We start from the raw sequence: 118,771 nt of genomic DNA, 5'->3' as shown, positions 1-118,771 counted from the left end.
GTATCAAATCTGCCTCCAGAACTGCTACATGGGAGCAAAGTTAAAGGTTATAGCTCTTTGCTGCCCTCTAGTGGTCAACTAGATTTTTGCACCCTAGATCTGATAGCTTTAGTAGCAAAATATAAAATATTTATATTTATATTATATAAAATATCAGTGCCAAGGGACATACAATAGGGATAAAAAGATTAATTCAAAACCATAAAAATATTGGATGCCAACATCTTCCAATGGAACATGGCACTGATATTTTATATAAGAATTTAGGAAATTTAAGGACAGGATGATAGGCAGAATAATCTATGCCTAAACTTGTAAGAATTGCCAAATTTAAAGTAGTCTGTGCAGAATGCTTCATAAATATAATTCTGTGCAAATTTTTCTCTATGAAAACCAACTGAATGACATTGGGCTCATTTTAGGGCAGGGGTGTCAAACTCGATTTCATTGAGGGTTTTGTTTGGGCCAGGGGGTGTGGCCGGTTCAATGTCACTCATCGAGGCTCCATTTTCAGCTGCAATGGCCTCCTGCAGCCCTCTCCCAGTGAAAACAAAGCTTGTGGATGCTGCATGCAGCCTGTCTGGGTTCCATTTTCGGCTGCGACTGCCTTCTTCAGACCTCTGCCAGTGAAAATGAAATTCAGGTGGGCTTCCCCGAGCTCCATTTTCGCTGGCAGAGGGCTGCAGAAGGCCGTCACAGCCAAAAACGGAACCTGGGAGGGTTATTCTAAGCTCCTTTTTTGCTGGCAGAGGCACTGCGGGCCGGTCCTTCGCTGTTTCCAGGATGGCCCCACAGGCCAGATCTTAGCACCCCATGGGCTGGACCTGGCCCACGGGCCTTGAGTTTGACACACGTTTTATAGTTATTGTGCTTTGAACCTGAAAAGAATCTTCCTCACTTTCCCACAAACCATTAGTCACTGGTTCAGCTTACACATAATCCTTGCTACTGATTCTGATTGGTTAGTGGGATAAATTGGGGATCACATTTTAGATAGATTGATAAAGAAACACAACTTTCCAGTTTTAAAAGCCACTCAATTGGCAGGAGGAACTTGGAAGTATTTTATAGCGTGTAAAAACATGCTTGTTCATAGGGTTTATCATGGCGATAGCCATTGCAAGCAAACACCCATAATGCTTTCTCATTGAATCGATTTACTCTGCAGGGATAGTATTTATTAGATTTTACAAAAATAGAAAGTTAAAAGTATTTGATTATCTTCTTTCGATAGCGAAAAATGCTTGATAAAATAGAGAACTGAATTCCAGGGTATTGAAAGAAGTTTTAAAGAGTATGATAAAAGCTTCTATGTCCTAGCAATTTGGAGTTGTAGACCAAGTTAGTCCAATGAAAAGTATATTTTGCTTTACACATTGGCAGGAAAATTAAGCAGGAAAAAGTCACTATGACCTTCTTATGCCTAAGTGCATTTCAGCTGTAATAAAAACAAGAAGCCATGCATTTCTATTAGCTATTCATTAGTTCCAAAAGTCCTTGACAAATACAATGGTGACCAATACTGCTTAGCAAATGATTTTCATGAAGTCCTACTTAGTGTTTATATTCTATGCCGCATTCATCATTCCTTGATGGACTTCATTTTCTGTTCTTATCTTTCATAAGAACAAAGCGAATGCAATGTTTTTCCTTTATAAATTGGTGCCTCTGTAGCCAGAACAGCAGAAAAGGGAAAGGAGAGTGAGCCAGCCAGGAATTTGTGAAAAGAAATAAAATGGGGAAAATAAATGTATATAAATCCCCAACTAAAAATAGAACCTGTACTGACTTATGAGCATGGTAGGTTTATCGGCATGGAAATTAACATGCATGGAACTAAGACTTTGATCATGGGAATTTATGTCCTAAATGAGGACAAAGTATAGTTTTATTAATGATTTATGGAGAGATTAATAGGTTTCTCTTAGGAAAATTGGTATTTGATGGAGGATTGGATGAAATAATCTCCCCACAACTGGACAGAACTTCTGAGAAAAATATTAGACGAATTAGATGAATATTTACAGAAACAACATTTACTAATGATTGCAGAGAAAAAGAGACAGGATATGAATTCACATATAAGGGAACATTCTGAAGCTGTAAAAGATATTAAATTAGGAAACATGCCTGGACTAGGTGAATTATCAGATGCTTATAAATTTTTGAGGATGAACTTTTACGACTTTTATAAAATATGAGGAACGCCATCCTACAGGGAGGAAAGATACCAGAGTTGAAAAAGGGTAATATACAGTGGTGGTATTCAAATATTTTTACTACCAGTTCTGTGGGCGTGGCTTAGTGGGTATGGCAGGGGAAAGATACTGTTAAAATCTCCAGTCAGAGGTGGTATTTGCCGATTGTCCGAACTACTCAAAATTTCCGCTACAGGTTCTCCAGAGCTGGTCAGAACCTGCTGAATATCACCTCTGGTAATATAGCATTAATACTTAAGGAGGAACAAGATTTGACTTTAACAACAACAAAAAAACCTGCAGCCTGGTATCATTGAATATCATAATACTATGATAATACAAGTTGTTCACAATGATTATATTTATTTATTTAATTTATATTGCTGCCTATTCGCCCATGGCAATGCAAGGCAGCTTACACAATGTAAAGCCATATTTAAAACAAAAAATAAAAATAAAAAACAATAAAAACTAATGAAAAGAATCAAATGAATTAGTAAAGTACAATATAGCTGATAGACTGAAAATAATTTTACAAGAATTTATTCAGAAGACCAATGTGGGTTTTTAACCAAAAAGACAGTTAAAGGACAATGTTAGAAATCTGCTGGAGATTTTTGGATATTTGGAGTAACACAATGAAAAGCAATTCACACCGATTGCCTTAGATGCAAAAATGGCCTTTGACAATTTGAACTGAAGCTTTCTTGTTTAAGGTATAGGAAGATATGAATTTTGGAGAGAACTTTATAAAGTGGGTAAGATTGATATACATTTCACAGAAAGCACAAAGAATTGTTAACAGGGATCTAACAAAATCTTGTGAGATACAAAAAGAAACAAGACAGGAATGCCCACTGTCTCCTCTCTTCTTTATTTGGATTGTTGAAATACTGACCAAGGATATAAGACAAGATAAGAGGATTGTGGGAGTAAAGATTAAAAAAGAAACTTTTAAGTTAAAGGCAAAATATCCATCCCCTTGGCAATATCCAATGGATTCCAAAGAATCATGTTTGAATATTGTCATTAGCATTTACATTTCAGTGAAAAACAAAATACATTAATAACAGGGTTTTTGAAAGTATACCTGTTGAACAAATAACTGGTGATGGGATCCTGGGAAGAGATGACGGAGTTGCTACTGTCAGGAGCAAGATAAGGCCAATGAGCTTTTCCATAAGGTTAGTTGGGGTGGTTGAAAGCAGTTTCCCTGGATTTTCTCACAAGCAGCTGCTCTGCAAAACGTTCTAGTGCACTGAGCAGCTTCCAGTGCAAATAATGGTGGCTATATAATCAAAAGCTGCCAAGCAACGAATAAAAAAATCCAATGTTCAATAGCCAGCTGCCCAGTTGCATCAAAGTACCAGTTAATGTCAAACTCTTCCAGGATAGCTTGACATACTAGCTGGGATGGAAGTGGAGGAAAGGAAAGGAGAGTACAGCTGGAGTCTCCCTCTACTGATTAACAGGACAATGGGGAGCAGGGTGTTGTTGGAATCTAATGACTTGGAAGGGACCCTTTCAATAAAGGAATGAATCAATGTAGTCTGTTCTTAAATCAAACAAATGGTGTGATAGGATTCCCAAGATGAAACTACCACACACCTCCTTCTTGAGAGTTTTGCAGGGATTACAGACAGATCCATCTATCTGACTCCTTTTCTCATTTGGAGGGTGGTGCCATGTTCCACCTAGACCACTTCTGCAACATCAAGACACTGCACTTATCCCTGCTTGAGAAACTTTCTAGGCTGTTTTTGATTGACTGGGGGCAGCTGAGTTTAAGCCCTCAAGGAGAGCCCACTTTTCTGCATATTCTCTTTCAGCCCTTTGGCAAAAGCATCTAACCAGGGTGTGCATCTTTCCAGAGAACTGGCCTTTCAAATGTGCACTGGAAAGACCAAGTGCCAAAAGTAGTGGGCGGGTCTAGGGCAAAAACGGAGTGCAATATTACAATTTGATAATGCAAATATAATTATTCTCCAGTCAGATATTTTATCATTTCTCCTTCCGTCCCAGTAGTGTAAAAGCAAAGTCCAGTACAGGTAGTCCTCGACTTATGACCATAATTGAGCCCAACATTTCAGTTGCTAAGCAAAACATGTGTTAAGTGAATTTGCCCTATTTTACGACTTTTCTTGCCAGTTGTTAGTGAATCCGGTTTTCCCATTGACTTTGCTTATAAGGTTGGAAAAGGTGATCACGTGACCCCAGGACACTGCAACCGTCATAAATACAAGTTGGTTGACAAGCGTCTGACATTTGATCTCATGACCAGGGGGGGTGCTGCAAGGGTTGTAAATGTGAACAATGGTCATAAGTCATTTTTTCCAGTGCCACTGTAACTTTGAACAGTCACTCAATGAACTGTTGTAAGTCAAGGACCATCTTGTATTCTCTTCTGATTTTGTAGAAGTTGTGGAAGTTTCATCACTGGAAGCTTTCAAGAAAAGATTGGACTGCCATCTATCAGAAATGGTGTAGGCCCTGCTTTTTTTTGGGGGGGGGGGGTTTGGACATAAGCTTCCTAACAGACAGGAAGCAGCAGGTGAAGCTAGGCAAAATCACATCCGATACCTGTACAATCAGCACACACACACCCCAAGGCTGTATGCTTTCTCTACTTCTCTTCTCCCTATATACCAATGACTGCATCTCAAACGATCCATCTGTTAAAATACTGAAGTTTGCTGATGACACAACAGTGATTGGTCTCATTCGAGACAATGACAAATCTGCATACAGACAGGAGGTGATACAACTTGCCTCGTGATGTAACCGGAACAATCTGGAACTGAACACACTCAAAACCGTAGAAATGGTGGTAGACTTTAGAAGAAACCCTGCCATGCTACCACCTCTTACAATACTAGACAAGAGACCTTCAAATTTCTAGGTTCTACTATATCACATGACCTAAAATGGACACCTAACATCAAAAACATCATCAAAAAAGCACAACAAAGAATGTTCTGTCTGCGCCAACTCAGAAAGCTGAAACTGCCCAAGGAGCTGCTGATACAGTTCTACAGAGGAATTATTGAGTCTATCATCTGCACCTCTATAACCGTCAGGTTTGGTTCTGCAACCCAACAAACAGACACAGACTTCAGAGAGTAATTAGGACTGCAGAAAAAAAACAATTACTACCCACGTGCCTTCAACTGAGGACCTGTATACTGCACGAGTCAAAAAGAGGGCTGTGAAAATATTTACAGATCCGTCACATCCGGGACAAAACCTGTTTCAACTCCTTCTCTCAAAATGACGCTATAGAGCACTGCACACCAGAACAACTAGACACAAGAACAGTTTTTTCCTGAAAGGCATCACTCTGCTAAACAAATAATTCCCTCAACACTGTTCAACTATTTACAAAGTCTGCACTACTATTACTGTTAATCTTCTCATCACTCCTTATCACCCATCCCCTCCCACTTGTGACTGTATGACTGTAACTTTGTCACTTGTATCATTAAGATTTTTATTGACTGTTTCCTAGTATGATTTGATTGCTGATTGTACCCTATGACTATCCTTAAGTGTTGTACCTTATGATTCTCGACTCTTGACGAATGTATCTTTTCTTTTATGTATACTCAGAGTATTTACACCAAGACAAATTCCTTGTGTGTCCAATCACACTTGGCCAATAAAGTATTTTCTATTCTATTCTATTCTATTCTATTCTATTCTATTCTATTCTATTCTATTCTATTCTATATGACCTATAATGTCCCTTCCATCTCTGTTAATCTATATTCCAATGCCTATCCCAATGCCATCCATTTTCCAAACGAGCAAAGAGTGCCCTCTTGTGAACAGAAACAGCTCATACGGGCTGAAGACTAAAAAAAATACATTACTCAAATTATCTGGCCCAGCATTATCTTGATTTGCCCGGAATCAAGTAAATGCATTCTGAAGTACTAGTGTACAAAAGTACAAAACATATTAAGCACAGAATAGGATAAATCCAGGGAGCTCAAACTACTAGCAAGAATCAACTAATAATTGATGAAGACGAGATTTGTTTTAAAAAGGAAATCATTAAACTATGCAGGCTTAATGGTAACTCAGAAGCTTCTCGCCTCTCATTTACTCACTGTATATTTTGTGCAACCTGACTTAACACATGTACTGAGAAAAGTCAAGCATATCTAACATACACACGAAGAAATATGCACAATCCTGCAAATCTTTTACCAACCCATTTGGGAGACAGTCTCATTAAAACCGGAGGATAGGCAAGCACAGGACTCAAGAGATGGTATATTGGCCGTGGGTTTCTTTTCTCGGGCTAAAATCCTTGAGAGGAATTTAGTAAGAATTTAGCCCCCCCCCCCCCCAAAAATACAACAACAACCAAACATGAAAAATACGGCGGGAAAACATCTGTTATTGCACGTTACCGGCACCCTTACCTCGAGTTGGCGCCGGTCACGTGACGGAGCCATACTATTGCGATTGGCTTCGAGAGAAGGGGCGTGTCCCAAGGCGCCACGCGGCCTATAAATAGAGACGCAGGCCACGTATTCGGCCTTTTCGTCGTGGGATCGAAGGCCTGGGAGGTGTGTGCTTTGTTTTTGGTAGGTGTAGTCGGCTAGGAAAGAGACGAGTGTATCTGTGCCGCAGTAATCCGAACGATCGTCAAGTGGCAAAAACGTTTACAGCTTTTTACAGAACGTCCCTTTGTTGCCATCTAGCGGTCGTTGGGATTTCTGCAGCCTAACCCGGATTGCGATTGGAGGCCTGGCAAATGTTATTTGACCCACAACTTATTTTCGAATAGAAAACGCCTGAGCCTGGAGCAGACGCGGGTTGGTCATGAATACGGCAGGGATCGCGTCATGCCTCGCTGTTCTGATTTTGGGGGACTTGTCTTACTAACTGCACTCGTACACCTTTGCTTAAGGGATGGGTAGCTTACGACGGCAATTACTGGCTTTTAGAGCCGTTTTACGAAACACCACGTGTAGCTATCAGCGGAGAAGATGATGGAGAACGCGTTGCGTTATGAGAAATGTATTTAAGAACGACGAGTTGGATGTGCTTAAGTGCCCTTGAATGCATTGTCCTTGGTGCTGACAAACTCTCAGTCAAAGGGAGACTTTGGGGCTTCTTAGGGTTATAGTGATGTGGAGGTGCATTTCCCTCTTAGGTTTTATGGTCGAGCCTTTACCAGGAGATTATATAGTTTGCTTTTGCAAGGACTCGAGAGAGATCCGATATATCTCCCGGTTCCAGAGGAAGATTTGTGAGCTTTGGAATATGACTGCTGATGCCAAAGGAAACCAACCCCCCTACTTACACACACACACACACACTTGTGCTTTCAGGTGTGTTGCACTCCTGACTTATGTGATGCTTTCTGGTTTGCATGTTTGAAAAGGGAAGTTGGAATTGGTGAATAGGGAATGACTCACTTGCCATGTAAAAAGAAAGGTTAGAACTTTGTTCTAGCTTAGATGACAGCTGTATACTGTTGGAAAGGGGAAGTTTTTCCTCCTCAAAGGTGAAAGTGCCAAAGGTCCTGTAGTAAAGCTGCTTAGAAGCTGCTAGTTTAGAGCAAACAAAACCAAGTTTTCCATAGAGTGGAATTTATGAGCACAAGAGTGATGGCTACTTTGGATGTTATTAAAAGGAGTGAAGAAATTCATGTGTGACATGTCTGATAAGGACTGATTAGTCTTGAAGACTCAAGGGTTTTTCCCTACATTATTAGCGTCATGTCTCCAAAGAACTGCAGTAGAAAAGGGATATATCTGCATCTCCTTGTGAGCACATCAAAATAAACCTTTGTAATCTTGCTTTTGGGTGAGCTATATTGGGAACCCTATGCTGGCTGCTGTGATGATAGTTTTGGCGTGTTAGACTGCTGATGCAGATGAAGAGACCATGTATCTGAGCCACCAGCATCAGTTGCCCAGGGTGCAGGTAACTGTACCCTAGCTCTTAATGTTCAATGGAATGTTTTTGGTTTTAAAAAAATACATAAAACTAATCTCTAGATCTGAACAAAAGTATCTGAGTGTTCTTAAATCACTACCTTAAATCCTTTTTTTTTCTTTCTAGGTGTACTAAGATTGTCTTGATGCTGAATGAAAATCTTTGGAACCAACTATCTTGAAAGCAACACAAAGAGGGCTGATGTGGGGATGTCTTGAATGTTGTAAATAAATAAAATTTAAAATTTAAAATCTCTTTGGATATTTTTTTCAGATAGGTTTGAAGCACTGCCTTTGAACTGGTGTATGGCCCATTCATGGTCTCACTGGCTACGCTACAGTGCAAAAATAAAAGGCTTGCTTATAACTGGTGTTGCTCAGCTTAAACCTGAGTGATTCTTTTAAAGACAAGTTACAATCCATCTGATGCTTAATGTTCAAATATGCAAGTTCCTCAACTGCATTGAATGTTCAGAGGCTTGATCATCTGAAGGGTGTATTATGCAGGAGTGCTTCAATTTTATCTTGTTGCTGGAATATCTGAAGATAACATGAATTAAAAGAAGGAAAGATTGGCTTATTTATTACTTGGGCTTTTATTACCTGAAAGTCTTTGCATAATCCCATTTTCAAAGAATATGGTAACAACCTAGTATCAAGCAAAAGTGTTGGGTAAAACCCCACTCAAGTTATAATGCACCGCAGCTCACTGCAATCTTATTGGTGCTATATTTCATCAATGGGCACATGCCCACCCAATTGCTTCCTACTAAATATTACCTCCTAGAACAGGGGTGTCAAACTCGATTTCATTGAGGGCTGCATCAGGGTTGTTTGACCTTGGAGGGTTTGGTCAGCTTGACATCACTCATGTTATGGTGGCCTGAGCGCTCTGCCAGAGAAAATGGACTCCCAGGTTTGTGGCTGTAACAGCCTCCTGCAACTCTGCCAGCGAAAACAGAACTCCCTCCCGAGCTCCATTTTCACTGGCAGGCACTGTGGGCCGGTCCTTCACTATTTCCAGAGCAGCCACACAGGCCAAATCTGCCGGATCAAGCCCCCGGGCCTTGAGTTCAACACCCATGTCCTAAAAGGATAAAGATGCCTCAAAGATGTTTCAGGTTCTAAAAGTCTGCTCTGGACAATTGGTAGCACACAACAAACTAGCAAAGTGCACATTACTCATGCAAAACAAACCCTCAAAAAATGACAAGATTATGTGTGGAGGGTGGACACTCCTGTATGGGACAAACCTTTGGCATGCTAGTAGAGTATCAAAGAAAAGCCAGCAGTCAAGGTAGGGTAGTCCATTGCTAATTTCCTTCTATGCTGCTTAGGACACAACTTCAACTGAAACAAATTTTAGAACAAACTAGATTTAGCCACAACTTTATAGTATGGATAAATCTTACCAGAGTTCTTTGCAAAGAAACGCTCAAGCATGCATGTAACTGACACAATTTGCCAACCAATTGTATCTGCTTTAATGACGAGTATAGTAATGGGATAAGCAACTCAAGCCTATTAATAGTGCAACACGTTGCATATTTAGCTTGAGATTAGGTTTTGCCAATATTTCAAAGAGGGTGAACTGATTTATTCATGGATAAAATTTTCTTTGGGGGAACAGTTCTACAGAGCACCCTCAACCTTTTTTTTAACCTGGAGGAATCCTTAAAATGTTCACATCTCTGGGAAACCCTATAGTCTCCTGAGAGACTATATCCTGTATCTATAGTTAAGTCAAGATCTCTTGCAAGATCTGGGAAAACTACTAATGCTATCAAATAAATTGATGCTGGTTAAATTAGCATAATGTGATTGTAATACAACTCAGTCTGGGTACTTGTGACAGTGCAAATTCAATTGGACTTAGATTTGCAGTGCTAAACCATGGCCTCTGGTTTAATGTGGTGAACACAGTCTGTCCCATGTAGTTCCTAGTGTCTGGTTATTTAGGGAAAAGGCCTGAACCCTTTGTTGTGTGTCCGGTCTCTGGCACAGCTTTAATTTACATCCTATTGAGATGCTGGCTGTAAAGGAACATAGAAACGGGTACATCTCTTGAGGCAGCTGACCAAGAGATAAAATTACTTTTATTGAGCAGCAATTTTGGAGATTTTCTGAAACATTTGATCAATAGTTTGCACAGCTGTAATACTGAACCGCATTTTAGATCACAGTAGTGTATTAGTACAGAAAGAAAAAAAACCCTGCTCTTAAGGACTTCCTATCTGAGAAGCTAACTTATTTAGAAAATAAGACTTGTGGGTGGAAATGGACTGCATCCACTAAACCTTGCTTTACAAATGGAATTTTTTTTTTTTACACTACTGTACCAAAAAACCCTCCCCAGGTCTTCTATTTGGAGCAAGATTCAGGAGGCATCCTGTAGGAATGTAAATTAAATCCTAAAGAATTGTATACTATTTAAATTCTAGAGCATTTTAAGCTCTGGCTTAGTCCCCAAAGAATCTTGAGTACTCTGCTTAGAGGACTGGCTGGCTCCAGGTGCCATGAGACATCTATTTTGCCTGACTGCTCCCACATAAAATACACTGCTCAAAAAATAAAGGGAACACAAAAATAAGACATCCTAGATCTGAATGAATGAAATATTAAATACTTTGTTCATTACATAGTTGAATGTGCTGACAACAAAATCACACAAAAATTATCAATGGAAGTCAAATTTAGCAACCCATGGAGGTCTGGATTTGGAGTTACACTCAAAATTAAAGTGGAAAAAAACACTACAGGCTGATCCAACTTTGATGTAATGTCCTTAAAACAAGTCAAAATGAGGCTCAGTAGTGTGTGGCCTCCTCGTGCCTGTATGATCTCCCTACACCACCTGGGCATGCTCCTAATGAGGTGGCAGATGGTCTGAGGGATCTCCCACACCTGGACTAAAGCATCCCCCAACTCCTGGATGGTCTGGTGCAATGTGGCATTGGAGGGAGCGAGACATGATGTCCCAGATGTGCTCCATTGGATTCAGGTCTGGGGAACGGGTGGGCCAGTCCATAGCATCAATGCCTTCGTCTTGCAGGAACTGCTGACACACTCCAGCCACATGAGGTCTAGCATTGTCGTGCATTAGGAGGAACCCAGGGCCGACCGCACCAGCATATGGTCTCACAAGGGGTCTGAGGATCTCATCTCGGTACCTAATGGAAGCAGGCTACCCCTGGTGAGCACATGGAGGGCTGTGCGGCCCCCTAAAGAATTGCCACCCCACACCGTTACTGACCCACTGCCAAACCAGTCATGCTGGAGGATGTTGCAGGCAGCAGAAGGTTCTCCATAGCGTCTCCAGACCTTGTCATGTCTGTCACATGTGCTCAGTGTGAACCTGCTTTCATCTGCGAAGAGCACAGGGCGCCAGTGGTGAATTTGCCAATCTTGGTGTTCTCTGGCAAATGCCAAATGTCCTGCATGGTGTTGGGCTGTAAGCACAACCCCCACCTGTGGATGTCGGGCCCTCATACCACCCTCATGGAGTCTGTTTCTGACTGTTTGAGCAGCCACATGCACATTTGTGGCCCGCTGGAGGTCATTTTGCAGGGCTCTGGCAGTGCTCCTCCTGTCCCTCCTTGCACAAAGGCGGAGGTAGCGGTCCTGATGCTGGGTTGTTGCCCTCCTACAGCCTCCTCCACGTCTCCTGATGTACTGGCCTGTCTCCTGGTAGCACCTCTATGCTCTGGACACTACACTGACAGACACAGCAAACCTTCTTGCCATAGCTTGCATTGATGTGCCATCCTGGATGAGCTGCATTCCCTGAGCCACTTGTGTGGGTTGTAGACTCCTTCTCATGCTACCACTAGAGTGAAAGCACCGCCAGCATTCAAAAGTGACTAAACCATCAGTCAGAAAGCATAGGAACTGAGAAGTGGTCTGTGGTCGCCATGTCCAGAACCACTCCTTTATTGGGGATGTCTTGCTAACTGCCTATGCTTTCTACCTGTTGTCTATTCCATTTGCACAACAGCATGTGAAATTGATTGTCAATCAGTGTTGCTACCTAAGTGGACAGTTTCATTTCACAGAAGTGTGATTGACTTGGAGTTACATTGTGTTGTTTAAGTGTTCCCTTTAATTTTTTGAGCAGTGTATATCTTTCATGAGTACTGGATATAAGAGCTGAAATGTTCAGAATTGTAGAATACGATTTGGTAACTTCAGTATTTCAGTCTTGTTGAACTACGAATGCTATATTAGCAATAGCAATAACACTTAGACTTATATACCACTTTATAGTGTTTTACAGTCCACTCAAAGCGGTTTACAGAGTCAGCCTCTTGCCCCCAACAATCTGGGTCCTCACTTTACCCACCTTGGAAGGATGGAAGGCTGTCAACCTTGAACCTGGTGGGATTCGGTCTGCCAAATTGCAGTAGGGTTGGTCATGAATACGGTGCAGTTAGAGTGCAGTACTGCACTCTAACCACTGCACCACCGAGGCTCATTATTCCTGGATATGCACCCACACTTCTACCCCTCCAAACATCAAAACAGATTTTTGACATGGGATAAGTTTATTTGAAAAAACAAAGCAAGCCCACTGTAGTAACCCACACAGTCTGATTACGAAGTGCAGTTGAATTTACTTGTGCCAAACCTGGATAACTGATTACATATTTGTGCATCTAGTATTTTGACTTATTGCACAGAGGGGGGAAAAGAGCTGTGAATAAGACATGCAGATTTAAGAGGAAGGCAAATGCTTTCATTGAGAGATGAGAAGAATAGTACATAAAATGGAATGGTCCCAGAGTTGAGGTAACAAAATAGTTGTCCAAATAATATGGTATCAATATATTAAATGCTAAATTTTAAATATGTTTCAGGCAAGGCGCTTTTAAAAAACAACTTCAATTAGCTTCATTTAGAGATTGCAAATCATGAGAAATTTGGACGCAGGAACCTAACAACATACAAAAATCTTAAAAATATGTAAAGCCTAGTATACTATCAAAGTGAGCTCCATAGCTCACCTGCTTTCTTTGTAAACTAAATTAGCATTCTTTCAACATAAGTAGTTGGCAATACTGAGTATCAAGAAACACTCATTGCTTATGTAGTGTTCAAAAGAGATTCAGTATTATGTGTTTAGTCCATACAGAAAAACAGCAAGGCAGTGTTCTCTTGGCCATTCTCACTTGTAGTGCTTTGGAGTTGTTACTTTCACACAGGGATACCAAGCCAGCCTACAAGGTGCTTTAGCTACATTGATTAAAAAAAATGAGCTGTAATCAGGATTTGCACCTTCTTAAATGGATAAACGAGGATCCACTACATAGTTGGGAACAAAAACAGCTGTGAACATTCTGGTTGGTGAAAGTGAATGGCTCCTTCCATGCAATCATTTCCGATGAGTACATGCATGGCCTTGGACATTTCCATGTGTAGTCAATTCCAAGAGCCATCAATCACAACTTCTGCAATTGTAACGCACTAACTAGAAGGCTTACTGTAGTTTGGTCTCATGGCTTCATCTTAATTTGTTTCTTTTTCTAAAGAATCACAAGATCCCTTAAAACCAATTCTGTATGTTTGAATGTTTTATATGGCTACTTGTTTCCAAGAAACTCAATTTCATATGAAAAAAATAAGTTACTAGGCATAATCTACATGGATTGACAATATCACCTATACATCTAATGTACATTCTTAGTTCCAGAAAACCATTCCAAATTTGCTTGACACAAGCTATTGGGACTGCAGGAGTGAAGAACATGCCACTTCCATTTGTATCTCCAGCTGCTTGAGAGGAGAAAGTCTTCCAGTTAGACATGTTAGTGCCTTATTGAAAACAAGTTCCATATGGCTGGATAAAACAAACTGTCAGTGTTCAGGGTGGATCCTGAATTACTGCACATCCATAAAGAACTCCCATGTGGATCAAATGTGTTGGATCAATTGCTGCTAGTTGCATTTTCTTTTCCTAGTTTACTGCAGAAGAGTGCATATTAACTACTAGGTTTTAAACCCTAGCAGAAATGGGACTAATGCTCTAAAGTCAATAAAGAGCCATAACTGGAGCAATTATTGGCAGAAGCGATCTTATCTTTAAAAAAATAAGACATGGCACAAGGACAAAAATCAGCTAGACTGTTTCATTTGAAAGAGAACATGAAAACAACATCTGTTAATACTGTAAACTGCAGTCTTCACATTTCATGGCTGCTCCAATTCGGTTTCTTCAGGAACTTTAATAGGGCACATAGATGAGCGGGGGTCCATGACTGAGTGCATTAGAGGAATATAAAGATCGTCCATGTTTGGCATGACAAAAATTTTCTGCAAGGTATAATAATTGAGTTAGAATGCAATTCTAATGTAAAGTCAGGAAAAATTAAAGATACCACACTCTTATTTTGGACTCGAGCCAAGTAGAATTCTAAACAGGTTTATTTGAATCAAGTAACATTATGGATCCCTAGTAAACATCTATCTACCTTAAGTTTAGATTTAGAACAGAGCCTTCATGGGTATTAAAGCAACATTTATTTTTTATAGTTTACAAAATCTTAATTCCATTACATTTCAGCAAACATTTTTTTTAAAAATAATTGACTCTGTTATTGCTCCTTGTCCCCATCATTCCAATTTTTAAAAAAGGAAATAGCTAGACATTTGAATAGATATATTTAACAGTTCAATAAATTCTAGAAATATAGTCAATAGAAAAGTATGAATAACAATTTATTCAAACTATTTGTCCCACACCAAAATGAGTCTTTCTTTATGAGATTATCCACAATAATATTCCTTCTAATTATTCCATATCTGTTTTTTAGTTTACTTATCATTGCACCTCATACAACAAAATTAAATGCCATCTTCAGTGTACATTATAACTATAAAAAAACCACTAACATACATCCTTCACATTCTATACAACCCCCTGATATTGCATTAATATTGCACTATACAGTAGAATTCAAAAGAGCTACTGCTTTGGGATATAAGCTGTTTTTCAGCCTATTTGTCCTTATTTTTATTATCCTGTACCGCCTGCCAGATGGTAATAGTTCAAAAAAAAAAAAAAAAAGGGGGTGCCCAGGATGAGATGGATCTTTGAGAATGTTTTGAACTTCCTTAAGGCAGCGGTAGCTATAAAGCTCTTCCAAAGAGGGGAGAGGGCAACCAATGATCTTCTGGGCAATGATGTTAACCTTCTGGAGCGCTGTCCTATCTACCACTGTGCAAGTGGCAAACCATACACAGGTGCAGTAAGTCTTTTAAGAGTAAATCTCTTAAAGGAAACTAAAAGCAGGCACTATGACCCTACTTTAAAAATATGGGCACCAAAGGTATTATTTTAGCATGGACCACACGTCAGGTCCAAAGTATTTCAGAGTATCAGTGATCTCACTTGGTGCCTCCTTTCAGATAGTCCTCCACTTAGAACTGTTTGTTTAGTGACTGTTTAACGTTATGGCACTGAAAAAAGTGACTTATGCCCATTTTTCACACGACTGTTCCAGCATCCCCATGGTCATGTGATCAAAATTTGGAGGCTTGACAACTGGTATATATTTATGATGGTTGTGGTATCCAGGGGTGATGTGGTCACCTTTTGGGACCTTCTGATGAGCAAAGTCAATGGGGAAGCCAGATTCACTTAGCCACCTTGTTACTAACTTAACAACTGCACTGATTCACTTTAACCATGGTGGCAAGAAAGGTTGTAAAATGGGGCAAGACTCTTAACTGTCTTGCCTAGCAACAAAAATTTGGGTTCAATTGTGACTGCAAGTCAAGGACTCCCTGTACATCTTTTTCCTGGGGTCATGCAATGTCTGTTGAGCCCAGAAGGAGTACAGTGTGTCCCTACATCTATTCTGAAGTCGTTTTATGGCTACTGCAGTACGTTCCTATATATATATGTGTTATCAAACTAAGAATCTGAAATTCTCAGAAGGAATGGCTGGGTCTTATACCAATTCGTAGCCATTCAGCGTGAATGTATGTGCGCCTTTTCATCTTAGATAAATGCTCCCATGTTCAAGCTTACAGATGGTTTAGCTAATGTCTTACTTATCTTTTTAAACACAATTAATGCTAATGATATTTGAAGTACCTGAAATTCTTGTTCTAGTTTCTTCTCTATCCAATCAGTTACATGAACCAAAGTCACTTCTCTTTCACCAAGCTTTGGCCGAGCTTTTAGCTCCAGGTAAGGGGGTCTTCGGAAACCGTACCTGTAGATAAAGAAAATGATCCAGGTTAAGATGTTTCTATCTCAGATTTGTGTCCCATATTTTTTTTTTCAAAGTCCTCCGGGAGAATATAACCCATGCTCAGCTAAGATGAGACATGCTTATCCAAAGCCGTCCTGGGATATTCTTGGACAAACAGAAATTTTAACCTAGAAATGTTTCCACCACGCCATGCTCCTCATCCCTAATCTTGCTGGCTATGGATTCTGGGACTTGTGTTCCCAGACACCTGAAGCACTCTAAGTCAGGGAAGGCTACACTACCTCATATAGTCTAATCTTGTGCATTTGCATTTTATGTTCAAGGATTTTGTGCTTGGAGGAGAGTTGGAGGCTCTAAACCAGGCCTGTACAAGGCACAGAGGGGAAAGGTCACCGATAAATTAAAAATAACTGTGGGCTGCAAAGAAATATCTGGCATACCAATCAGCTATTTGGCAGCAAGTAGAGTGCCAGTGGGACTGAAGCTGGCAGCAATGGTGAGTCTTGGAAATGCTTAGCAATGCATCTTTTGGTACAATAGTGAATTTATTACTGTTTTAAAACACTTCAGCAGACAAGGTTGCTTGGTAGGCTGCACGCAGTCCGCAGTTCCTATATTGTGCAGGACTAAACTATTGTGTTCAACAAAACATTTATTCCAAGTGAGTACATATCTCAACATTAAGAATAGTCTCATTTCCCCCTTCAGTTCAGGGGTGTAGTGTTGTTTCTTCTATGTATCCTGTAAACAGAAGTGTCCAATTCACAATGTATCATTTTGAGATCAGATATATATTAACGATTAGTGTTACTGCTGAAGTCTAGTACCCAGCTAATACTAGTTGGTGAAGGACTTTATGTGTGAAGAATTTTATGCACCTGACTTATAACTGAAATTAAGTCCTAATGATCTAGCAATAGGTACTATGATTCTCTCAAGAATGACCACAGTGAGAAATCAAACCAGCACTTTCTTGCATTCTTACTTGTGAGGGGCACATGACATGGATTTTATAATTTGTTAACTAACCTAGTTACTCTATATTTTAACTTAACTTAATTCTCTCTTTTATGAAGATTTATCAAACTACTATAGACTGGAATGTAGGAAAACTTTTTATCCTATCGCTGTATGGATTGATTGATAGCTTCTAACATTCCTAAATGGAAAAGAAAACTAAGGAAGAATGGATGGATACTATTTCCTGATAAGAAAAAAATTGTTAGTGCTAAACTGGTATGTCTCGTATGTATCTTTGTGAACTTCAAACAACTTTTGTAGTTGATTTACTGTGCAAAGGAGAGGTTACTTTTATCCTGTCTGATCAACTTTCCTTTTGCATTTTCTTTGTTGTGTTATCTATAAAAGGGAATGTAAGATGGGTCTCGGGGTTCTTCTTTTTCCCAGGGAGATCTCTCTTTAACAGAGTACCCTAATCAATTGCTTTTAAATGATCTTCCGACTTGGTTGTTTATTGGGAAGGTAAACCAAGGCAGAACATAGGGCCAGATTTGGCTATCGCTTGTCATTAACCCCTTTCCCAATAGAGTTTAAAGTAATTGTGTATCATTGGATTAAGATATTGTTTTCTGAATTACACTGTGCACTTCCCAGAGGTTAATTTCCTCAAATGGAATTCGATCTTGATTAAGTGGTGAAGATTAAATGGTGAAGATATTGGACTGAGAAGGCCCAGCTTCAATTCCTCACTGAATATGGATCTCACTGAGGTGTTGTGAGAATGAAATTATGGGAAACCCTATATAAACTGCTTTGAACCTCCCAGACAAAAAGGCAAGATAAAAATGTTCAGTGAAACATTCCCAGATAAATGAAAACAAAATTTCATTCACAATTTCATGCCATATTTCTTTCAGATAAAAAGAAGCACTGAAATAGTTTTTCTCCTTTTGTACTATTTTCAATTATAAGAAACCACCGGAAAAAACTTTGGCACTGACTTCTTAATTAATACCTCTGCTGATCCTCAAGTAGTTCAACATGCTGTTTTACCCAGCATCTTTCTGTATTATTCTATGTTAAAGGAAAGGATGGGTGGGAGAAAAGAAAAAACAAGTGGTAATCTTTCTTTTTGACCTGATTTCTGGTTGCTGTAGCTTTTATTCGTGGATGATAACATTTCTGAGCTTTCTTAGCTTTTCATTTTCTGGAAGTTTATAAAATGCATAATAAGAAATGGAACTGTACATTTTTACAAAATATCTCTTTTTGGATAGAAGAGTAATTCAATCACACGAGCAATTTAAAATAACAGCCAGTTCCATTATCTTTGTTCATAGGAATTAATGGCAAAATCCCACGCACTTTGTCTCAGAATTAACTTATTTAACCCTGAATAAAATGGTACATGTCAGACTGTAGCTTATGACTCACAGATTGGTACTGCAATTTTCTAAAAAGGATCCTTACTAAGAATCATGTGAATACTTGTTGAATTCTGTATAAAAATGATCACACACTGCAGACCAACTTTGATTTTGTATGACCTCAAACATTTCTGCTGCATTCTTCTTTATAGTTTATTAGTCAAATGGTCCAGCTTTTTTATCTTGGATGTGCGTGAGAAAAAGTGGGAAATGAGGGAACTGGAAAATAAAATATGTTTTAGGGACTTTTTTCACAGCCACCCATAAAAACAATAAATCTATTTTGGCTCTTGAATAAGTTTGAGTGCCACATTATACATGATAGATTCCAAAATCATAAGTCTTATTAATGACACTTACCATATACGATCAGTAGGTGGGGGCGGAATGTTAATTACTAACATCCCTTTACACTCTTGAACCTCAACGGTGAGCAGGAGGGGTGTATTGGAGACTTCCTCAATCTTTTTCTTAATGAATTCTGTCTCAGTTGCCTTCTGGAAATATTTTGACTTGGTAATTTTATCCACAAATCTCATTATTTTACTTGTTCGGTGCCCTCCCCCATACCTTTAAGGAAGGAAAGAAGAGGAAGCCATCTAAGTGAGTTTCAGCTACCCTTTTAAAAAACAAAGGCTAATGCTTTATGGTATTCTGCAGCTAAAAATATAACATGTTAAGGGCACAGAATGCCAATCTGCTACTACAGATTGTGAAGTGTTGCGTAAGTATACAGACAGCCCAGACTTATAGTTTTGGTGAATAAAAAAAGAAAGATCCAAAGACCTGGCTCTGAAAACTCAGAATCAGAACTAATTTAAAATCAGATATGTCTTCTCACATAATAAGGATTTTGGTAAAGTGTTGTCGGCCCAAAATTCACTATTACTCTTGGATAGCCCTACATTTTACTGGGGATTCTCCCAAATGTTTGAGAGCTTTGGGCAAACAGGTGGCTTACTTAGCTGCAGGGGACCTTTCAACCCCAAACTGCAAATTCAAGGATTTAGCAAGAGAATGCACAAATTAATGAATTCTGGATTTTTCCTTATAGCATTATTCTCCACTTTTTATATTATGGTTTTGTTGCACATTTATGTTTGATTATTACTTGGCATGGATTCCAGTAGATTACAAATTCAGAATATAAATGTTAAAAAAAAGGAGCCCCTGGGCATTTTATTTGAATAGTTGTTTCTGACTATAGGGGGTCAAGTGCTCATCTCCGTTTCAAGGCCATTGAGCCAACACTGCCCAAAGACATTACTGCGGTCACGTGGCCAGAATGATGTCACAAGTGCTGTTACCTTCCCACCAAAGTGGTACCTATTTATCTACTTGTATTTGCATCCTTTCAAAATGCTATGTTGGCAGGAGCTGGGGAATACAAATGTTAGATATAAGAAAACGAAGAAAGACTGTAAATAAAAGTCAGATATTTTTCTGAAAATAAATAAGCTATGCCTGCTAGAAATTTGACAATGCTGCTAAACATAATCTATACAGCCAAAGGTCTATTTTAAGTTCTATTGATTAATCTTTGGATGATCTGCAGTTGACTGGCAAGAATCAACTATTATTACTACTACCCTATTATTAAATAGCAGCAGCAGCAAATCTTCTCTGCTGAAATGGGGAAAAAAGGATATTTTTTCGTGCAACAGATAAAGCAGAATAATCTTTCTCTCAAGTAAAGACCTATAAAAATAGCTACAGGAAAATAATTATTTCTGCAACTTCGATCATCTGTTACAGTTGCTAAATTATTTACAGTCTTGCTAAGAAGCTGCATTGATCTATATGCTAGACCAAAGAAACATTTCAATGTCTGTTATCTAAATGTTTCTTTGCACTAACATACAAATATTTTCAGACATCAGCTAACCAGAAATTCAGAAAAATCCATGAAACATTTATCTTTGATTAAAGAACTGTATTTCATTAGTGGATACTATTCTCGTTTCTTGGTAGCACTTAAAATATACAAAATGGAAGTTCTTACACATTGAATTTGTTTACTGTAAAATAAGCTGCTATATACTTGAAAATGCTAGCATGATTATAATTCTTTCTTAGACCTAATTCATTCTAAATCTTTTATCCAAAAACTGCAGAAAACAGCCATCTGCAAAACCAGATAATTTACATGATGACTTGTAAATTTATAAATACCAAATATGGAAAAAACAGGGCTGCCTCATATCCCCTATAATTTTTCTACTAGCTAGCAAATATAATTAAGAATTACTCAATGAGATAAGGCCATTTGAATTACTGTAATAAGAAATATCTAATTATTTCCAGATGATATGGCCAGTAAAATTGGCACTCTGAAAACTGAATTACAAAAAACATTAAAATGATAAATACAGACTGGAAACATTGAAACATTTATAGAGTCATTTCTTAGCTTAAATATCGTATATATAGATCACATTTAATTTGAGATATTGTATAATGTCTTCAGGGCATTTGAGGCAAGCACATAACACATCCCTGCAACTCCTTAAACCAATCATGTTGCTATTATTGACTGACTTCCCAGTTTTTGTAAATTTCCCTAATATGGAGCGTCTGGATGGTCTGTATAAAATTTAAAATACAAAATGAAAAGAAGAAGTCCTGCAATCAATAGGAATCCTGCCAATGGCCCCCCAGAAACATTCCATCCTGGTGCAAAGCAAAGGGACATTGTTTTAACGGCTTCACAAAGTGTCAGGGGGACAGGGGGCTACTCAAATCTTCAAAGTCATGTAGTTCCAAAGTGCAGGGGCCACAACAGAGAGAGCCCTGCTGTCCTGCCCATGTTCTCCTCGCTTCACAAGAAATGTCACAAGAAGGCCCACATGTATATAGACCTTCTTGTGACATTTATCTTAGCAAGGCAATTCCTAATGTCTTTTCCTAGAGTTGCACTGCAGCTACGGAGGAGAATTGCACAACCCAAGGGGGAAAAAAAGGCAAGTGTTTTAAGGAATTGCGGATAGGAAATATATTATCATTTCTGTAAGTTCCAAAGTACCTTTTGCCTTTGATTCCAGGTATTACACAAACCTACTTTGAAATAATATAACCATTTGGTACATACATATATCTGCATGCGTATACATACACACTCGCACAGACAAAACTAGGTTTATTTTTAATGTGAGAGAAAGACAGAGAAGATGCCTTGGATGGAATGACTAAGCATGGAAGAAAAAGGCACCACTGTTGATAATGTACACAATAGGCAGAGACAAACTGAACCAACGGTTGCCTAAAGGCAAAGACTCACCCTTCTGCTCCTGCCACTAAAGACTTTTCACTTCCTGATGCTTCTGGAACATCATCTTCCTCTGAGGATCCTGCACTAGAAGATTCTTCATCACTGTCTGCAAGGTAATATGCCCTTGGCCTGAAACTGAAAGGAGGGACAGAGGTCAAGACAGAAGCAACACTTCATTAAGGTTGGTCAGAACAGTGTTTTGATGCCTTGGGCAATAGAGACTTTCTACCATTTACTTTGGTCTCCCCATTTTTTTTAAGTGCACTGGAGTTCAGACCAAGGGTAGAAACATTGTACATCGATCTGCTTTCCCTGAACACAACCATGCCAGACTTTGCTTAAAACAAAAGGAAACAGGTTTGAATATCCTACATGCGTTGAATGAAATGTCAAATAAATTAAAGACATATAAGAATGCGTCTCTTTCATACCTAACTTCCCAATATAATGGAATACAATGCTGGCAGTTATAACATTAAGATGAGGATGATGATAAACTTGGCGTGTACTTTCACTTTTTAAATGTAATGGGATAATGCTTCTAAGGTCCAAATGAATTGCTGTATGAAAAGTCAGAATTGATTTTGTAAGTGCTGCATGCTTCCAGAAGAATATGCATTCCTTCCACTGTCTCTTCCACACATATGTACCTAGCCTATTAACCTAATACCCACAGCTGGGTCCTAGCTGCACCCCACCCTAGGCCGCTAGCAGTATTGGAATCAGAAATATTTTAAACAAGACATTTGGCAAATAAATGCAAAAGACAGTTACAGCCTCAGATGCGAAGCATGCCTGGCATGCTAAGGAAGAGTTTCCATAAGGCTTGGAGCATCTTTGCAGGATCTCTTGCATTTCAAGTTGTCTTTAAAAAGAAATTCCCAGTTGATTGTGCCTTAATTGTGAATTGTGATTTAAGGGGAGAAATGCTCAGCACCTCTACATTTCATCCACAGCTTTTCCTGGGATTGAAATCTATTCCTAATAAGTCTCAAGAGATTGTCCTTTAAACCTAGGTTAAATAAGTTAGAAATAAGTTAGAAAGAAAATCAACACCTTTAGCGAAATTTGATTTGGCAGCAATCTCAAGCTTCTTCCCAGCTGAGAAAGAACTTATTTTCCTTGCATGTAATAGACACAGTACTTTTGCAAAATCTGTGCAGCTGCCTATCTATTAGCTGACTACAAAATGCATGGCATAATTATCTGACTTTTTTTAAAAGAAAAAAAAAGGAATAGCTCTTTAAAAATTCAATCACTATAGAGTAAAGATAAAGATTGTTCAACAGAGATCGTCAAACTTTTTCTTGCCAATAATCTCTTTTGTCACCCATAATTCCCCAAGATAATTTTCTTTTGGGTTGATTGGGAACCTTTCGGGATAAAATTGGAAAAAGGGACAGTTTGAAGTAGATAATGCTAAAGAAGTAGTAGTTTTTAAGAAGCTCCCCATCCACCCACTGATACCTCCTAAAACAAGTTTACTATTTTTATTTAACACTTTGTTGTTATGTATTGTACATAACATGTATGTAGCCTCCTGTACCAATCCCCAGGAATAAACAGTCACTTTTTCTTTGCTTTATGCTTCAGTGTTATGAACAGAGAATCCTTTTATTTTTCTTCCCTCACACCACACCCCAATAACAATTTACAATCCTTTATCAAGGTGCATCCCTGCCCAAAAGAAAAACAGGTCAGAAAATTCTACCCAGTAAAATTCATTCACAGTTTAACAAGCTAAATATTTAGAATTAAAACAAATGCAACAACTACGTAAAATACAAAGGTTTTTAAGTCCTCCCCTTAAAAGTAGTCAAACTGTCACGAGAGGGAACTGATTCCTAAGAGCCAAAGATTGAAGAGTGACACTCTGGAAGAGCAAATGGAAAGACGACCTTGATAATATTTGGGTAGGTCAGGAGCCTACAAATTCTCATCAAAGGAAAAATTAAAATCCTCAGTATAAGAAGATGGTAATCCTAACCCTAACCCTTTGGAAGCCCTAGAGAAGAGAGGCCTAAAAACCATTTTTTTTCTGTATCCCATCATTTCTCCAAAACGTCTATACCAATCTGATCAGCAAGTGTTTTACTCAAAAATTATATGATCAAAATGCAGTCGCTTCACAGAAAACCATGCCGACATGAAAATGATACACAGACACGGTGACCACCACTCAAATGGTACCGTACAGTTAGTGGTACCTTAGTACTCAATTGCTTTGAAACTCATCGAATTTGGTACTCAACACATTTTGACATGAACATTTTGTCCCAGCACTCATTGTTTGTTCGGTATTCAACACATGGTGTTGGCTGCCTTATGACTCACTATATTATTCCTTATAGGGAAAATTTGTTTGGTATTCATTGATTTTGCTACTAATCACATCTCCTGGAACAATTTAACTATGAGTACCGAAGTACAACTGTATTTGCATGCCAATATCTGATTTGTTACACCATAAGGATAATGATATGGTCAGATATATCATCATTAGCTTCCCCTGTCTTAGAAATTAACTCAAATTTTAATATATTTCACAATTTGACAAATGTTCCTTTAATTGTCTGGAAAAACAAATAATCTAGAATATCCTGCCAACTTTTATAGACTGCTATGAATATTTCTTTCCCACTCTCCAGAATTTCTCCACAAAGATTTACATGATAGACTCCAGAAACTATCAATTAGGGCAGCAACATTCTCGCCATCTTCTAATCCACCCAGAGCAGAGCTCTTGGTCATTTTTTAATAATTCCACATATACTTCTGTTCACTAGATTAGATTTAATAGGAAGTCATAGCCACTGCAGATAGTAACTGTAGTCTGGAGTTTCAGGAACTGCTTCTGTAGTTTTTTCTAAAATGATGACATTCTCATTGCTTTTGTTATAGAACAGTAGGAAATCCACCACCAATCCAATCCAATTATTTTATTTTTGTAATGACCATTGGCAATCTGTGTTATTATCTTGTGTTTTAAGCCAAGGATAAAATAAATGTCTTTGGTTATTCGGGTTTTCTCCCGCCACCCATCTTACCATATGGTAACTCTGGATGACTTACATCTTAATCTTAGTTAAAAGATAAAATGTTAAAATGTTAAAATCAAATCTTAAAACCAAGGACACATGGGGAGGGTGGGATCTGCTGTTGCTCAATCAACCACCTCCACTGCGCCTTTCCCCCACTGGGGCCACAAGCCATGTCTTTAGGACCTTCCGAAAAGATAGGAGGGTTGGTGTCAACCTCACATCAGAAGGCAAGATGTTCCAGAAGGCAGGAGAAGGCCCTTTATACACTATGTTGAGCTTGGGGGAATAAATGCCATAATGTAAATAAATATCCTTGTTACCTTTTAATTCATTATAATGAAATCCATAATAACAAGAAAAAATACTTCAGAATGCTACAAGCCTTCTGATAAATGTTCAAATTTCTCTTTAAAACCATAAAAAAGGAAAAACAGTGTCCTATGATAAAATACTTAAACATCTCTGGTCATAAGTACCCATCCATGAAGAAAAGGACTATTCATAGGATTTTCTAATATTATTAGACCAGAATAACAATGAAAATGCATTATTATTTGCACTTCGGCACCTTCATTATTTAGCACACGGTTTTATTTACAGATTTCAGAAGGCTAGCTCTGAAAGGTCCTTTAAAAAAAACAATTCAAAAGTTAGAAGCATTCATGCTTATCATTCTACCCATGGCTCAATCTTTCCAGACTTATTGCTTTACATTGCAGGAGTGAATAAGGTAGATATTTAGACAGACTAGAGTATTGGAATGGCACATCTTCAAGCAGTATCAATAATATTAGAGAAGTACTACTTGTAATAAGTGTTGTTTGCTTCCAAATCTAGAGAGCACATTTCTCCATCCCTTGACACCCCCCACAGGCAGACATACTTCAGACATTTCAAGAACTGTGGAAAGAAAGAGTATCCTTTTAATCCTCTATTATTTCAGGAGCTATTGCAGTGATTCCAGCTAGAACTAGTATCCAGGATACACAGCTATAAAGTATGGAAATCATACAGGTTTGATCAAGTATTTGAGAAGACAACTGTTATGTGAATTAAAGCTAATTATCAAGAGACACTGGTTCCAAAGAACTGACCTCTTCATACCCAGATTATGTAGCAAATGCCTTAATAGTACAGTGGTTTCAACAACAGGGAAAGGAAAAACCCTTCAACTTCAACGGAAGTATTTGAGGAAACGTTCTGAACATTTCAGCACTAACAGAATCAACAGCACACAGAATGGGATGATATGACACATACCACTCACCAGAAAAAAATCCCAGATTGACGAATCCAAATATTATTAAATATTATTAAAAAGAAGAGAAAATGAAGGGGAAATAAGAACAAGTGTTAAGTTAGAGAATTATTTCTGGCTAATTTCTATTAAGACATTTTATTTGGCCAGCATGAAATAAGCAGAATTGGCTACCATTTTAAAAAGTGCATTTTGTTAAGTCATATAGTATAATCTAGACTACTATTAAAGTATCACATACACTGGTTATGAAAACATAAATTAAAATATATAGCTGACAAGTTTTAATTTTTTAAAATGTACATAGAAGTCAACCATTTTGGGGGATGCAAAAATATATACTATTGCAGAGTTATGTGAAAGGTATAATCAGCTACATCTAGTGTCACCATAAACAGGGCAAGCTAGTCAACTAAAATATGAAATCAACGGAGAAGGATCTCGTAGAAAAAAATAATTTAAAAATTAGTCACAATTCATCCATAAATACGACCTGTTTATTTCAGGTTTTATTAAAACAGAATGTAAACACATTCATTGATTGTTGTATGACTGCATGCCTTGAGTCTCAGCCATATAGCAATACTTCTTTCCTAAGAGCTTGGGAGCTATGCCGACAGCAAAATATCTTTTCTTCCACTTAGTGCAGGCTGTATGTATGTCAGCTTTACTGCAGTTTGCCCATCTCCTGCAAGGCTGAGAAATGGATCTTTCAGCAGGAAAACAATTAACAGCTGACGGGAGAACCAAACACATCTGAGAATTTAAAATCTCAACCAAAGTTAAGCACAGGCCAGAGCATGAGATGATGAGGGAATGGAAGGAAGGAAGGAAGGAAGGAAGGAAGGAAGGAAGGAAGGAAGGAAGGAAGGAAGGAAGGAAGGAAGGAAGGAAGGAAGGAAGGAAGGAAGGAAGGAAGGAAGGAAGGAAGGAAGGAAGGAAGGAAGGAAGGAAGGAAGGAAGGAAGAAGAAAAATTCTTTGTTGCATTTTGTGGCTAGTTGAAATTTAAATTGGATCTATCTATATATACATTCCACTGCCCAATATGCCGAATATTTATATTTCAGAGTCAGTTTGCTGGGATGGTTAAGGCAGAGTCTTAAATGTGTATTATAGGCCCCTGAACTCTTTGCTAGAGCCCACAATGGTTCAACAATGACAAGTACTGCTGGAACCAAAATTCTGCTGGACCAGCTCTACAGACACCTGCTCCCTGCTGCCACCGTAGTTACATTTTTAATCCCACTTTTTCATGTATAACTTAATACATATTATGAGTATCAAACAGCAATATAGAAAAGGCTCATCGATGCATTTTGAGCTTGGGGGCAACAGAATTAGACTGCATACAATAGCTTTCACATAAACAATGATCGTCCTCGACTTACAATGACAATAGAGACCAGTATTTATGTTGCTAAGTGAGAAATTTGTTATGTGAGTTTTGCCCCAGTTTTCAACTTTTCATTAGTTAAGTGAATCACTGCAGTTGTTAAATAACAAACATTGTCGTTAAGTGAACCTGGCTTCCCCATAGACTTTGCTTGTCAGAAGGTTGCAAAAAATGATCACATGACTCTGGGACACTGCGACCATCATAAATATGAGCCAGTTGTCAAGCATCTGAATGTAAATCACATGACCATGAGGATGCTGCAACGGTCATAAATGTGAGAAATGGTCATACATCACTTTTTTCAGTGCTGTTGTAACTTTAAATGGTCACTAAATGAACTGTTGTTGTAAATCAAGGACTACCTGTTCTACATTATTTACTATAAAGAGTTCATTGGGTTCTTTCATGGATAAATGCAGACTGTCGCTCCTACTATTTTTTTTCTGAACAAAATTTAACTGATAACCATATTCCTTACCCTTCTTTACCAAATTCTCCAGATTTTAATGCTTCACCCAGCGGTTCTTTCCCAAGTTTGGTCAAATTCATCTTTGTCTCGAGGGTCATCAAAAAAGATCCATTGTACAGTATTTCCAAGTCAATCCAAAGTCCTAGGATTGTTGTTACATATAAACAACATCATGTTACATATAAACAATATCATGTTACATATAAACAACAAGAAGTACTTTTCAACAAGTAAGATTTTTCAGGAGAAAAATTTGTCACAGGCTGCAAATTACACAGGTGCCTTCAGATGGTTTCCACCTCTTTTTTAGAAGTCAAGGCTATTATTATAAACGTAAACAGCAATTTGATCGGTAAAGGCAAGCATGAAGTGAAGGCTTCATTACAGAAGTCAGCAGATTTAGAAATGTTAGCACTCTAATCGGTATGGTAATAGTGTTCGTATTCTGCTGTGTGGATCTTGCAATTAGATTGTTTCCAAATCCTAAAAGTTTCTAGAAAATAAGCGGGTGAGTCTTTCTCAAAAGGAGACTTGCTACGGAACACTCACTTTCACTTTTTTCATTTTAAGAAAACCTGATGACCAGTTTTTATCCTGTGGTACACAACTGTTCAAATTGTAAAATTCATAGATTGCTAGCTTGTGACAGTGGAGCCTCCAAAGTAATACAGGCGAAAGGATGTTTTGTTGTATTCAGACAATAGCAAAATAGAATGTGAGCTCAGTTAACACATACATGCAAATCTTACACTGTTTCATGCTGTCGGATGTTTGCATCTCAGTGTGGATAAGAGGCAAATCTATTCAGAAGAATAGTAGTGGACTAATTTCTACACTGCACACTGCAGTAGCACTACTTATATGTAGGATCTTTGCATAAAAATAGGCTAAGTCTAATGTCCCGTCTCCCCCTCTGATCAAATTTTCCTCTTTGTGCTGCAAAGGAATATAGGTAATCCTCAATTTACAACCACAACTGAACCTGGCATTTTGATCTTAAATCATTGCGGTCATGAAACGAGGCACCCATACAAACGTTTCACTCAATCTCTACAATCCTGGCGCCTCCAGTTATAGCTGTTAAGCGATCCTATGGATCATTAAACAGAGTATAGGATGCCTGAGGGAGGGAGGGAGGGTCTGCAAGGCCTTGGCTAGCTACAAGATATAGTAGCGTTGACAAAGCCACTGTAAGCGAGGAGGACTTGAACCTTCTCTCTGCCCCTCCAGGCCTGACAAGCTTTCAGTCTGCTGCCCCACCCTTTTACACTCAGGAGATAAATTGTTCCCCTTATCTTTGGGGTTTTCTGCAGATGCTGACAGGTGCAACCAGCTGCTGCAAGATGCAGCCTTACAACAGAGGCTGCCTCACACCATTCTGCATGTGGCTGCTGTGGCCTAGCGGGATATGGGAGAGGCTAAAGGCCTCCATGACAGAGCAGCTTTGTGTGTATTGGTGGAGAGAGATAGACAGGTGTGGGGAGTTACAGTGCCCCTGCAGTTAGTCATAAGGAGGGGTGGAGCGCCCAAATTTTTATTATGTGACTGCAGAGGTGCTGCAAAAACCGTAACTTCAAATATAGGTTATACATCCATTTTTTTCAGCACTGTTATTATTTTGAATGGTCACTGAACAAATGGTCGTAAACTGAGGACTAGCTTTATGATTGGAGATATGATGATTTCATCAGAGTCAACAGGGCTACAATTTTTGGACTGTTTAAATTTACTTTGGTGGCAGTTAAAGTTGCCAAGGATGGGCAGTTAAAATTGTAAGAAGTTTAAAAATAAAAACTCTAAGAATTACTATTTTTACACCAAATTTAAGCAGCATGAAACGCTCTTGCTATAAATGCCCATCCTTGGTCTTTAAAATTGTATTCAACGGTTAGTTCTAAAAGTATCCAAATATTGCCTTCCAGTTTTCTCCAAAAATGCCCCAAATATGACCCCGTCTTAAGGGGCAATTAAAAAGCCTGTAAGAAGGAAGATGAAAGCTGCCCACACTGTGTGTGAAAATGTTTCAGCCTTGCAATTTGGATCTCGTCATCTGCCCTGAATTCCATAGAGGAGCATCCATCTATCTGAGGCAGATTAGTAATAACCTTGAGTGCAACTGTTTGTAATTGTACTGTTCTGATCTGTATGTAATATCCTGCAATTATAAAGGGAAAAGCTTTAGAGAGCATCTGTGAGGCAGAGAGATAAAACAACCATATCACAGACTCAAAACATTGTTCTTATTTCGCTAAAGAAGACAGGAAATGAAAAGGATCAGCATCTCAGAGCAGCTGCACCATGTTATTTACAATCAGTTGTGAGGAAGCTTGTCCCTTTATAGCAAACCAAACCCGTGAGGAAGAGATCACTTTGGAATGTGATATCCGCAGTCAAACGTATCTAGTAGGGATGTGCAAAATGTACCCCTTAATTCTCATGTCACAATATTGACTATAAAAAAAGCCTTACTATGTAGAACATTTCTAATATTCTTGTTTTACAGAATAACAGATATGGATGCATGAACAGGTTCAGAGGGAAGCCACTGGCATAATGCTTAAGGTGTTTGTCTAGGTTCAAATGTACCTTACAGTCTCTCGGCTCTACTCAATTGGTCAATTCACACACCTTCTCCACCAAGCCTATATTCTAGGGTGATTATTGAGAGGTAAAATGAAAAGAAATCCTCAAGTAAGCTCCCACAAAAACCATGGGATATAATAAACTGGGGCAGATGTACTTAAACTCAGATGTGTATGCCCCCAAGTATCTCAAACATTTACCTCAACATCACAGTAAAGTATGTTAGTATGACATATAGCGCAGCACCATTTTTCCTCCTTCTTCTAAGTCCACATTTTCCCCTTACACTTAGCTGCTTATAATATACGCACAAAAGTATTCCTAAATTGAACATGCTGCAGTTTCACAATTAGGATTGCTTTTCAACTCTAAAGAGCTAAGTAGTAAGTGGCTTCTTTTCTTTCATTTAAATGCACCTCTAATGGAGACAATAAGCTATTTAATGATATCACGCAATATTATATTGGTTGCCTCTGAAATCTTTGTCAAAGCTTCAGTTTCTTTGGATGAGTAACTCCTGAGAAATGGACGTATTTTCCACTCACTGGAAAAGTACTCAAATCTTTAAAGGATGAAACGGAACGAGGCGGAAAGTAATAATACCCATTCAAGAGTTCTAACCAGTACATTTATCTTTCAGCACCAAAGATCTGGAATTTGCTTTCATGCCTTATTTTACAATGCCATGTCTTGGTAACAATCTAGTCAAAGAATAGCCACCAATTGCTCTATAAGGGCTGGAACATTCCTATTGCAGTAAATTGAATGAACTAATTCTCAAAATATATCACACTGTTGTTTCACAATGAAAAAATTGTGTTGCTTTTTTTTTAAAAAAAAATCACTATCTTGCAATAAGGGCAGATTGAATTCTATTTCTATGATAGGATGAAAACAAAAAAAAGAGTCATTCAAACTACAGTTCTGTTCTTCTGAGTTCATTAATTTGTACTCAGATGCTGTTTTGACAATTTAATATGACATTTATATAAAGCAACAAAAATGAATAGAACCTATTTTATTAAACTCCTACAAAATAGACCCACCGATCAAGAACCAACAAATACATTTTTCCTGTTATTTCAGTTGGTGAAATTCAATTGCTTTCATTTATGCAATCAGTGAGTCAGCAAGCTCCACATACCAATTCTTTTTAATAATGTAATGAAATTAAACAAAAATAATAATTCAAGGAAATCAGGGATGATATAAATTTTTCTTTCATGACAAATCCAAATTTTCCAATATCAGGCAACAAGAAGCAGTTATACTTTAGCTGAATGTTTTATGTTGTGTTACTAATTTAAAAAAAAAATAATATGCCTTTTTTTAACTAGGTTGTTTTTTGTTGTTTGGGCTTTTAAATTTTTTTGTAAACCACCCAGAGTCTTCTAAAATAGGCAGTCATAATGTAGTAAATTAAATTATTAAACCACAGATGGTTAGGAAAGATGTCCCCATTTCTGTGCAAAATATAAATAATGTATATAAAAAGTAATTATGAGGAAAATTAAAAGATGAGCCAAAATTTGAAAACTTCCTTTCAAAAATTCATTTAAAATGATAGAAGGAAATAGTAGTATCTACCCTTCCCTGTCAGATAATTCCACATTTTTAATGGACATATCTAGATAGTAACAGAAGAGAATGTATTGTACATAGCTCAGGGACGCACTGTGGAGTCCTTGGTGTTCTCTGAGCTTAGTGGTTTATTTGCAGATGTTTCATTACCCAACTAGGTAACATCATTAGTGTATAATTATCTTAAGTGTGGGGTTTGCTCTCTGTTGATGTTCAGTAGTTTGCCGTGCCACTTTTAATTGGGTGTGGTTTTGTAATACCCCTAATCAAGGAAGGAAGTAAACCCTAGCAAGGAAAAAAAAACTAGCTGGGTAATGAAACAACCAACCAAACTCAGAGAGCACCAAGAACTCCACTTCTAGGTAGTTAAACAAATAGAAAACATGATTTGCTTGTGGAAGGGAAAAAAAAACCCTAAGTAAACTGAAGCTCTACACAAGGGCTGTCAAACTCACGGCCTGCATCACGCACTGGCCACGCCCACACCCGATTTAGTGAAGGGAGAAAAAGTCATGATACACCAAGTGATGCTGCTATGACACCACAAGTTTGACACCCCTGCTCTACGCAATGATGTAATCAATTCAAATAGCATTTACATACACCACTGCTCCCCCATTTATTTATTTACTAAAGAGATTTCTAGCCCAACCCAATCCCAAAAGGAGGGGCAAACACTGAAAATAAAGCTGCAACAATGTTAAAATAAAAGCTACTCAGCTGTAGCTTGTAAGAATTAGGGTTTGGGCTATATGGGGGGGTGGGGGGGGGGATTATAAAGTGGGGGCTGTTACCAAAAAAGCCTTATTCATGCTATTTGAGCAAAGCACTGCCTGAGATAACACAATACCCCACTGTGTGTAGACCTAAAGATATAACCTGAGCACTCTGAACTGGGCTCAGGAGCCTATTGCTAACCAGTGCAGCCCGTTTAAACTGATGTTCCCCTATGCTGTATCATATCCTCCCAGCTGCGTAGGTGCAGCTTGGATGTTGCCTCCAGAGACAGTTCCATGCAGAAAAAAAAAGTTATAGAGCGGTCAAAAAGAGACATTGTTAGGATTAGAGAACATTCATTGAGTGCATATTATGATTAGGTAACAGCATGATAGTTTTCTATTATTAATGCATCCTACAACATTAAAATTCAACACAATACCTTTATAATCAATGGTAGGCTTATAGGCTTGAAGGATTTTTGGCAGTGCAATTCCCATGTCCAATTCCGTTAGTGTTAATTCATTCATGAAGTATGGCAACTAGAAGGAGGAAAAAAAAGTGGAATAAAACAGTGCTTTCTCTCTTTTCCCAACATTCATGGTGTTTGAATGATTGACAATACCTGGGATGGCCCAACACTTCCAGGGTCATGTTAAGATCCCGGGAGGCCCCTGAAAACAATAATCTGGTTTATTGAAGTATTACCTGGACCTTTATCAATAAATCACAATAAGTATATGCAAGTGGTAGCAATGCTTTAAGTCTATTTCATTTTGATGTATGAACTTTTTGTTCTTATTATTCTATTTTTTGAAACTTAAAACATTTTCATAGACCCCTTTCACCCTGCAAAGTTTTGTAGGCCATAGGAGTTATACCTACAGGTAGTCCTCAACTTATGATCACAACTGACCCTGGAATTTTGGTTATAAGTTGAGTCACCATGTGAACGGATTTGATTTTACAAGTGTTTTTACAATGGTTGTTAAGTGAGTTGTTAAGCAAATCAAGTCATAAGTTTGAATCCAGCTTACCTAGTAGAATAAGGGTTTCTTTGCCAGAAAACTGCAAAAATCATTGCAAAATGTGATCATATGGCAGTGGGGTGGTGCAACTGGTTGTAAATGTGAATTGATTGCTAAGGGCCTGAAATGTGACTAAGTGACACATTAGGGGTAGTATGGAAGTGGTAATTTTGAGATAAATATCTTTTTTCGGGGGGGGGGGGGGGGGGGGGGGGGGGGGGGGGGGGGGGGGGGGGGGGGGGGGGGGTTAAGTGGGGGGGGGGGGGGGGGGGGGGGGGTGTGGGGGGGGGGGGGGGTGGTGTTTTGGGGTGGGGGTGGGGGTGTGGGTTTTTTTGGGGGTTTTTTTTTTTGTTTTTTTTTTTTTTTTTTTGTTTTTTGGTGTTGGGGTGGGGGGGGGGGGGGGGGGGGGGGGGGGGGGGGGGGGGGGGGGGGGGGGGGGGGGGGGGGGGGGGGGGGGGGGGGGGGGGGGGGGGGGGGGGGGGGGGGGGGGGGGGGGGGGGGGGGGTGGTTGTGGGGGGGGGGGGGGGGGGGGGTGTGTTGTTTGGTTGGGGGTTTTTTTTGGGGGTCTTTTTTTTTTTTTTTTTTTGTTTTTTTTTTACTACACCAAACTGGCTCTTTTGTCCCAAATGAGAGCAGTGCAGGTTTTCTGTTCCTTCTACCAACACGTGATTTTCGCTGCTTTCTACTGTTTTTAATTTCTTGAGAGGAGATATGTTATTTTGCCTACTCCAATATTGTTCTACATGTTCCACAGAATACCTTTGGGTTCTGCCAGCTGCAGCTACTTGCTACCAACAAGCACATGCAGCACATATGAATCTGGACATATCAAAGCTGGAGTGAAATTAATAAGAGCTTTCCTTTCTAACCCAAGTGTCAGAAAGACCATAAATCTGTTTCTAAAAATAGCCTGGCTGACAGACAGTCCCAATGTGACATGAAAAGCTCCTTCCGCTTCACCCTGCATATCTTCTCCACTCCATCAATCTGTCAGTTGGTCTATTTCTCAGCACAAATCTACCGGTCTTCTAAATCACCAGTAGCACTGTGTTCAGAAATATCCTGAGTGACAGATTACCAGCGTGGAGCATCCCTGTGCCAATGATAAGTCACCAGGGAAACCTGAAAAGTGGCTAAATCATCTGCATCAAGCACTCACTCAGATACCAAAGCCCATTACTACTCCATTTTAAGGAAAGCAATCAGTCCTGCCAGCTAGTGATTGCAGACGGGGAAGGGGAGCAAACTCAGGAATATCACTAATTGCTTTCCTTCAATTGTCTTTCCTGTACAAGTAGTCCTGAAGTTACAACCCCAGTTGGGACCAGAATTTCGGGGCAGTTTACAAAGACAGCATATTGCCCCCAACAATCTGATTCCTCATTTTACTGATCTCAGTGCTGTGTTCAGAAACATCTTGAGTGACAGATTACCAGCATGGAGCTTCAGAAGGACGAAAGGCTTCAGCTGGTCAGGATTGAACTCCTGGCAGTGAGCAGAGTCAGTCTGCAACACTACATTCTATCTAACCACTGTGCCACCACAGCTTCTGTTAAGTAAGTCATACCCAATCTTATGCCCTTTTTTTTAAAGGGAATTGCTGCAGTTATTAAGCAAATTTGGCTTTCCCCATTGATTTTGATGGTTGGAGACTGACTGGGAACATTGCAAATGGCAAGCACATGACTTCATGTGTACAACCATTACAAATATATGCTGGTTGGCAAGCAGCGTGGGATTTTGATCATGTGAATGTTGGGATTCTGTAACAGTCGTAAATGTGAGGACCAGTTTTTTTTTTCCAGTGCTATACAACAGCGGTCACCAACTGGTGGTTTGCAGAATTTTTTTTTTGCATTTTTTATATTGCACAAAATCAGGGATCCTCAAACTATGGCCCTTGGGCCAGACACATGCAATGAACATTTGTGTTGTTGCAGAGACTCTCCCCTTTCAGGGTCTTTTTGTGCACATTGGAGGGGGGCAGAAATTCTGACTTTGGAGTCTGCTTTGGCCTCCTAGTGCGGGGCTTTGGGTGAAGGATGGAGGGAAGTGCCATTGGTGGCGAAGAGCCGGAGGGCCTCAATCCAGTGGGACTGCATCATGGCCTGGAACTGGCTGACCATTTCAGCTCGCTGAGCCTCCAAGCGCTGGCACCTGGCCTTTCACTCCCTCAGGCCTTTCCCCTGCTTGGAAAGCCTTGCTCCTAGTCCTCAGCGAGGTGCTTCTGCTGAGCCTCCTTTTCGGTCAGATCCAATTTGAACTGAGCCAGCTGTTTTGGCAACTCTTTCTCATGGTGGCTGCTTAGCTCCAACAACTGCTTCCTGTTGGGGCTCTAAGGAGCCCGGGCAGAGAAGCAAGGAGTGACTGAGAGGGGAGGGGTGAGTAGAGGCAGGCGAGGCATCCCTCAATGTGAGTGACATCGAGTTGGCCATGCCCACCCAGTCACATAACCACCTAACCATGCCCACCCAGCCGATCATTAGGCAGATTGTATTAGTGGTCCGCGGGATTTAAAATTATGAATTTAGTGATCCTTGAGGTCCAAAAGGTTGGTGACCTCTGCTATAGAAATTTTGAATGGTGGCTAAATGAATGGATGTAAGTCAAGGACTACCTGTAGTGAAGCCATTAGGTTAGGACTTGCAAGTTCTGTTACTGAGGCAAACTGGAGCTCAGCCGTGAGGGCAGCACACACTTTGCTGATGTTTCAAGCACTGGAGGTGTGCACATTAATATTGTGGTGAGCAGCAGCCCAAAGTCAAATAAGAAACCCAGAACTGGTCTGCAAAGAAAGTAAGAGAAATCTCTTTCTCACTCTCCTAAAGGAATGGCATTTAAATCACTATCAGAACCTGTGATGAATACATGAAAGGCACAAGACATGGACTAAAGGCCCATCTGTTTTCTGTTTCAACAAAAAACATCTAGAAGATACTTATTTCTATTAAAATCAAACAAAAAGGGAAGTGAGGCAATATACTTTTACGTGTATTCTAAATATAAAGGGTTACATCAAACTTGTGAATGACAATAGACCTGTGATGGACCTGTATGACCAAAGTAAGAAAAAAAGGTTCCTGCTTGATTTAAACTAGAAGGATATACATTATTGATTCTCCCAAATAAAGATGATGATGATGATGATGATGATGATGTGTGTGTGTGTGTGTGTGTGTGCGCGCGCATGAGGCATCCATTTAAAAATCTTCAACAATGTGGTGGATTACCAGCCAAAGGGGAAGGTGCCCCTCTAGAGAGAATAAAGAGATATTCCAGTTTAGAGTTTGTTCAGGCGAGAATAGTCTGAGGTAAAACCTTTAGGTCTATATCTGCTATTTCCCAAGGGAGACAGGCAGTCTGGAGAAATTCTTGTAATACAGATAATCAACAATAAAATATCTAGTTGGTCCTATTCATAAATGGCTCCAATTGCTTGTGCCTGACAAACAGCGTCTCATAATCCCAAATGTGTCAATAAATCCAAAATGAGTTGCCTGTCCCTGCACTAAGAAAAAAATTAAGGATCTGTCAAAAGGTCTTGTGGTAGAGAGAGGGAAGGGAGAGTACATTTTACTAGATTAATGTATGACTTTGTAATTATTAAACTAGTTGGCAAAATGTTCATCTTAAAAATCTTTCTTACCCTGATGTTGTCTTAGTGCATTTGGAGGGCGTCAGACTGTGGAAGGTTGTTCTTAAGAAATGTAGGGATGTCTGTTCTGATTTAGCTGGGGGGAATTCTACTTCTTGTCACTATTGTTTTTCTCCTCACTATTCTGGCACCACTTTCCTAGCTCTTCTGGTGCTCAACTTTAAATCACTATAGTAGCAACACTGAGTATAGCAACAAGATCATTACCAAGATGACATGAATAAGAGAGAGGGTGTGTCAATAATTAATTCAATCGACCTAGTGAACTCCACGCAGATTTCCAATATCAGAACACTGTTATTTCAATGGACATTTGAACAAAATGTTCCTAGCCTTTAGTAGACAGAACAATAAAAGCTTTGGCTGAGCTTGTAAGGCAAGCTTTTGTGTCCAAAATTGTAGGCTTTAATTCACAGATGCATCAACAAGTACCCATATTGGCTGCAGTTGCTTTTTTAAAAGACGCCAAATAGCTATCTCTACTGAAATTTTCTAATGGGAAATTTGTTTTCATGCTAATATGCAATCATTCCTGCAGAACAGCATTAGGAAAACTGATCACTTATGCTGCCAGCTAATTTGGAAGTTAGTCTGCTTGTTTCATTTGTGCAATCAAGACACGTAGAGGAATTAACTGAATGGGACACAGCTGAATCGCAGCACCACCTTGGGTTATACATTTTCATTTAAAACTCATTTAGGGGAACAGAGAAACAAAAACAGTGCTTGGATCATTTATTATTCAAAAGTCTGCAGACTGGGGACACAAATAGCACCTATCAGAATGTTTGCTTGGCTCTCTGATAATTCTGACAATCCTGAAGATTAATGCTTGGTATGGATAAATATTTCACATATGAAAATCCTGAACGAACAACCAATTCTTGAATTATCATGTGATACTTAGAGCTCTCTAAAATAGATGAATATCATCATTGGAATAGACTAGACATCCTAAAACTGTGGCTGGATTGAGAGAAAACAACAGCTGGAGGATGCTGAAAATCATATATAGGGTCCATCACAGCAAAGAGATGATTTGAAATCATTTTTTTCTTGTGGAAAAGAAACAATTACTTTCCAAACTGTACATTTTGCTAAAGAGGAATTATACTGGCTATTACTAAGAAACTTTGCAAAATGGATCATTTTGAAAACTGTAAATCATCTTCATAAATTATCTTCCTATCTAAGTGAAAGGTCAGTACATCAAATAGGTTTATTCTGCTGAACTAGACCTGTACATCTGTGAGAATCAGACCATGCAACCTCTCCTCCTAGTTTCTCTACTGCTAGAGACAGACTGATGGACCTGACTGAAGCCAACACAGAAACATTAAGCTGTGCACAACAGGTAAATAGTTGCTGGAAGAATTATTGTTAATAATCTAAAAAAGAGGACTAAACTATGTTCATGTTATTAAATAAAACTTATGTTGGGGGTTCTTAAAGGGGGAAAAGTATCAGATCTCCTGGGAGACCATCTCTATGAAGGTTCATTTAGTACTTTTGAGTCAAGGCCTATTGATTCAATAGGGAGCAGGTCTATTGCATTAGATCTAAGATCTGCAAGGGTTACCATCTTTTCTCTCAAAATGTTTCCGTTCTTGACATTCTGTTTTCTTTTCCCTCCCAAACCTTTTATTACATATCTTTTAGGATGTCTGTCTAAGACAAGGACTACTATTACTAATTTTTGTAACCTGTTCTAGGAGTTTACTTCAGCTTACAAGTGGAATTAAAAATGGTTCAAACAAAAATAAAATGGTGTTCCCTCAGGAATTAGAAAGACAAAAGTATAAAACCTCTAGAAGCATTTAATCTTCCAAAAGTGTCCAGAAACCACTAACAGTTATGATAAACATGTCAAGCAATATTATGGTTCAAGAAAAAACAGACTGGTATAGTCCCTATACAGCAGGGGTCTCCAACCTTGGCAAGAATTCTGGGAGTTGAAGTCCATAAGTCTTAAAGTTGCCAAGGTTGGAGACCCCTGTTGTACGGGTTGCTTGATAGCATCCTGCACTGCCACCAGACTGAAGCTCTGTAAGAGTTTCCTTCAACAATGAAGGGGCGACATGATAGCAGTCTTCCAATATTTGAGGGGCTGCCACAGAGAGGAGGGGGTCAAGCTATCTTCTAAAGCACCTGTAGGCCAGACAAAGAATAATGGATGGAAACTGAACAAGGAGAGATTTAACCTGGAAACAAGGAGAAACTTTCTGACAGTGAGAACAATCAACCAATGGAACAGCTTGCCCTCGGAAGTTGTGGGAGCGCCATCAGTTGAGACTTTCAAGAAGAGATTGGACTTCCATTTGTCAGAAATGGTATAAGGTCTCCCGCTTGGGCAGGCGGTTGGACTAGACGACCTACAAGGTCCCTTCCAACTCTGATTATCTGTTATCTGTTATCAATGGGCTACCTAAACAGATGGTAGATACTTAAGAAAATATTCCTACCTTTATTTTGCTGAGCTTCATCTGTATTTTCTTTGACACCAAGTTAGACCAATATTTCTCTCCCAAGAAATCCCAAAAGATTCTTCCCAGCAGAGCATTGACCCAGGCTTCCTGTTCCTCATCTTCACTATGGGAGGAGGTTAGCAACTGGTGAGAGAGAAAAAACCGTTCACTTTTAGTAAGTCACACAATGCTACTAGTGAATATATAAAGTGAAGTTAATTTTAACATGTTTATTGAAATAATTTTTTTTTGTTCTTAACAGCAAGTTAAAAATATTTCACATGAATGAGTCTAATATATTGTCCAAGGCTGATGCTTCATTATGTAAATCACCAGTGTAGGAGGAATAAGACTGGAAACTAAACGGGCTGAAGAACTGGGGTCCCAGAAACAGAAGCCAAGCAGAGCCCTGCCTCAATTCAGCTCATGAAGACTTTGAAACTGATCTAAAATCAATCATCCAGTCTCTTCTGCTGCCTTTGGCAGTCAGAGATGAGTAGCATCAGCTGTGTTTCATTAAAAGCTGGCATTCTTTCCCCACATAAACATTTATATGCAACAGCAATCAGAAGTTGGAAAAATGTTTTGATCTTATGCACTTTTGTGTCTGGTTTCGAAGCTTCTTCCACAGGACATTCCTTTGACAGGATCTGAGAATGTTTTCTGCTTTGCGCAATGATTACAGTAGCTTTTAGTAAGGAACCTTGTGCCTCCTTAGTCTCGGGTCAGACTGGGAGTGAGTCTTTTCTCAGTGATTCCACTGTGCTTCTGTTAATGTTGAATTGAAGCTTTTAACAGACTTCCTAAAACTTTTGGGTAACAGCAATATGCCCACATGTGGGACTGAGGGGACATTTTTCCAAAATGCCTGTAGTTAACAAATAGCAGAAGACCATGGCCAGCCACCTGAAAGTTAGGGGGAAGATCTATGCATTCCCCATTATCTCTTACTTCCCAGTTGCTGATAAAGGGAAGGGCAGTTTCCAACTGCACCTTATCAACAAAAATACAACTCAAGATGCCTGGGTAGCCTTGGGTCTTACTAATGGGACTACTAAATTTGGAACATGGCATGGGGCTATGGTTATTATCAAAGGGCAACATTGGTGGTAGCAAACCTTAAAACATAGGTCAAAATGACTGAAGAAATCCAAAATGGGTGTCTTATTAAAATAGCAAAATTACAGCAATCATTGGGCTCCCAACTAGCAGAAGCTAGCACAGATGCAGATCGGAGAAAATCTTCAGGTTTGCAAAGAATGGAAAGGGCGTAAACACAGTTCAGTCTCCTCATAGGAATACTTTACAATGGTATATAATTTACAAAGAAATTCGATGGGGTTGCCCAAGGCTGTCCCCTTATCTGATAAGAACATTTTGTATTGCTATGCCACTTAGCTTAACAATAACACAAATGCCATAATAATTGACATTTTTGTTATTTTAAACAGATGACCCTCATTACATCTCAGGGGGAGCATAAAGGTATTCCCTATCTAAATCTTTGAGGAAGTTGCCATTGTAAAGGTATATAATTGTAAATCAAAGCCATTCATCACTTAGGAAGGACATATGCCTGAGGCGGTTAGTTTGAAATGAACAGAAAAAAGCTTCAACAGTTAAATCAATTTGACTGACCTGCATCCAACAAAGAGAGGGGAGAGAAAAAATGCAGAGATCCACTAATACAAGTTATTGAACTAATACAAATTTATGCATTGACGTATTTATGCAGATTGAAGTATAAAGAATAGACCTCTCAATGTTGTCTCAGATAGCAAATAGGGCCTGTTGTGGTTATTGTTTGGGGAAGTTGCTCGTGCCAGAGTCTTGTTTGTGAGAGATTGAATATGTGGGTCTCTGGATGTTAATTTAAATTTAAGTGCAACTATGAATCAGAAGCAGGTGCAATTCTTGCTGATTATGTGATTCTATTACTTTAAAAGAAAACCTGAGCATTATATTCTCAGAATCAGAGCTGGATTATGCACAGCAGCCTGAATAAGTCAGCTTGTGTTTCAGACCTAGAAAAGGTGACTATCAATTCACAATGTAGGCAAAACATCCCTAAGATACCTTAGGGACTGCTATAACAATAAAGGAAAGGGTAGTTGAATGTTAGTAGGAAGGCAAGATAATATCTATGTGCTGCCTTGACACCAGTCTCTCTGCCAACCTTGATAACATGGCTAACATGCTGTTAATAAGTACCAGATTAGTTAACAGAAAAGTGTTTGCACCCACAATGTCTTCCAAGAAATATATCAATTTTGCTTATTTAACTGGTTGATAGAGGGACTTGCATTAATCTTTTATGCACACCCTGGTTTTTAAGTTTGTGTATCAACTGGAGCTTCCAGGTAGGGGAAAAGGGTGTTTTTTAATCTCTAATGAAGTTATTCATCTGCTCAGGTATCCTGGTCTGCATTTCCATTTTGCTGGGAAAATGAGACAGGATTGAGATTGAGCTGGTGTACCCTCTGCCTCACTGCTCAAGAGCTTATCTTACTCAGTGTGGGAAATATACAAGTGCCAATAGGGGACATTATGCACAAACAAGAAGAGAAAAGGATTGTAAATAAGTCACATTTCATATACAGTATTCAAGACAGTCCCAAGAAAAACAGAAGAGACTGTATGGGGTGTGCAAAGAGTGATCTTCATAAAATTAAGTTTGGATGGGGTAAATCTAATACCTGCAGGAATTTAAAAGTAAACATTTCCACAAAAGATTATTCTACCCTCTGCTTGAGCATATTCAGCAAAAGGGAACTGCAGTTTTTCTGGGTAATTAGTTACACTGTCAAGCTGCTCTTATTGACAGAACAAGACTTCCCAATATAATAGCTGCCTTCCTGTAATTGAAATCCATTATGCCACCTCCTACACTCTGGAATGAGAAAGAACAGGTCTTTATTATCATGTACTGATCTGATTATACCAGACCTTTATTTTGTACAACTTAAGACAGTGTATGTAATGCTTCCTCCTATTAGCCTCACAACAACTATCTACTGAGTTGCGTTATGCTGAGTGTGTGTAACTGGCCCAAAGTCACCCAGCTGGTTTTCATGCCTAAGTGAGTGCTAGAACTCCCAGACTCCCACATACTAATCCAGCTTTTTAAACGTTACACAAACTGGCACAAACCATTACACAAATCTTTTGAGCGACATCTTTCAGCTATTTGAAAATTGTAATCATATTTCCCCTTTTCCAAACCCATCTGCTTTCTCAAGGCTAGGTCTTAGAAGCTTTCTTCGTAATTTCTAAATCCCTAGAAATTGTGATTTCTAGGAATATAGATTGTGATTTTCACTGTTCTGCTCTGAATCTGTTTCAGTTTTTCTAATCGTTTTTAAAATGTGGGGCCCAGAAACTGGACATAATACTTAAGTACCGTGGCAAAAAAACTGAAATGATTTCTTCCTGTGAATTTAGAACATATTTCTGTTAATCAGCCTAAAAATAACTTGTGTTTTAAATAAATACTTGAGTACACATCTTTTTATAATAACTTAAGTCCCAATTGTTATTATTCTGTTTCTATTAAAAAGAACAGTTTGTGCAATATTTTAAATTTTGCTCTCTAACATCAAAGTAGTTTTATTGATGGGTAGTCCTAGAAGTGTAAGAACTAAACGAAATATCTACTGTTGCAGAGATCTTTTAAGCTGCATCAAAATAATGTTGAATGTGGAGAAAGTGAGCATACCATAGAAACGCTATTAGCTCCACACTTCTTTGGGAACAAAAAACAACCCCTGTTCCACTTGAGCTTGGCAGACACTACAAGGTAAATCATCAAGAATATATAAAGAATATACTTCACCTTTTTCACAGCTGTGGGGCTGCTGTCAGCACTGTGAACAGGACTAACCATAGGGCTTGGATGTTCCGGTGGAATGCACCTTGCCATGTAGACATTATAGTCTAAAAGTATTTTCTGTCTAATGTTGGGACCCGGGTCCTTCAGCTTTGGTTGAGGAAGGACTTCTTCTACACTTCCTTTACTGCTGCTGCGGCTGTGTGTAAGAATCCCAGGCTGGCTATTGGATCGACTGTGTCCTGGCAAGGAGCCTGAATACAATAAGAAGGAAAAACAAAGGGTAAAGCATCAATACATAATCAGCTATGGAACATAAGAATGAAACAGAATGAAAAACAGAAGTTTATGATGCCAATACTCAAGCAAATTACAAGGTTGTCAATATGACAAGGCAGTAAACATACACGATTTAATCTATTCATTATGGAAGTAGACACATTACTATTCCATACCAATCTATTCAAGATTATACTGTATGATGGTTTTGACTTTAATGTAAACCACAGGAAATATCACTTTGTAGCCTTCAGTTGTTGAATTCCCAAAACCACAGCCAACATGGACAATAGTGAAGTATGCTGGGTATTGTACTGTAGTTTAATAACATCTGGAAAACCACAGGTACTCCCCTGCCCTCTGCCATTCTATGGCAAATGGTAAATAAACTATCTGGTCACACATCTTTTTCAGTATCATATATATATATAAAGACAACAATCCTTAATTTAAAACAGGTTTTGGCAATGTTTACAAGAAACTGTCTGAAAATAAATCATAATAAATATAACAGAGAATTTTAGAGGAAAGATGGCAGCCGAGGATGTAAAATTCTGCACTAAATCTGATATACTGAACAATTCTAGATTAGAAAAGAACCTGAATGTAAGCAAAGCTAAAAATCAAAGAATCATGAATGTCAGCAAATAAAAACACAAACATACTCACACCCACTAGCCTCAATTTAAATGTTTAACAAGACTGAGTAGATGGAATCACTTTCAATTATCATTCCCACCTCTGTGAAAGGTTTTTCATAAAATGGATTAAGAGGAAACATTTCTCAATACACTTCAGCTTTTCAGAAGCTTGCCATAAGCTTGGCCAAGCGTTTATATATAAACAGTGCAAATATTTTGCATACAGATAACTTGAAGGTTGATTTGGAATAAAAACAAATACTGTGTAAATTGTGTTTGAACAATCTGCATTGTGTTTAATGACATACATTTCAGTTGTTTTAAAAAGAATAAAAACTGAGATATGACTACCCTAAACATCCTCTGTAATTATTCTCATTCTCATTCTCATTCTCTCTCTCTCTCTCTCTCTCTCTCACACACACACACACACACACACACACACTTAAAGACTTGAGAACTTTGGCAGGAAGACTAAAATGTATGTGTATTATTTCTAGAAATATATTGGAGTCTAATATCATTTTAAATTATTGTTCTGCAAGAAAAAAGATCAAAGACAGATTAATTCCATGTTTACTTAAATCAACCACTTATATGAGGCAGGACATTAGAATGTAGTTTTGTTAAAATTTAATGCCTTTAGAAGAAGTTAAATTGTGGTTAGCATTTCTTGATGAACTCACTGAATAACAGAGTTTTTTCTTAATCATACAATAGCAATAACACTTAAGACTTGTATAGCACCCTATAGCTCTTTATAGTACTCTCTGAATAGTTTACAAATGTCAGCATATTGCCCCAAAAATATGGGCCCTCATTTTACTGACCTCAGAAAGATGAGTCAACCTTGAGCCCCCTCAGGATCGAACTCCAGACTGTGGACAGAGTTAGCCAGCAATCCTGATTCTTAACCACTGTGCTACCAGGGCTCCAGATTAATCTCAATTAATCCTTAATAAGCTGATATTTTGACCTTATTACACAAAGTCTCAATAGAATAAGCAAACAGGTACCTACCTGGCTTGTTTCCCCAAATGAAAATAGGCTTTTTTTCTTCAGATTTTAATTTGTGGGCGGCAAGGAATCTCCTAAACCATTCCTCTTTCTCTCGACCTGTTCTTGCAAATAAATAAAGCACTTGGTTCTTCTGGGTACCAGACTTTGCTCCATCCTGAGAGGGCTTCCAAATTTCTTCACTGCTTAGGTTTTCTTTTTCTATAGAGATTTTTTCTTCTGAGATTTCTTTATCAGCCTGGACTTTGGCCATGAAATTGTCTTGTCTCCCAAGCTCAATGCAGATTGGGTACTTTTTATTCCAGACTCGTTTTCGAGCCAAACTTTTGGGGACCAAATAAATCTGCAAACCAAGTTGTGAGAGAATTTCACATTTCATCTCATTAGAGTAGAGAATACAGAATACTAATGCATTGCCATAATCAAAGAAACAATCAAGTCAAAACAACGTTGGCAAAGCTGCCTGCCCAATATTCAGGAATGATAAAATATAAAATATGGATTAGGATGGAACTGTAATTCTGGAACAAATAATATTTGGGCTTCTTTTGTCTTTTCTTTGACAAGTTGGAAACACTTGGTGTGGGGCAGATCTCTATTAGCACTATACGTCCTTTCCAGCAAAAATCTGGAAAACAAGGCTTAAGGATTATGGTGATCTGAAGAGCAGCCATAGCATGTTTATGGGAATGTGTGCGCATATGCACCAAATAATTGCTACCTGAAATTTCATCAGCAGTCATGAAGCATGCAATGTTTCAAATCAACTGAACTATCCAATGTTTATTTTAAACCATTTTATTCTGGTTATACAAACAATTTAAAGATCATTGCAGACAGGGCCACAGAGGATTTCAGATGTTAGTAGAAACTTCACTCATTCTTTGATGGGATTAGCATGGTAAAATGACAACCTGTCAAACCTAGATAATATCAGAAGACATGGCATTGGCATTAAAAACAGTACCAGTAACTCTGGGAATTAGACAAAAGGGTTTTTGTCTAATGAGTGTTGCTCAATAGGATGATTTCCTCCTATCCACCATTCCTCCCTTCCCCTCCCCTTTAGTGTGAAGAGACAGGGATACCAGTTAGCAAGAAGATATTATTCTGAGAATTCCTAGCTATAGGACAAATGATTTCTCCAAGGATCACAGATCTTATAAGTTAGCAGCTGCCTGCTTTATCTGAACTGCAATAATTCAAATGAAAACAATGTAGAACAGAAGTCCAAACATTGCCAGACAGAAATTATTAATTCTGAACTCACCTTACTATCTGTAAGATCATAAATTTTCTGGCTAATGTAGGTAACTTCTGGCTTGGTTTCATTGTAAAGAGCTCTTCTGGAAATATTTTTATTAGGTTTTGAAAGTCTCAGGATGCTTCCTTCGAGTCTCACAAAAATAGAGTGAGTCAACGTAGCGTGATAGGTTTCTGGATCATAACTGTAGATTTCATTCATCCAGCCCTACAGAAATTAAAGAAATAAAGAGATTTTCCATTTTAAGACAAAATTAATAAGAGGTTGATTGCTGACATCTTGAATCATTTTAGTCAGTCGAGTTGAGTTTGAGTTAAGATTGTAACTTTCACATTTTCTACATAGTAAAAGATTTAGAGGACATTTGATTAGTGAAGGCTGACCTAAATGAATTCCCAACAAAAATGAAGTGAATTTTACCTTTGGAAAAATATACTGCACATATAATGCGTGTGTCACAACAAGAGTAGGTGGTACCTGTATTTCACAGCAGATTGAATGCACTTCTCAATAGCTGTACTGGGAAGGAAGATACCTCAAGTACAAAGGATACCTGGCACTCCAAATTCTCAAGAACTGTATTTCTTACTCATATTGTTTTCACCTCCCCTGTATATGTACGTCATATCCCTGTCCTTAACATGCTACCCAAACACCTCTGACATGTAATTCTAATATATCCATTTTCGCTCACGTTAGAGATAAGCAGTGCTACATAAGTCTGATGCTACAATGCAACCTCCTAATCTTCTGAATGACTGCTGTACATGAGGTCATCCACTAATCCCATGATACCATTCAAAGAGCTGCAGCTGAACTCTTTGGCTTTGGAATATGCTAGTTAAGAGCAAGAATAAGAGTGGGGTTCTTAGAAAAGCAAACTACTCTTACTTTAAGATGATACCAAATGCTGCCTGGTGATAAGGAATAAGGGCTGGCCAATTTCATATTAGTAACCATGTTTGGTTACCTAAACGGTCCTTTTCAGGGCCACAAACAATAAAAATGTTAACAAAACACTATCATCGGCCTTAGTGATTGCAACATGTATGCCATTGGGTATGCATCAGTTAATCTGTTTTCATAATCATTGTAAGCATGCATTGTAAGCATGGAAGAAAGTTCACAATCCCCATCCAAACAGCACCAAATTGCAAAAAGCTTATGCTTTTCACTTAAAAACTACCAGTATTTATTTAAATACAACAATATTTGCATAGCAGTTAGCATAAAATATAATAAAATGCCCTATCCAAAAAATGTCATAAACTGTAAATCGTAAAGCGTGCAGGACTTTTTCACACAGCTGTATCATCTTGTTATATTAAGAGAACTCATTTGCCGGCAGCACATACAGATATAGATACAGATACAGATAATCAGAGTTGGAAGGGACCTTGTAGGTCATCTAGTCCAAGAGGGAGACCCTACATCATTTCTGACAAATGGCAGTCCAATCTCTTCTTGAAAGGGCTTATCTGATGCTAATTTGGTGGCCATTTTCCAAAAGCTGCTATGGCGTATTATCCAGTTTTATAGGTTGCCAAAATATTTCCCAATTCTGATTCTAAAATAATTATTCGTTCTAATTTAATTTTAAAATAAGAACTTTCAGAAATAACTGTTTACAGGTAATCCTTGACTTACGACCAGTCATTTAATGACTGTTCCTTGGAAAGTGTGCTGTACAGTCTGTAAATTTGAGGAATCCCTATAGTTATATAGAATACCATTACAAACCTCCAAAATAAATAAAATTTGAAGAGCAAAAACAAACCAATCTGACTCAACAAAGTAAAGACAGCCTTGTTTCCTGTGCTTCTGGTGCTATGCAAAGACAGGCAACCCATATTGCTGACTTTTTTTTGCTGAGCAAACTTTTATACTTTTATAATTTGTACCTCTTTTTTTCCTACATCATTCCCCCCTTAGACGCACCTATTAGCTTCTTTATTTCTTGGCAAACTTTTCTTCAAAGATGAGTGGTAGAAATTACTATGTTTTAAAAGAAATCACTTACCGTATATACTCGAGTATAAGTCGACCCGAATATAAGCCGAGGCACCTAATTTTACACAAAAAAACTGGGAAAACTTATTGACTCGAGTATAAGCCGAGGGTGGGAAATGCAGCAGCTACTGGTAAATTTCAAAAATAAAAATAATTAATTTGGGAAACGATCTCACTATCATGAAAGGTTTAATTGATTCACTAACCCAAAAGAAGAAGATGATGACGACAGCGGGAGGCAGGAGTCACTCTCTTCCCCTCCCTCGGAGGCCCCTGAGTCAGGAGTCGCTACCGCCGGTGCAGCGCCTCGGGAAGGGAAAGGCAAAGCGCTTTTGCCTTTCCCTTCCCGGCTGGGGCTGTTGGGAGTTGCTGCCGCCGGTGCGGCCCCAGTCCCGCGTCGCCTGGGAAGGGAAAGGCAAAGCGCTTTTGCCTTTCCCTTCCCACCTGGGGCTGTTGGGAGTTGCTGCCGCCGGTGCGGCCCCAGTCCCGCGTCGCCTCGGGAAGGGAAAGGCAAAGCGCTTTTTGCCTTTCCCTTCCCGGCTGGGGCTGTTGGGAGTTGCTGCCGCCGGTGCGGCCCCAGTCCCGCGTCGCCTCGGGAAGGGAAAGGCAAAGCGCTTTTTGCCTTTCCCTTCCCACCTGGGGCTGTTGGGAGTTGCTGCCGCCGGTGCGGACCCAGTCCCGTCGCCTCAGGGAAGAGAAAGGCCACGCTTGCTTCCTTCCGGCTGGGGCTGTGAGTTGCTGCGCCGGTGCGGCCCCAGTCCCGCATCGCTCGGGAAGGGAAAGGCCACGGCTTGGAAGGCCGCCGCTGAGCGCGCAGCGCTGTGCTAGCATCAGATCGGGCGCGCGGACGGTTCCGACCGAGCCCCGAGCGTCGTCTTTGGCGCCCGCCCAGCGCCGCGGAGCTCCCTGTACCGGGAGAAGGGGAAGACCCCCGGGCGGGGCAGGGAGAGGAGCTTCTCCCGCCCGCCCCTCTTTCCGCGCCCACCGGTGTCCCCGCAGGATGACCCCGCCCGCAGTCGCCGCCACTTGAAAGAGACTACTGGGTTCTCCGAAGAGGGGTGGGGGCTGTTTTTGGCTCTGAATGTTATCACAACTTCACGTGGATTCTGTCCTCCTTCAGGGCGGTCTGAATCAACCCACCAGGCCAGAGTTGTAATTTGTTGCCTGGCTTCCTGCAATCACAACTACCCCACTACTCCAGGGTCAGATGGAGCAGAGACCTCATCAGGCTGGCCTCTCTCCCCCCTTCTCAAGAGCCTGGAAGCTCTTCATGTCCATGTGCAGCCTGGAAGAATGAATGACTTCCAAAGCTCTGGGCTCCATCAGGCCCCTGTCAGGCGCAAGTCCCAAATGGGGGTCAGGGTGTCCCTTCTCGGGAGGGGCGTGAGATTGTACAAGAAGCAGGAAAGAATCCCAGAACAGCTCCTGCGTAGTCACGTGTTCCCTTTTCCCCACTCTGGTGCTCCTCTCAGGTTTGCTAAAAACAAACCACCCGGGTGACCCTCCTGCCTTCTGGAGGGCACAGGTGCCGGCAGAGTCCAGAGGGGAGCGCGGCGACCGTCCGGCTGGCAGGTGGGACTGCGAGCATTTGGGGGGACTTGGCTGCCTCAGGACCCGCATCCCCTGCTCTCCTTGAGGGAAGCGCGTCTTTCGCTCTGTGGCAGAGGAACCAGCCGGCAAGGCAACCAGGGGCGCCTCAGGCGTATCAGTGAGAGGGACGAATTCACGGCTCGGAAGGCCGGACCGGAGCCCCTCCCCCAGCCCCTCCGGGCAGAGGGGCCGGCCTCCCGGGACCAGCCGCTCCAGCGGAGAGAATTGCTGAGCCGAAGGTGCCCTGCGAAGCCTCGTTCACCAGCCCAGCCGGAAAGAGCAGCCGCTGCTACGGGAACAGTTTACTGCCATCGCCCTCAAAAAGGGGGCAACCGGACAGGGAATCTGAGGGCAGCGCTCGTGCGTGCCGGAGGCGACAAGCCCCGCTCGGTGGACGTGTTTGCCCAGAGACCCCGGACGAAGCAGTGGCAAAGCTCCGCTGACATCCGCGGGCAGACAGGCGAACGCGGGACCTTCTCCTCCAAGGGCGCCCGGCGCCTTTCTACCCACCCCCGCCCGTCTCTTTCAAGCGGCGGCAACTGCGGGCGGGGGTCGCCCTGCGGGGACACCGGTGGGGCGGAAAGAGGGGCGGGCGGGAGAAGCTCCTCTCCCTGCCCTGCCCCGGGGGGGGTCTTCCCCTTCTCCCGGTACAGGGAGCTCCGCGGCGCTGGGCGGGCGCCAAAGACGACGCTCGGGGCTCGGTCGGAACCGTCCGGCGCGCCCGATCCAATGCTAGCACAGTGGCTGCGCGCAGCTTCGCTCCAGCGGCAGCCTTCCAAGCCGTGGTCTTTCCCTTCCCGAGGCGACGCGGGACTGGGGCCGCACCGGCGGCAGCAACTCCCAACAGCCCCAGCCGGGAAGGGAAAGGCAAAAGGCGCTTTGCCTTTCCCTTCCCGAGGCGACGCGGGACTGGGGCCGCACCAGCGGCAGCAACTCCCAACAGCCCCAGCCGGGAAGGGAAAGGAGTGGAGCCAAGCCCACGGGACGATGCCAATACAGGAAACCATCTTCCCCAGAAGTTTGGACAGCAGCAACAGGGGGACAATTTGATGTTGCTGGATCTGGGTGATGATCTCTGCAAGGCTCTTTCCACGAGCTGGGGACAGGAAAACCTGGCACGACATGATATCGATGACTGCTCCCAAGTGTTGCAATTTGGTTGTAGGAGAGAGCTGGCTCTTTTTGGTGTTGATGGAAAATCCGTAGCTCTGGAGACATGACAGGGTAATTTGCAGATCCCAATGGGCCGCAAGGATGGAAGAGGAAAGAATCAAAATGTCATCCAAGTAGCATTGGATCCTCACTGGAATAGAACGCAGAGATACCACCAATGCTACCAGAACCTTTGTGAAGACCCTTGGAGCCGATGAGAGGCCGAAGGGAAGTGCTCGATACTGGTAATGGGTATTCTGATAACAGAAACAGAGAAACTGGTGATGATGAGGCCAAATTGGGAGGTGGAGGTAAGCCTCAGTAAGATCAATGGAAGAGAGGAGGTCGCCCTCCCGAACGCTCTCTAAAATAGAATGCAGAGTCTGCATTTTAAATCGCCTGTATTTTACAAATTGGTTGAGAAATTTTAGATCAAGGATGGCTTGCCACCCCCACTGAGGCTTTGGGAACGATGAAAAGGCGAGAGTAAAGCCCACGTCCACATTGAGACGGGGGAACTGGTTGAATAGCCCTGATTTCAAGATGGTGCTGAATGGCCTGATTCATGAGGGCTTGCCTGGAAATGTCCCGAGACACAGGACAGATCAAAAAAAATTTTGGGGGGTGGGGTTAGGAAGTCCAATTGTAACCCTGACCTAATAGTGCTGAGCACCCAGGCATCCGTCATTGACTCCTCCCATTTGGAGGCAAAGAAGGCTAGGCGACCTCCGATGGGTGGGGAGAACGAGGGATTACTTAGAACGACGGAAAGAATGACCCCCTCCCCCCCGAAAGGGCCATTTACCAGTAGAAGGTTGTTGCCTGCCAGATGTTTCCGCCCGTTATTTATTTATTTATTTTATTTATTTATTTGATTTGTCAATTGTTTACAAGATAATAAGTACAAGTGTATACATGGTTGTGAATATATGAAATAGGTACATATAAGAAAAATAAAAGAATAAGAGAAACAATAGGACAGGGACGGTAGGCACGTTGGTGCGCTTTATGCACGCCCCTACAGACCTCTTAGGAAAGGGGTGAGGTCAATAGTAGACAGTCTCAGGTTAAAGTTTTTGGGGTTTGGGGAAGAGACTACAGAGTCGGGTAGAGTATTCCAGACATTGACCACTCTATTGCTGAAGTCGTATTTCCTGCAATCAAGTTTGGTGCGGTTTACTTTGAGTTTGTATCTGTTGTGTGCTCTTGTGTTGTTATGGTTAAAGCTGAAGTATTCATTGACAGGTAGGACATTGCAATGTATGATTTTATATACCATGCTTAAGTCGGATCGAAGACGGCGTAATTCGAGGTTTTCTAGTTTTAGAATTTCGAGTCTGGTGGCATAAGGTATTCTACAACGGGTAGAAGAGTGGAGAACTCTTCTTGTGAAATACTTCTGGACTTTCTCAATTGTGTTAATATCACATACGTGATAAGGATTCCAGACTGATGAACTGTATTCGAGTATTGGTCTAGCAATGTTTTGTATGCTCTGGTTAGTAGTGAGACATTACCAGAGAAAAAGCAACGTAGGGATTAGGTTAACAACTCTTAATGCCTTTTTGGCTATGTAGTTGCAGTGGGCTCTAGCACTTAGATCATTAGAGGTGAGTATTCCCAGGTCCTTTACAGAGCTTGGGTCATCAACAAGATCTTGACTATTCAGCTTGTATTTTATTTTCTGATTTTTTTTACCAATATGTAAGACAGAGCATTTATTTGTTGAGATTTGAAGTTGCCATATGTTAGACCATTCAGATACATAGTCTAGATCTTTTGTAGGGTAGTAGTATTGTCTGTGGTATTGAACAGCTTTACATCATCAGCGAAGAGAACGCAATTGCTCTTGATATGATCGCAAAGGTCGTTTATGTAGATTATGAAGAGAGTTGGTCCTAGAACACTGCCTTGGGGAACACCACTATTGACAGGTACTGGATTTGATAGGCGTTCCCAATTTTGACCATTTGTTGTCTGTTTGACAGGAATGCTTCTATCCAGTTATTCAGTTGTCCAGAGATACCATAAGATTTTATTTTTAGGAGTAGTTTGTCGTACCACTGAATCAAAGGCTTTGCAGAAGTCTATGTAGATTGCGCTCTATTGCTTTGCCCTGGTCGAGTTGTGTAGTCCATATGTTTTTGCAGTGTAAGAGTTGCAGATTACAGGATAGTTTTTTTCTGAAACCAAATTGTTTATTGGAGAGTAGGTTGTTTGTCTCTAAATGGAGGATGATGGATTGATTAATAATTGATTCCATGACTTTACAGGTGACGCAGCATAAGGAGATTGGTCTGTAATTTTCAACTAGGCTTGGGTCTCCTTTTTGAAGATAGGGATGACTGTGGCATGTAACCATAGGTTGGGCAAGGAGCTGGTCCTGAAAGATTTTTCAAAGATTATGCTTAGAGGTTTGGCTATGGCAGTGGATAGCTTTCTTAAGAAGTAGGCACATATTCCATCCGGTCCAATAGATAGAGATGGTTTTAGGTTGCGTAGTGCTTTTTCAACGTTGTCTACTGTAAAATCGATATGTATTAGATCATTGTTGTTGTCTGTGGTACGGCTAGGAAACATTGGGCATGATCCATTACTGTTTACAAACACTGAGCCGAAGAATGTGTTAAAGATGTTGGCTTTAATGGTGTCGTCGCTGCAGTCTTTACCATCGGGTCCTATCAAGTTGGTCTTGGCATTGGGAGTATGGCCTCTGAGAGCGGGGGAAGCGAGATGAGGTCTCTGCTCGGAAGGCAGGAGGGCGATAAGGAGCAGGGCGATAGTCGGCTTTCTTCCCAGAGGAAGAGAGAATTTTACGTTTATCTCTGGTTTCGATGAGATAAGGTTCCAGAGCATTGCCAAAAAGCTTATCGCCTGCGAAAGGAACTGAAGCCAGCTTCCATTTTCGGCGTGAAAGCCATAAAAGTCTTCTTGCTGCTACAGAAGATGCTATGGCCTTGGATGCAAATTTGGCCGAATTGAGAGTGGCATCCACAGTGAATTCCGCCGCTGCAATGATCTTTTTAAGGTCTTGGTGAGACCGAAGGTCAGAAGCAGGCAATCTATTCTGGAGTTGGCGCAGCCACCGTATGGATGCCCTGGTGAAGAAGGATGCTGCTGTTGAAGCCCGAACAGCCCAAGCAGCAGCCTGATGATTGCGCTTGAGGGTCTGTTCGGAACGTTTATCATCCGGTTTCAGGATATCTTCTGGCTCCATGGGAGTGCCAGAAGATGAGAACGAGGCCAGAACTGGAATGTCAACAGAAGGCACTGCCAGGGCATTGTCCAGAGCTGTGCTGACATTGTAGAAACGCTTATCTAGAGAAGATGGGCAAGGACCTGCCGAAGGAGAAGTGCACTGTTCCTTGACCATGTCCAGGAACAAAATGGGAGAAGGCAAAACCTCTGCATGCACTACAGGCTTGGAGAAGAGCGAATCCCCTTGGCTAGAGGGATTTCCTTGTGGCTCGGGAGCCACTTCCTCTGGCGACAGCTTGGCAGTGACCAAGGCCTTGCTGAGTAATGGTCTGAAGAGAGTAGGTTTGTAGACCAATGCAGAGGATGTCTGCTCTGGGTGAGAATCCTCTTCCTCTGAAAGATTTTGGTCAAAAATCTCACCCTCTTCACACTCTGAATAAGAGGAGTAACTGTGTTCAGATGGTGAAGCCCTTTCCTCCTCATCAACCTCCTCCCATTCTGGTAGAGAAGAATGGACCCTGAGGTACTGAGGCCTGTGTAAATCAGGATGGTGAGGCAAGGAACTTATAGATTGAGAAGGGAGAAGGGCCTGAACCCTTTCCACAGGTTGAAGAATTTGCTTGAAGCCTTCAGCCAATCCCTGCCTAATGGCTGATGAGACTACATCTTGGATATCCCTTGGTCTATGCTCAAAGGTAGAGGCAGAAGGCCCACTGCTGTGGGAGTGAAGGTGGCTTCAGGCCTAGATTGAGGAGAGGTTCGAGGCCTGGAGGGAGGGGAGGAGCATAGGGCACAGAAACCTGTTGGAAATAAGGCCCAGGTCTGCTTAAATCCTGAGGATCTGACTGTACAGCAAGAGCCTCAGGAGACCAGGATGGAGGATGGAAAGGCTCACAGATAACTTCTCCTCCCCCTGGGAGGGCTTGGTTGGGGCCCACGAGTATCACCTGAAACATGCTGTAGTTGCACTCCCTTCTGTTGAATAGTTCTGTTGAACTGCCTCTCTAGAGCTACATGTCTGTGCTTCTCTGCCTTCAATTCAGCCTGAGTTGCCTTCTTAGGGGCTAGAGCCTTAGCTTTGATATTAGCAGCCACCTCCCTCTGGACTGATTGGGTGCGTTGCCTACGTCTTTTTCTCCTAGTGGGCTTAAGAGACTGTTCCACTAGGGGGGAAAGCTCTGCCAGAGCCTTATCTTGCTCCATTTGTAAAATAAAGGCTCTTGCGTTGGAAAGAAGCTGTTTAGAAATTTTCCTATTAAGCCCCTTAGGGTATAAATGGCCACTGGGCTTACAAAATGGCCGCTCACCTCGTGGTGGAAGGCTTGAATCCAAGATGGCCGCTGACTACAGGAAAACAGGCTCCAAGATTGAAGAATTGCTCCTTAGGTTATACAGAGCCCCGAGCGAAGTCAGCAAGGGAAAAACACAGCAACCAGCTACACGATCAGCTGGCTGGAGCTCTTATCAGTTTGCTGATCGTGTTTACGATCCCTCCAAACTGCAGGCGTGGGGGATGTCTGCAGACGCTGTGCAGCTTGCCTGCACAGAGCTCTGTAAAGCTGCTCCCAACTTGCAGGAGAGAGGAGAGAGGGCTCTCCTGGAAGAGCAGCTGCCCAGATCCCTGGGAGCTGCTTGAAGAGAGGAAAAAAGTCCTGAAGATCGCTGGTGATTGCTATCTAACAGAACGCTTTCAGAGACACAGCTACTGACTGAAAGGAGCTGAGTCAAAAGCTGGGGTCTCTTCCGGGGGCTGGCTTTTATATCTTAGTACAGACTCAGCTAAATGACATCATAGGAAGGAGTCAACCCATCCTGGGCTCTCGATGTAGCATGGAGGAGAATCCATAGAATAACCTCAAAGTGGGTGCTGGAGGGTTAATTATTGTAGCTTCACCCTATTTCTTTGCCTATAACAATACCAATAGCATTTAGACTTATATACCATTTCATAGTGCTTTTCAGTCCTCTCTAAGCAGTTTACAAAGTCAGCATATTGCCCCCAACCATCTGGGTCCTCATTTACCAACCTTAGAAGGATGGAAGGCTGAGTCAACCTTGTGCAGGTTAGACTCAAATTGCCAAACTGCTGGCAACCGGTAGTCAGCAGAAGTAACCTGCCGTACTGCACTCTAACCACTGCACTACTACAGCTCTTATGTATATCATATTAACTTATTATGTATATCAACTTATGTATATCAAATTAACTTATTAACTTATAGAACTTCTAATTTTCACCTAATTCTTCTCCTATGTTTGTAGGGTATTTGCATATCTACTACTTTTGTATGGGATAGAAAATCTTGAGTGCATTTTGAATTATTCCACAAAAAGAGCCAGAAATATCAATTCCCTAACTAATAGGCCAATTGTACATTAATCAGCTGTGCGCCCATAACACTTCACGTAAGTCATGGTGCCTGTCTTCCAGAATGAGGTATTGAGATCCTTCATAGTGTCCCAAATGGTTTTAAAGACTGGGCTTTTCTCCCACGCATTTGGTGGTTGGAACTCCTTGTGGGTGTTTGACAAGTTTGTGCTATTTGCCATCTTGTTACTGTTGTATTATAGTTTTAATTGTATGTTGCTCTTCTTGTTTTTATGTTATGAGCTGACCTGAGTTGACTGGAGTGAGGCAATGCCTGTCAAATTAAATAAATAAATGCTCCTTTGTATCAGCCCTTGGCTTGCGCGTATATGAAATCACATCAACATGGGAATACCAGCAGTACTTCTATATACAGAAGCTGACCAGATTAATAGCTCCATGGTACTTCCACAGTGATGAAAGAACAATGCTTTTCAGCCACAAAGGACAACAGCAAAGCTGAGAGAGCAACAGAATATGATACATAGCAGATACAGAACCTGAGAGGAATAACTTGTTGTTAATGATAGAGCACGTAAAATAACAAGTGGTTAAGATACATACAGAGAAAAGAAACACAAAGTCAAAACATGATTTTACATTTTCTTTCATAAAATGTAATAGCAATTCACATCTATCAAAAAGAAACGCCATCATTTTCGACATTAAAATAGTATCCTGGGATACTGTTTAAGGAGAACACTCTTGTAGGCAGAACTTTCTATTTTTGCCCCAGAAAATCTGCAAATCAGGCTTAGCACAGAAACATGGAAAACTGAAAAGTGCATTTATACAAATTGCATCAACCTCTTAAAAATCAAATCATGGGCACCACTGGAACAGTCTTTTGAGGGGGAGAAAAGATTCTAAGCCTTTTTATAAGGAATATACTAGAATTAACTTTCAGTACACAAATTAAATTAATGCCTTTGCTTGCACAAACCTTCAGTATTTAAGAAGTGTATGAACTGTAGTTAATTAAAACATTTTTCAAATATTACAAATATACTGTGTGAGTTATAATTATAGTAAATGAAGAGTGAGTAATGTGTGGCTTTCCAGATGTTTCTTGTATTAGATTTTCCAGGAACTTCTAACTATTGGCCATGTTGGCTGCAACTGCTGGGAACTCAGCAACATCTGGAGGGCTTTAATTTGCCCATTCTTTACATAAATTATTTGTAAATCCCTTCCTTTTAATCAGTAGTCACCATCTCTTCTAGACCTAGTCTACTTCAATTTAGCATCCAATAGAATCTCGCAACATAAATACGACAGCTCGTGTGTTGCCAAAATACAGAAATGTTGCCAGGTTGTTACCATGTTGTAGTCACAAGTTAGGAATATAAATCTTTTTTTGAAAAAAAAAATCTAATATGAATAAAGGGATCAAGCTTAAATGCTATGAAAAGCAGTATTGTTCCCAAAATAATCTCTAAAGACTGCTGATATTCCATTTGGCTGCAACTTGGGACATCCAAATATTTAATCAAAAGAGTCAAATTTGAATGTGAAAAGTATTGATATGCAATTCTATTTCATCTGAGGTTTTGGAATGAACAGGGGGAAGGACAAGCTAATAAAAAGCCGTACTATTTTTTGTGAGATTGAAAAAAAACATAGTGAGTGTGAAGTCCCAAAACAGGATGGGATAAATCTATACTTAACAATTTATATAAAAATGTTTTGCATAAAGATATAAGTCTTCATAAGCATTCATTTTTAAAAAGTATATGAATACTAAGAAAATTGTTGGAAAGCAAAGGTTATGCATGGAAAGTGACTGGTCTGTGACCATGTAGATATTAGAGCGCTTGGGGATTTTACTCGCTCTTCCTTCTTCTTCAATATCTACAGTATATGGAACTTTTGGGTAAGATCATCTACTGCTTTGGGATTCGGTCTCATCAGTACAGGTAGTCCTTGAGGTATGACAGCCCTTTTATGGCTATTTGAAGTTATGAATGAGCCCGAAAAATGTATTTACAACAGGGGTTCAAAATTGCAACCAACAAGAGGCCTCTGCAATCATGTGACCTCGATTCAGTCACTTCTGAAGTGGCAGCCATATTTAGTCCTGTGACCTCTTTTTGGGACCCAGAAGTCACCTGTGGTTACGACAGGTGATTTCCGAGGTCCATGTGGTGGTGTGCATTTTTTTTTACCCATCAGGGACTTTGTAGCTGCCATGCTTTTATTTTTCTCCTCATTGCTGCCCCGTGGAGAACCAGAGGAGTGAATCTCTTGTGGCAGCTCTTGTTGCTTCTTTCGTTGCTATTGCCTTGAGGACTGGAGGACTGTAATTGCCTTTGTAAGTGGTTTAAATTTTTTTTTACATTATAGTACTGAGCTTGTTTGTAAGTATTTTACAAACTACTATGCTTATTCGTAAGTAGTTTACAAAGCCGAAGAGGTTTTTTTTATTACTGTATTTGTTTGTGCTTGCTTTGGAATTGCTTGCAGAAATACTAGCCAGTGTCTGCAGAAAGCAGATTCAATAACTGTAAAGTTCCTTTGCATTCTAATGCATTGTGTTTACATGTGCTTTGAGATTGCTTGCAGAAAGTTCCTTTGCAGGATCCAATCTGTGTCAATCACTGGGATCAGAGGTTTAGTCGTTTGAGCTTTCAGACTTGTGCTGGAGCCCATCCTCGGGGAACTTCTCACTCCAAGAATGTTCGTTTGCATTCTGCTTTACTGTGTTTGTTCTGAGAATTAGTGTGTATTACTATAGATTGCTTGTAGAACAGCTGATGGGGTGGGTGGCAGTGGTTCCCTCCAGAGGCTCCACGCTGGGGAGTCTTGCAAATTCACCCTCCACCCCAATTTAAGTCCAGGCATCTGCGTAGAGGCACTGCAATTTGGAAGCAGAAGATCGCTTTGCCTTGCCAGAACAGCTGATGGGCAGGCAACAGTGGTTCCCCTCAGAGGCTCCACACAGGGAGCCATGAAAAATCTCTACCCTCTTGGTTCATTTAATGACCACAGAGGTCATTTAAAGAACTGAAAGAATCAGCAAGCCTGGTCTTCATTCACCTAATGGATTTGCTTAACGAGCATGGATGTAACAATGAGTCTTATTCATTTTATGACAGTTTTACAACCCTAATGGCTCCATTAGGAACATACCGTATATACTCGAGTATAAGTCGACCCGAATATAAGCCGAGGCACCTAATTTTACACAAAAACTGGGAAAACTTATTGACTCGAGTATAAGCCGAGGTGGGAAATGCAGCAGCTACTGGTAAATTTCAAAAATAAAAATAATTAATTTGGGAAACGATCTCACTATCATGAAAGGTTTAATTGATTCACTAACCCAAAAGAAGAAGATGATGATGACAGCGGGAGGCAGGAGTCACTCTCTTCCCCTCCCTCGGAGGCCCCCTGAGTCAGGAGTCACTACCGCCGGCGCGCCCCAGTCCCCGCCTCGGGAAGGAAAGGCAAGCGCTTTTTGCCTTTCCCTTCCCGGCTGGGGCTGTTGGGAGTCGCTGCTGCCGGCGCGGCTCAGTCCCGCCGCCTCGGGAAGGGAAAGGCAAAACGCTTTTGCCTTTCCCTTCCCGGCTTGGGCTGTTGGGAGTCGCTGCCGCTGGAGGCGCGACTCCACACCATTTTTTTCAGAGGGAATCTGACTCGAGTATAAGCCGAGGGGGATTTTTTCAGCACAAAAAATGGGCTGAAAAACTAGGCTTATACTCGAGTATATACAGTACCTCAAGGACTACCTTCCGCTTGTGGATGGTTTGGACCACCAAGGTCTGAGAATGTACCATCTTTAAGCTTGCATGGAGTAGCACTTCCACATTCAAGAGTGATACACAATCTGGGAGTCTTCCTGGACTCCCAGCTCCTGCTTCATGAGCAGAGTGCAACTGCAGGTAGGAAAACCTTTGCTCAAAGTTATCCGGTGTGCGAGTTACACCCCTTTCCTGGATCAGGTGGCTCTTCAATCACTTAGTCACCTGGTCACCTCCCTGCTTGACTATTACACTCTAGTTTGCCCATCGAACACTTCCGTTCCACAAGCTGCACTAATTGCCTGTTTGCTTTCCAGGTTGTTATGTATAAAGCCTACGTGACAGAGAGCCTGGTTATCTGAGGCACTGCTTATCCCTTACAACACAGGTGTCAAACTCGATCACATCACATGATGACAGGTGATGTATTGCAATGGTTTTTGCCTTTGTGGAGCCGGGGTGGGTGTGGCCTTGTGCATGATGCCTCTAACCCATGGGCTGCCAGTTTGACACCCCTGTCCTACAAAGTGCTTTGATCCAGCAAGATTGGCAAACTTCATTTCCCTCAATTAAACCATGTCATCTATCAGGAGTCTGGAAGAGGGCCTGTTCTTTCATAGTGCCTGCCCTTTGGAATTAGGTTCTCCCAACATCTAGATGGGCATTTTGAGTGGCCTCGAAGACCTGACTCTTTGCTTAGATTTTTGTCATTTTTGCTTCCTCTTTAATCTGTGGCCTTGTTGTTATGGTTTAATGGTTTTCGTATTTTCTGGGCTGCCTAGAGTTGTTGAGAGTTGGATGGAGTACAAATTGAGTCAAATAAATAAATAATAAAGTTGAGGTTTGATTAACACATTGAAATCTGTCATCACAGTAAAGCCATCATTTGACCTCATTAATCTTCCAGCTAACAAACCATAGCCTGATAAATGTACAAATTACTCTGAGGGGAAAAAAAACCTATTAATTAAATTCATCACAGTCTAGCAGCTCAAGCAAGAAATTGGCATCCCATCTATGTCTTAATCCAACACAGAGTTAAATGAATCCCAATACTGTTTGTTAATATGTTCATGTCTGAACAACATACGCAACTACAGAAGTTTCAATGCAAAGCTGTGACTCACCTTAAATATCTCAGGCTCCTCAATATCCAGAACTTCTTCATTAAGCTGGCTGTTCCAATTGGCATATCGCCTGTTATTTGTAGCACTTGGTGTAAAAAGCCAAATTACGCAGGTAGCAATAATAAATCCAATAGCAATTCCCAAGAAAAGTCCACTGAAGTAACTAGGGAGAGGAAGTATAAGGTAAGCATAGATCAACATGGTGAGAAAGTACAGCGTCTTCATCGGCAGCCTAGCTTGTGGTGCTGGTAGTTCAAATCCACCTTCATTTCTAATTAGTGTAGAAATTTCTTCTTTCTTCTCTATCTTCTGCAAACTCTCCAATTGTTGGTCTTCTCTGTCATCATCTATTAAATAGAAGTCCTCAGAATACAACTCACAGAACTCTTCATCTTCCTTGCTTGCCAGGGCGGAAAGACAACAGCGTTCAAGTACCAGAGAAGTCTTAGAACTAGAATCCTTTGTGCTTAAGAACGGGGAGCCTCTAGGTTCAATTTCTTTTGCGTGTCCTTCAGTGGTTTGGGTTTTGGTACTCTTATTTACACTGGAATTACTTCCATAGAAGTCTCCTTCCGAATCACATTCTTCTTCCTTTATACTATAGTTATTATTGCTTTCCAAATGGCCATTCAAGCTGGAGAGATTGGACAGTTCTGAAGCACTTGAAGATAAAGCTTTGGGCCTGTGGCTGCTACTCTCATCACTCATTATTTTGCTGAAGAGCTGAAAAGGCTCATAAATCACTTCTGAAAACCGCCTCTTTGTGTTCTCAATTTTGGCTTCCATTTCAGGTACTTTAAAAAAGGAGCGAGTGTCTGGAGACGTCAAAGGAGATGAGGGAGCCGTTTTGGAATCGCTACCTGTGCTTTGAGGCTGGGTGAACTGTTTGAAGAGGTGCAAGTTCAATTTGGAGTCGGGTAGTTTGAACGACACCGTTTCAGGCTCCTGCTTAGAAGTGTCCGTGGACAGAGACTTCACCAGAGTTTTCATTAACTGTCTATGTCTCGTGGGTAGAGATGGCTCTTTTGGTTCAATGTCTGTGGAAAGGGATTTGACTAAGCTCATGAAAGGCTTTGAGCTAGTCACAGTGGTTGGCGTGCTAGACAAGACATGTGACTTGGACGGGGAGCACAAAGGAGAAGATGAAAGGCTGGTTCTCAGTTCTGAAGGCAATGCCACACCAAGTGGGCTAGGGGCTTGGCCCAAATCTGAGGAGGGTGATGCAGCCAATGGCACCACACTAAACCCTTGGGACTCCAAGGGTTTTACAGTTGGCAGAACCGTGGGAGATGCAGCCACAAAAAGCGAGGTAGTGGGAACAAAAGAATTCTGCTCACCATGATCAAAGCATAGGTCTTCCTTAGCTTCAAGTGCAGTGACAATGCTTTGGTCATCGGGTGTCTCAGGAGGACTCTCCATACACTTTTCTTCTTCCTCCTCCTCTTCCTCCTCCTTCCCAAATGCCGAGAAATGAATGGTGATGGTTTCTCGGGAAATGGATCGCTGAACCTGCACTTTTGGCGCTGGCTGCTTTGAGGACATTTCACTGGTTTTCTCTGCATGGCTAATATTCAGACTTGTCATTGCAGGTCCCAGAGGTACACCGGGGTCTATGAAGAGGAAGCCAAACATAAATTAGACAGAAACTTTTTAATGTTGCACAAGATAATACTTGTACAGATAGTCCTCGACTTACAACCACAATTGAGCCCAAAATTTCTACTGCTAAGACAGTTGCTAAGTGAATTTTGCCCTATTTTATGGCCTTTCTTGCCACAATTGATAAGTGAATCACTGCAGTTAAGTTGTTAAATGAATCGGGCCTCTCTGTTGACTTTGCTTATCAGGAAGTTGCAAAAGGAGATCATATGATCCCAAAATACTGCAACTGTCATAAATACATGCCAGTTGCCAGGGACCACTGGTCCGTGAGAAAATTATAGTGGTCCTCAGAGAAATGTCACCCCAAAGCACCCCCCAAAGCAATTATTCCAGGCTGCACGGGAACACAAGGCTTGTGGCACCCACATGGCCCATGGGAACACAAGGTTTGCGTCGCTTGCATTGCGAACAACATGAGGTAGTGAGGGGAGCTTGGAAACGGCAAAGTGGGGGAACTTGCCCCACTCGCCCTGCCTGGCTACCGGGCTGCTTCTTTCCACTTCTTTCTTCTTCTGCTTTTGGCTGCACGCAAGGAAAGCAGCAAACGTCTTTCTTTCTCTCCCCCAACTCCACCATATTTATGACAGCTGCAGTGTCCTGGGGACATATGATCACCTTTTGCAACCTTCTGACAAGCAAAGTCAATGAGAAAGACAGATTCACTTAACAACTATGTTATTAACTTAACAGCTGCAATGATTCATTTAATAACTAGCAAGAAAGGTTGTAAAGGGGAGAAAAACTCACTCAGCAATCATTTTACTTAGCAACAGAAATTTTGGGCTCAAATCTGGTCGTAACACAAGGACTAGCACATTTTACTAAGAAACACAGTGTTCCAACTACTTATATAAACATATTGATTTCATTTTAAATGAGACCTCATTCGGACCAGCTGCTTTTGATTGCACATACAGATGTCAATATACCTCTGGCTTAGCCATCAGCAAACAGCAGCCTTGTCCTTTTATTTACGTTCCAGATGAGAAGCAACAGGAAAAAAAAATTCCACTGCTTTCAATCAGAATGTACTGAAAATACAACTGATCATGCTTATGAATTATCTCACTGCATCAGTGGTTCTCAACCTTTTCTTCACCACGGACCTCCCTTTAAATATCTTTTGTGGCCACAGACCATGGCCATGGATCACCAAAATTCAAGATTTAAATCATAATATTTCTTCAAGCTTTCACAGGCGCCCTGTGATGACATTGTGTCCCCTGTCATCGTCTCCCCCGGGCTCCAGGGACTATAGGTTGAGAACCACGGCTGTATATCATTTCAAAAGCACAAGTAATTGGAAGCGCAAGTGTAGCTATATAACAGAATAACAGACTTGGAAGGGACCTTGGAAGTTTTCCAGTCCTACTTAAGCAGAAGATCCTATATGTTTTTCCCTGGAGTATTTATTGGAGAGAAAAAATGTTGCAGTGCCATCCCCTCAACCCTAGCACATAAATATTTTCAATGTGTCGTCCAATCATTTTTCCATGGATGTACCTAAGAACAGCTTACACTCTTGCACATAGAGTGTCACAACATCATAGGGAGACAGGCTGCTGGCAAAGCAGTATTTCCATAGTAAAGCAGGACAATAATAGCCACACAATGTGCAGTTTGCAGTCCAAGCAGAAAACTTCATAGCAAATTTTGCACCTTTGCAACTTGGGCCAGGCAGTGTCAAAAGGCAGCTCCATGAAGATTGGAACATAAACATCAAATACTGTCTTCTTCTCATTAAAAGAAAAGAGAACAAATCAGGGAGACCTTTACATTGGTTATTCTTTGAAATTAATTAAATATTTTTAGATACGTAAAGGAAATAGGGAAACATACAAAGAAAAATTAGAGAAAGAAGAAAAAGTGCAGGAAACAATAGAAGTTAGATTAAAAATATGATTTATTATCTTAAACCACAATATATTCATAGCTCCTTGACTCAAATATCACACGAGACCTAAAACACAATTATAGTTTAGCAGAAGATGTAAATCTCATTTTAAGTGTTCTCCTCATCCCAAAATGTCTGAAACAGTAAGGATAATTCATGGAAAAATAAAAAATGGCTACCACATGCTCAGCTCCAGCAGGATTGACTACAATCCAAATCCTGTGCCACTTAATGGTCCCAAATGCTACTTTTCTTTATAATGGTTATTGTCATTTTAAAGCATATGTGTGGCAAGTCAAATCAGGAATTTTGTAGTTTTAAAATCCCCCCTTCCAATGTTGCTACTTTTGGTGGGGGTACAGCATAAGGGATATTTGCTACATATGGATATAGAACTGGTACAGTGATTGTTTTCAGCTGTGGATCCCTTTTGAATTGTTTGTAGAATAAAGGCAACAGTGAAGAATAATGCACTTTGTTTTATTCTTTTCCCATTTTAGTTCCAAACCTTAATCCCTAGCCTAGTGTATCAACATCAAGAATTTTTCATTTCCCAGTCTTGTCTCAAACTTTTTTTAAACTATTTTCTCTAGCAAAACTAGGCCTTGAAATGTATAATATTGTAATTTTCATGGTTCTTTCAGTCATTAATTACTAATACATGTTGTAATAAAATAGAGGAGAGTATCTGCTAATTAATTAAATGGAAAAATATTGATTAATCAGTATTAAACAAATTAAAAGGTATACGCAAGCATTTAAATGCCGTCTTTTTAAAAATTTCACTAATGATCTGAAATTTTATCCTTGTGTTCAGCAGAATGCTATTACCAAAATACTGAAGTAGTGAATACATAAGTTTAGAAGACATATTTGCTATCATACATTTAAATCAAAATATTTTTCTATTATTCAGAAAAACTAATTTGCTATTCCACCAGCCCAGTAAAAATATTGTCTTAACTGAAAAAGGGTAATTTAAATATATTTTAATAGTTCTAAGAAATATATAAATAGTTTTAAGAAATATTTAATATATTTTATTAAACTATTTACATATATAATATAAAATATATATTTAATATATTTTATATTATATATTTAAATAGCTCTAAGAAAAAATCCTAGCTATTGTCTTTTACTCCTACTGAACATTCAATGACTATTTTAAAAAATTTCATTGTTCAACTTGGTGGAAAATCTGCTTGTAAAATAGATACGGCACATTTATTTGTACAGTATTTTTCTAAATGTAAAAATAGAAATGTAATATTCTATTTAATACTAATTATTCCCATAACAACAATAACAAATCCTCATTGTGAAATGATGTTGTTAACCTACTTTAGAATCTGACTCCTCAAAATAATATGTTGGGTGTATATGAAGCAAACTCACCATTTGGGGGCTACAGATAAAGACCACTTTCTCATAATTGTACCACTACTATCTCCCCATTTTGTAATAAATTTGCTACTGGTTAAGACAAGCTGTACAATAGGCAATATCAACCATATAAATCAGTGGTGGGATTCAATTTTTTTTTTACTACCAGTTCTGTGGGCATGGCTTGGTGGGCGTGACATGGCTTGGTGGGTGTGACAGGGGAAGGATACTATAAAGTCTCCATTCCCTTCCCACTCTTGGGGGAAGATTACCACTGGTTCTCTGAACTACTCAAAATTTCCACTACCGGTTCTCCACAACTGGTCAGAACCTGCTGAATACCATCTCTGGTATATATGCAACCATCTAATACAGGGGTGTTGAACTGCCAGGCCAGATGCGTCACATGCAAGCCATGCCCACCCCAGCTCCGCGAATGTGAAAAATGTCACGAAATGTCATGTGATGGCAACGTGACACTGCGAGTTTGACACCCGTGATCTAATACATTCCAATGTCTATACATAGCCCCCCCACAATTTAATATGAAACTATGAAATAAGATAGAAAACCCTTATAAGTGCTTCAAACTACAACTTTACAACTTTATTCCAGCTGGTGAGGTCCAGGAGAAGGGCCTTCTCTGCTGATGTACCTGCCCTCTGGAACATTGGCCCCCACCCTCCTGATCTTTGTAAGGGCCTAAAGACCTCGCTCTGCCAGTTAGTTTGGGCCCCAAATACGGAGTATCACAGTGGAGGTGGTTGATCGAGTAACAACAGATCCCACCTCCCTCCCATCCTGCCCCACCCTCCCCATTTGTCATTGGATTAATATGTGTGTGTGTGTTTGCAAGCCACCCAGAGTTACCCTGTAATAATATGGGCAGCCAATAAATTTTATAAATACTAAATAAATAAAACTACTCTAAACATCAGTATTTTGTTTTCTTTCTCACTAGATGCCAAGTGACACATCTCCATTCTTACTTCTACTGAAGCAACGTTTCACAATGGCTGCGTTCACACATCACAATAAGTCACAATGTAGTTTCTTTTTCATCCCAGCAACTGTGGATCTGTAATCTATGGCTTATGACTTTGTGTGCCATGTGAATCCAGTCAAGGCTTGCTTATTAAAACATGATTAAAACATGATTTAATGTAATATAGCAAGATGCTAGATTTTTATTTATATTAAGACTTACTACATACAAGTTTCTTCCTTCCCATATAAAGTATAAAGCTGCACTGAGTAAAAAAGTAATAATTTTTCATACTATTTTAAACATACCTTTTCTAGTTATTCCTGTCATCACATGCTTCAAAAAAGTATCTTGTATCCTACATATGGCTTGCTTATATGATGTCTGCCACAAGTACAATTCTTCATTTAAAATTACACCCTTTTCTTCATAACTCTTAATAATTATAAATGTGGGGTTTTATTAGGATTTGGATGTGTTCTGTATCTTTCTGCTAGCTATCCTCTGAAGTTATTTAACTACTTTTTAAAAACCTACATGAAACCTATGCTTATTCGTTAACCAATTCTTCATTCTTTCCTGAAAAGCCTGAATTCTCTCTTCTAGCTACCATGGGGAAAAAAACAGTCATTCTCAACCTTTAAAGAACTTTATAGTACCAACATTCTTATTTCCTGTTAAAGGAACATCATTGTGCTGGGTGAGGGCAAAGATAAACCATCAAATCCACTTCATCAAGAGTGAATCATTTTTGATGGCCAGAAACCTCACTTAATCCTTTTTGGGATGTCAGTGGGCTGGTGGTGGTGGTAGAGTTGCTATTACAAATGGATTGAACCCATGGTTTTAGCTTTGGGTTTTGTAGTAAAAAGTAAAAGTGGTCAACAGTAAGCGGCACATATCCATTTAATGTCTTTGTTCAATACAGCATTGTTAAGCAAATCATAGTGTGACATGTGAACCAGATCTATGGTTGGATATTTGTGGTGAATTGGAGGAATCTCATCCCAAGATGTTAAAATACTAAAAAGTTATTAAAGAAAAAAGAGATTGGCCTATCCAGGTAAATGGAAAGAGATACATCTGAAGTCTACAAAAATGGGACTTTAAGGAATCAGTTTGGGTTTAGGAAGCTTTCTCCCTCGAGCCGCTCGGAGCATCCAGAGACTGGGATGTGCTTCTGAGTCCTCTTCTTGCAGGCTGAGCTTTAGATGAGGAAACGCTCCGCCCCCTCACGTGGTATCGCGCAGCGTCTCCCCAGTCTTTTGCTCAGCCTCGAAGAGTCAGGCTGTGTTTCAGAGAGCTCCTTGGCTGATCGCACATTTCTTTCCTATTACAACCCTCTGCGTCTTGATAAGGTTTGCTTTTCCTTCCTCCTCCTGCGCAAAGGGTCTGGACTTAAGGAAAATTTTCCCGTCCTTGGGGTGGCTGCGGGCTCGCGGCGCGATGCGCGACCCCCCACCCTTATCTGATCGCTTCGCTGCCTCCGCGTGCCTCGTGGCACGCGTTTTCTTTACTGCTGGATTCCCCCACCTTAAACACCGATCGGGAGGGTCATCGCCCTAGGGCCCTAGGCGCTGAGCTGACCAGCGAAGCCCTCCCTTCCGTCCCGGCGTCCCGACGGTTCAGCTTGCGGCCGCCATTTTGGCTCCGCATCGTGGTCGGGCGCCATTTTGAATTTCTTTAGCTGCGGCGAATTGGAGCCCCAGGCCTTGGGTCAAAGCTTAGCTGCCCATTTCTTCCACCTGGCTGGCCCTTGTATTACTTGTTGGCCTCCGCAGCCCGTTTTCGGCGGCGAAGTTGCAGCCCCCTCCGGTTTTATTTTTCTTGTCTGAGGCCTGCTGCCAGAGGCTCTTCTTCTACCATAGGCCTCAGGTGTTTATTTGACTAATTGGCCTGTACTGAGATATACGAAGTTCTCACTGTTACGGTTACTGTTTAAAAAAAAAAAAAAAAAAAAAAAAAATCTATCTATATATATATATACTTAATACATATACAAAAAAGAATATATTAAAAAAAAATAATAATAATAATAATTATAATAATAATAACTTTTGTCTTGTACAATAATATTTTTCGTACATATATAAATATATACGGATAACCTGTATATACATTTGGTACAAAAGCATAATAAAGATAAAAATCAATCAAAAGGATAAGGAAGAATTATAATTAGAGTATCTATTTTTCTGTACATACTATATTTCTTAGATACCTTACTGTTATCTCTGTACACAACAAATTCCAAAAGGGGAGAGGGCCAGCTTCACCTTCACCCGGCCTCATCCAGGCCTGATCTGGGCGAGCCAACCGCCTTTGCTAGTAATTGTATCTAACATGGCAGACGACAATCCCTCTAAACGTCCTTCTTTGAAGGCTAAGGCAAAGTCCCACTACTTGCGCAGGCAGGACAAGGAACCTAAGGGCTCTAGACAGGACAAGGAACCTTCCAAGGCCGCCCAACGTGACGCCTTAAGGCGCCACAAAGCGTTGGAAAAAGAGTTTGACCGGCGTTCAAGGAGTCCCGCCGGGCCGTCAATACCTCCTCCTCCAAACCCTTCTACCTCTGCTCAATCTCTCCCTCAGACCCCTCTTCCCTACCTAGGCGCAGTTCGCTTCAGGGTCTTCCGACCCCGGACCTCCGACCAGACGGACCCCGAAGCCACCTTTACACCCACAGCCGCTGGTCTGCGCCACGATGAACCCTCTACCTCCGAGGTTCCACCTCACATCAGGGCTTGGATGGAATCAGCCATCCGCCAGGGCATAGCAGAGGGACTACAACACATGACAAGATCAGGCTTCTCTCCGCGAGCCTCCGAGCACGACTACGATATCTATCAGATCCCTTCCACAACCGGTCCCCCAGTTGATCAGGTACTCTCTCAGAGGGACAGCCCTCCTCGATTGGGGCCCAGGTGGAGGAGGAAGGGGACTTTGGGGATTTCAGGGAAGAGGAAGAGGATTCCCGGATGGGATCCTCCCGCTACAGTGAACCCCTCTTAGAGGCTGACATCATGGAGGGGAGATGTCGGAGGACGAGGACCCTTCTCCCGACCAACCCTCCTTTGGGGGCTGTTTAAACCGCATATGTTCAAGTCCCTCCTCCTTAAGGCCAAGAATGTCTCTGGCCTTCTTTCCCAGTCCGCTGCAGAAACCCCCTGTCCCAGAGGGCCCGGAAGACTCCATTTTCACCCAACCAGTGGTGGAAGCTGAGGTCATCCCATCCCCTCCCATCTTCGTAGATCTGGTAGCGAAGCAACTTACCTCCTCAGGGACCCCTCCCACTCCCTCTAGCCAAGACAAGAGATTCTTTAATCTCGATTCGGCTCTGTCTAACCTCCTGAATATCCCGGAGGTCGATGACCCCATTGTGGGTCTAGCCTCCTCCTCTACTCCCTAGTGAGGCCCTAGAGGCCTTGAAACCTGAGGACAGGCGGGCGGGCAGGCGCTGCGCAGGGCTCACCTATCTGACGCCTGGGCCATTAAGTCAGCTACGGCCGCCTCATTTTTCACGAGGTCCTCTATCCGCTGGCTACGTCAGCTCAAGGACCACATCCCTGCTTCCAATCTCAGAGCTCACCAGGATATAGCGAAGTTAGTGGCTGCAGCCGAGTTCTCGGCTGCGCCACTTACCAGTCGGTAAAATTTTCTTCCAGGGCCATCACGTCGCATGTCACGGCTAGACGCATGCTATGGCTCAAACACTGCAGGCGGACGTAAAGAATAAGGTCAAGCTGGCCACTGCCCCCATTACGGGAGATAAACTGTTTGGCCCAGCTTTGGAACCACTGCTGGTCGAGGGCGCAGTAAGAGAAAGTATTTGCCCTCCTTTTTTTCGAAGATCGGAGGCCAGGGGTTCTCAGCCCTTTCGGAGGAGCTTTCCACGCCCTTCTACCAATCCCCCTTCCCGCCCAGATACCCTAGACCCCCTTCCTTCCGATCCCAGGACCGCACGGACCCGGGCGACAGATCAGACGCGGTGGCGGCTACAAGAGACCCTTTCGGGGATCGGGAGGAAGGCCCTACCGCAGAAGGTAGAGCCTCTTCCTCCCCGTTGGCGGCCGCCTCAGCCACTTCGCCGCCCAATGGGACATATCCACTTCCGATGCATGGGTTAGGACACAATCAGGTTTGGCCTCGCCCTGGAGTTCAGGTCCGCTCCCCCTGATTGTTTCTTCCCCTCCCCCTCCTCAAGGGATCCCTCCAAACGTGCACTAATGGATGCAGCCATCCATCATCTTCTTGACATCCAGGCCATTCAACCTGTCCCTCCGGATCAGAGAGGAAAGGGTTTTACTCCCATCTCTTTGTGGTGCCCAAACACTCTGGGGTTGGAGAGCCATCCTGGACTTGAAACGGCTCAACCGTCACCTTATCCAGCGTAGATTCAAAATGCACACTTTGCAATCAATTCTTTTAGGCACCAGGCGGGGAGACTGGTTATCTTCCATAGATCTTTCGGAGGCATACCTCCATATTCCAATCAGGCCTTCCCATTTCAAATTCCTCAGGTTCTGTCACAATAGCCTTCATTATCAATCGTGGCCCTTCCCTTTGGACTGGCCTCGGCCCCCGGACCTTCACCAAGGTCCTGGCGGCTCTGGCGGCTCATCTCAGGAGCGTTCCTGTCCGCCTCCACTGCTACTTGGACGATATCCTTATTCTATCCCCGTCCAAATCCCAGGCAGTCAGGGATACCAGGGTCACTCTCTCCACCTTACAGGCACACGGGTTCCTAGTCAATTGGCAAAGAGCCAACTTACCCCTTCCACCCGAATCAACCACTTGGGCGCCATAATTGATTCGGTTTCTCAAAGAGTTTTCCTCTCCCAGGAGAGGTTCCTTAGCATTCAGGCCCTGGTCAAACAGATCAGGCGTTCAGGAGGAGTGGCCTTACTGGACCTCTCTAAATTGTTGGGCAAAATGGTGTCATGCATCTCTATTATTCCCTGGGCCCGTCTACACAGCAGATCCCTCCAGTGGTTCCTGCTCCCATTCCAACGATCCGGAAGAAGCAACTCGAAGGCCAGAGTCAGGGTCCCTCCAAGGGTCCTCACGTCTCTTCTATGGTGGACCAATCCCGCCATCAACAGAGGCCACCTCTTCGCGGAACCTCAACGACTCACCGTCACTACGGATGCAAGCCTGTCCGGTTGGGGTGCTCATCTCGACTCGCTCTCGGCTCAGGGCAGATGGTCGCCGTCCGAGCAAGGTGCAGCATCAATTGGCTAGAGCTTCACGCTGTCCATCTGGCCCTGCGCAGTTTTCCTCAGATCCGCAAACATCACGTCCTCGTTCTCACGGACAACGTCACGGCCAAGGCCCATATCAACAGGCAAGGCGGCACCCAGTCCATCCAGCTAATGAGGGAAGCCGGCGCCTTTGCCGCTGGGCAGAATCCAACCTCCTATCACTAAAGGCCGAACACATCTCCGGAGTAGACAATACTCAGGCGGACTGGCTGAGCAGGGCCACGGTGGACCAGGCAGAATGGCGTCTCCATCCATCCCTGTTCGAGGAAGCGTCCAGAATATTCGGCCTTCCGGTGGTGGATCTCTTCGCCTCCCCGTCCAACACTCAGCTTCCACGGTTCTTCTCCCGGTATCCATCTCACCGGTCGGAGAATCCACAATGCTCTGCGCTGCCCATGGCCCCCAGGGCTCCTATATGCCTTCCCTCCGCTCCCGTTAGTTCCCAGAGTAATACAGAAACTTCTTCAGGAGAGGGCAGACCTTCTCCTGGTGGCTCCCCTATTGGCCCAGGCGACCGTGGTTTGCGGATCTCCGCAATTTATCGAGTAGCGCCCCATGGAGGATCCCGGACAGGGTCTCCCTCTCTCAGGGGCCCCTTCTGCATCCGGGCCTCAATGGCTCCAGTTAGCCGTCTGGAGGTTGAGCGGATCCGTCTGACTGGTGAGAATCTCTCGAGTCAAGTCATCGACACTATTTTGGCCGCTAGGCGACCTTCCACTACACGATTTACGATGCCACTTGGAAGGGGTTCTGCAAGTGGTGTAGCGGGTCTCAGATTGATCCCCTCTCTCCCTCAGTGGCTCAGATCCTAGATTTTCTTCAGGAAGGCCTCCGTAAAGGGCTCGCACCTAACACCCTGAGGCGACAAGTTTCTGCCCTCTCAACCGTGGTCTCCTGTGATAACTACGGTTCCCTTTCTCATCACCCCGAATTAGATCTTTCCTTAGGGGCGCCACCAACCTGTGCCCTCCCACTGTTCACAGGTTCCCCACATGGGACCTCAACAAGGTCCTCGTTTCTCTCACACGTTCCCGTTCGAACCCTTGAGAATTCATCCCTTCAGTTTCTCACCTTTAAGGTAGTTTTCTAGTAGCTATTACTTCTGCTCGTCGAGTTTCGAAATAGCAGCTTTGTCCAGTTAGGAGCGATCTATGTGTATTCCACGCTGATCGGGTGGTCCTTCGTCCTGACCCCACATTCCTACCCAAAGTTAACTCTCCTTCCATAGGTCACAGGAACTGGTTCTGCCAAATTTTGCCCTAGGCCCTCCAGGGGCAGGGAGGTCTCTGGCACACCTAGATGTTAGAAGGGCCTTGCGTATATATATAAGCGCACTCAACCCATGCGAAGGTCGAATCCCTCTTCCTATCCTTTCAACCCAGGTCACTGGGGCTTAAGAGTTTCTCCTTCCACCATCAGTCGCTGGATCAGGGCTACTATTGCGAGGTGCTACCTTTCCCATTCTCTGCCCGCTCCGGGTGGAATAACCGCCCATTCCACCAGAAGTGCAGCCACCTCGGCGGCCTGGGCCACGCAAGCCCCCATCGCTGACATTTGTCGGGCAGCCACCTGGACCTCTCCGTCCCCGTTTATCAGACATTATAAAATAGATACGTACGCCTCAGCGGAGGCCTCTTTGGCCGACGGGTCTTACAGAGGGTCATCAGTGATCCGGAGGGGCCTTCGGGCAGACGGAGTCCCACCCGTGGACAGCCCAGCTTTGGTATGTCCCAGTCTCTGGATGCTCCAGCGGCTCGAGGAGAATGGGCGTTGGTTCTTACCTGATCGCCCCTTCTCGGCGAGCCGCGAGGAGCATCCAGCCCCACCCCTAATTTCTCCGTCTGGTGGGGAATCTTGCTTCAGCCAAGGAGCCAATAGTAGATTAGATAGAATTAATAACCTCTCTTCTGTTATCGCAAAAACTGGGGAGGCTGCGCGATACCACGTGAGGGGCGGGCGTTTCCTCATCTAAAGCTCAGCCTGCAAGAAGAGGACTCAGAAGCACATCCCAGTCTCTGGATGCTCCTCGCGGCTCGCCGAGAAGGGCGTATCAGGTAAGAACCAACGCCCATTCTGTCTCAGGTAGGCCTTTAAAAGAAGATGGATCAGTTCTGTTGTCCTTTTATCTTTTCCAGTGGAGCTCCTCTTGGGCTGTTTGGATACCTCGTAAGGAAGAAAACCCCAACCCAGAAACTTGAGTTGACAATGAAGAATTATATGGCAAGGTAATGGCTAACAAGATATGATGTAGTATATAATTTGGGTTCTCCTATGGACTGTGAGCTGAGTTGTGGGTGAGTGTTTGTAGAATTTTGGCTGAGCAGGTAAGCAAACTGACATCAACTTCTTCAGCACTAATTGTTTATTCTCATTTCTTTTTTTGTTTCTTTCAACTTCCTTCTAATTCTTTGTCTAAGATGAACATAAGAAAGATTTTAATTATTTTCCTTCTGGGGAAAGAGACGAGACTTAGCACAGGTCTGTCCTCCTATTAGGTTAAGCTCCTGAAGGAAGGAGTTGCCACTTGTGCCTCGAGAATCTGCTGTGAACAAATGAGTGACAAAGCTGAACAGATTTCACATCTCTCCTGGCTGCTCTTGGGTGAATTGGAATATGGAGGAAAACATATTTTATTGCTGATATTGCTAAGGGCGACTTAAGGCTTCCTCATCCATTAGATGAAAGCAAATTTATAAAGGACATGATGGGTGTGGGGAAGAGGTTGTCAGGACATGTTTGTAACATCGTTAGATGCAAATAGGAAATGCTGAAAAGTTTTTATCAAGAGGTAACTTAAATAAGTTTAACACACCACAAGATAGAATATCTGTTAGGATCAATGCCTATTTACCAAATAGGATGTGACTGAGATCTTATCAGAACAGAGTAGGACTTTAATAAAAACTATCATCAGCTGTGTGTTACTAAAAACTGCTTTCTTGTAGTTTATCATTTTTTTAAAATTGTTGTCAGAAGGGGAGGAAACAAATCTTCAAGAACCACCTTAATCATATTCTCCTATTTCCTGTCCTTGTTGAAAAACCAGTTTAATACTGCAATGGCCTAATTAATGAACTTTTGGCCTGTTCTTTATTTATTCGCTCACTTAAGGCATATTTACTAATTCTTTATGCAACTGCATGAATAAGTCAGCCTCAATCCTCAGTCTTACCATCTAAAGACATAAAAGTAAAAGTAAGTGGTTTGGAAGTGAGAGAGCGGAGTCTCAGCTAACGTAGACACAAGTTCTTGATCTCAAAATAATTGAACAGATCACAAAGCACAGCAGAAAAGCTGGTTCTTGTACATAAATGAACCAGCTTACCTCCCCCTCATGGTTTTATTCGTATCCACACTGCACTTCTTGGTATAGTATTAATTAACTGAGTTAATGTCATTCTTTCACTCATCACACCAAAGGATAAACAATTAGCAAACCTTATTTAATTTGGGGGGTTTCTGAAACAATACTGATACTAGTATTTGGAATATTACTTCACATTCACATACACACATGCAAAGCCTTGCACTTTACGGATTGTTTATATAGGCTATACACACATATCACTGATTACATCAGATCAGGACTAACATATCCACTAGGCATAACCAACACAGGCAACAATTTTTTTAATGTTTTTAAATCAGAAAGAATTAAAAAGTAGAAATTACTTTCATGCTTTTTCATAAAAAGATAAATGCACATATCGTGAACATTGAACTGATGGTTCTACTTGCAATTTAGAGGCAGAGTGTGAATATTAAAATGCTATAATTTGGATGATATTGTACATATAGACATCAGGCAATAATTACAAAAATAATGCATAATTATTTATTATTCCTTCTCTGTAAAAATGCAAAAATGTTATTGAAAGTCATATGAAATATAACTTTAATACTGGTACAATTATGGTGGGAGGGGCCTATGGGGGCAAAAGTGCTTATGGCCCACAAATGCTATAATGCAGCCATACAGCACACAGATAGATGTCACGTCTTCCTTATGAAAAAAGAAAAAGGGAACACTACAAAGAAATCTCCCTTATCTAATGCTTTTTAGTTATACTGCACAGTAGAGAAAACTATTGATTATTAGCCTTCTCTGAGCTTCTTTCAAAGCCACCAGCAGTTTCCTAATTTAACTTTTTGTCAGCCATGAAATTCATGCAAAGAAAGAACTCTTTCAAGCTTTCTAACAGTAATTCTTGGATTCCATCTTTGTGAATCCAAGTGTTGTTATCACCTGTCCTACGTATTTTAGACACACAGAGAGACTGGGAGAAATCTTCAAAAGCACAGGACAATAATGTTATGTAAAGGTAGTCCTCAAGTTACAACTATTTATTTAGTGACTGTTCGAAGTTATAATAGCCCTGAAACAAATGACTTATGATCAGAGGTGGTATTCAGCAGGTTCTGACCAGTTCTGGAGAATTGGTAGCAGAAATTTTGAGTAGTTCGGGGAACCAGCAAATACCACCTCTGACAGGCCCCACCCCCATCTATTCTCTGCCTCCCGAGTCCCAGCTGATTGGCTGGATCTTCTTTGGTTGCCCTGCACAGGAGAACGGAGCTGGAAAGCAGGTTAGTGGGGTGGGAATGGGATTTTGCAGTAACCTTCCCCTGGAGTGGGGAGGGAATGGAGATTTTACAGTATCCTTCCCCTGCCACGCCCACCAAGCCATGCAACGCCCACCAAGCCATGCCCACCAAACCGGTAGTAAAAAAAAATTGAATCCCACCATTGCTTATAATCATTTTTCACTCTTAAAACTGTTGCAGCATCCCTGAGGTCACATGATCAAAATTCTCTAGGTGGAGGTCACCCTTCAGATTGGTAGTAGGAACCAGAGATAATGGCTGTGTGTTTTTCACCTCCCCATCATTGTTCTGGTTTCTCTTATTTCTTTGGTTTATTTTTAGCTTTTGTACAAGTTGCATTTAGCATTGCAAGCTTCAGAAAATAAGACGTCTCTGTTAAGCCTGAATTCCCCAATGAGTGTTAAGGAAAACAAACTAAACAGAATGTGTAGCGTAGTCAGATAGGCAGACAGGTAAATGTGTGAGATAAGTTTGTATTTTAGTTAACACGCAGTAAAAAGCAGAATACGCTTGTGCTATCAAAATTGTAGTTTATTCCATTAGGAATTATAGCATAGTCAAAATAAACGGTCCATTAGTCATGTATCATTTCAGTCAGTCCAATCGGGGATACTCAATTTGCTAAGTCCGTGTTGAATAGCCAATGTCAGTTCACTTACAATAAATCAGTCCGTATTATCTCTTCTCTCAGTTGAGAAATCAACACTCCTTTCTCTCCTCCGTTCCAGTAAGGAAAAACACAGTCATCAATCCATCCAGTAATTAGGGATCATTAAGCCAGAGAGAGAGAGCTGCAATTGACTTGCTTCTTTTATGGTGCTTTTACAACCACACCCTTAATTACATTCTTGTAGTTAAAGTTACACACACTTTAACCAACAAACCATGATAACTTATTTATTATTTTTACCCAAACCAGTTAGGGTAAACAATGTTATCCCTAACAGTCTCCTTGTTTCTTTGCAAGTAATTTCTGTTGATGGCCTTTTCAAATTACTTTCATTCTATTCAATTCTGTGCTCCCCAGTAACCTTCTCTTAAACCCTATGAGAGAGTAGCAAGAGTTACAATCAAGGGGGGCGGTTTCTTACTCAAGCAAGTTTTAAAGCTAGTGGGCTTTTTCCAGCTGAGTCAAAATGTCATCTGCCCATCTTGGAAAATGAAAATGTTTGTCCCTATTGCTGATACTCTTTCTGCCTTCTGTTGCTTCTGTTTTAAATTACTGCCAATCCAAGGGAGTGGGTAGTGCTAGAACGAGAAGAAAATAAGACTTCATTACCAACACAGCTAAGGACAATTTAAACCCATCTCAGTCAGGGCTGTGGACAAGATAAAAGCAATGTTTATAGAGACACAATAGAGAAATATTGCCAGGTCCTATCTGTCTATGTTAGGTGTAAAGATCTTACATTGACTTCTTTTAAACCCTTAATGACCAACATAAGAACAGCATACTAAATTATGAAGTTAGCAGCTGGAGATACAGCTTACACAAGTTCTGCCATGTTCAGTGCCATGAAATGGCCAGCTTTAATAGAAATGTTTTAAGAAAACACAAGATTTGCCTGTATTTCACCTACTGTGAGGAAAAGCACAACGAGGTGAATGTCTGCACTTTGCTGTCATCATCATCAATACACCCACTCGAATGTGAAAACAAATACATTCTCAGATAATAAGAGGGGGAGGATGAAAATCTTGCAATGTGCCTGGAAGAATGCCCGGGCACCAAAAATCAATGTATTGTGCAGAAAAAAAAACCATTCTGATTCACCTGATTTACCAACAGAACTGCATTTTGCCCCTGGGTACTGTAGCTTTTTTCCTAACCTAACTTGAAAATTCTTGATTGTGTGATTGTTTAGTTTAGTTTAGTTTAGTTTATTGCCATTGCTCCCCATACAACGAAATCAAACACCATCTTCAGTGCACATCATGACCATGAAAATAAACACAAACACACATCCTTCACACTCCACACATTGAACCGAAAACCCACAACACCGCACCAACACTGCACTATACAGTAGAATTCAAAAGAGCTACTGCCCTGGGATTAACAAGTAATTGCAACACATCTGAAGGGCAGCCTGTTAGGGATACTTGCTTTATGTCACTCTTGCACCTCTATTTTTTTTCCAGTCACAGATCCCATTAACTGTGGCTCAAAATCTGTGGTGCTAACCATACAACGCTGCCTTTGTCTCATCCTAACCTATAGGTTCATGCTTATATTACTATGCAAAAGGGGTACTTTTGATTGTTCCCCATCTTCTCTTCTCTGTGCAGGTTTCTGGCACTTTAATGGCAGCCACAATGATAGCAATAGCACTTAGACTTATATACTGCTTCATAGCGTTTTATAGCACTCTCTGAGCAGTTTAATAGAGTCAGCATATTGCCTCCAACAACTTGGGTCCTCATTTCCCAACCTTGGAAGGGTGGAAGGCTGAGTCAACCTTGAGCCGGTCAGGATCGAACTGCTTGCAGATGGCAGAGTTAGCCTGCAATACTGCATTCTGACCACTGTGCCACTACAGACTTTTCCCTGTTTCACTATGGTAGTTACACATTAATGGCCGAGTTTTACTTCCTCTGCAGAACAGAACAATTTAGAGAGCCAGTTTGGTTAAGGCATCAGGCCAGAAACCAGGAGACTATGAGTTCTAGTCTTCATGTCCTGCCTTAGACCTGAAGCCAGCTGGGTGACCTTGTCCTAGAAAACACACAAGGGCAAATCACTTCTGAAAATCCTTGCCCAGAAAACTGCAGGGACTAATCCGGGCAGTGACCAGGAATTAAAAATGGACTTGAAGAAGAACACACAGAACAAATTACATTTTGTATTTTGTGTTGTCTTCTATTACAGACTGAAGGAAAAACACATTAAAGCCCCTAACTGAATAAGCCCTCAATGTTTCTCTGAAAAAAAAATCAGATTATTTTGTTCTTTTACCATCTAGTATAAAGTATATATTTCAAAGTTATAAATGTTCCACACAGAAAAATTCTGCTCAATTTATTTATTTTTTATAAATAAAAATATTTTTTATCAGAAACATTTTGAACTTCCATTATGCAACCATCCAAAACCAGAAATTACTTCTAAATGAAGTTTGCAATAAGTCATTCTTCAGATTATATTCAGCTTTCCAATGCCACATTCTCTCAAGCAGCATTAAAGTGCTCCTTTACAAACCTCTCAGACTAAGTTCCAGGATACTGAAAGTTGAAGCTGCAACTAGTCAAGCCCTCATATTATACAACAATTATACAAAGACTTTTCAATTCATTATTTTCTGAAAAATAACCACACGTTTTCCACAAGAGTCCTATGTGAGGTTTGGCATAAACAATGAGAAAGCTAGACATAATAGGTTAAGATCATCAAAGTAAGATGTTTTAATCTACAAATTAATGTGTACTGCTGAGCAGGGCCTGGCAGACTGAAGAAAATTAATAAATTATCTCTACAAAAAACATTTCCAGTTTAGAGAGATAAATATTTCACAACTCTATTTAATATCAGATATTTTAATTTGGGAATAAAAATCCAACAAATATGGAGGGTACCAGATTAATGAAGACTGAAGTTTAAAGCCAAAGTGTCATATATCAACCCTTCTAAACCATAATTTGTGTATTTTTAATTTGTTTTGATGAAGTTATCCTCACCTCAACCCCTACATCCAAAGCCGCTCTTAAAAATTTCAGGTCCTGCCTATTGCTTCTTGATGACTCAGAATGCAGAGTGTATGTAAAGCTTACCTTTAAAAACCAAACTCTGCAATTAGCAAAGACATTATTAGTTGCCTACCAATTTAAGCATTAAGGATTCATTCAACCAGCAACTAGAAGAGCTACAAATTGCAGCTTTTGGGTTCTGATGGATATTTCAGATTTTATATATAAGTTTCCGTGGGATCATGACACTGGTGCAATCACTTGACAAATTAAGTGGAAATGGAAATATGAGCAGCTGTTCACACAGAAACTAGTCCCACCCACCCAAAAAAACTGTGCTAACGCATGAACATCTGCAGATAGGGTTTGCTGAATGCCTGGTGCTGGGAGTGAACCAGAAACAGGGCACGGGTGGCACTTGCCTTTTATTCATTTCAATAGCTTTTAAAGAGCAAAAAGATCAGTAAGCACAATAACCTATAATAAAATGTACTCCTTAAACTATGGTTAATCATTGCATGTACAATTCTTCCCTCCAGTGGGCTTCATGTTCCCTCCTATTGTCATCATAAGCTCTCTCTCATTTGCAACCAAACATCATGCTAAGTCAAAGTAAACATGTTTCAACAGTGTATGAATTAACTATTTGGTCCAAACCTTAACCAGGGCAACTGTAAGTTAGTCAACTTCATCCTTGTTCACAATCCTGGCTGTTTTTTTCCACAGTGCTCTCCAACACTGACTGGGAGTTGTTATGTCCAGCAGAGTTGGAAAACTTTAAATTGAGAATCATTACTTTAAATAAAGAACAGACCTAAATCTCTTGTCTTCCTCCTCCAGCAACCCCCCGACACTTTCAGTGCTATAACTGTAAAAAAAAAAAAAAAGAATTTCCTGTTTGACATCTAACTCACCTCTAATGACAGGGCTTTCCACACAAAGAATTCCTATTATATTAATGTTTGGATAATAGTATGTGAATAGGCATCAAAGTCCTTTTGCCTGTTGAACTTGAATGTCAAGTTTCTTATTTCAGATCTTTATTGTTTAAGGTTCGTATTTTGACTTGTACACAAGACCAAACTATTTACAAACGGGTCCAATGTATTGTGACCTTGATCCTTTCATGCTGCTCATGGGTAGGGAACATATCGCCCATAGGCCCCACTCCCAAGAAATTCAGTAGTCAACAATAGTAAGCACTGCACAAGAAATGCAATTTCCAATTCACCTTGGCAAGAAACAAGAGTGTTACACCTGGAGAGTGAAAAATTCTCACAAAACTTTTCAAAAATCAATTCCGTCAGAAAAAGGGGGACCAGAAACCCACCTTACCAGCTCTCCATCAATACTATGCATGCATACATGTGACCTTACCACCAGCCACTGTTCTGTATTCTGTACAGTGGTGGATTTGTAAACTGTACAGATGCAGTTAGATAAGTTCTTCTTTAATGACCAATCCTTTGTATATCTGTCTTGTAGGTAAAAAGATGATTATCTTCTATCCTTTTTCTCTCATCTTGTGGCAATAGAGGTAGAACAGTTACTACGAGTCCGTGACTTCAGCCAAGAGTGAGGAAAACTCCTCCTACCCATCAAGGATCAATTTAGTGACCAATCAGGATTACAGATGTGGTCACGTGATATGGACTACATTTCCCAGGATACTTTAACTATATTTACCATGATGCATTCCCTTAAGGAGACAGCTCACAATTGCTACCTAACTATCCAAATCCCATTAACTCTAAACTGTCTGGACAGCACACTCCCGCCTGGAATTGTAAATTCCACTATTAAAAGAAGAAAAATTAAGTATAAACTATGATAAGCAGTAGACAGTAATACTAACTGAATAGCAGATAACTATATAACTAAGATAAACAGTTAGTTATATAACTAAGAAAAACAGTAAACATTAATAAAGCATCAAACAAAGCAAAGCTTGCAAAGCTTGAAGTTCAATCTTCAAGTTCAGTCTCTTGGTGCAAGTCTGCTGGTCACCTCTGGCGGCCTTTTAGGGTGTACAGGTATTCTTGGTGGCAATGGTGAAAGTTTGGTGGTCGCTTCTGGCAGTTTTATAGGTTGACAGGTACTCTTGGTACCAATCGTGAAAGTCTGGTGGTTGCTTCTGGTGGCCTTTAGGGTTGGAATGGTACTCTTGCTTCCACTGTGTCAAAGGGCGCGGGAAGGTGTTGGAAAGGGTGTTGTGTAGGCATATGCCTGTGTAGAGCATCTTAGTGGACGCCTGGTGGTTGCTGGCGGCCGCTTAGGGTGTCCTAGCAAAAGTGTACTGATTGCCGGCGCCTTTAGGCTGGAACTGCATTCTTGTTTTCGATGGTGCTAAAGGGAGTCGGAAGGCTGTTGGAATGGATGGTGCTAAGGCATCTGCCTAGGTTGGAGCCTGCATCCGATCGCCACTGACAATTCCTACGATGCCCCATCCTCGTGGAGATTTGATGGCCACTGGGCCGCCCACATGGCCGCCGGCTGACTTGGAGAAGAGAAAGGCGCGTGGGGCATTATTTCCCAGCAAGAGTAGGATCTCAGCCTCTGGATCTAGAGCGGGAAAGTGATGAGCCAGGTGCTGTAGGTGAGGCATGCTACTTATGACCTCAGGTGTTGCAATCTGACTGCGGTCGCTCGGGTACCCATCACATTCAAACACGGGCGGCATTGGGAACCGGAACTTCCAACCAATGACTCTATGCAGAGTCCAGTAGCTCTCCTCCCGCCATGCTTCTTGGTCCGTGCCACATTGATACAGTGAAGTTCGTCCTGTTACACCTCAGCTTAGCAACTATGTTCTTACATTACTTAAGTTTCTGGATAGATTACAAAGAGTGTATTAACTACAAAAGCACTACACTGTAGATTACGAAAGAATGGAAAAAACACAGCCAGGCTCTCTGTCAAAACTGGTAGCAGCACATACAACTCTTCACAAAGTTACAAAAAGTACATTTCACAATGAAGAAGTAGGTACACAAACAACCCTATTCAACCAACACAGAGAAGTCCTGAGACCTACAAGTAGGTAACAGTTTTCTTCATGAGAATGAAATAAAGTAAAAACCAAACAATCTTCATAACTTCACGGATATAGCTATGTAATTTTTTTGACAATTCTAGAATGTGATTTGGCTTCTGCCTTCTTCAGGATATGTTGCCAATTTCCCAGTATAGTTAACAACTGTAGGATTTTTTTCTGATGCTTTCCCATCTAAGCACCTTCAACCCTGCTTAGACCTTTTGAAAACAAAGTTGTCCTATTACTGTCCCCTTGCAAGGGTGTCAGAATAAACAAATGATTCAATCTACAGAAAGCATTATACTTACTTAATCAACTTGTCTTCAAGACTTCTTTTTTAATAGAGAGAAATGACAGAGCCCTGCAAAACCCTGTTAAGAATCCAGAAAGGAAATAAGATTGTCTTAATCTTTGCCTTTTTGGCAAAATATCTTTCTACCCTGTGCACAGTATTAACCGATTAACACTACTGTGCAGAAGAATGCAGTAAAAAAATCCATAAAGCTCTATCAAATATTTTAGCTGTGTTCTGAAAACATAAGTTCTGAAAAATAGAGCTGATCAGAAGAAGCCTTACACAATTTTGAAAATACTCTTGAGTTCACCCTGCCAAGAAAGTATTTAATAAGCAATGGTTAGAAGCATGGATTAAAAAGTTTTATAACCCATCACTTTTGTCCTGGAATATAAAGGAAGAAACTGCAGAACAATTCACAAAAATAATACTCAAACACTTAAAAAAACCCCGTATACATGAACAATTTTCATTTGTCCTGCAAATAAAATATGTTGAAACAAATACATGTTGATGGCATATCTGCCTTGGGGAAAAAAAGATTCCTGGCATTCAACCTTTCATTTGAAACCCATGTAGATAAGGATTTGTCTTAATATTTTGCTGATATCCTTTTTATCTTGAAAGAAAGAGACACATGAACAAATTGCAACCGTCTAGAGGTAGACCTCAACTTACAACCATATTTGAGGCCAAATTTTCTATTGCTAAGCAAGTCAAGGTATTAAGTGAGTTTTGTCTCATGTTATAACCTTTAACAATTGTTAAAGAGAACCGCTGTACTTCCTCAATTAGTAAAATGGTTGTTTAAATGAATCTGGTTTCCCCATTAACTTTGCTTGCCTGAAAGTTGCAAAAGGGGATCACATGACCCCTGGGATACTTCAACTGTCATAGATATGAGCCAGTTGCCAAGCGTCTAAATTTTGATCCCGTGACCATGGGAATGCTTGCAACAGTTGTTAAGTGTGAAAAGTAATCATGTCACTTCAAATGGTCACGAATTGAATTGTTGGTCAACGTTGGTTAGTTGTTTGCCTGGTTTGGACTAGAACAATACGTTCATCTCTAGGTTGATTTATTAAGAAGGACACAGGGCTGAATTCTGCAGTTAAAATTCTGGTTCATGTGACATGACTTCACCCTTTCAAACTGATTCTTAAAGAATTACCCTGTAGTAAGATGGGTGGCCAATAAATTTTACAAATAAATAATAAATAAATTTATACTTTTTATTTATTAGACTGTAATAACACTGTTTACTTTGTACCTTGATATCTTAAATAGTGCCCTTGTACCATACTATCTAATCTATATGAGAAGTCTTTGAGAAGACATGTCTCTGGTAATCTTAACACATAGATTAGATAGTATGGGTGGGTATAAAGGACACATTTCTATCGCCTGGACATTTCAATTGGCTTTTTTAAAAACAGTGTTGATTGTCGAGTTTCTGTTGAGTTCATTCCCGCTCTCCTTTAGTAAAATGGGTCTCACTGTCCTTTATTACTGTATTAGCTTCCCCCCTCCCCACTGTTCTTGCATCTGTTTTGTGGATAAATGGAAATACATACCAAAATAATCAATTCTGTCCATTGAAACATATACATAAATTGCTTGTTCATAAACACTATGCCAGTTAAGAAACCCTTATAACAAAATCACATCCGCAACTTATGGGTAGCTACCTTTTTTATTACTAATGGTGCAGAACATTCAGTAAGAAGTTCCATCCCTAAAAAATACCAGGAATTGTCCATAGTAAATATCTATAGTTGTGGAACTCCTTAGCCTTTAGAAATCTCAATTTTCAGATACATCAACCTCAAAATCTGGGCCTCATCATGGTCTCTTTCATCAATTACAATTTGTCAGACAAATAACAGGAGAAGGGCCTTTGCTCTGCTGATACCAACGTTACCCTCCACATGTAGGCCTGAATATGGGAACTGTATACTAGGTTTTTTGTGTGTGCCCAGAGTTGTAATTGTGAGATGAGCAGCAATATAAATCAATAAAATAATTTCCTGCAGTAATTCAGCCCTAAATGAGAAGATTGTTGTAAAATTCAGAGGGAGGGCAGGAGAGATAGAGTGAAATATGCATTGGGCGTCACGCCTGAATTCTTTTAATAGCTTGTGGGTGTATAGAAAGCAAAAAGAGTACAATTATTGTAACAGTCAGTCAATTACATAAGATATTTTCTCCTTACACCAACAAAAGAATGAGCAATGACCAAGAGAGTACAAGTCTAAGACCGATTTGGCAGGGAACAAGCACAAAGCCACAGAAAACTCACTACTAGCCAAATAAACACATGCTTTCAGTGGTAGACTTTAGAAGAAACCCTCCTATACTACCACCTCTTACAATACTAGACAACACAGTATCAATAGTAGAGACCTTCACATTTCTAGGTTCTACTATATCACATGACCTAAAATGGACACCTAATATCAAAAACGTCATCAAAGCACAACAAAGAATGTTCTTTCTGCGCCAACTCAGAAAGCTCAAACTGCCCAAGGAGCTGCTGATACAGTTCTAAAGAGGAATTATTGAGTCTATCATCTGCACCTCTATAACTGTCTGGTTTGGTTCTGTAACCCAACAGGACAGACACAGACTTCAGAGGATAATTAGGACTGCAGAAAAAAACAATTACTACCCATCTGCCTTCAATCAAGGACCTATATATTGCACGAGTCAAAAAGAGGGCTGTGAAAATATTTACAGACTCCTCACATTCCAGACAAAAACTGTTTCAACTCCTTCTCTCAAAATGATGCTATAAGCACTGCACACCAGAACAACTAGACACAAGGACAGTTTTTTCCCGAAAGCCATCACTCTGCTAAACAAATAATTCCCTCAACACTGTCCAACTATTTACAAAATGTACACTACTGTTAATCTTCTCACCACTCCTTATCACCCATCCCCTCCCACCTGACTATTTCCTAGTATGATTTGATTGTTGATTGTACCCTATGACTATCATTAAGTGTTGTACGTTATGATTCTTGATTCTTAACAAATGTACCTTTTCTTTATATATACTGAGAGTATTTACACCAAGACAAATTCCTTGTGTGTCCAATCACACTTGGTCAATAAAGTATTCTATTCTATTCTATTCTATTCTATTCTATTCTATTCTATTCTATTCTATTCTATTCTAATATACTGTATGTTGGGTGAACAAGAACATTGATGGACAACTGTTAGTGGAATATACTTTGCATATTTTCCCTAAGCTATACCACAATTAAAGCTAATCTTGGAAAAGCATAGGTGTCTACATAGAGCATGATTTAGCATGGGCATTTTAAAGAAGATATACCCCATGGTATCTTATATAGACAAGCTGACTCTATGCTTCTGGCATTCTATCCCAAACAAACACAAAAAGCCTTTCTAGAGGACAAGATTGGATCAAACATAGCAGTCCATCTTCTCTGCTTTTATAAATGTTACATCAGCACAAGATGCTGAAAAGTCAGCAGCTACTGGATTGATACCTCCAACAAGAATATATAAATACAGAGCAAATGTCCCATGCATCGGTCATATTTTTTATATCTGCAGCAGCATTTTCTCCTTACCTCCCTATACTGCTAGTGCCTATCTCCCCTTTCACAGGTACCTATCTACCTGGCTAAAATTTCACTGCAAAAGGGTAATCAATACACTCCTAACACTGGGTTCGTATTTCACTATAATCTGACTTTTCTGACTTTAGATATGAACCACAAACCACAGTTAAAGAACCTACGCGTTGTATGTTTTGTTTTAATTATTTTACAAGGCCTCCATTTTTATGAAGGAACATATACAAATGAACAGAATTAATGAACTTACTTAAGTAGCCTAGAATAAGCAGTATAAATGAATGCAACCAGGTAAGAACATAGTAAGTTTCTTCAGTCTCTGCCATATCCCATACAGATTTCAGGAGATCTGAAATTGGTCTCCTGACCCAGTCTTTTTGGCTACATAATTTTGGACAGGGACATTTTTTTTTTTACCTAAGATTGAATTCATCCGAAAAGGCACATTCTTAACATATCTGGTCCATGAAAAATCTCAAACAAGCTATCTTTGACAAATACAGAGCTTTTAATCAAACAAAACTCCCAAAAGGAAAAGTAGATATTCTGGGGTTCAATGAAGAAAATATTTCCCCCAAAAAAGTTAATTAACAAGGTTTATTGTATTAATACTGAGTTTAGATGATGCAGAAAAATTAACGAATCTGTTAAAAAAAATCAAGAGAGCAACAATTAGAAGTAAGTCTCTTTGCCAGGAGAAAAGGCAGCAGGAAAAATGTTGGGGAGAAGTGGAAGCAACAGCAATTAGAAGCAACCGCTAAGAAAATACATTCATCTCTAGCAACCTGCTTACATATATGAACTGAATATTTGTGAAATACCAGACAGTGTTTTGAAGCCTAAAGATAGCTCCAAAATAAGTATTTGATCTGAAATAACATCATGCATAGAAGAACGAGCCATTCTTGTAAAAATTAAAAATTACAGAAAGTACACCTATCTGATCTGAGAGGAAAAACTGGAAAGCTTCAAGTAAAATTTTCAGAAATAAAGATAGTTAATGGGGTCATAAAGCATGAGAAGTCTTGACATCTTAACACTAAAAACATTTCTGGATTATTACAGATCCAGAACAGAAGCTGAGACAAAATTCTCCCCCAAAGCAACTCAACAGTATGAGTAGGAAAAATCAATGATAGTTTGATGTAGCTATTTTTATCCTAATTAGCAAGTTGGTTTTCATGAACTTTACAAATTATGTGAGATCAATGCAAATAGGTCTACAGAGCTGCATTTGAAGAGTGGGAAATTATCTGGGAAACCACATGGCAAATACCTAGTTAGTAGATTTAATTATCGTAGTACTGAAATAATAATAAATAATAATACACATAAAATAGCAATGTTTTGACCTTACTGCTTTTCAAAGAAAACCCCAAAATAAACCAATATACACCCTGAGAGTAACCACTCAGCCTCAGGGAGAAATTATTTTTCCTCCTACATGTATTAAGAGTCCATAGCAAATTAAATTTAGTGTAGTATTGCTTCATGCTCCTCTCCAGTTTTGCTTACTTTTGACAACTGCTTCTACTCTAGTTGCTGAATCTTTATTCAGAACTTCTCTGATTAACATCAGCCTGGGAAAATTAGATTGTAATAGCTGGGTGCCTTCAATTCACTGCACAACCTTTTATCAATTCAGCAAATCAGAATTTAAAAACCTGAAGACCCACATAATCTATTCAGTACAATATATATATGGTAACCCAAACTCCCAAGTTATGGCTTAAATGAAATCATATACATTTGTAGAATTATTAAAGATTTGTTTTAGTTCTCATCCTCATCTAGTCAATCTAGTGGTTTAATGTGCACCTATTCAAACTTTAAACCAATCAGAGTATGAAAAAACCTCTCTTCCCAGCTTATTCCTATCAGCTCTTCAGATAGTCCTCAACTTACAACCATTAATTCAGCAACCTTTCTAACTTACAATTGCACTGAAAAAGTTACTTATGACTGGTCCTCGCACTTATGATCATCTCAGCATCCACAGGGTTGCATGATCGGAACGCAGGCACTTGGCAACTAGCATGTATTTACAATGTGTTGTGACATTCTGAGGGTCATGTGATTGACACTGGCGGCCTTCCAACAAACAATGGGGGAAGCCAAATTCACTTAACAACATGAGTCACTTAACTACACTGATTCGCTTAACCACAAAAAGGTTGTAAAATTGGACAGTATTCACTTTTTATTTATTTATTTATGTTTCCTATTTCTAAACTGCTTATCTTCCTCAGAGAGGGACTCTTAACAACTGCCTAGGTTAGCAACAAAAAGTCTGGTCCCAGTTGTAATCCTACGTAGAGGACTACCTGTATGCAAAGATCTACAAGCATAAGATACTTTCCGAAATGTACTTCCTCTCGGGATTGCATCTTTTTACATCACCTCTGAATTAATGCCAATTTAATTTTTGTTCTAGCCCCACCAACCAGCCTTAAAACAGTAGTCTTCAGCTTTTAAAAAAGTTGTACATAGTTTGACTAAACTGATCAATATATGTGATACTTCTTTATGATCAACTGCATTCTCATCAACATGGAGAAAAAGAATCAACAGCCCAAAACTTTTGGAATGACATTTGGTTTTTTCCCATTCTTTTATCTTTTATAATTTTTCTAATTAAATAAAACTTATCTATTAGACTCTTCAATATTAAAAGTCACAAAAATGACTTCAGTTTCATTCTGAAGCACCTTGTATATTTTCAGATGAAATGTTCACATCAATTACCAACAAAGTTTTAAAAGGTTCACCTATCACACTGTTACCTTTAAAAGATATAAATATTGGTGACTCAATTGCTTCTTAAATTTTGAACACTGCAACCCAAATTTAAATTTTGAAGATTGCTTATCTAATGATTACATACTGTTAGCAACTAACCTGCAATTCATTTATTTGCCTCCAAGGATCCTGAACTTACAGATAACATCACTGATTAAATTACTATAAAGGTCAGCTCTCACAGGATTTTCCAGCCTTAGTAATTCAATTTCATCTACTATAGATCAGTGCAAACAGTTCTTGATTCTTTTCAATACTTTTTTTTTTGCTTGACCAAAACCAAGATGGAAAATATCAATAGGTTTAAAGGTCATGATTTCTATCCGGGAAATCTCAGTCCAAAAGAAGAATTCAGAAAGGCATAGAAATATATCTATCCTCTTCAAATTCACAAGGAAATCACAAGATGTGCTGGAAAGGTCACAGAGAATGCAAAGTGCTTCCAATTCCTCATATAAAAATAGTTCAACATTTTTCATAGCAGTGAAGCTCCAAATGGACTCCAACTAATATAGCATGGATGTAGTTAGCTCATTCATGATGCAGCCCGTTATATACTGTAAGCTCAACTGTAGATTATTGAATAAACAGCGATTAAACAAACCGTGGCTTAGCGCAATGTGAGAATCCACACTCTCAAAACTATTCAGCCCTGAACTGCTCAATTTTTTTTTGACTTAAATACCTAAATACAGGGGTGGATGATAGGCCACGTCTCTATGGATTTTGTTTTGCCTTGGAGAAAGGATCCCAAAGGTAACCTACCTATTGATAAATGCCATATAAGCTACTGGGAAAGTCATTCCAATTAGTTGCCAAACTTGCCTTAATCTCTACCAGACAAGCAACAAGTCATTTAATTTTAGGAGAACTTGTTTTTCATAATTAATCAACCACTTAGAAGTTAGACTTCACCTTTATGAAACTGTATTCTGTAATTAACATCTTCTGTAATTTCCAGGCCATTACTTTTGAATGAGCTAAGTATTAAGGATCTCACAGATGCTTTGCTGCAGTCTCTGCCTTCTCAAGGTGAGAGCTTATTGTTTCAGCTTTGCCTTTTCTTCCTATCTCCTTTGGTTTTTCAAAAAAAGAAAAAAAAATTATAAAATGCATCTGAAAAAAATCCCGTAAAGGAGCTGGAAATTTAGAAATAATCAAGGGAGGGCTGAAATGGCAATTAGTCTCTTTAGTACACAAGAACATCTGAAAGCACACAAATTAGGGCATGAATTATTAAAAACACAGTCAAATAGGGCTATCAGCTTGAATGCTTCTTTTGAATGTTCACGTTGAAAAGCACACAATGACTGCTCTAAGTATATCCATGTTACAATCCTAGCAGTCAAAAGTAATTAAAAAACATTTATTTGTTTCTCTTATGCTTCTGCTCATTATGTTTTTGCTTCTTTTTTGATTAGGTTTATTTCTCACCTTTCTTTCATTAACTCAATGGAGCAAAATAGCCCGCCTCCCCCTACCACCACCACCAATTATCTCTTCAATAGCTACCCTATGAGGTAGGCAGAGCTAAAAAAGAATGATTGGCCACAAGCCACGCACTTAGTTGCCATGGCTATAGACCTGAACTCAAGTCTCCCTGATCCTAGTTTAATATCTTAATCTAAACAAATTACCTAAACTTCTTAAGAAAGATAGCAATATTATTTCTAAATTCAGCCAATGAGAAAGATTGCCCTATTTTTAAAAAATAAACCTCTTATATGGAAGAAACCATTTCATAACCATCATGAATTCATATATGATTTCTACTTTCACATTTCTGATTAGAAAAGGACTTTCACCAATGTGATGCTCATAAAATATAATTAATGGCAAGATTCCCAGAGAAATGTGTTAGAATGTCATAATTAGGAGAACTAAAGTTTTCACTGAGCAACTGGCAATTCTGGGAAAAGAGATGTCTTCCAATTGGGCATGTTCATGTAAATATGGACAAGCCAGTTTCCTATCCATAAAGCAAAAGACCACTGGCTGCAGAGGTGACAGGAAGTTGTGTTTCCCTCTGGAGAATTACTCAACCTTTGTAATCATATATAATTATATTTGGTACAAAGCAAATTGGAAAATCTTTCTATTTCTTTTTATCTTTTCTTTCACTTTTTAAACTTTTTCTTGGATTTTTTAAATTCTGTGTTTTTGTTCTCTTTAGGACTTTTCATAACATTTATATAAGAGGATTACTCAACCCAACATTCCACTGGCTCTTACAGAACAAGTTTGAAAGCCTTAGCCATAAGCACTTATGAATTAAGTAGCAAAGCAAATACTCCATTCTGAGCTTCTCTCAGGAAAAAAAAAGTTTGGGAATTAAACAATTAAAGAACATTGTCACTGTGTTGAAAAACAAATATAAACCCCAAAGGCTAAACGGATTTTGGATTTTTATTTACATATTGCTGCTCCTTCATTCAAAAATACTAGATGGGATTTTTCACATCAAAGTATTTTGAAAAGTTGATAGAATAAATTTGTCTAATCTTTACTTGATTATGTTTTCTTATTTCAATAGTTTTAAATGATTTCAACTAAGTATGTTTAATAATCTACTTGCTGGAGAAATAAAAGGTAAAGTCATAGGCTAAACATTGTGCTTTTACAGTTAGAGATTCTAAATCCCTTCTGTAAGGGCATTACTTTTAGAGAATTGAAACTTATTTACCCTTTTCAAATATATGAAGGCAAAGAAACAAAGAAATAATGATCAAGTCAAATGAGAAGAGAATAACTGAAAAGAATGCAACAGTTCTGGAAAGAACAGAATCCAGAATGATCTATGACAATTTGCCATGGCCAACTCGCCAAGGCCAGGTCACCATGGCCAGCTTGCCACAGCCATGGGAAAACTCACCATGGCCAATTCACCGGGGGACAAATTGTGTGGGACAAGAGTTACACTAATATCAAATAAATGGTGGACTAGAATCATTAAAGAAAGGATGCAAAAGAAGGGACAGAATAAAATGCAAATGACAAAAAATTATTTTTTAAAAAATGGAATAATTAAATTGAATTGTTAAATTGTCCCGTGGCAAGTTGTCCTGTGGCAAGTTGTCCCATTCTGATCCAGGATCAGAAATAACAGAACAGACACTAGCAGATCAACATTGATTTACAATATGAAATAAAGTATAGTATAAGATGCTATTGAACTGTATTCATTCTTAAACTAGAGCCCCTCTCCGCTGCCTTCTCTTCAGAAAGAAAAAAACCCTCTATCTAAAAAACAAGAAGAATTGAAATAAAACATAACTAAGCATCCAGAACAGCACAAGAACAGAATTAGGTTGCTTGCACTGAAGCTTGTTTTTTAAAAAAAACAGCTAACACAAATATTAAAAAATCCCCATACCGTAACATCAAATATGAGCACCAGCTCAGTGCAAGAAACAAACCAAGTAAAGTACAACATGGTTGCAGATATAATTGAAAAACAAGGATGAAAAATCAACAAAGAAAAAAAGAAGCTGAACAGTACACCCCCAAATGGAAGAGCAGGTTGGAAAATAAAAGCAGCATGTTAAAATCAGATGCAATCAAGCTAGAACAGATGAAAGAAAAGAAGCTGAAGAACAAGAAAATCAAGGAATACCTGATTAAGAAATGTCACCTAGAAACAAGGAAGATCAAGGAAGCAATGGAAATAATAAAGCAGCAAGTAACAGCTGTGGCCAAGAATATTGGTGGATACTAAGCTCAAATTGCACACTAGTAAGCAGAATATTCAATTATACTGAAAATCAGAATATTTCCACCAAGCTATTAATGGAAAGACTGAAATAAACCAGTGAACACCTGATCAACAGTGTAGTTCCGGATGCATCTATGGGACAACCCAAAGAAATACAACAATAATGCTGCTTGAATAAAGGAGATGGATGAGAATAAAAAAGAAGTTGAAATGAAAGAACTTGTAATAGTGAAGAAATGGTGGGAAAAGGAGAAAGGAAGATCAAGAATTGCTCAACACCAGGTGAAGGTGACCTACATGGTTTTTATTTATAACATCTGGCTGGTTTCTACCCACTCATTGCCAGTTTAACAACATAGAGTACTGCACAAGCTTTTTCCACCTGAGCAGAAAGAAAAACCACCCACACAGTAAAAGAACAAAACATCAACTCTAATTGACAAAACAATTTTGGAAAACTGCAACAGAAGGAAGGCCAACTTGAATGTAGCTTGGATTAATTACAAGAAGACATTTGACTCCCTTCCACATGATTGGATACTCAACTGCCTAGAAATAACAGGAGTCAGTAAAAACATCAGAAGCTTTGTGCAAAAATCAATGGCACAATGGAAGACACGGTTACTGGTCTATAGTGATAAACTGGGAATGGTTAATATCAAGAGAGGAATATTTCAAGAAGTCTCTCTATCACCACTACTGTCCGTCTTTGCATTGATTCCTGTGTCAAGAATACTGAAAAACTCAGGCCATGGCTATCAAACATCAAAAACATCCCACCTCTTTTACATGGGTGATTTATAGCTAAATTGAAAAACACTATCTGAAAAAGAATTGTTATCAACACATGCAGATATGGCAAAGAGATTAAGCTTATTAAAGAAAGATCCAATGTGGATCTAAAGAGAAATTTCCTGACAGCAAGAACAATCAATGGAACAGTTTATCTTCTGGAGTTGTGGTGCACTATTGCAGGAAGTCTTCAAGAAAAGTTTGGACAGCTATTTGTCTGAGATGCAATAGGGTCTCCTGCCTTGGGTGGGAGGTTGGACTAGAAGACCTCAAAAGTCCCTTCCAGCCCTAGGACACTGTGATAAGCTAAGATATTGCAATGGAGTTTGCATGGACAAATGTGTCACCTTTACTATAAACAGTATCTCCCTATACTAGGTCCTTGGGAAGGACTTGATAGGTGGATAAAAATGTCAAATCTAAATATCTGGCTGGCTGTGTGACCAACCACAATAGTAATATTCAGAAGCTATTATTAAATCAACTTAACTTCCAAATAAAGCTACATATATTCTGTTAGAATGATTCTGTCAAATATGGGACACAGCAATCAGATTATTTTATTTTTGACTCACTCATTGAAAGCAGAGCTATTGCTAAGTGCTTTAAAGAAATAATTATTCATCGGTTGATATAAATCCACCCACTCCTTTTTCATTCACCTGATCTGAAAATGCAGCCATATGTATTATGAAAAGGCTAACAAATCTGCATTCAAAATCTGAGAATGAGATAATTTTCATACAGGATCAAACAGTTATTCTAATGAGATGATTTTATTATATTCCATTTCAAAAAGCCAAAGTTATTATTATTTAAATAGAATAAATATTTCGAATGTTGGAACTAATTTGTGCAAGCATGTACACTTCTTTATCATTGCACTATAGTCTTTCTTCTTTAGTACCATTGTTTCAAAACATATTCCAATAGCAAAAGCAGAGAATAAATAGTAATTTGATGTCCAAATTCAATAGTTAAGTTAAATTATTGTAAGTCAGAGATGCTCCCAGTTCAAGAAATGGGAAATAATGCATTTTAGATTCAGAACCAGTCTACCTCACTTGTTGCCTTCAAATATAGGGCCCTTGATGCTCTCTGAGCTTGTTTTCTTGCAAATGTTTGCACTCATGGTCCTTTTTGGGACCTAGGCATTCAATAAAAGTCTTGAGGAGTGTGAACAGGAAGAATTTTAAACAATATATGCTTGTGGTAAAGGTCAGAGCTCCCTCTGAGAGTGTTAATATCTTTTGTGATTGGGGAAAGATCCTGTAATGCTGAGGAGGTATTGAGATAAGTAAAGAGCACTTGGAAAAGCAGAGAGAGAAATTCAAAGTTGGAGGAAAAAGAAGAAAGAAAATATGGAGGTGGATAAAAGAAAATAAACAGAGAAAAGATTCAGGAACGTAAACTACATTTCCATAATATGGATGTTAATATAAATTGTTCTTCAAAAGAAGATAATTAGATGAATAAACTATTAACTAAAATATCTATGCTGAGAGTCTATCTCCAATTGCCATATGTGAAGGTCAGACAAATGAAGAGGTTGGGTTTATGCCCTGTTAATTAACTTTCTAATGTTTTGCTACCACCAGAGGCTCAACAGACATAATTTGGATCCAGTTAAAGTAGTTCAAATTATTTATCAAAATGTGTCTGGCAAATGCTACAATGATAAATTAAATCAGGGCAGAAGAAATAGCAGCTTGAACTCACTAAAACCTTTGTTTTCACACATACTTATTCATGGCATCATTATCATTTGATAACATCCATTTTTCTCTTGCCCATGATTTGTTCTTATTTTGTCCATAATGTATAGGTGAAACAGCCTAAAATCATCATTAGGTGTACAAGGATGTGTGTTTGTTTTCCCCCTTCAACCAACATTATTCCACCAGAGCTTTGGGTTGCATAAATTCTATTATTTATTTATTTGTTTAATTTTATATATATAGCGCACCTTTATTATTTTTTATGAATAGCTCAAGGCAGCAAACATATCTAATATTCTTCTTTCTTCCGAATTTCTCCACAACAACACACTATGAGGTAGGTTGGGCTGAGAGAGAGTCAGAATCTTACGAGATTCTGTAAATGTGGCCTTACAATAAAGTATAGTAGACTTAGCTCATCAACTATTCATCATCCTGTTTCCTGTCTGGTTTAACTGGGAAGGCTGACAGGAACACCCTTAGATTACCAATGCAATATCACTATATGTCTCAAGCTATCCAACACCAATAATATAGCAACCTATACATTCTGAAGAACAATATACAGTATATTTATAGTAAACACGTGTTCTGAACTATTTAATACTCTGTATTTGTGCATCCAATTTGTGACACGGTAGGCAGCAAATGGGTATTGCACCATTACCTGAGAAAATGTGAGAGAGACGCCCACAGTGGTATGGCCACGTCCTACATGAAACACCCTACACCGTTGCCCACCTCTCCCCTCTTAACACAGATGGCAAGTGCTCACATGGTAGGCTGAAGCAAAAATGACAAGATGCAATAAATGCAGACAAGAAATCTGCCCAGTTGGACCAGATGCTGTATTTGATTGTGTGAGATGTCATTCATCAATCTGGAAAGTGGACCTTGCACCTGTGAGAATAATGCTAGCAAGAAGATGATGATGATTTGTGCATCCAGTTTGCCATATACAATATGTAAGGCCAATGATTTTGTGATACAGCTTTGAGTTTTTCTTTGATGCACAAGGAAGCCTTTCTGTATATAAGGTAGTGGGTTTTTTTAATAAAAAGCAGGAAAAACTGAAAAAGCATAGAAATTGTATAACCTAGCTGTGTAACACTAAGTCCTAAAAAGCTACTGCAAATATGCTGGACAGGTTTTGTATGTAATACATGATGAACAATTTCCCCTTTTTGGCTAGCAAGATATGAAAAGGTAGAAAGCTCAACAGAGGACATAGTTAAATGAGAAGCTTGCTTTATATTTTCAATGCCAGAATTATCCAGAAACTAAGCACATGATGCACTCTTTCTACAGAGCTTTGTAACTAAAGCAACGGTTAAATAACTCTAATGCAGAGACAAAAGGCAGCACCAGGATTTTGCAGCAGGGCATGTTTAAGCTAAATGAAACATAGATTCATTAGCAATTACTATATTGATTAAAAAGAAACTAATGTCAAAATAATTCCTATTTAAACGTGCATACAGTACTTTGCCTTGGAGTAAAAAAGAACAGAAAACCGCAACAGGTTTCTACCATGAATAAGTTGTTAGTTGCATTAAAGAGAGTTAAAAAAAACAAGGCAAACTGCTATGTACTATCTCCATTTTCAAGGCAAATTTAAACATATGCACTATATTAGATTTTGTAGTCCACACCCACATCTCCTGGGCAATTCACACATGCACAGCCAAAGAAAACTAACTGAGATTGCTCCGTAGCAACCGCAACTGCTTGGCTTCTTGAGCACAACAGCCTAATCAGGAAGTAATTCAAAATAATTTCAGGCTAGTCAGGAGCTTTCAGCTTCATCCTAATTCATCTGGAGGAGAGAGAGAATCATGGTTTATTGGTCCATGTAAGATTGCCTTTGCATGTACTACTAAGAACGTTTAAACAGCATGTTGAACAAGACATAATGATTACATTTGTACTTCTTCCGAAACCATAAAGCAAAGTCCTTTGTAGTTTGGTGCAAGGTGTGATTTGGTAGGTCAGTAGCTAACGCCTTGATTATGTAATTCCTTCCAAGGTATCCTTGGTTCTTTCTAGTCCTCCATTGGAGCATGGAGCTAAGAATAATGATGTCAATGTTCTTCAAAGGGAATTTTACACAAAAATCAGGTATCAAGAACAATGCTCTGTCCAAACAAGACCTCAAAGTGCTTTTTACTTCTTGATGGCATTACTCCACAGGGAGGCTTTTTTTTTTTTTAATATATAGCAATTAGGGCTAATATAAGAAAATGCCAGTGGAAAAAAAACAGAACAAAAAGCACCAGAGTATAGCTGACAGCTCCAACTGCAGCCTTCCTTTCTTCAAACCGGATAATAGTAATCAATTAAAAAAGGTTTTGCAGATACAAAATTACATGCGTGCCACAAGGAAATCAAAGTTAAAGAGATGGGTTTAGCTCCTATTCTAATGATATCCACAAAGCCTTTAAAAATCAGGTTGCTTTCTCAGGCCTGGGAGTAGGTGCTTGAGGAGCCGCTACCTGTTGTATTTTATGTCATAGAGAGTAAATTTTGGCCAAATGCACAGGAATTTATTTTATTATAAATTCCGTATAGCACTGGCTCCCAGCCTTTTGGGCACCATGGACTGGTTCCATGGAGAGAGGTTTTTCTGTGGACCAGAGGGGGTATGGTTTCATGTGCTGCCTGCATCCTGGGGATGGAGCTTCGTTTGTTTGTGTGGCACGGTTTCTAGCGTGCCGTGGCCCGGTGCTGGACCATGGACTGGGGGTTGGGGACCCTTGCCATAGGGTGTTCTGGAGTTAGATGGTCTCCAAATCTAAGTTGAGGTTAGGGTTGAGAGATAAAACTAAACTTTTATAAACCAGATTAATCTATATAACACAGGGGTTCTCAAACTTGCAGTATCCCAACTGCAGCTCATGAAGTGGAATTTTAACCACCTTTCCACTCTTCCCGTGTAAGGTTGTGTAAAATATTGTGAACATCAATTGCTTATGAACCCCTGGAGAATCCCGACACAAAGTTTGAAAAATCTTGCCGTAACCTTGTTATTTCTGTTTCTGGTAATTTCATGTTAACTAACTTTTAAGAAGCATAACTTACAGGCAACCAAGTCCACTGCTTTCATAAATTATAATACAGTGTACACATTTCAGAAGCCAATTTTCCTTGGCAAAATCACTTACGAAGTTTATGTTCAGGTAAAAAAGTACAGCACATTTTCAACTGACAATATGAGTCACAGCATGAATTAATGCCACTGACTTCAGATGCAAACACTTCTAAATACTTCCAAGCCACGGAAGCAGAGCAGGGAAGGGGGAAGGGAGAGCTCTCACAAAACCTTTCTCAAACTTTTAGGAAGATGAAACTTTAGAAAAAGAGAAATATACACTGGTAATACTGACTTATCAAGTGACACCTCCCTCAAATGAAAAATGAACCATACATTCTTAACCAATTAATTTAGGATTTGATATATAAAGTAGCACTGTGAAGCAACCAATAAAAAACAAAGTCTGAAGATTTCAGGGGCATGCCCATGCAGTTCCCTGTATTGTTTCCACCATTGAGATTTCCTCATATCTTTCATTCAAATATTAACCAGGTCCAACCTGGCATAGCTTTGAGTTCAACCCAAGGGTGGGCTTCAAAAATTTTAGCAAAAGGTTCTGTGCCCGGTTGCTCGATGGGCGTGGCCATGGTGGGCATGGCCTAGTTGGCCTCCTGCACCATAGCGCAGGGGGGGCGTTTTTGCCCTCCCCAGGCTCCGGAGGCTTTCCTGGAGCCTCCAGGAGGGCGAAAATGTCCTCCTCAAGCCTCCACTTATCTGCATCCAAAATGGGCCACATGGGGACTCCTGGGCGGGGTGGGTGAGGCCAGCCAGGAGTGAGATTTGGGGGGGGTTCTCTGAACTGCACAAAATCTTAGCTAGGGGCTCTTCCAAACCCCTGCGAACCTCCAGCAGTCCACCCTGGACCAACCATATTGTCATAGTATATCTTATCTGCTGAGACGAAGCACCATCATAAAGGGTGAGATGAAGTAATCACAAATACTGCATGAAAAACTGTAAACAGTATATTTCTTCACCTTATGCCACATGCCTAGTACTTTTCACTAGTTAGCAAACAGTCAGAAACAAGGTGAACTGAATATGGAAAGTTTGGAAACGCTTTGTAGATTCTAAGGAAGTACGTTTCATGTTCTAAACGTATACTTTTGAAAAGATAAATATAATTACAGTAATAAAGGTCCCAAACTGGTCTCTAATCTTTTGATCAAATCCATACCACCGCTTTAAGGCTAACAATGAAAGTATAGGAAAAGAGAGGCTCTAACTTTCAAAATGCAAAACTAACAATTATAACTGAACAGAAGACAAGTAAATTGATATGGCATACTTCTCTTATTATATGCAGAGAAGAGATACCTTATCGGGGATATGGGCGACATATAAATTTAATACCTAAATAAGATGTAGCATGGTTGCATTCTCAGGTTTTTATTTATCTTATGGAAAGTTAGTTCCCAAATGATGTTTTTCTTACATGTGTACGATTTATGAAGTATAAATTGTCTCTCTGATCCAGTTTGTACTAGAAATACTGAATATCCTGTAAAGAATAAACTGAAAACAAATAATGAACAGGTTTTATTCTTAATTGTTAAATGAATTTTTATGACTACTTTGTGCAGATATACTTTGTACAGATTAGGATGGGTGGGGATTATTCTTCTTGTGAGTGCAAACCTGCAGCAAAGTCCCCACATCTCAGAAGATACCCATGTGAAATCTTAAACACTCTAAAGCAATGTTTCTCATCTTAGCCGTTTTAAGATGTGTGGACTTCAACTCCCAGAATTCCCCCGCCAGCATTGGCTCAGGTTAAAAAGTGGCTGAGGAACAATGCTCTAAAAGCCTTTGATGCAGATTTCATTATCTAATCAGGTTTGTTCTGTCTAGGCAGAACATCTAAACTGCCTGGACCACTTTAGATTACAAATGTGGAATCTCACCTTTAATGAAAAATAGTTCAAGGCAAAAAGAATTAAGATCATTAAGAGGGGCCAAGCCAACAATAAAGTATTATTTTGTTTTATTTGTCAGGAAAGTTTTTAAAGGCTGTTTCCTTTACTCTCAATCTAAAGTAGCACAGTTAAGGTATGACTCAGGCTTTTAGTACTTTGGTCTAACTTCAGTAATCTTAGCAAAGCTAAGCAACTTGCTTGTTTCATGATTAAAATGAACTTACTTCCTGCTGTGGAGTAATGTTTTCAAGTTTCCTACAGGAGTAAATAATACTATAGAAGGTTTTTTTAAAAAAAACATGGAAGAAAGGAGAGAATTAAGCAACTCTGCTGAAACTACCCAGCCTGAATAATATCAGAGCATAACGGTTAAAAAAAATTGAAGGAGCCTTCAAAAGGACAACTTTAATGGCTCATGTGGACCATGTCCTTATTTTTTAAAAAGTTCAGTTAAAAGATGTTTTGATTTCTATTTCATATAATATTTTGTTTATGCTTATTCAAGAAAGGCAACTGTATGAAGTACAGGACAGACATTACACACAAGATGGCTGTATTCTCAGAATAGTCTATTTAAATTAGAACCACACTAAAAACATACATTTTCTGACAGATGTTTCTCAGATGTTTGTTCTACACTTGGAATTTTCAACAAACAAGGAATCATTTCTACAGCTTTCTTTCAACTTGGATACCATTTCATTATGTAGCCAATTATTAATAGAAGAGAATATTTGTAGCACAGGATTCAATTGTGGGGTTCTCAGTGTTCTCTGAGCTTGGTTGTTTACTTGCAGATGTAGGATGAAGTTACCTAGTTGGATAATGAAACGCCTGCAAGAAAACAACCAAGTTCAGAGAGCATCAAGGATCCCACAACCAATTAGCTATAGCAAATCATTTTGGATGTATAACTTTCGTTAGCATTAACTAACATGGCTAATGTCAAAAATTTATAGAAGATGTAGCACCAAACATGTGGAAGGCAACAAGTTACCTTTTCCTGATCAGCAGTTATATAAACCTTTCAGGCATGAATGGGGACTTTCAAGCTATTTTCAAAGGAACATTTCCTGCCCCCTCTGAATCCCTCCTATTTCTTTTGACCTCCAAAAGAGCTTATAAAAGCTTAGAGTCACACAGAGATCAACTTAACAGAAGAATCGGTGACAAATGACATGGTTATTTTCTAAGTCATGTAACGTACCTGAAACGCTGTTGTTTGATTGTAAACAAGGCTTCTATATTTTTATATTTGAGGCAATAAACAAGGACTTGCCTGTCTGTCTCTTCAAGGAGCAATAAGATGACCACGTCAATATTTAGAAGATGGCATACAAAATTGACATTTTCCCTCTGAAAGCTTCTTCTGCAAGACACATTTTGCAGTTCAATATTTTATGCTGGATCACTTCAGACCCTGTTTTAAGATTATAGCTACAATATTTCACAAGAAAGGAAGATGATTCATCCTCAAAAGGGAAAGGGGGTAACACACTTCTATGCAGAGAAACCAAATGCAGGACGAAATTGCCAAGAAAGCCAACTCAGTCCTAGGCTGCATCAACAGAACGATAGCATCAAGGAAGGGATAGCACCCATTCCATACTGTACTAGTGTGGTCACATTTTGAATACTGTGTCCAATTCTGGTTGTCACGATACAAAAAAAAAAATATGCTGAGGCCCTAGAAAGAGTGCAGAGAAGAGCAACAAAGATGATAAGGGGTCTGGAAGCTAAATCGTGTGATAAATAGCTAAGGAAACTAGCCATATTTAGCCTATGAAAGGAAGGCTTAATGGAGAAATGATACTTGAAGGACTGTCACAGGTCGATTTATTCTCCATAGCATCTATAGTAGGATAAGAAGTAATGGGTAGAAGCTCATTAGAGGGAGAGCTAACCTGGAAATAAGAAGGAATCATGGGAATGATTCATCAATGAAATAGCTTGCCTCCTGGGTCCTCCATCGTTGGAGGTTTTCAAGAAAAGACTGGAAATTCATTTGTCTGGGATGGTATAAGGCCACAGGTGGCACGCAGAGCCATTCGTGCTGGCACGCAAGCTGCAGGCAAACTTATCTCACTGCGCATGCACGCGCTTCACAACTGATTTTTGGCCGGTTTGAAGCCTTTTTCGGCTTCCCAGAGGCTTGAGAAAGGCTTCTGCAGGCTTTGCAGGCCCGTTTCATCACTTCCTGTTTTTCTGGAAATACCGGAAGTGAAACGGACCTAGTTTTCGGCCTGCAAAGCCTGCAGAAGCCTTCGTCAAGCCTCTGGCAGGCCGAAAAAGGCCTCAAACCGGCCGAAAATCAGCTGTGAGGCGCAGTGCAGGTAAGGTGGTGGCGAGGGGGTAGGGATTGCGCACGCATGCGTAGGGGGCATGCGGGGGTGCATTGCCTTCTGGCTGCTGGCACGCAAGCGTGCAAGTGTGTGCACAATTTTTGGCACAGGAGCCCAAAAAGGTTAGTCACCACTGGTATAAGGAGTCCTGCCTTGGGCAGGGATTCTACTAGACAATCTCTAAGGTCCTTTCCAGCCCTATGACTCTATCGCATGGAGTTCCATAAAATTTTACTAAGTAACGCTGAGAACGCAGCTGTGGAGCAGTATTATTTCAGGAAGTAAACATTGAAATGATGATTAAAGATGTGGAAGTATGGTTAATTACACTGCCTGTCTTGCTATGACCCTTTGATATAAATTCTACCGAACATACAGTCCCAACACATCTGAAGAGAGTCAATGCAGACCCCAGAAAGGAAAGCCTCCGGGTATACAAAGATTAGTACAGTGTCAATCATTCATATATTCACTAAGGCTGCCTTAAAACTTCCATGAGCTCCCAAGGGGCTCCATAATCTCCTGTAAGTCATTTGACTTAGTAAGAACATACAAGTGCATGTTTATTTCATCTAAAGGAATAAAACAGCAAAGCTCACCCCTTGGGAAAAGGTGAATGCTCTCACATATTATTTCCAGATTAATTCATATAATCAATATCTAATTTAATTTATATTAATGTATATATCAAGAGAAATTCCAGTTTGTATATCTGAAAAAATGATAATTCTAAATAATTATTTAGAATGTATTGGATTACATTGTGTGTAGAAAAAATGATTGTCCAAGAAGCACTTTGTTGGTGACATAATGAGGATACTTTAAAGCACGTTTTTAGTATGTGATTATACCACAGGTGTCAAACTCGATCGTGTCATGTGATGTATCCTGATGTTTTTTGCCTTTGCAGAACTGGGGTGGGTGTGGCCTGCACATGACGCATCTGGCCCGCAGGCCACCAGTTTAACAAGCCTGTACTATACTTAACATGTTTGGCAGAAAGTCATGAAATATAATATATATAAATATGATTGTGCAACAAAAGCTAATTTTTTTCAAAAGATAATATTCTCTTGAACTATACAATTAGACAATATAAATGGATTTTCCATGTGCTTACTATGGCTAAAAGACTGATATTGCAACAATGGGAAGATAAACCCATTCATACAATCCTGTACAATGCCGTTACCACACTAGGATTGGAACAACTAGTAACCAACAATACTAGACTTAACAACTGCCTCGATCTCATCTTCTGCAACAGTTTGAATTCAATTTATGGAATACAAATTAATGAACCCTTTTCCAACAGTGACCACAGCATGATTGACTTTTGTCTCAACATATGTCCTCACAAAAAATCAACATAACGACAGGATCCCCAATTATAACTTCAAAAAAGGCAACTATGATCTTATAGACAACGATCTCTCATCTCTTGATAGGCAAATTCTATTCACTGGATGCAATACTGTTGAAGACCACTACAACATATTTTTACTTGAAGTCAAAAGAGTCATCAAACTATATATAACAATAACAACTCCCAAAACCAGAAAAAACAAATTACTCATAACAATGAGGAAGCTCCAATGCAAAAAGAAATCCCTTTGGCGGAAAAACAACCTGGTCACGTTGCCAACTTTAAAAGCCGATACAAAAATTTATGCCACCAGATAAAGACTGAATATACAATTATCACACTAAACAAGAGGAAAACCTTCTATGCACCAATTCCACCCGTGCTTTCTACAATTTTGTAAAGACTCAAGGTCCATCCCACCTCTAAATGAACCAAATGGTAAAGACTGGAACAATGACACCATTAAAGCCAACCTCTTTAACACATTCTTTGGCTCAGTATTTGTAAACAGCAATGGATCATGCCCAATATTTCCTAGTCGAACCACAGACAACTACAATGATCTAATACATATCGATTTCATAGAAGACAATGTTGAAAAAGCACTACGCAATCTAAAACCATCTTTATCTATTGGACCGGATGGAGTTTGTGCTTACTTCTTAAAAAAACTATCCACTTCCATAGCCGAACCTCTAAGTATAATCTTTGAAAAATATTTCAGGACCAGCTCCTTGCCAAATCTATGGCCACTAGCCACAGTCATTCCCATCTTCAAAAAGGGAGACCCCAGCCTAGTTGAAAATTACAGACCAATCTCTTTATGCTGTGTCACCTATAAAGTTATGGAATCAATTATTAACCAATCCATTATCCTCCACTTGGAGACAAACAACCTACTCTCCAGTAAACAGTTTGGTTTCAGAATAAAACTGTCCTGTAACCTGCAACTCTTACACTGCAAAAATATATGGACTGCACAACTTGATCAGGGCAAAGCAATTGACGCAATTTACATAGACTTCTGTAAAGCCTTTGATTCAGTGGTACATGACAAACTACTCCTAAAACTAAGGTCTTATGGTATCTCTGGATACCTGCATAACTGGATAGAAGCATTCCTGTCAAACAGGCAACAAATGGTCAAAATTGGGAGCGTCCTATCAAATCCTGTACCTGTCAATAGTGGTGTCCCCCAAGGCAGTGTTCTAGGACCAACTCTCTTCATACTTTATATTAATGACCTCTGTGATTATATTAAGAGCAACTGCGTTCTTTTCGCTGACTATGTAACTTCGCTCACCACTGACAATGCTGACTATGTGACTTCGCTCACCACTGACAATGCTGCTTTTGAAGGGCAAAAAGACCTCGACTATGTGTCAGAATGGTCAAACAAATAGCAACTTCAAATATGAACAAATAAATGCTCTATCTTACATATTGGCAAAAAAAATAAAAAAATAAAAAATAAGCTGAATAGTCAAGACATTGTTGATGACAAAAACTTTGTCAAGGACCTTGGAGTACTCATCTCAAATGATCTAAGTGCTAGAGCCCACTGTAACTACATAGCCAAAAAAGCATTAAGAGTTGCTAACCTAATCCCACATAGCTTTGTCTCCAGTAATATCACTCTACTAACTAGAGCATATAAAACATTTGCTAGACCAATACTTGAATACAGCTCATCAGTCTGGAACCCGCATTACATATCTGATATTAGCACAATTGAGAAAGTCCAGAAATATTTTACGAGAAGAATCCTCCACTCCTCTACTCGTAGCAGAATACCTTATGCCACCAGACTTGAAATTTTAGACCTAGACAACCTAGAACTACGCCGCCTTCGGTTCAATCTAAATATAGTATATAAAATTATATATTGCAATGTCCTACCTATCAATGAATACTTCAGCTTCAACCAAAACAATACAAGAGCACTAAATAGATACAAACTAAAGATAAACCGCACCAAACTTGATTGCAGGAAATACGACTTCAGCAACAGAGTAGTCAATGTCTGGAATACTCTATCTGACTCTGTGATTTCTTCCCCAAACCCCAAAATCTTCAACATTAGACTGTCTACTATTAACCTCACCCCTTTCCTAAGAGGTCTGTAGGGGGCGTGCATAAGCGCACCAAAACGTGCCTACCGTCCCTCTCCTATTGTTTCTTTTTTTTTGTTATTCGTATCCATTTCATATATTTATAACCATGCTTATACTTATACCTGTTATCTAATAATTGTTTGACAAAATAAATAAATAAGTAAATAAATGGCACCATTCACTCAATGGACTGAAGATCTGATTACACTTGGCACCAATGAGTGGATTGTCTACGGACATAGAAGTGTGGACAAGTTTAATGAAATATGGAATTATTTTACACAAAAAAACCCTTGATTTGTCACCACAATTGGGACCAGAATTTCAGTTGCTAAGCGATGTGGTTGTTAAATCAGTTGTACCCAATTTTACAATATTTTTGTCACAGATTTTAAGCAAATCTGTGCACTTGTTAAGAGAACCATGTGGTTATTAAGCAAATGCACCTTCCCCCATGGACTTTGCTTGTTGGAAACTGGCTGAGAAGATCACAAATGGTGATCTCATGATTCTGGGATGCTACAATCATTGTAACTAGTAACATGCTAGTTGCCAAGTGCTCGAACTTTGATACGGGAGTTGCAACGACTGTACGTGTGAAGATCGTTCATCAGTTTTTCAACATTGTTGACCAGTTGTTAAACAAATGGCTATGAATCAAGGACTGCCTGTACAGTAGGTTAAAAAGAATGAGTGTTATTTAATTGTATTAGAAATACACACTCACACACACAATTTACATTACGTAAGTGTATATAGAATTCTAACTGTTAATTGATATATATATATATATATATTATATATATATATTGGTTATTTGTATTTATTTGCACTGCAATTAAATTGTTCTTTTTCTTGATTTTTTTTAAAAAAGCAATTAAAAATAAATTTTAAAAAAATGAAAAAAAAAAAAACATTCCAAACTGAGTGAGAAACAGTACTACTCCTTTCTCTACACAAGGGATTCCCAATCCCCAGGCCATGGACTGGCACCAGGCCATGGCATGCCAGCAACCGGGCCTCGCAAACAAGCAAATCCTCATCCACGGGATGCAGGCAGCATGCAAAACCATGCCCTCTTTCTCCATGGAACCGGTCCCTGGTGCCCAAAAAGTGGGGGGGCACTGCTCTATACCACTCACTATGGTTGGAAACAAGTCAGCTCCCATGCCTTTTTTTTTTTTTTAAACTGAAATTTTCTTCATTGCTTTTTAGAACTAAAATTTCTGACTATATGTATTCTAGTTATAAGAGTGCATATCCAGACATAGTTCTTAGGTGGAGTTATTATATTGTGACAGCAACTGTAAAAGAAAGTATACTTAAAAAAGCCATAAAGCTCAACATCGTTTGGTCCACTTTATAAAAATAAATCCATATGTATGCAGCACTTCGTTGTATTTTACTCTTTCATCTGCTCTTTCTGTGAGTGACGACTCAAATGAAATTGTTTGTATTCAAACTTTATATTAATGACTGGACATGCGGAGAAAGGAAGCTGGCTTTAAGACCAGTTATATCTGCTACATATCAAACAGAAACATTACCATTTTATTATCTGCTTTCAAAGAGTCACATTTATCCAAAATCTTTAACGTTCTCTTGAAGAGAAGAGGCACACCGAGTAACAAACAGGAACATATTCCATGTCAAATGTTTCTTGTCCAAAACAAGAAACTTATCATTTACATATCACATTCTGCATGTGGCAACTAAGTTGAAAAGTTACATGAAGCTGCAGAAAAATTTCATCCTCAGCATGTTATTAATAAAGTTAAAGAGCAGGAGACACAACAATAACACAATCAACAAGAACAGTGTAATCATCTTGAGCCACTCGGTTCAGCAGATAGCTTAGTTCCTCAAGGTCTTTTCAGAATCACATTAGTGTATTTGAAAACTACACAATCACAAAGTTAGTACTGAAGCAGAAACTGCTGAAGCAGAAACTGCTTTCAATCCATACAAATCTTGCCATCATAACTATAGGTAGGAAGCACAAAAAAAGTTCTATACAATGGTTCATTTCAACTGCACAGCAAAGGCATTCAGCAAGGCTGTGGTTTTTTCACCTGTTCAATCCTAAACTATATATATACTATTATTACTATGTAAACAACAGGTGTAGGAATAATTTACATATATTTGCACAGTTCAGGCACAAGCTGATTGATTGTAAGGCATACAAAAAGATGAGGGTTACAAAATTCTTAACAGAGAACTATTCTGGCGTCAGTAAGAAACAAATACAATATTCAAAAATGAATTACATCAATGCCACCAAATTGCAAGAAGCACTGTTGAATCTATTTTTTGTTATCATTGTTTTGGAGATACGTAATATATTTTGTCCTTAGAACAGGACTGAAGTGTCTGAATTTTGAATTTTTAAAAGGCAATTCTAACCTTACTGCAAACTGCAAAACAGGACCATTTCAAGGTCAGAACATTGTTTTAGTAAGGTCAAATAACTGTTTCAAAATTTAGTACACCTTTCATTGTTATGTAATGAAGTCATTATTGAAGTGAATGGAGGATAAGAGTTAATATTCTGGTTCTGCCAAGTCAAAAATAAAAATTTAATGTCAAGATCTTTCCCCAACAATGAAAACTCAGCCTTTTGCAAGATAATTGTTGTGTGGAGGAAGAAAGAAAGGGAGGTTTGCAAGGCTCTTCTTCCTATTACATTAAAAAATAATCATTAAAACCCCAATTTCAATGCAAATTTACCTCGAAACAAAATCATTACATTTTCTTTTCTTGAAAACGAGGGGAGGATTTTGTTATCAATTAATCTAGAAGGAAGCAGCAGTATACATTTATATTTTCAGGCACAGCAAGCAATATGTTTGACGCAAGCAAGCTAACCAGCACCCTGTAATCAAATTACTGGAAATCGTAATGCTTCTTTTTCAGCCCTTACTCCAGTCATACATCTAAACTCAGTTGATGGAAACAAAAATCTATGTTCTCTATGCTTAACTAGTCTCAAAGAGATCAAAGATACTGATGTGCATCATATTTTCATAACGTATTGTTTAGCTCGGACAAAGCCACAACACAGGATGTGCAACACCTGCAAACTGAAAGTAAGTCACTTTCATTCTTACTACACTCAACAGCTTTACACAAATATGCACCTGTTGCAGCTTTACTTTTGATTTTTTATTCTACTCAGGTTATGATATTTGCCAAGAAATTAATCTTACTGTATTATTATGGAAAGGTGCATTTCTAGAAATGCATAGGCTTGAATGGTGTCTGGAGCATAGATCACTTCTTTGTATTTTTGCTGCTAAACAAGCAGCTGATGCCCAAGAAACATGACATAATCAGAAATGCTGGCTGTTCTTGCTATGTCGTAAGGCCTTCTTCCTGCAGGGCTGGGCTGAGGAGAAAATTTGAACAGGGACAGCCTAGATGGCTTTACAGAGAGTATTCTGGATGAATGTGTGGATGGATGGATGGATGGATGGATGGATGGATGGATAGAAAAAGGAGTATGCAAAGGGATATAGAGCAGTCTAATCTATTTTTCTCCATCATGCATCTTGGGATACAGTTTGACCAAGAAAATTCTATTCTCATAGGAAAGTAACCCACTCACAAATGTCACTGCCCTGGTATTCTCCTGTAAGTGTCTCCACTCCTGACAACAACACAGTATTTTTCTCCAGCCATAATAACTACAGTCTTGATCCAGGCTGGGTTCACACAAAATGCAAAGCTGAAATGTGATTGGTTAGTCTGCAGCTCAGTCTGCTGTGTAAATCCAATCAGACTGGCTACTTTGGTTCAGCTCAATATGAGTCGATATGCTGAGCTTTATACTTACCTTTATACAGTATTTTGGGCATTGTTGCAAAGATCAAATAATAGTGGGATCTTTTTGAGAACTCTAAAATGGGGGGGGGGTTCTTCAACAAATTTCCAATATTTATCTGCAACAGTTCTACAAAGTAAGTTGAGCCACAGAAACCTCCCTCTGAGTTTTCATGGCAGAGGGTGAACTTCAATCTACGTTCTTCTAGTTGTAGTCCCAAGTCTTCGTTGCATCAAGTCTTCAAGTCATCTCTGACCCATTGTGACCCCATGGACAACTTTCCTCCAGTCTTTACCATGACACAATATATTTCACCAAAAGACAACTAGTTCTTACAAAACAGAACTGAGCATGCTTTATCACATCAAAATAAACCAATTTGGCTATTTTGAAAGTTCTTGGAAAGATCTTCCAGTGTCAGATTACAAGAATAATACCTGAAACCCAAAGCAAGTTCAACGTAGACATAATTCATAAATCCTAAGCCATAAAATAGCTGTTTAGTTTTGGTTGTTGTATAACCAAAACTAAAATTTATAAGTAATAGTTTGTGGACCACAAACTCAGTCTGTCGTGGTCTGTTCAGTATATCCTATTCAAATGAACCATGCTTTAGAACTCAACATTTTGTTTTTTGTAAATCTAGCCACATGTGTTATACTAAACCATGGCTTGGTTTCAAACAGATTCACAAAGTACACATGTAATTTGCTTGGTTGAGATTCAGTTTGTTTTGCAAATTCAGACATTGGTTTAAAAAAATGGATTATAGTTTATTGTTGGATAAATCCAGCAAGCTGTGGTTTATTTAATAATCCATAATTGAACAACCCAGACTTAGCATATTATGTGAACACATCCTTAGTTATCTTATCCCAAAAGAGACATCAGTCCCAATGAAAGGGAGTTTGTATTCCACCAAAAACAATCCATATCACATGTTGGTTTAGCAATGTATAATTGCAAAACTCTAATCTTATGCAGAGTAATGCACATTTAAATACACTGAAATAATTATTTTAAACATTCCTTAAATGCTTCAGGAGAGATCCAGGTTGGTGGAGTGGATAAGGCACCAGACTAGAAACCAAGAGACTATGAATTCAAGTCCTGCTTCGATATGAAACCTGCTAGGTGACCTTGAGCCAGTCACTCTCTCTCAGCCCTAAGAAAACAGGGAAGAGCAAATCACTTCTGAAAAAACTTGCCAAGAAGCCTGCAGGGGCTTGTTCAGCCAGTAGCCAGGGGTCAGCACTGATCCTAAGACACAAAAATAAATAAATGCTCCAGGAGGCTCTGGTTACAAGGCTCCATGAAAGTTAACATTCAAGCAAAGGTTACAGTTGATTGTGCAAGTCTAAATCTGATTTCTACAACATTTCTTGTACAGCAGAAAGTAGCTGAAAGGCAGACATAATAATGGAATTTGGGAAATTGTTCAAGAGCAGATTGTCTTACTAATGTTGTGGAAATGTTAGTTTTAATTCATTATTATTAACCAAATTTTGAAGATACAATGTTTCCTAATTGCCGTGCTCTTGTAAAAGAATCTCAACCTGAATTTACAGCTGTAAGAAATCAATCATTATGAAACTGCCTACTTGCTGTAAAAAGCGTTCTGATAAATGCTAGAGCATTTAAATGCTTTACCGTTTAATAAATTAATAAATAAATTTAATAAATGGTAAAGCATTCAGAAAAATGTATATTCTGAAATGCATATTCAAATAATAATTTGGAGAAATTAATTTGATCTTCTGGTTTTTCTCATGGAAGTTAAACATCTGGCATAGCCATGGGGGGCTGGGGGGAAGCAAACATCCAAGAAAAAAAATCTTGCCTTTTAGCTGTCTTTATCAGTTATCTTCCTCCACAACACTTCAAACTTGGTAGCATCCCATCTTCTTCTGACACCTTAAGATTTCAGAAGATCACACCCTAAGCTCATTTAGAAGTTACTCTATCCTTCTGGTCTAACTCAACTCCAGCTGCCTGCATGGACATACCCATACAATCTTCTTGGCAACACTGTGGAAGGTATTTTCTACTGCCCTCTTCCTTTTTAAACAGCTTTGGGGTTTCCTAGTGGTCTCCAATCTAGATCCACCACTGTTTTAACCTTTCCAAAGTCAATCCAAGTCAGCTAAATACTATGTCTAATGTGACATTTAAGCCAGAGCTAATCAGAAAACTTTCTAATGGTTGTAAAACCTGAACAGATCAGGATCTGACTCAAATTTCAAGAGCAGTGAGATTGGAGAATTGCCTTAAGATCTTCACAACCTCTTTAAAAGAGTTTACCTTCTGAACACCACTTTGGTTTAAAAACAACAACACAGAACTACTTACCACTCACTGGTAACCCAGATCAATTTAATACAGTGCACAAACTGTGCTCTTCTTGTAGCTGAAAGGCCCCAGACTATTTGCCTGTAAATTTCAACTACAGCAGAATCCAATATAAAAATAAATTCCTCCCTTGAGAGTCTCACTATGAAAACCACTTTTCTTATCCCCAAAGAATGAGCCAGTCAGCAAGTCCCCTTCTTAGAAAAAACAAACATGTGGCAATTGAGTCAAATACAGTACCAATCTGTGCAGTACCAAGTCTGCCAAAAGCCATTCTCCTCCACCAACAGCTTAATTTCTCATATTGAGATATTAGTTTCACCCAAAATTTACTACTGCTGTCCATTGTGTTCTAATAGATGACAGTCCCTTACTAGGGATTTGGGGAGGGGGGGCATCATGGGGAGAACCAGATAACGAAAACTGCTTTTCTAGATTTGTTAGTCAGAGAAGATATTACCAGATTCCTGTACTTAAATAGCAATAGCACTTATATACTGCTCCACAGTGCTTTACAGCCCTAAGTGGTTTATAGAGTCAGCCTTTTGCCCCAGCAATCTGGGTCCTCGTTTTATTGACCTCAAAAGGATGGAAGACCGAGTCAAACTTGAGCCAGTCAGGATGGAACTCCTGGCTGTGGGCAGAATTAACAGGCATCTTTTAACAAAGCTTTTCTAGAGAAACCCATGTTCTAACCTCTTCAGCCAAGAGTCCTCTAATGCTCTGTTTAGAGAGCTCCATTTATAAAAAAAAGAAGCATCTCTTTACTCAAACAACCTCCCGCCAGCTGAAACCCCAATCCCAAATCACAGATTTCCTTCTGTGAAAGGTGTCACAACTCCACCTTTCTTACATTGGCTACTTCCTAACATATGATGCATGGTGGCAGCTAGGTTACTCCATATTGGGAGGCAGAGGGGAAGGAGATGGGGGGGGGAGAGGGAGGGAGAGAGAGAGGAACAGAAAGAGAAAGAGAGAAAAGGCGGAAGAGGAAGGGAGGGAGGGAGAGAAAAGAGAGAAATGGAAGGAGCGGGAGAAAGAGGGAAAAAGAGAAATAGAGAGGGAGGGAGGGAGAGAGAAGCGGAGGAGGAGAAGCACATAGCACGCCACGTTCTTTCTTAAGCCTGCAAAAACTGAAGAGGGGAGGAAAAAAAGTTCCAGGGTTAAAAGAGCTGCCGGGATTTAAGTTTCTCAGCAATGTAAACAACAAGCAGCCTGCTCGAAAGTCGGCCCAAAGTCTCCCCTGGAAGTCTCAAGCATCTCGCCTGGAAGGGGCCATTCTAGAAGCTCAGACCGGCTTCAAGTGTCTCTCCCCCAAATCCCGAGGCGAGGAAGGTGCATCTTCCTCCTCCTCCTCCTCCTCTCAAGCCGCCAGGGATCGGCGCTCTTCTCATGCTCAGAGGCACGCGCTCCCTCGCCCCGCCGCCTAGACAAAAAGTCCCGAGGGCGCGGAAGAGCTTTGCTCCCGGAATTCGATCCCGGCTGTCAAGCGCGATTCTGCAACTCACCGGCTTCGCCGCCAACCGCGCCCCGGCCAAGCCCCCCACCCCCACCAAACACACACCCTACGCAGACCCGTCCACGGATGCCAAACCTCTGGGCTCACCTAGGCTCTCCTTCGCCGCCTGCCATGTGGACTGCCCGGAGAGGCTGGCGGGCTGGCTCCCTTGCCCGGGCAACCTTAGGCCCAGACAGACTCCGCTGCCTCCGAGGCCGAAGGTCTCCTCCTCCTGCCAGCAGCCAGAGAGAGAGGGGAGGCGGGAGGGAGCGAGGGAGGCGGCCGGTTCGTGGAGCCTCTCAGCCCGGGCTCCTTGCTGCCGCGACTGCACCAGGCGGCTGCAGTTGCCCTGTCAAAAGGCTGGCGGCCAAGGGAGGGCAGCGTCGGGCTTACCTCACCTGCGGTAACTCATGGCATGGCATAAGGCAGCCCAGGCGAGCGGCGTGGCGTGGCGAGCGCCGGGGGCTTCTTCTTCCTCGCAGCCCAGGTCGGTCCCCAGGCTCGCCCTGTCTCGTCACGGCCAGCGCGAGCCAGGCAGCAGCGCGAGGGAGACGCGCGACGGGGACCCGGCAGAAGCGCCTTAGCCGGCCCCGCCCGCCGGTGGGCGGGACTGCTGGAGGCACCGCCCCCTCCCCCCCCGCCCCCGGTGAAAAGCGCAAGAGTGAGGCGGGCGGGCGGGGGGAGAGAATTCCGAGGAGGGACGGAGTTCTTAGCCCGGGAATCTGTGGAGAAGGTCCCGAATCGGCACGGAGTTCACGCGGATCCCGCTCGCGCATTCCCTCTTAACGCTTTAGCAAACTGGAAGGACAGGGTGGTACCTCAGGCCTAGCGGGCGAGTCAACTTTTCAGGGTATGCTTAATGTTCGCGGGTGTTTGTGTATGTGTGTACACACCCACACGCCTTCCTGCTGTCCGTAGTAGTTAAGCCTGCATAGCTGGATGGGCAGGCAGACACAAACTCAAAAGGGTTTTTGTAGGCATGTGCTGAGTAAGGCAATAGTGTTAAGGAATCTCAATTACACACGACAGGTAGTCCTCGACTTACAACAGTTCATTGAGTGACAGTTCAAAGTCACCAGGGCACTGAAAAAAGAGGCTCATGACCATTTTTTTCAGAGTTAGGACCTTTGCAGCTTTCCCATGATCATGTGATCAGAATTCAAATGCGTGGCAGCTGGTTCATACTTACGACAGTTGCTGTGTCCCAAGATCATGTGATCACCTTTTGCAACCTTCTGTCAAGCAAAGTTATTGGGGAAGCCAGGGATACTAACTTACCAACGGCAGTGATTCACTGTTGCAAGAAAGGTTGTAAAAAGGGGCAAACCTCGCTTAACAAATATTTCACTTAAGAGAAATTTTGGGCTCAATTGTGGTCATAAGTCAAGGACTACCTATAAGGAAGTAGGGTTTATAGACTTTTTATAAAACTTTTTCTGATACTTCGGCCAGGAAATAGGGATTAGAGGGTAGGTCATGAATGGATGCTTCAACCAAGTTTCCTTACCATTTTTTTTCCTACCACAGAATGGTCAAATTCACACATTTTAAATCCTAATGTAGATCGTGGACTTGGAATTTAGCATGATGTGTTATTTCAACTGACTTTCCTCCACATGCTTGGCTGAAAAGTGATTGGTTAAATTGCGGTTCGGTTTTATGCAAGCCTATCCACTCTAGTATGTCACCGATAAGTTATGGTTCATTCTGTAAAGACTAGTGTGCTGCTGTGTGAACAGTGTCATTGCAGCTCAGGATTAAAGGTGAATTAAGAGCCTTTTTCAACAAATCAGTTAAGAATTCTGGCTACAAGTGCTGTGTTAGTTGCTCCTACTAAGGTTGTGTTTAGTAGCATAGCATCAATTTTAATTACAAATAATTACTGCAAAGGCTTCTTAAATATCTTCTGCCTTATTAAGTGGGATAAATTTTTAAATGATCATATGATCATCACTTGACTCTAAACTTAGCAAATGTTTAAGTATTGCAGGATACATTATTTGTATTGTTATTACTAACATCATCTAAATGCTTTATTCTTTCTCATAGACAAATGTAGTCCCAGCTACCAATTTATAATCTATACCAGGGATGTCATTCATCCACTGATACTAAACAACTCCCAGCAGCCCTGCCAAAATGCTCAATGATAAAATGATAAATGCTTGGTGTTGTATTCAATAACATATGGAAAACAGCAGGTTCCCTATTCTAAAAGAGTGAAGAAATATATATACAACATTTCCCCATTTTACTATAACTCCTACATATTCTTCATGTAACAACTTTACGTTTGGTATAATTACATAATTATTTGGTATAATTACATAAATAAATTTTGAGGATGCCAACTTTTTAAAAGTCTCTTTTGAAAATAAAAGATAAAAATACTCTTTCCTATGGCAGAGAGG

General features: G+C 40.2%; 1 protein-coding gene, 2 long non-coding RNA genes and 2 other non-coding genes across 7 annotated transcripts; 4 read left to right on the top strand and 1 right to left on the bottom strand.

The window, feature by feature from the left end:
• Positions 1-6,992: 6,992 nt before the first annotated feature.
• LOC113419404 (uncharacterized) lies at positions 6,993-8,401 on the top strand. Its single transcript, XR_015747750.1, has 2 exons — positions 6,993-8,138; positions 8,277-8,401. It is a non-coding gene; the product is annotated as an uncharacterized LOC113419404 (long non-coding RNA).
• On the top strand, positions 8,049-8,111 carry LOC113419437 (small nucleolar RNA SNORD104). The gene has a single exon (XR_003371915.1). It is a non-coding gene; the product is annotated as a small nucleolar RNA SNORD104 (small nucleolar RNA).
• Positions 8,402-8,432: 31 nt separating the features above from the next.
• On the top strand, positions 8,433-8,569 carry LOC113419438 (small nucleolar RNA SNORA50). The gene has a single exon (XR_003371916.1). It is a non-coding gene; the product is annotated as a small nucleolar RNA SNORA50 (small nucleolar RNA).
• Positions 8,570-12,671: 4,102 nt separating this feature from the next.
• On the bottom strand, positions 12,672-116,987 carry TEX2 (testis expressed 2). Of its 3 annotated transcripts, none has more exons than XM_026678749.2 (12): positions 116,754-116,987; positions 62,424-64,033; positions 47,245-47,445; positions 45,978-46,317; positions 44,044-44,291; positions 40,209-40,355; positions 33,506-33,605; positions 28,192-28,324; positions 22,027-22,152; positions 19,110-19,319; positions 16,242-16,362; positions 12,672-14,455 (listed from the first exon to the last, which is right to left on the bottom strand). In XM_026678749.2, exons 2-12 carry the CDS (start codon positions 64,005-64,007, stop codon positions 14,333-14,335), a joined length of 3,333 nt encoding a protein of 1,110 aa, XP_026534534.2. In that variant the 5' UTR covers positions 64,008-64,033; positions 116,754-116,987; the 3' UTR covers positions 12,672-14,332. The 3 variants fall into 3 exon arrangements, with proteins under 3 accessions (XP_026534534.2, XP_026534532.2, XP_087812238.1); XM_026678747.2 differs by having other exon boundaries at positions 116,759-116,951; XM_087956112.1 differs by lacking the exon at positions 116,754-116,987 and adding an exon at positions 85,243-85,301.
• LOC148132232 (uncharacterized) lies at positions 16,357-94,042 on the top strand. The gene is made up of 4 exons (XR_015747749.1): positions 16,357-16,858; positions 75,747-75,836; positions 92,601-92,671; positions 93,813-94,042. It is a non-coding gene; the product is annotated as an uncharacterized LOC148132232 (long non-coding RNA).
• Positions 116,988-118,771: the final 1,784 nt, after the last annotated feature.

Source organism: Notechis scutatus, chromosome 2 (assembly GCF_049901735.1).
Source record: "Notechis scutatus isolate UNSWTSFEM ecotype Mainland chromosome 2, rNotScu1.2, whole genome shotgun sequence".
In the NCBI taxonomy this organism is placed as follows: Eukaryota; Metazoa; Chordata; class Lepidosauria; order Squamata; family Elapidae; genus Notechis; species Notechis scutatus.
This window is presented reverse-complemented; position numbering and strand designations above follow the sequence as displayed.

Excerpts from the sequence above, each read along its gene's own strand:
- TEX2 (XM_026678749.2), bottom strand. The coding sequence starts at position 64,007 with ATGACAAGTCTGAATATTAGCCATGCAGAGAAAACCAGTGAAATGTCC. Across the intron at positions 47,446-62,423 it reads AGGAGCCTGAGATATTTAAG|GGCTGGATGAATGAAATCTA; the intron begins GTGAGTCACAGC and ends TAATTTCTGTAG. Across the intron at positions 22,153-28,191 it reads GGAGAATTTGGTAAAGAAGG|TTTCAGGCCAAGGGCATATT; the intron begins GTAAGGAATATG and ends CCCTCCTTTCAG.